This window comes from Balaenoptera physalus (assembly GCF_965194825.1).
Source record: "Balaenoptera physalus genome assembly, chromosome: 4".
Lineage (NCBI taxonomy): Eukaryota > Metazoa > Chordata > Mammalia > Artiodactyla > Balaenopteridae > Balaenoptera > Balaenoptera physalus.
This window is the reverse complement of record NC_138891.1, coordinates 36549291-36693469: the sequence shown is the minus strand read 5'-3', so window position 1 is coordinate 36693469 and position 144179 is coordinate 36549291. Positions and strand designations below refer to the sequence as shown.

The 144179-nt window shown below is 37.8% G+C and overlaps 1 protein-coding gene across 5 annotated transcripts; it reads right to left on the bottom strand.

Annotated features, from left to right (window-relative positions):
* Positions 1–35201: 35201 nt before the first annotated feature.
* MME (membrane metalloendopeptidase) lies at positions 35202–126235 on the bottom strand. 5 transcript variants are annotated; one of them, XM_082459551.1, is made up of 23 exons: positions 126129–126235; positions 120973–121142; positions 120206–120241; positions 93215–93376; positions 92160–92240; positions 91978–92073; positions 91744–91859; positions 89710–89775; positions 81318–81452; positions 79226–79327; positions 77414–77550; positions 77211–77304; positions 75939–76067; positions 75071–75169; positions 72400–72480; positions 70949–71052; positions 57986–58044; positions 52405–52524; positions 50529–50662; positions 50350–50415; positions 47281–47376; positions 46861–46937; positions 35202–36410 (listed from the first exon to the last, which is right to left on the bottom strand). In XM_082459551.1, exons 2-23 carry the CDS (start codon positions 121130–121132, stop codon positions 36311–36313), a joined length of 2250 nt encoding a protein of 749 aa, XP_082315677.1. In that variant the 5' UTR covers positions 121133–121142; positions 126129–126235; the 3' UTR covers positions 35202–36310. The 5 variants fall into 5 exon arrangements, with proteins under 5 accessions (XP_082315677.1, XP_082315680.1, XP_082315679.1 ...); XM_082459554.1 differs by lacking the exon at positions 126129–126235 and adding an exon at positions 125860–125951; XM_082459553.1 differs by lacking the exon at positions 126129–126235 and adding an exon at positions 125416–125578.
* Between the last annotated feature and the right edge of the window lie 17944 nt (positions 126236–144179).

The window sequence follows — 144179 nt, the reverse complement described above, 5'->3', positions numbered from 1 at the left end:
TGTAATCATTGCTTTAAATCTGTAAAAAGAAAACAATAAAAAGCCACAGCAATACTTTCCTAACATAACCTAACATTCTCCCTGTAAAACTTCCTATGTTCGTTTTCATCTATTTACTATTTATTTAAAGACAGACCCTCAAGGGCAAATTTACATTTTTTTCCTGCCATCTTCAAGTGGACTGTGTACAAACCAGTGGGTACTTTCCTAGACCCTTTTCTTTCATGAATTTTAGCTTAGAAAATAACAAAACTTTACTACATTTAGCCAGATATCTAAAATTCATACTTAAGGACACTAAAAACATGAACTTTTTGGTAACTACTATCGGTACAATTGGGTAAATAACTGGGGGAAAAAAAGCTGGGTCTCTACCTCACACTGTACACTGGTATAAATTTCAAATGGACCAGATGTTTAAATTAAAAAAAACGAAACCATACAATTACTAAAAGGACACAATGATAAATTTCTTTAATATATAATATTTGAATAGGGAAGGTCTTTATATGATTCAAACTTCAGACTCCCTAAAAGATTCACTAAGTAAAAATAAAAAATTCTTCATGGCAAAACAATTTACCAGAAATATATTAAAAAACAAACAACAAACGGAAATGCTCTTCAGCTCATATTACAAATGAAAACTAACATCTCTAGTATAGAGAGGGTTCCCTTCAGTGGTCCCCAACCTTTTTGGCACCAGGGACTGTTTTCGTGCAAGACAATTTTTCCAAGGACCAGGGGTGGGGGGATGGTTTTGGGATGATCCAAGCGCATTCCATTTATCGTGCACTTTATTCCTATTATTATTACCTCAGCTCCACCTCAGATCATCAGGCACTAGATCCCGGGGGGTTGGGGACCCCTGCTTTAAATGACAAAGTATACATAATTTTTAAAAAATGGCAAGGCATAGGAACAGATACCAAAAAGAGAAATATAAATGGTCCCTAAAACTTATGAAAAGATGTTCAAAATTCCTCACAATCAAATAAATGCAAGTTAAAACTATATTAAGATACCATTTCTCACCTAGTTGGATGGATAAAGATCTAAGTTTGCCTTCAGATACATTCCTATGTTGCTAGTGGGAATGTAAATTGGTACAACTCCTGCAGAGTCGTTTGACACTAACGATCAAAATTACAGCTGCATTTACCCTTCGACTTGGCAAGCCCACTTCTGGGTATTTGTCTTACAGGTATTTTTTTTCCCTTGTGCAAGATGATGTGTGTATGAAGTTTTCAGTTCCACCATTGTGTGTTGAAACAGTTCAAGCGACCAACAGGGGAGGACAGATACATTCAAACAATGGAATACTTTGCCACTGTAAACATGTGGATGCCATTCATGGAAATGGAAATCCGCCAAGATATGTGGTTCCACAAAGAAAGCAAGGCCCAGAGCAGCGTATCTAGGCTAACTTTTGTGTAGGAAAGGGAGAAAAAAAACAGTACACATTCCTATTACCTTGTATTTGAATTAAAATTATTCAGAATGAATAAGAAACTAATAAAATGATTGAGGATGAGGGGAGCAAGTGGGCGTGAGACTTCTTTTGTTTGTTTTGCAATCACCATGTGGCTAATAGTTTTATTTAAAAGAGAGATATCTGACAATAGTTTAAATTTGGTTCTAACAATGGAGCAGGAGACTTTTCACTGCAATCCTTTCTATACTGTTTTATGAACCAGATGACTGTATTACCTACCTAAAAAATAAAATAAAATTTAAAAGCCTCTGTGAAAAAGCAAGAATGTGCAGATTTCATGTGGAAAATTAGTGTTTTAAATAAAAATAACACTTTGGTCAAACTAAAGTGAGGAAACTACAGACCATCCCACACCAAACACAAGAGGAAAACTTACCAAGCAAATTGTGTAATAAACAGGGACCTTCAGATACATTTTTCCAAAGTGAGAATGGACCAGCCAGGAACTATGAGTGCTTCAAGATTTTTTTCCCCCGGAGAGAGAGAAATCCACCCAGTGAAATGTTATTATAAAGAGACTAAACACCACAAAGAGAAGGTGTTACTAGTCCTCATCTGTGTACTTTGGCTGCAAGTAACAAAAAACCTTTTCATAGTCCCGTAACCAGGAGGAAGCAGGCCTCTGACATTGCTTCAGAGACTCAAAAATGTCACAAAATTTCTTCCAAAGCCCCAGACATGAACAGACATAAGCATAAGCCCCTCCAAGGAGGATACAAAGGAGGAAATGTGTGCCAGCCATTGTTTTTATAAGAAAAAAACCAGTAACTTTGTCTAAATCCCCCAGCATACTCTTCTCTTGCCTCATTGGCTTAACTGTGTCACACAGCCATTCCTAAATGCAAAGGGGGTAGGTTGGAAAAGCGAGTATTTAGTTTGCCAGCTTTCGTGGCAGGGGCAGGAAGGGGAAGAGAGATGGAAAGGCGAGCTGGGTTAGCTGACCAATAACGTCCCCTTAACTGAGAAGGGCAGGCCACCTGGTGACAGATACATGGACACACTCTAGCCATACCTCCTCACGTGCCAGCGCTCAGTGTGATTCCAGGCTGAGTTAAATTAGATCCCCAGCGGTAGCTTTATGTGAGGCTGATTTCCCCTATATTAAAAGAGGATGAAACAAAAGATTTCTTTGAATTTCCTGGGCTTTCTACCCTTTAGGAATTGCCCAGGTGTTTTCTGCAGCTGTAAAACATAGTGCCCCTTATAAGAATACTTTTCAAACCCCATGCTCATATTAATTATTATTATGATATTGCAAACTTTAAAAACAATTATCAGCAAGCACTTCATAATCTTCTGAGAAAGTCTCTTTCTAATGGTCAAAGTGACACATTCTTTAAGAAATCTCCTAAGAAGCCTGTCTGGCTTGGGTTACTTAGATTATTTCAGCACCTTTGGCAGTTCTGATCACTTGAAATTAGAGATTTTCATATGACCTTTCAGCCCTATCAAATAATTAGTAAGCTAAGCCTTGTAAAATGGAATTGAATACTTCTAATAAGGAAATATAATTTAAATAAAGTGTTTATCTACCATTATCCCCAGAACATGCTTTCTCTCCAGCAGGTTTATACTGTACTAAAGCACTATATAAATATTCCCCTTTTTAAAATTCTATGTTGATCATTCTTCGATGACCAGCTTTTTAAAGAAACACACCATACTTAACACTGCACAGCCATTCAGCAAATTGATATTTATAATAATCTGGTGCAGGTGGCATTTTAACGAACGTCATGATTACCATGACAGACTTTTGGGTTGGATGGCTTCTTGCAAAAGTTCCTTCCAGCTCCATCTAATGTTCTGTGATTCTGTGGTTTTACATATTTAAACATAAGCCATGGTTTATTGAAATTTGGAACTCACCATTTCTTTTGATCTTATATTCAGGTCTATAAGACTTGATTCTGGAGTGAGAATGTGTCCCCCCCCCCCCAATATTTACTCCACCTGTTTTCTGATGCTTGATATCCCTACAGGAGGGGACAGATTTTTCATGTCAGCATTACAGAATCCTTTGAATGTAGATTCGCTTGGAAGAGTTAATACCTAACCTTAATGGGAAATAGCCTTGCTCATCCTGGTGATGGAGTGGGGGTGAGACTAAAGAACAGAGGCTAACAAAAGGGTGGAAAGAGCCTTGGCGGGCATTCTTCACTCATTCAAATATAAACTTCTTAAGGGAAGGACAATTATCTGCTCTAGAATTTACAAAGTCTGTCTATTCATTTACTCATTTAAAATTTTTATTGAGCAACTGCTACATAAAAGACAATGATGTAGAAAGAAAGGTTAATGTTGGGGATCAGATGATAGAGGGCTCAGGGAAAATGGGGGAAAATGGTTTTATAATGTTTTTAGAAGCCAAAGAAGCCCATACTTGAATAACATTGATATAGATGTCCCTTACCTAAAGCAGATGCAGACTGACCTGAGTGTATGTGGTGGGCTCAGACCCCTCAGTCCAGCTGCTCTCCTCACTCCCTGAAGTCTCTCCAGGGTGTAACTGGAACGTTTTTTTCTAGAGGGATTGAGATGAGCCTCTGCACTGAATGGCCTGCCTTCTGAAGAGCTGCCACTTACAGCTTGGCTGTCTCACAGCAAGACACCTACTGTTCCTTAGTGCCCTGATGGCAGATTCGACATCCAGCCTCAGGATTCTTGCAGTGGCTGTGAAGTTCCTCAAGGGAGAATGCGGAAAGGGCGGGAGGCATCCTATTTTGCACCAGGGTGGCAAATTGAAATGTTTACAGGAGCACATGCAGACAAAGCACTTAAATGAAGTGACACAATGGGGACCGCACATGCTCTATGCAAAGGAGACAGCAGCGCTTCAACTCAGGCTCACGGCTGCCCAGACGTTCACACTTTAATGAGAAGCCAGAAATTTATATTTTTATCATGATAACTAATTCAAATCTTTAACACTTCGGGAGCCAAACAAAACATGTCTGTGGGCTGGCTGTCAGTTTGAAATTTCAGGTTTAGACCTTTCTGACTTTCAACCTTCCCTGAGTACCTCAGTCATTGACCAAGGTTATGTTTTCTTTTTTTAATGTTCATTGCATATGACTGGTCTTATAGATCAATATGCATGTTGCATCATAGAAGAGAAGCTGACAGATAAATAAGAAAGGGGTCCAAATATAAACACCACCTTATGAGATGCACTAGTAATAGTTATAATAATAGTACAATTAAATAATGAGCATGATGTTACATTCATTAAAATGTTGAGATCTAGTCACTTACTACATCCCCTCTGTTAAGTTACTTCTCTGTTTCAATTTCCTCATCTGTAAAATGGGGATAAACTAGTATCTACCTTAAAAGTTTGTTGTGAAGACTAAATGAAATAATGCATGTAAAATATCATGGAGAATTCATGATATATGTTGTTGAGGTTATGAGTAGGACTCAAAACAATATTCCTCTTCACTGCCCAAGTTCTGAACTAGTTAAAATATTGGGCTGGCCAAAAACATCTTATGGAAAAACACGAACGAAACTTTTGGCCAACCCAGTATAATAAAGTTAGTCCATGAAGAACTAAGGTATCAGCATTATCAATGATGAGGTTAAGTTGCAAGACACAACTTAGTTTGACCAAAAAATGGGCTTGCTAACTCCTTACCTCCCATTCTTGGTCTTGGAATAATCTATCTGAGGGAAGTTTTGTTTCACGGGAGCAGATATGTAACCCAGGGTACTAACTGCCCCTGGTCCAGATGCAGAGGAGAGAGAAAAGGCTTAGTGTCTTTGTTCATTCCCGCTTTTGACATATTAGCTCCATCTAACTGAGAAATGTTGACCAATGGCTATTCTGATAGCCACTGAGAGCTCTCCACCTCCAAGGAGAAGAGTTCAGAGAGTGAGACAAGAAGCCAGGGGTGTTGGGGGGCAGATCCTCCTCAAGGGAAAAAGAAGGTAAGGAGTGCGGAAGAAGCATTTTCCCTAAGATTTACTAAATGCGCAACAAGTGGTACCTACTATTATTATTATTGATATGTGGAACCCTGACAAATTTTAGTTCGATAGCCTTTCGATTAATTGCAAGATGAGCCCTGTCCAAATGTACTCAATGTATCCCCAAACTGGAATTCTGCAAACTGTGTTCTGTAGGATGTTAAAAGGGAGCTGGATTCCAGGCTCAAGTAATTTTGGGAAAATGTGGATTGAAGAACAAAATAGGTTTCTTCACCACAGGACAACTTAGTCTTTTATATGCTAATGTGCTTTTGACATGCTGATAAATGTATGTAATGAACACCTCTATTTCAAACTTATTTGTGCTGGTACATTTTTCTCCTAGCATATTTATTAACATTCTAGGAACACTGTTCTGTGGTTGACAGTTAGGGAAAGGCTAATTTAGATTAATTTTAAATTAATCAATTTATCCAAATACTCAGGGAAAACAACATTATTGTATATTGTGTATGTCAACTTACCACCTACTTAGCCTAAACACAATGAACAAATGGAAAGCAAAGCAAAGTACATTTTATAATGTGCTCCTGCCTTAAAAATATTGCTTTTTTTGTTTTTTGACCCAGAAGGGCAAAAAAAAGTGGTTAAGCTAATTCTCTCTTAGGCAAAGGTTTATTCTTTTGTTCAGTTTGACTTGCCAATGGCCTTTGTCATTACCAGCCAGGCCCTCCTTCCTGAAAGTGGGCTGGTTTCTGTATAGGGGCCACAATATACACTGTTGGGAAGGAGGAAGGATTTGAATTTTAGGGTCCATCAAATTTACGTTTCTAATAAGAGCAAAAGATTCTTGCAACACTGGTTTTAACCTGGCAGTTTATTGTTTTTTCCTGAAGTTTTCTTTATAATAATAAAAAAATTGGAAGCCATGTGCTGTCATTTCCTTTATTATTCTAGTTCCCAAATGTTGTATTAAAAATTATTTGTTTAAATATTAAATTCTGAATATTTCTGGTTTCATTCAACCAGTTTATTTCAGCTTGGACTTGTCAGGGATAGGGATCTAATCGGTTTCTCAAACTATGGTCAATGGTTCCTGTAGTTTATTTGTAGGACGCTGTGTTTCAGCCGAGATGTTCTCATTCATAAAAAAATAGAGCAAAGGATATTTACAGAGTGTGTGCCAAGCACATTATTTCATTTGATCTCCACAAATGTCTTCTGAAATAGGTGCAGTTATTTTGCCCATCTCACAGATGGGGACTGGGGCTTATAGAGAGCCTAATAGTTCCTGAGGCCACCCAGTTTGTATAAAGCAGTGGCTTTTTGGGAACTCAGGCTGTCTGTACCGCATTCTACCCTTAAACAGCATGTCCAGTTTTAGAGTACTTGGAATTACAGTTCTTAACACCCACCTGGGCTTCAAGGTCTTTGCAGTCATAAACTTGTGTGAATCCAAACTTACTTTGTTTACTGTTCACATGAATGAGTCTATATTTGGCAACCCCCTGGGCTCTCTTAATAATTTAAAAACCACAATGTTCAAACTGTCCTGGGAGGGAAAGATTAATAAGAACAAAGAGTTAGCTAATGCTGTCTAACTGGGTCAGCATGAGTGGCTGAGTAAAAAAAGAAAAAGACAAGTTCAGTTATGGATGGGACGCTACCAGGATGAGAGGGTAGATTGCGTTCCTGGAGCTTTAAGTGGAAATGGATGGGAAGCATGGCAAAAATGCATGCGGCTAAGCAGCATTGAGGATATTTACATCTGAGACCATGGTGAAATAAAAGCAGTCGAAATGCTAAGGCCTCAGATACTTGAACACTGCTTTCAGAATATTGCCAGAAACTATGATTTATTGTACTGGGCAATTTTGAAGATGTGCCAAGATTTATGCTTTATCTGATTTGAATTCTGAAAGGGCACATGCTCACAAATGAGGATAAATTACCTCTCCAAATGCAGAAAGAGTCCCTCTTTCATTTAGATAGTTTGTGTTTTTCCTTCTTTCCGTTGTTACAGCTTGAGAAATGTTCTATCATGTGAAACAGATCATGCTCTGTGAAATCATCTGGACATATATTAAAGCCACATTGCAGCCTGGTATGGCATGTTGCTTACTTTGGGGGTGGGGTGGGGGGAATTACAGTTCATGATTTTAATAATCAAATACTCAGGGATGAGTATAAAATGTGATCTTCTAGGAAGAACAGCAAATTATGCTCTATTCTCCTTTTCCCCCTTTCCTTCTCTACCCCATTGAGCATAAAGGTTTTCAAGTAACTTTTCTTGAGCTTTTACCAAAGCTTCTATATGAGATACTAACACACCTGAAGTAGAGTACCTGCCTCCACAGGACAGTCGCATGGAGTATCCAACATACACATCAAGTGTCTATCACACGAAGGAGGACCATGGCAAGGGACTCTAATGGAGAAATTAAACATGGTGAAGGGCTTCCCTGGTGGCGCAGTGGTTGAGAGTCTGCCTGCCAATGCAGGGGACACGGGTTCGAGCCCTGGTCTGGGAAGATCCCACATGCCGCGGAGCAACTAAGCCCGTGAGCCACAACTACTGAGCCTGCGCGTCTGGAGCCTGTGCTCCGCAACAAGAGAGGCCGCGACAGTGAGAGGCCCACGCACCGCAATGAAGAGTGGCCCCCGCTTGCCGCAACTAGAGAAAGCCCTCGCACAGAAACGAAGACCCAACACAGCCAAAAATAAATAAATAAATAAATAAATAAATTAAAAAGCAAGTTTAAAAAAAAAAGAATGACTTAAAAAAAAAAATGGTGAAATCCAGAGTAGCTAAAGGGTAAAGCCTGAGGGTATCCGAGAAGATATCACAGAGGAAGAGACATCTGAGCTTGTGTTAAAGGATAAGCAAGAATTTCCCTCGTAGAAAAAAGTATAGGTAGGAATTTCAAGCTTACAAGTAGCTTGAATCAAAAAGGAGCGGTGAGCAGGTAGTTAAAGGTTACATTCCCAGCTAGAGGCACCCAATTCTAATTGAAAAACAAAAGAAAACACAGACGTATTTGTTTTAGACTCAGCCTGTGGACTGCTAGTTTTCAACCCTTGGGTTAAAGATCAAAGGGCATAAGCCCACAGTTAACAAACCCCTTCTACCACTCAGTGCTTCAAATCGACTTTTTTATCGCCTTTTTCTTAAAAGATGAGCAGATAGTCTGACACCTGAGAAATCTTAACGAAAAAGATAAAGACAAAAAACACACACACAAAACAGACAACCTGAAGAAACCAAAACTATGCATAAACATGAAAACATAGAAAGGAAAATTACCATTAATATCCTTAGAGAGATGAGAAAAGATATTACATCCTTGAAGCAAGAGCAAGATGCTATTATAAAGAACATTAAAAAAAACCCCAGAAATTTAAAAAAAGTGGTAGCAGATAGAAGAAAAGTTTAAAAGTAATGCTATAAAATAGAGAAAAGCAGATTATTAGTTTGTTAGGACTGGCATAACAAAGCACCACAGATTGGGTGGCTTAAGCAACAGAAATATATTTTCTCCGCTCTGGAGGTTGGAAGTTGAAGATCGAGGTGTCAGTAGGTTTGGTTTCTTCTGAGGCCTCTCTCCTCAACTTGTAGGTAGCCACTTTCATGTTCACATGACAGTCTCACTTTATGTGTGTCTGTGTCCTAGTGTCCTCTTCTTATAAGGACACCGGTCAGATTGGATTAGGGCCCACCCTAATGACCTCATTTTAACTTGATTACCTCTTTAAAGACCCTATGTCCAAATACAGTCACATTCTGAGGTGCTGGCAGATAGGACTTTAACATATGAATTTGGGGGAACACAGTTCAGTCCATAACATAGACCAAAAAGACTTAGAAATGGAAAACTGGAAAGAAGAGTAAAGAATGGTAGAGGACAGGTCAAGAAAATCCAATATCTGAAAAATATGAGCTCCAGAATAAAAGAACAGGAAAAAAAAGAGGAAAGTAAGTCTTTAATAAAGACATTTAAGAAAATTTCTCAGAACTGTGGGACCCAAGTTGCAAGGTTAACAGGTGCTATGAATATGCAAGAAAATGGATGAAGATAGACCCATACCGAGGCAATTATTTAAAAAAATTAGAATATGGAGACAAAGGGAAGATCCTATAGAAATCCAGAGGGGAAAGCACAGGTCATATACAAAAGACTAGGAATCAGAACACCTTCAGATTTCTCAAAAGCAATATTGAGAGCTAGTAGAGCAATGCCTTAAAAAATTTGGTGAAAAAATTATTTCTGAGTATGAATTCTACATTAGATAAATTATAAGTCAAGTGGAGAGCAGAACAAAAGCATAATCAGATAAGCAAAATCTCAAAATTTTATCTTTTATGTACTTTTTCTCAGAAGTTCACCAAAATTAGAAAGTAAACAAAGAAAGATACAGATAGAATAGTGGTTCTCATCCATGGCTGCCCATTGGAATCAACCAGAATGGTTTAAGAAATACCGATTTAGGGGCCCTATCCCCAAAAGTTCTGAAGTAATTGGTTTGGATGAGACCTGGGCATCAGGATTTTTTAAAGCTCCCCAGATGATTTTTATGTACACCCAAGGTAGATATGGAAGAAACAAGAGACAGGAAGGGAATTCCCCATGGTGATAGAGAATGGATGCTGGGACAAAAGTTCTACACTGAGAATACAGTGCGACCCATTGGAAAACTCCATGAAAATTTTCTTCAAATAGATGAAGCAGAAATAATATCTACAGCAAGGGATAGGGAGGAGATTTGGACAACTGGCAGAAAGTTTGGTATAGAGTTAGTGATAGGTATAGAGGAAACAAAACAAATATAAAAAGAAGAAAATTAACACCATGGATGCAAAAATATGCAGGGAAGGAAGTGTTATCAGAGTTTACTGCATGACTCAGCTGTGAAAAGAGTTTACATAAAAACTGAATATTGGGGGATGAGGGGGAAAGGAAGTGTACAGGTGTGCAGTGGTGGGTGGGTTGTGAAAGGGCTGTGTTTTCCTATGGTGGGAAAACAAGATATAATGGTTAAAAATAAAACATCAAAATGTATCAGCACAAGTGTGCTATTTAGAAAGCTTAACATTTTGAAAATGGTTGCTTCTGGAGAGTGAGGAATAGGTTGGGAGGCTAGGGGATTGCTGTTTTTCATAACAAGTTTTATAAAACTATTTGACTTCTTAAACCATGTACATTTTTAACTTTTATTATAGTAAAAATTAAAAAAATTTAAAACCCCCAGGACTAAAAAAGAAAAAAAAAAGATAAGGCAAACTGCTGAGGGATGACAAAGACAAAAATGAGAACAGAGAAAAACTAGATCATGCCTTGGTCTAAACCTTGACATCAAGGAGATCAATCCGAGCTTTCTACAAAAACTCTTTGAGCTGAGCTATCAATATAAAAGACTTACGTTAGGATGAAAAGAGATGTAACTTTTTTCAGGGAATAGCCCTGTTAACAGATTTCCTTTAAGGTCAGAGGATTTTATCAGAGAGTAAAGCCATCTAAAGAGAGCAGATAACCCAGTATTTAATCATCCAACTCTTCATTAAATAAACATTTATTGACCATCTGCACTATCCTGGATGTTAGATCTAATGGGAGCAATGGTTAATCCGCTTTTGGACATCAATTTAGTGGGGGAATAAAGTAATTCTAGAACAGGATGGTGGATGCTGTGACAAGGGAAGGATATAGTACAATGGATATATTTAAGAAGGTCACAAAAAGATGTGGCTGAAATGGAAATTATTCAAAAGGAGTAGATCAATGTGCTATTAAACAATGAATGGATCACTGAAGAAAGCAAAGAGGAAATAAAAAAATATTTGGAGACAAGTGAAAATGGAAACACAATGATCCAAAATCTGTGGGATGCAGCAAAAGCATTCTAGGAGGAAAATTTATAGCGATACAAACCTATACAAACATTACCGCAGGAAACGCAAAAAATATCAAATAAATAACCTAACCTTACAACTAAAGGAACTAGAAAAATAAGAACAAACAAAACCCAAAGTAAGTAGAAGAAGTCATAAAGATCACAGCATAGAGACTAAAAAAATTAGAAAAGTTCAGTAAAACTAAGAGATGGTTCTTTGAAATGATAAACAAAATTGACAAAACTTTAGCCAGACTCATCAAGAAAAAAAGAGAGAGGATCCCAAATAAATAAAATCAGAAATGAAAAAGGAGAAGTCACAACCAACACCGCAGAAATACTAAAGGATCGTAAGAGGTTACTGTGAACAATTACACGGCATTAAAATGGACATTCTGGGAGAAATGGACAAGTTCCTAGAAATGTACAATCTCTCAAGACTAAACCAGGAAGAAATACAAAATATGAACAGGCTAATTACCAGTAATGAAATTGAATTAGTAATTTTAAAACTCCCAATAAATGAAAGTCCTGATCTTCACAGGTGAATTCTACCAAACATTTAGAGAAGAGTTAACACCTATCCTTCTCAAACTATTCCAAAAATTTGCAGAGGGAGGAACACTTCCAAACTCATTCTATGGGGCCACCATCACCCTGATACCAAAAGCAAAGATATCACAAAAAGAGAAAAATTACAGACCAATATCGCTGATGAACATACATGAAAAATTCTCAACAAAATACTAGCAAACTGAATCCAACAATACATTAAAAGGATCACACAAAATGATCAAGTGGGATTTATCAGGGATACAAGGATTTTTCAATATCCCCAAATCAATCAATGTGAAACACTACATTAACAAATTGAAAAGTAAATATCACATGATCTTTTCAATAGATACAGAAAAAGCTTTTGACAACACAACATCTATTTATGATAAAAGCTCTCTAGAGAGTGGACATAGGAAGAACATACCTCAGCATAATAAAGGCCAGTCTTTCAAGACTTCCTCCCTCACCATAAGTCACCTTTCAACCTGACCTGGAATTCTACTGGTGAGATGCCTGTAACATCACTTAACGACTCTTGCAAGCTGCTCTGTATTCTTATATTTCTCTATCCTTTCTTACGTGATCCCCTCCACTCAGGATGCCCTTCATCTCATTTTTGGCCTGAGGAAACATGCTAATCCTTTAAAACCCAACTAAACATCACCTCTTCACTTAAGTCTTCTCAGAATGACGGTCTCCTTTTTATATTTTTCCAAAGTACTTTGTTATTAGCCTGTAGTGGGGATAAAAAAAAATCTCATTAGCAGGGAACAGAATTTTTTTAGGGAAGAATTTGCCTTTGTTTAGGAAATGGTGTTGATCATCCCCCAAACAGGTAATCGAATAGCAAAAGACCTGGCAATAAAGTAAGTGGCCCAATTGCTGTGCATGAGAAATGAACCGGAGTTTGCAGTGAGTCGGGGGTGGGGGTGGGGGGTGCGGTTTGGGGAAACAGCTGAGTAACATGGCTGAGGAGCCTAAAGAGTTGGGACAGGGACACTGATATTCCATTTAAGGGTCTCTGTTTCAATGAGACACATCCTACCTGTATTTCTAAGGCCTTCAGTAAAGTATGGCACACATTTGAAGTCCTCATGAAAGTGAGGCTTTTAACTTATTCATTTTGGAGAGGTATATTTGGTTCGAAACCGTGGAAAGGTACACTCACAAGGCAGAGTAAAAAAAAAAAGCAGTCAGCAGAGCAGAACTTGGAGGCTGAAAATATTTATGAGGCACAGGACAAAATTGGGGATTTAAGCCAATTTTCTTTACATTTTCAGGTGACAGCAAAACCTTAGCTGCTATCTACTTCAACGCAATTATACCAATTATCACAATCCATTTTAGATTAAAGATGATTGTAGGTTACGTGTACAGTTCCTGGGGTCAGAGTCACATTAAAACGTGGCTGCCTTTGGTGCAATCACGGATACGGAGGGATGATGAGGACAATTCACAGAGGAGGGCTTCCAGGTAGAAGAGCAACAGGTGTCTGTGACAGACAGTGATTTTCCTTAACTCAGCAGTAATTGTTAACGTCACCAACTGGCCTCCTAACCCTGTCTGTATATTCCATTGTTATTTGAGAGATCTTGGGTACGGCTGGCCAAGGCAATACACCATAAACGTCTCATGGGAATATTACATTTCTGTGTGCTCCTTGGTATAAAACACAAGTTTACAAATGAGCTCAAGGGGTAGGTTTTATAAAAGCAGAAGGTGTAATTCTGTTTATCAGCGTATCCTAGGACAGTGCCTGGCCCACGATAGAAGCAAAATAAATATTTGTTGAATTAATAAGAGAATTAATAGCTTCCCAGTAAATTTTTAAAATATCAACAGTTTGTTGAATAATACATTCTTATAAGCTAGAGCTGGAAGAAATGTGGTGATTGGTGGCTGATGAGAAATAAGACAGAAAAATGCAGAATGTGCTAATCTATATAACCAGTTATCATGGTGTCTTTTTCTTTTCTTGGTACCAACTAACCTCAGTTGCTACAGAATAGAATCATGGTTATCTTAATTCTGTGCCTGGCGATTTTCCAACTAATTCACAAATGAGTTTCAATATTTGCCAACAAACTAAACTGGGTCCACTAAAACACAATCTTGTTTTTCATATTATTTGAATTCTTTCCCTTCATACTTTTAAGCAAACTAGAAATGCATATGAAAGTATGGCCTGAGTTTGATGGTAAGAAGCTACTCCTAACGATTCTGGAAAAAGGTATTTATGAAGGCTGTCCTTGCCTGTCACCATTCGTTCCCTAGAGCTTCAGAATCACAACTTGCCTGCACTGAGCTGAAAGCTATGACTGTGTTTCAATAGTTAAATATCTTTCAGTTTCTGGGCAATGTTGATTTCCTCTGTGAATTGAAAACATGTTTGTCAATTTCACATGCATGAATCTTAGAGAATACAGTTTTAGGAGGCATTGAAATGACTTACCAGACTAAAAGCTTTTATTTTTGTGAGCAATTAATATAATTAAAATACTTGGTTACATCTGATTGCCTCATTTTCTGAATACTGTACTGATCAAAGTAGAATAAATACACATTGATCAAATATTGGATTACTTTTGCCTTCTGAATTTTTATTTGACTTTTCTGAATAATTTTGTGTTATATAATTTGCAGCTGTTCTCTTGTTGCCCTGGGTATAACATTATAGTGTTTACTGCACAGTGGCAGTCTTAGTTTTCTGGGGCTGCCATAGCAAAACACCAAAGTGGACTGGCTTAAACAACAGAAATTTATTGTCTTATGGTTCTACAGGCTAGAAGTCTAAAATCAAGGTGTCAGCAGGGATAGTTCTTTCTGAGAGCTGTGCCGGAGAGTCTGTTTCAGGCCTCTTTCTTAGCTTCTTGTGGATCTCTGGCAAATGTTGGCATCCCTTGACTTGTAGATGCATCACCCTGAACCCTGTCTTTATCTTCACATGCAGTTCTCCCCGTTACCATGTCTGCCTTGGTGTCCAAGTTTCCCCTTCTTACAAGGACACCAGTCACATTGGATTAGGGCCCGCACTAATGAACTCAACTTGATCATTTGCAAAGACCCTATTTCAAATAAGGTCACATTCACAGCTACTGTGGGTTAGGACTTTAACATCTTTCCGGGGTTGGGGGCGGGGTGGGGGGACAATTCAATCCATAACAGTAGCATATTATTTTCAGGGATTGGTGTAAGACAAAGTGAATAAGAAATAAAAATCTCTTTCAAGTGTTGAGCTGGGCCTGGAAGGGGCAGAGTACAAGGGCTGGTGGAGAGAGACAAAATACTTCACAAGCCATGGGAATAAAGATTTACTCTGATTCCTTTGATTACTATGTCACACCTGAGCCAAGCACAAGTGGAAAGTTCTTATTAAAAGAGATAAATAGTAAAAAAAAAAACCAAAACAAAAGAACAAAAAAACATAAAAAAAAGCTGGATGTCAGTCCCAGCTCTGCCATTCTTCCAGCTAAATAACGCTGTATAAGCAAATCAAATTCTGCAAGTCTCTTTTTCCTAGTCAGTAAACAGAAGATCTAACAGCTTGAGGCTTAAATGAGACACTCTATGTAAAGCACCCAGAACTGTACCTGTAATTTAGCCCAGCTCAAAAATAGAACTTCCCTTCTCTCCCAGTCCCTTTTCCATTCTCCTTCCCTTTATGCTTTAAGCCTTAAAATTGCGCATATTAATGACTTTAAATAAGTGAAAAATATATAGCATCATATTGTAATTTTTTAAGATGTGTCTGAAGGATGAGGCTGCATATGTATTGTAAAAAAGGGGGACTTCTCTGGTGGCGCAGTGGTTAAGAATCCGCCTGCCAATGCTGGGGACACGGGTTCGAGCCCTGGTCCGGGAAGATCCCATACGCCGCGGAGCAACTAAGCCCGTGCGCCACAACTACTGAGCCTGCGCTCTAGAGCACGCGAGCCACAACTACTGAAGCCCGCGCGCCTAGAGGCCGTGCTCCGCAATGAGAAGCCACTGCAATGAGAAGCCTGTGCACTGCAAGAGTAGCCCCTGCTCACCTCAGCTAGAGAAAGCCCGTGCGCAGCAGTGAAGACGGAATGCAGCCAAAAATAAATAAATAAATACATAAAATTTTTTTAAAAAAGGAATGATTCTGAACTCTTCTTCTGTTTCCCATTCTGACTCCTGGGTTAGGCTTTAGCCTGAAGGCATTTAGTCTCAACAGTTTTTAAAAAGTGTTTTCCTCTGACCTGGGAGATTGTCACATGAACACATTAGCATCCAGTGACTCTTAGGGGACGTGGAGGTGGAGGCTATTTATTGGATGAGCCAGAGGGTCTTGAGGGAATGTGATAAGATCAGGTTTGTTACATCTAAAATGCTTGTGAGGCATTCACCTGGTATCAATGGAGCTCCTTCTCTTTGCCAGGCATTCTGATCAGTGCTGGTGGCTGCTTTTGACAAGGTTTACTTTTTCCTCCCACGAGAAGCCCATGTGTTTGTGGACAAAGGGGTGTCTGCACAAGCACGGTCCTGTATGTGAGGGCCAGTGAGTACACGGGGCGGGTCCTGAGGAAAAGATGCTGTTAAAGTCATGGGTGCTAAGGGTAAGGCTCCCAAGACTCACCTATATCTTAGAACTGGTCCTGATGGAAGAGGAAAAAAGTAAACACTGCCCTTCAAACGGTGATTATTGTGGTAAGGTAAGGCTCAATAGTTTTGTTATGGCTATACTATTAAGAATACACTTCAAAACAGCACACTGAAAACTTTCTAGGCAACTTTGCGTGATATCATAAATATTGTCTACTAAACACTGGAAACAATGTCCTATTAAGGAAGTGAGGCGGGTACTTTGAATCTAGGCACTACGGGCCTAATTCAATGATAAGAAATGAAGAGGGCATGGGGCCCCCTTGGGCTCTTATTCTTACTGTAACGTACCATTTCTCTTAGTTAATCATGCTGAGACTTCGCAAATGTTTTGGTAAAATACAATATTAGAGCTGGAACAGACTTTAGACATCACCTAGTCCAAGTCCCCCAGTTTAGAAGAGAAATTGAAGCATGTAGAGATTAAGTAACTTGTCCGAGGTCACAGCCTCCTGCATAGCAGGTTTTCTTACTTCCAGTCCTATTCTCTTTCCTTTTGGAGTTGTAGATAAGAGACAGTAATAAGATTTTAATTTTATAATTGTCAATTTCTCTATATATACTTATACATGGGACATGAATTTTCTCCTATCTTTTCCTCACTTTTATCAAAATTAAGCTATTGGTTGGTTTGAGATTCTCTGTGATTTGAGCTTGGGTTGTCTGAAATAGAATTCATTACCTTGGGAAACCTGAATCCTTTCCTCCTCCTTGCAGTATTCCTTCTTTTTCTATAAATAGTTGTCTTGACATGGTCTATTACTGTGTATATTTCAACCATTTTGCTAGTTATTCTTACCATTTAACTTTGATTTTCATTAACTGCCAGGTGTTAGGCAGCTGCTCTGCTTATTTTGGGTTCATCCTAATTTTTGAATTCCTCTTATATTAGCCTGGCCTGTTTTGTACAGTCTGTCTTAATGGCTTGGCCTAATTCCAAGTTACAAAATAGGTTTGTAACTAGTTAGATACTTTCCAAATTCAGTTCATTTCAGACTAAACCATGGTTTTAAAATATTTTTCACTAATTTTTACTACTGGCCTTACATGATAACTTTATTTGTAATCTTGGGTTAAAAAAAAAGCGTTATAATGATCAAATCTGGGAATGCCAAATAATTCTAAATTTGTTCTACATGGTACATCAGCCACAGGCATTCCAACGAAGGGATTATTATGTTAGTTCTATATTTCTTAATAAAGCTGGTATCTTGCAGGCATTTATTGAATAAATATTCGGTTTTATTAGTGTCAAGAAAGAAGCATTCCCTATCTTCCTCCTGCAGACACACGTGATAAATGAGCTTATTGGTCACCAGGTCAACCTGTGGTGACAGACATCGTGGAAGTCTGTGTTGCCACAAGTGTTGTTTTATTTTGACTCTTGTTGGTAAGCCTATTAAGAATTTCTTGTGTTGACAAACTCTTCACCAGCTCAGATTTTCTCACTGACTCCTAGATGACTTTATTAAGGAAGAGCTGGAATCCTAAGAAATGAGCAGCATAAATGGGTACTTGCCTGGCTGGGCTGAGTCTGGGTTTACAGGCCATGCAGTTTCTGGGCAGAAAGTCCTTTTAAAGAAGTTTTGTTCTTTTCAAAAATCCCTAAGTAGTGTCTCCCACTGGATTGCCCTTCTGGGTTAAAGAGTAGATCTAGTCTTTAGCAACAATTCTCTCTGGGGGCTCATGGAAGTTAGTGCAAAACATTGATTGAGCTAGCTGCCTAACCTTTTGTAGAAAGGGTTCAACCCACTGAAGTTCTTTGGAACAGAGACCAATTAGTCTGATAACACATGTAATCTTTGAGGTGACTACTTCTCATATTCTTGTACCTCAACTGCTGTAAATCATGTTTTCACATAAAATTCCCTTTCAAATCTCTAGACCCTTTTAAATACACCTAACGTCTTCCCACAGTCACATTCTTAGAGCACATAAGAGTCATCAAGCCTGCTGACCCACATTGCTTGAATAGCTCTGGGTCTCTTCATCTTGTTAGGCTACCCTTTCTGCCAATCCTTATTCCAGCTGCTTTGATTTTCCTAGTGAGTGTAGTGACTTGTGTGGCCACCATTTCTTAAGAATAGAGTGTTTTAATATATGTTTCATTTTGGAGGAGCTCTCCATGGTGGAAACCACTGAGTCATACTGAAATGTATTTTGTGGGAATCCGGAGAATGGTACTTTGGAGGATCAATGTATCATTGGAACCTATATGCATAGTGTTAAGGTAAATGAAATATTTTATAATTGAAAAAAGTTACTGGCTCATAAGTATGAAACACATGTATAGATACACATAAATTATATTTTATGTAAAATCTGAGTACATTTCAATATGTTTGGTATGAAGTAGGGTGAAGCTTTTAAAAGTAAAAATACCCAAGGTCTAGAAAGCTGTTAAAATACCTTGGTTTCTAGGACTGACATAAAATTTAAAATTAGTGATCCATGTCCAAAAGCAGCAGTATACACATTCTTTTCAAGTGCACATGGAACATTCTCCAGGATAGATCACATGCTGGGCCACAAAGCAAACCTTGGTATAGTTAAGAAAATTGAAATCATATCAAGCATCTTTTCAAACCACAACGATAAGAGATTAAAAATCAACTACAAGAAAAAAACTGCAAAAAACACAAACGCATGGAGGCTAAACAAAATGCTATGAAACAACCAATGGGTCACTAAGGAAACCAAAGAGGAAATCAAAAAATATCTAGAGACAAGTGAAAATGAAAACATGATGCTCCAAAACCTTTGAGATGCAGCAAAAGCAGTTCTAAGACGGAAGTTTATAGCAATACAATCTTACCTTCAAAAACAAGAAAAATCTCAAATAAACAACCTAAACTTACACCTAAAGCAACAAGAGAAAGAAGAACAAAACCCAAAGTTAGTAGAAGGAAAAAAATCATAAAGGTCAGAGCAGAAATAAATGACATAGAGACTAAGAAAACAATAGAAAAGATCAATGAAACTAAAAGCTGGTTCTTTGAAAGAATAAACAAAATTCATAAACTTTTAGCTAGACTCATCAAGAAAAAAAGGGAGAGGGCCAAAATCAATAAAAGTAGAAATGAAAAAGGGGAAGTTACAACAAACACCACAGAGATACAAAGGACCATAAGAGACTACTACAGGCAACTATATGCCAATAAAATCGACAACATAGAAGAAATGGACAAATTCTTAGAAAGGTACAATCTCCCAAGATTGAACCAGGAAGAAATAGAAAATATGAACAGACCAATTACAAGTACTGACATTGAATCTGTGATTAAAAAACTCCCAGCAAACAAAAGTCAAGGACCAGATGGCTTCACAGGAGAATTTTACCAAACGTTTAGAGAAGAGTTAACATCTACCCTTTTGAAACTATTTCAAAAGACTGCAGAGGAAGGAACACTTCTGAACTCATTCTATGAGGCCACCATCACCCTGATACCAAAATCAGACAAAAATATCACAAAAAAAGAGAATTACAGGCCAATATCACTGATGAACATAGACGCAAAAATCCTCAACAAAATACTAGCAAACCAAATCTGACAATACATTAAAAGGATCAAATGGGATTTACCCCAGGGATGCAAGAATTCTTCAATATCTGCAAATCAATCAGTGTGATACACCACATTAACACACTGAAGAATAAAAATCATATGATCATCTCAGTAGATGCAGAAAAAGCTTTTGATAAAATTCAACATCCGTTTGTGATAAAAACTCTCCTGAAAGTGGGTGTAGAGGGAACCTACCTCAACATAATAAAGGCTACATATGACAAACCCACAGCTAAAGTCATACTCAAAAGTGAAAAGCTGAAAGCATTTCCTCTAAGAACAGGACCAAGACAAGGGTGTCCACTCACCACTTTTATTCAACATAGATTTGGTAATCCTACCCACAGCAATTAGAGAAGAAAAAGAAACAAAAGGGATCCAAATTGGAAAAAAAGTAGTAAAACTGTCACTGTTTGCAGATGACACAATACTATACATAGAAAATCCTAAAGTTGCTACCAGAAAACTACTAGAGCTCATCAATGAATTTGGTAAAGTTACAGCATACAAAATTGATATACAGAAATCTGTTGCATTTTTATACACTAACAATGAAAGATCAGAAAGGGAAATTAAGAATCCCATTTACCATCACATCAAAAAGAATAAAATACCTAGGAATAAATCTACCTAAGGAGACAAAAGACCCATCCTCCAAAAACTGTAAGATGCTGATGAAAGATATTGAACATGACACAAACAGATGGAAAGATATACTGTGTTCTTAGATTGGAAGAATCAATATTGTCAAAATGACTATACTACCCAAGGCAATCTACAGATTCAATAAAATCCCTATCAAAATACCAATGACATTTTTCACAGAACTAGAATAAATAATTTTAAATTTTGTATGGAAACATAAAGACCCTAAAGAGTCAAAACAATCCTGAGAAAGAAGAATGAAGCTAGAGGAATCATGCTTCTTGACTTCAGACTATACTACAAAGCTACAGTAATCAAAACAGTATGGTACTGGCACAAAGACAGATTTCTAGATCAATGGAACAGGATAGAAAGCCCAGAAAAAAAACCCATGCACCTATGGTCAATTAATCTACAACAAAGGAGGCAAGAATATACAATGGAGAAAAGACATCCTCTTCAATAAATGGTGTTGGGAAAACTCACAGCTACATGTAAAAGAATTAAATTAGAACATTCTCTAACACCATACACAAAAAAATAAACTCAAAATGGATTAAAGACCTAAATCTAAGGCTGGATAATATAAAATTCCTAAAGGAAAACATAGGCAGGACAGTCTTTGGCATAAATTGCAGCAATAATTTTTTTTTGGACCTGTCTCCTAGAGTAATAGAAATAAATACAAAAATAAACAAATGGGACCTAATTGAACTTAAAAGCTTTTGCACAGCAAAGGAAACCATAAACAAAATGAAAAGACAACCTACAGACTGGGAGAAAATATTTACAAATGATGTGACCGACAAGGGATTAATCTCCAAAATATACAAACAGCTCATGCAGCTCAATATCAGAAAAACAAACAACCCAATCAAAAAATGGGTAGAAGATCTAAATAGACATTTCTCCAAAGAAGACATACAGGTGGCCAAAAGGCACATGAAAAGATGCTCAACATCGCTAATTATTCAAGAAATGCAAATAAAAACTACAATGAGGTATCACCTCACACTGGTCAGAATGGCCATCATCAAAAAGTCTACAAATGATAAATGCTGGAGAGGGTGTGGAGAAAAGGGAACCCTCTTACACTGTTGGTGGGAATGTAAATTGGGGCAGCCACTGTGAAGAACAGTATGGAAGTTCCTTCAAAAATCTAAAAATAGAGCTACCATATGATCCTGCAATCCCACTCCAGGGCATGTATCTGGAGATAGCCGTAATTTGAATAGATACACGCACCCCAAAGTCCATTGTAGCACTATTTACAATAGCCAAGACATGAAAGCAACCTAAATGCCCATCGACAGATGAATGGACAGAGAAAATGTGGTATTTATATACAATGGAATATTACTCAGCCATAAAAAAGAATGAAATTTTGCCACTTGCAGGAACATGGATGGATTTGGAGGGCATTATGCTAAGTGAAATAAGTCAGATAGAGAAAGATAAATTCTGTATGATATCACTTATATGTGGAATCTAAAAAATACAACAAAACAGTGAATATAACAAAAAGCAGCAGACTCACAGTTATAGAGAACAAAATAGTGGTTACCAGTGGGGAGTGGGATGCTGGGCAATATAGGGGTCGGGGGAGTAGGAGGTACAAGCTACTGGGTTTAAGATAGGCTCAAGGATGTATTGTACAATACGGGGAATATAGCCAATAATTTTGTAATAACTATAAGTGGAAGTACCTTGAAAAATTGTATAAAAATAAAAAATTTTAAAAATTAAAAAAAAAAGTGATCCATGGAATACTGGATGTGGCAGACACCACAGAAATCATTAATTTCAATTCCTTTCTCTCTAGCCTTTAATGTTTTACTCGCTTATTTTCTCACAGATGAGAAAAGGGAGCCCAGACAGGGTGATTCTCCCAAATCCACAGAGCCAGTTAGGGACACAGCTTGATTGACAGCACAAGTCTTCTGTCTCCTGACACAGCTTTTTTTTTTAAAGGTGGTTTATCACTGCCCACAACAGTTTATGGGTATAACCTGAAAAGGCCAATTAAATTCTGAGTTGGAACTAAGTTAAGATGTAATTTCAGCATTTCATCAAGGGTTTCAAATGAAATAATGAGAAAATAAACTTCAATCTGTCAGCTCTCATAAAATTAGGACCAATGTTGTAGAATGGGGGCTATTCTGAATCCTTCCTAACTCTGACATATGTTATAGACTACACTTCAGGGTATACTTCACAGAGTTGAGGGGATCAAGTGTTTAAGGGGACAACAGATTATAACCATGTTATATGTTTTGGGCTGTTGCTTTCAAAATGGCTGTTGTGGAAGAGACTGAAAATACTCATGAATATTGATGAGCTCCCTATATTTCCCAGTCTTGTATTTGACTAGTTCTGGTCAATAAAATGTGAGTGAAAATTTTGGCTCTCACTTCTAGGCCTGGGTGATAGTGTATTCTGTGTATCCTCCTCAGGCCCTCTCTCTACATCCCCAACTCTCAACCCCCATCCATGTGGTGGGAAGCAAAGAATTCTAAGACAGTGGGTAAAAATACAAAAAGGAGCCAGGTAACAGTCATGGGTAAGAGAAGAGCCACCCAGTAAAACTGCCCAGCTCCAGTGGATTTCATGTGAAGGAGAAGTTCTGTGATTGTGCTCTCCAGGTTGGGGAGTGTTTGTTACAGTAGCTCGTAGTAATTACCTAGACACATCCAACTGTCTTTTAAATTTTAGTTATGTATTCATTTGACTATGATGGCCTAGGAATTAATATGAAGTGGTGGCTTTAGAGGACATCAGAAAATTTCCCTAATATAATTCTCTCTGTCATATTAAATGCAGACTTCCAGACTTGTGTAGTTTGTAATGTAATATTACACATCTAAAGTTTAAGTCCACAGTTTTTTTTCTCAATAGCTATTATTCCCACATAGACTGCACAGTCCCTGAGGTTGTATGATATAGTTTCTCTGGTCATTCAAATACAGATATTCAAACCTTTGTGTCCTCCTTCCAGAGGCTGATGACTTTATAATGACTCCTTGTATTTGTTTGCACACAGACTAAACTGCTGTAAGAGTCCTATTCTTCACCCCCAAATGCTCTGATTCAAACAAGATAGGAGTTTATTTCTCTCTCATTAAATAGTCCAGAATAGGCCCAGAGTGAGGTTGCCCAGGGGCCCAGGCTCTATCCATCTTGTTACTTTTCCATCCCAGGTGGATTCTAGCTCGTCAGCATCACATCTGTATGTCTGAGTCTGCACCAAGGAGTGCAAGCAATCTCCTTCCTAAACTACATGACCCAGAAATTGTATATGTGGCTTCTGTTCACATTCTATTTGCTGAAAAATAATCACATGTCCACCCCTGGCTGGAAAATGTGTCTCAAGTTGAGTAGCCATGTGCCCAGACAAAACTCAGAAATTCTTTTATAAAAAGGAAGAAGAAGAGAAGGGACATGGGAACACAGCAGTTTTTACCTAACCACATTGGGACCTTTGGCCATGTTTCAGTATCAGAAGGGATCTGTTTGCATATTTTGTACTGTTCTATAGTAAATACCCGTACAAATGAGAAGCATTGACATTCCCTGAAATTAATAATCAATACCTTTATCATATAGCAATCTTATATTTTTTCCCATTATTAAGGAATGAAGACATGGAAAATATACTTTCCTGTGATATTTTTAAAAGTGTCATTCTGTGAGCCTCCACTGTATTTTCCCTCGGATTTAAGCAGTTCTGGAAGCAGGAGACTAGCCAAAATATTTCTTATTAATCAATCAGGATGGGTGCCAGCTGTAAACAGATGGCACACCCATATAGACACCTACCAGCTGAGTGTTAGCCCTGTCTAAGATGGGGAAAGCTCAACAGGAGTTTGTTTAGAGTGAAGTGAAGAGCCTCATAGAAATAATTTATCCTCAGGGAAGTGAGAGTTGAGATTCAAAAGTTTGGCTTGGAAGAAGGGAGATTGTGCATTGTCTGTCACTCAGAATGTTGCCATGAGTTCAGATTTTAAGTCCTAAGTCAAGGGGTCTGCAATAACAGGGCAAATACTATATAGATAGCAACTATATTATATGGCATCATTATATATGTGTATATCCTCCCCAATAAAAATAAAAGTCTTTGTGGGATGTGGGAACACAAAATGTCAATAACATGGTAGTTGATGCAATGCAAAGATTCCATGCTGGAGTCTTTGGCAGTAACAAGAGACAGAGCCCTTCAGTCAGATGACAATGTCCTCAGTGTCTGGCTCAACACTCTGAGAGCTGTATCACTGGGGACATGGCTGTGCCTTTGCGGGGGTTAGCAGCAGTAGCCCCCTCTGTGATCACAGGAGCATAGCTGCTGCATAAGGAATTGGCATTAATAGAAGTCTTTGCAGAAAAGTGGAGCCAGAGAGAATTCTTGAGTGGTCAAGAGTACTGAACTTGGTTTGACATGGTACATGTGTGAGGTCCCTACAGGACTCTCAAAAATATTTGAGAGGAAGTTGAGGGGATCAGGAACTTGTTCCTACATGATGGACGGGAGTGAAGACAGGGAGACCGTTTAGTGACACTTACTGTGACACTTTCTCTACCATCTCTCCTTGTTTTATAAATAGGGATCTCACAGCTAATGTTCTTGATCTATTTGATCTAGGGCTTGAGGCCTTATCTGGTAGAGCTCCAAACCTTGCTACCTTACCACGCTTGGCCTTTGTTATTGATTTGCTTGGACTGTCAGAAGAGGGAAGGGCTCCAGCCTAGCACACTTTCTATTCAAGGAACAAACGATCCTGAGGCTGAAATTAAATGATCCTCTTTACTAAAGTATCCTCCCATTTCATTGAACTCCATTGTTTCTTTTGTTGTCTTGGCCACTCTTTGAGTACCATTTTGCTGGTTCTGATTCAAGGCTCTAGTGACAGAATGAGAACCACACTATTAAGCAAGTCTCCCTTATTCTAGCCATGTGTCACAATTTTCTATGCTAATTATGTCTCCTTATCATTAGTCTTGCATCTTAACTTTAACCTCTTAATTTTAATTTGGCAAAATACCTCACCAGAGGAAAGAATGTAAAAGTCACTTTATAAAATGACTTAAGAAATGGTTTAGTATTGGATTAGTTGGGATGTATTAAAAGTATTTTAACAAGTGTGCTTTGTGGTAGAAGGATTAAGGACAATGGCATAAACTCAGCTCATGGTCCCCAAACAGAAAAAAATTTGAGTGCTGTGATGAACTGGGTGCTATACAAAGCCCTGAAGGTACAATGGTGAATAAAACAGACGTGAATTCTCCTGTTGTTTACTAGGTCTCTTGTTTCATGTTAGTACAACCCCCTTTCTGGCAGAAAATCAGGCTTTAAAAACGCAAATGCATTTCCAAATTTAAACTTCTTTGTTTGGAATTCTAGATCCCTACAATTAGGCCACAAACTACCTTGAGAAGTGAATTTTCTTCTGGTTAGTTTGAGACAACCCAACTGGCTCTTTGAAGAACTGTCCCAACTACCAACCTTGGTCCAGGTTGTTCTATTCTCTTGCAATTCCGGTCTTGCTACTTTCCCTGAGGAAGGTCTCTCCATCTTTAAAACCTAGCTCAATGATGCATCTTCCTAAAGCTTTTGCAAATATTTGCAAATAGATGTGGTCTCCTCATTTGAACTCCTTCAGCATCTGTATCATGATTAAATCCTATACCATAGTTATTCTGACTTAACTCCCTTAAATTACCATTAGCCCACACATTGCCACTGGGTGAATTAGAAAAAAGTACCCCTTCCTCAAGATATTTTACTTTCATCTATTAGAAAATTGTTGTTACATGTTAGAATAAAAAAAAATACAGCCATCTGTGGAAAAAGTTACCACTATACAAATCTACTATATCTAAGACATGTAAGAAGTCCCCTAGATAGTGTTGGCCTTTAGATGGTCACTCTGGTTTTACTTACTAGGTTGTGATTTGCCATTGGTCATGGTCAGTGGTGTGCTGGTAAATTTTGAATAGCTGGCTCTCTGGGAAAATCAACCAATCAACCAACCAACCAACTAACCAACCAAACAACCCTGATTTGTAGTGTTGGCTAATGTCAAACTACCAAGATGACATCAACTGGCTTGCAAAATCCGTGCAAATTTAAAAATGGGCTCTCATGAGCTAGTAAGAGCTGACTTCTGCACATCATGGGTTGGGCTTTGTTCATTCATTTTTGCTATCTACAGAACTCAATAAATATTGAAGAAGCCCTAAGTAACATAAATGTGAAACTTACAGGTGTTGTACATTAAAATATTAGGAACATTCTTGGTATTGCTACCAAGGACAACAGCACTTGCCAGTGTGACTATCTCTTTAATATTTGAGCATTGGGGCAACATATCTTTTTTACGACACACTTCTGAGGCTGAAGTACAGAAGTTCCTGAGAACATGGCAATTCATTAGCTTGCCTAAGGTAAAAATAATACCTATAAATAATCTTTCAGGAAAATGCAACGTGCCAAGTACAGTAAGATCTTAAGGCTGCTTTATTAGTACTTCCATGGTCCTGGGTTTCTATTTTCTCAAAGCTTTGCCTAAATAATTTATATTTTAGCTACTTTAGTGGATAAAGCTATAAATATTTTCCTGGCATATTAATGCTTATACAAGTAAGGTACTCTTTGTGGTTAATTAGTTTGCATGCTGAGATGAAAGGTGGGTGATAGGCAAGGCTCGTTAAGTGTCAAATACCTAACTTCTGTAAGATGGATTATGTTTATTTTATAAAGGCCAATGTTTTAGTCTTTGCATGAGTGAATCAATTATGACTACTCACATTAGTTGAAAATATTGGTAAGTCATATCTAGTTATCTCAAACTGGTATTGTATCCATATACTTCACAATCTAATAACAGATAAGTGAAGAATAATAAATATTTTTGACCAACTTTTTATAGTTGCATATATTTTACCATTAGAAGATAATATCTAAGCTTGGCATAATTTTCAAAAAGTTTAAATAATTCTTAAGTATTATACAGTGAATATTTATTTATATCGTGTATTTTCTATAGCTGCTGCAACAAATTACCATGAAGTTAATGATTTAACATAAATTCATTACATTACTGTTCTGTAGGTCAGAAATCGGACAGTGGTCTCCTTTGGCCAAAATAAAGGTCTTGGCAGGGTTGGTTCCTTTCGGAGGCTTTAGGGAAGAATCTGCTCCTTCACCTTTTCCAGCTTCTAGAGGCTGCCTGCACTCCTTGGATTGTGACCCGCTTCTTTCATCTTCAGAATCAGCCACAGCTGGTTGTTTTCTCACATCACATGGCTCTGACTTCTACCTCTCTCTTCACTTTTAAGAACCCTTGTGATTACATTGGACCCACCTGGATAAGCTGGGATAATCTCACCTTAAGGTCAGCTGATCAGCAACCTATATTCCATCTGCAAGCTTTAATTCCCCTTTACCTCGTGCCCTAACATATTCACAGGTTCTGGGACTCAGGATGTGGATATCTTTGAGTGGGGAGGGGGGCATTATTCTGCCTACTACATAATCACATGACAAAAATACATTTACATTTTTACACTTTACTTCTGAGCAAACTAAGTTTCAAAGGGGTTAAATAGCTTTCCCAAGATCTCTGGGCCAGTGCCATTTTCTGAGCAAAGTAAAGGTACTTGCATAAACTGTTTTCCCTCAAATTGTCATCTCGCTAAAAACTTCAATTTTGTTTTGAGTGTGCTGCTTTTGCTTTTTTTACTTTTGAAGAAATCCTCTGCTATTTAAAGGATTGCACGTTTTGTGCCTTTTCTGTTTCAAGAGTGTCTAGTGAGAAAAATGATTCAACAGGGATTAAGTAAGCGACTCACCTAGAGCAACAGAACAGACAATATGGTAAAAAGAAAAAAATAAAATTCTAGTCTTTAAGCCAAAAGTCCTCATGTTTTTAAAGACCTACAGGCTTAATCAAGATATTAAATTTCAGTGTGGTTGAAAATACAATTTGCTGGCAACTGGTACAATACCCTTTCCAGAGAGGTACAGTGATTATGACCATTCTAAAGAGGAGGAAATTGAAGCTGAGAGGAGTCAAATGTTTCCCATGTAGCCATTTGGCTGATCTTTGCTTTGACCGCGTGTCCCTGGGTCTATATGGATCACTCTGGATTCAAATTTTTCCATGACACTGTGCCCTAGTTCTGCACTCTGGTATCTTTCGCCATCTCCAAAAGGTTCGATTTGCAAAACATTTCACCTGCCTGCCTTCTGGTTTGGAAAAGGGCTTGATCTTTACTCTGATTTTAATTCTGAGACAATGAAAATGCAGAGAAATTAGTTATTTGCTCAATGCAGTGACTTAGCAACAGGACTGGAATAAGAGTAGTATTCTAAATTCCCAAGAATAGAAACAAACGTTATCCTATCACCCAACTTCTAGCAAATGCAAGAAATGCACAGAACTTCTTTCAAAGTAAAATGATAATGCATAAACTTTGAGAACAGCATAAGATACCTGAAAAAATTTAAAAAGCTTTTCTTGGTATAAGACATGTCAAGAGCCAACTGTGAATAATGAACAATTGTGTCAATCTCAGAGTGCATACTCCCCTTGGCTGTCTCCTTCCAGAATTAGCATTTCTACCTAGACTAATTTGGTTCTTGCTTTTTAGTTGCCTAATTTTGTATATGAGGTGTACACAGCAATATTTCCTTATCTCTTTCTTCAACTGTCAAAACCCCATCCATACTGTCAAATGCAATGTGTTACTTCCATCGGATGTCTTTGCCATACTAGGAAATTCCCCTGAATTCTCAAATTGTGTTTTCTCTGTATCTCTTGACATATCGCACATTCAGCTGCATAATGTGTTTGTGTACATTTTAATGTCTCTGCTAAATTAAAAGGCCAGCTGTTTTCATATATTTTTATCTTCTAATGACCCCAGTAGAAGAATCTTCTAAGGACTCTTTTATATGTGATATAGTGCATCACACATAAAAGGTGCCGAACATTTGGTCAATGTGAATGGTCAAAGTGAATGGGTGTAGTGGACAATTGTAGTGCCAACCAAAAATATCAGTTTATCTTGTTTTTCTTTTCTAGCTATTTTTATTTTTCCTTCTAATATAGTACCTTGAACATAGCAAATGCTCAATGTGTTCACTGCTATAATTGCTTAAAACACTAAACATCCTTTTAAAAATAACAAAGGCTTATGTAAAGTAATAAATTAGAAAATATATTGTTTCTTATAAAAGATATGTTTTGGGAATTATTAGCTACAAATGAGTTGATTCTGATAGGCTAAAATGCATTTTTTAGTGACACAGAAAACTCTGATAGTAAATTTATATAGATTTTGGACTTCAACATACCTTGATTTGGTCCCTTGTCATTTACTATCTTTGTGAATCTGGGCAAATCAGTTAACCTCTCTGAAACTCAAATTCACCATCTGTAAAATAGGAGTACTAACATTAACTCACAGGAAAGTTACATTAAATGGAAACTTTATACAAACAACCTAAATCATGGGCCTTACTCACAATAAATAAAATGTATTATTTCCTTCCTTCCTACCCTTTTTTATTAAAAACTTTTTTCTTAAAAATTAAATCTAAGTAAAATGCACAGTATCTTCATTTTGGTCAAACAAAATTAAAATTGACACATTTGAAACTTAATATGCACAATGTAATCCAAACTGAGATGTTTTGCAAAGCTTTTAAGAAATATCTAGTATAACTTGGCGTTTCGGACATCTGTGTCTTTTCCTTTCTCTTCTAGGAATGGTGCTTTTCTTCTTTGGGGAAACTGCCCTTCTCCTACTCTGTAGGGGATCAATGATCATAATTTCTACAACCTTCTCACTTCCCCATGGCCTATTCACATGGGTAGGCATGTTTCCAAAATGGGCTAATTGGTTTTTCTCCAGGATTTGTCAAAGGTACTGCAGTTAGAGGCTGTGCTTCCCCTGGGAAGGAAGCAGAGAATCTTTGAGCCTGTCATGGTTGACCAGCATGGCTTCCTTGTGGAGAAAGTCGATTGGCAATCATAAAGCAGACCACGTGGAAAGAAGGCCCAGTTACTCTTACTTGCCCCAAATTTAGTTATGGGGATCAACACAATCTCCAGTTTTGGCTAAACTAGCATGAGTTTGATTTTCACATTTGTAACCAAAGTCAAATATAAGCAGTGAATCGCCTAGAATTAGCTGTATCCTGCTCCCTCCTCCCGATCCACCTCTAAACGTCAGCATCTGACCCCCAGGTAAATCATGGTGCCTACCAGGTGGAGCATTTAGGTCTGATCACTGTATAATTTACTGGTTTCTGTTTCACAGTCATAGACTGTATCCTTAACTTTTGTCAGTGTTTGGCAAATGCTAGGGTTTTGTGTGGAGGGAGACCAATGGAAGAGTGTGGCCAGACCAGTTCAGCCCTTTAGCATTTTCAGGGGTAAAAGAACCCAAACAGACCCCTCTGGAGTACATGCTCTGTTCTCACAGAACCACTTCGAGCAGTCAGTGGGAAGTCCGCCAAATCCCTCTGCCCTACGTTACGCCGTGTGTGTAAAAGCCACCCCATAAATCTGAGATCTGGCCTGTCGTGGGGTGGGGGTGGGGGGAAGCTCCTGACCCAAATTCTCTGCCCTGAATTCCTTGAATCTAAGTCGACTGAGATACCAAAGTGAATAGCTTCTAAAATAAATCAACACAGCTTAAACCCAGGGGAATTCTATTTCTCTTTTTGGTCAACTTTTCCATCATTCCCTCCCTTCCATCTTTTCTCCCATACTTCTTCTTTTCTTCCAAATGACATTTTTAAAATGGTTCTTAAAATGTACTGTTTTCACATTATAGAAATATTTAAAATTCAGGAAAAAAGGGAAATAAGAATCACCTGTAATATCACCAAAGATATTCCCTATTAATTTTTCGCATATATTCTTCCAACTCTTTTCCTATGCAACAGTATTTTAACATGATTGAAATCATGATGCATACTCAGCACTTTGTCCTTTCCATACTTTCTTTGAACAAATCTAAACATTTTCTGCTGTTTAGTTTTTTTCTTTGATGTCATGGATAAAACTGCTGTGACCATCTTGCCATTACATCTTTGACGACGTACTGTAGGGAACACAGAGCTTGGATAGCATGTGTGTTGAAGGATTAACACCAAGGTAATCGATAATCCAGGTACTTGACCCCATCTTTGTCTTCTGGATGTAGAGTAAACTTTCAGGATGCATTATAATTTGAGATGATCAAGTCAGAAATGACAGCAAGTGTACTTACAGAAGTGGAATCAGATGTTAATATGCCTGATAGACCTGAAAAAATTGTTAGTTTTGGCTAGAAAGGAAATCCAGAAGTATAAAAATTAGTCACAATGGCTGAACTTCATCTTTCTTCACTGCCCAGGATGAGAGCTCAACCTTGTTTCCAGCAAGAGCCAATGCTCATTCTTCTGCCAGACTTCGCTTGCACAACCTAGAGGATCTGCTTTGTCAAACAAAATAGAAGCAGTTTGTCTATGAGGATGAAAACACTAGTAGAGTTTCTCACTGTTTTAGAGGAAATGCAAAAAAAAAAAAAAAAAAGGAGTTGAAATTAAGACAACACTGTTAAAGATGAGAATGCAATAAATATGTGCCACTTGGACACCAGTCACACGTGGCTCCTCTCTTCACCTGATCAACCAAAAGTCAAGTCCCTCAGTCCAGGGACAGTGCACAAAAACAGTTTTGGCTCCCGCCTGAGTCACCTGATTATGCCTGTAATTCCCTATAGCATTTGGCCACCTTTTTTTCTTAACTTTTGAAAACAAATCAGATCAGAAAACTGTGGTATCTTTGCAAGAATGGGGTGGTGAAAACAAGAAAATATTGGTCAAACAGTTTCTATCATTCTTTTTTTAAAAATAAATTTATTTATTTATTTTTGGCTGCGTTGGGTCTTTGTTGCTGCGCGCGGGCTTTCTCCAGTTGCAGCCAGCGGGGGCTATTCTCTGTTGCGGTGCGCGGGCTTCTCATTGTGGTGGCTTCTCTTGTTGCAGAGCATGGGCTCTGGGCGTACAGGCTTCAGTAGTTGTGGTGCACGGGCCTAGTTGCTCCGTGGCATATGGGATCTTCCTGGACCAGGGCTCGAACCCGTGTCCCCTGCATTGGCAGGAGGAGTCTTAACTGCTGCACCACCAGGGAAGCCCTATCATTCATTTTTAAAGATTCAATTTGAAGCTAGCAGGAAGTGTAAGGTTACAGAGATAAAAGCTCCATTTGGCCTTAACATTTTTCAAGACATAAATGCTGTGAGGATTTACATGGGGGGTGCTGGGGTGGGAGGGATGGTGGTGGGGAGGCTGGAACAGAGCCGACTAGGAATAAAAGCAATAGTATGAAAAATATTTGTTTTTATTTTGCATTTTTAAGACTGGCACCTGATAAAACTTCCCGATTTTCCATCTTTGGCAGGGTGGAGTCTTATTTCCAAACTAACAGTTATCGTCTACTTGAAGAACTACATCTGGGACAACAGGAATGATAAAGGCTTTTGAGGAAACTCTAACAACAGCACAGACCCAAACTCGATGAAACTTTGGTCTTTGTTCTTTGGATTATAATGTGGTTTAACTGGACTCAGACATTTACATGGGAGTTTTGAGATTATTTTATCCAATGGGTCTTAACTGGGGAATAGATTAAGACAGCACTGGATGTATTCTCCTTCTCTTACTAAGAACTACTAACAAAACCTAATTCTCTTTATTTCAGGTGGGGAAAGCAGAGGCCCAAGAGAAGAGATCAAATGCCCAAGGTCACTTTGCCATTAGTGGCAGAATCAGATTAGAATAAGAAAAGACTCTTCTCCCAGGATAGGATGGCGTCCTTTCCACCTTGCACCTAGAATTTACATAGACAGTGCAGCATGGAGCAGACACCTTACCAATGATGTTGCCAAGAACTTTTTCTATCTTCATCCCTGAGTGATATCAGCTCCCAACCTTTGGTGTCTCAGCTTATTAACTCTTTCCTTGACCCGGAGTCGGGCATGGTTAGACTTACGTGTGAGATCATTACAGATAGGTTTTAACTGATGGGATAACACCAAGTGATTGGGAATGGTTATGAGAGACCATAACGTCCCATACAACTCAACAACTGTGCCACGTACAATTAGTGATGTCCGCACGTGTGAGGGCTGGGGAGGTATTGGTATTCTGACTTTGGTCTAGCCCGTGGCCTCAGAAAGTCTTATATTTCTAGAGATAAAAGATCCAGGCACTGGAGAAACTTTTTTTTCCAGAAAATTTCACTCAAATTATTTCATAAGGATGGGAGCCAGCTGTTTTATAGAGCTGGCAGTGGGGAGTCTAGTGCCTTTTTATAATCTGTACTAGTCACTCTTCAGTTCTGGTTCTTCAGCTGCTCTGACAGGATGGAAATTAAATAATTCAGAGATAGCTTTTCTCTTCAGCACTGGATGCTCCAACTATTAATATTACTTAGGAATGTCTTAAGTTTACTTTAAGGAAATATGCATATAAGTATACTTTGAATTATCCACAATAAAGGTGGTAGTGATAAAGGGGAAAAAGATAAAGTTTTATCCATGAATAGCTTGAAACTGTATTTTCAATATTTATAATAATTTTAGGAAGGACTTGTGGAAATTAGTCCATTAAAATCTCAAGTACATAAAGATGATAATACACAAGGATGTTCATAACTGCACTATTTGTAACATCCCCAAACTGGAAACTTCTCAAGTGGATCAACAATGGGAGGGATGAATTGTAGTATAGTCACACAACAGAATATTGTTCAGCAATAAGAACAAAGAATCCACAATCACATGCAACAATACAGATGAATCTCACAAACGGAAAGCTGAGTGAAAGAAGCCAGACACAAAAGAATACATGCTGAACGATTCTATTTACATAAAAGACAAAAACAGGCAAAACTAATGGATGATATTAGAAGTCAGGACAGTAGTTGTCCTTGGAAGAGTGAAGTGATAGTTGGGAGAAGGGGCTTCTATGGCGCTAGTAATGTTCTGTTTCTCAGAAGTCCTGGCTACAGGGACATGTTCAGTGGGAGAAAGTTCATTGAGCTGTACACTTATGCTTTTAAATTTTGGTATATATGTTATATTTTAATACCATTTTAAAAAAACATGTAAATGGACATTTTTCAAGAGGCAGGAAAACCAACACTTATATTTTGGATGTTCCTTCACTTTCATGTTTTGTTAGGAAAAATAAGGATTTTGGACTTCTTTGTAAAATATTAATCAAGTAATGAAATGAACTAAACTAGCAAACAGGACAGGAAAAGAGAACATAAAAGCCTTAAGAGCTGAGTTGCTATCAGGGACTAGACCTCCCCCTCCCAAAACTCTAGGTGAGTTAGAATTTTAGAAGCAAGTCCATTGGATGTGTAGAGGCCTCTCATTTCTATTCAGAAATGCGCTTTCCAAAGCTAGATGGCTGGCACAATAAGCTTAGTGAGTAATGGGTACACAATTTCAATTTATTATCAAAATATTTCCATCAGATGACAAACCTGAAAAGATAAGGAGATGCAGCGCTACATAGATGCAGTTTTGCCCTTTTATCATGGCCACCTTCAGGGACAGATTTAATTTTGAAAATCCTGCTTGTAAACCACAACTCTTATGTATCTTTAGACCACTGTCCAATGGCAATTTTTAACCCAAAGTTTGTGTTTAAAGCTTTTCATCAATATGATTTATAAGTTTAAAAAGTCTCAAATCTTCATCTGTACATCACTTTACAGATCTTTGTTCATAACTATTTATCTTGGTCTGAAGCTTCAATATTCAATGATTAGCTATAATAACAATTACTTAGTCATAAGTGTAGTTAATAATTAAATATAAAAATTATTATTTACACATTACTACAAATCTCTTAAAAAGACCAAGTTTTGAGAGAGAGAGAACAAGAAATTGCTTAGAAAATTGCAGGGAGCCTCAAGAATCTCATTATCAGTCAAAGCAGGTACAACAAAAAACAGTTTTAGACACTCATTTTTGCCCTAAGAGTGCTTAAAATACAATGCTCTCAGAATGAAAAAAACTGATGATTGGCAAAATTAGATTAAAACTACATTAAGTCCCCAAGGCCCCAATATGTATAAGAATTCTTTGGAAGAGTTTTGAAGGAGCATAAATTTTGCAAATACAAGTAAAAATAAGTACATCGGCAACATGTTTTTAACTCTCACGTCACTGCTGTGCTTTTGGTGCCAACTGAATTCTTCCACCTCCTCTTTCTCCCTTTGATTAGAAATCCCGGTCTACATCAAGAGAAAACATCAAACTGGCAGATCGTATGAGAAACAGAAATGAATGGCAATATTCTCTTTAGAGATTAAGCATTATTTACACAGTGAGAAGTGATTGATTTGATAGACATTAGACCTCTCCTCCCTCCACATTTTTCCAGAGTAACCTAGCTTCATTTTTATTGCTCTCATCCCCGTGAACTACCTCCACGTAATCAGTGACCTCCCTGGCCCTTTTTCTCTCAGATAGAGTTCCCCATTTCTGTGATGTGGGCAAGTCTAGCCGAGGACTGCACCGCTTCTTCTGAAGATTACCAAACCCGGCATTTCTTTTCTGGATTCATGTATGACTTCTTGCGGCAGTGAAAGGCTTCTGAAAACTCAGGAGAGTTCTGCAAAGTCCCAATAATCCTGTGAAACAAACAAACAAAAGTCACCATCAGCATTTGATACTCATGTCCATACCATGCAGGAGCTCTACAGAATTTTTTTATGTAGGCCAGTTGTGTGGGTTTGGAACTTTCAGTTTAAAAGGAAATTAAAAAAAAAACAAAAACAAAAAAACAACTGGTAGAATGAGCCCATTCCTTTTCATTAACAGAATGTTTAAATGCAGAGGTAGCAAACTACAGGAGTTAAAAGCAGATTTTGAAGACAGATTGCATGGTTTGAATCCTGGTTATGAACTGTATTTATTTAGCTTCTCTGTGCCTCAGTTTCCTTTTCGGTAAAATGCATATAATAATATTACCTGCATCTTAGGCTTGGTATGGGGAGTTAATTTATAAACACTCTACATGTGTTTGTAAGATAAGTGAATAATTCATATTTGGAATTGCAGTTATTTTAAGAAGAATTTGGTTAAAGAATAAAATTATGATTTCTTACTGTATCTTGAAAGGCCTCACACAATAACTTTCAATATAATAGACTTTAAATAGATATTTAATAGGGAAGATAACAATTATTTTCTTTTTTCCAAAAGAACCCCACAGATATCAGAAACTGGATTCAGCCTGAGTAACTGGAAAGGGTTGGCAAGATGTCAATTTCCTCTTAACTCTAACCCCAGTAGGCAAAAACAACACTGTCCAGCCCATTACTGGCACCAAGCAGCATCTGAGGGACGGACAGGTCAGTACAGTGATGCAGAGGTGATGTTTTCCCATCAAGCCTGAACCAGCTCCTTCCCTTCTCTTCCCACTGGGACCATCCCACCTCAGCCACCTTGGGTTGGGGGCAGGGGGCTGGGAGGCAAGTGGGCTGGAGTGGTGGGAAGCTAGGAGGTCGTTCTAACTTGCTGACATCTCCCTACATGTCAGATGTGTGGACGTGTATACGTCCCAGTGTTTCTCTCCCCTCTGGCCCCTTCTCCACACAGCAGTCAGAGGGAGCTTTAAAATTTAAATCAAGTTCAGTCATTCTCTTACTTAAAACCCTCCAGGGGCTTGAAGGATAATTCAAACTGCTCTCCACGGTCTCCAACGTCCTGATGGCTCCAGCCTACCTTCCTGGCCTCCTCATGGTCTGTTTCTCCTCCTGTTCCTCATTAAGCTCAAACTACACGGATTCACTCTTCATCATGCAAACTCGCCAAGCTCTCGCCCTCTTCCGGACCTGCTGTTCCCGCCGACCACACTCCCTGCAAAGTTACTCCCTGGTGCCTACACGGCTAGCTCCTTCTCAGCCTTCATGCCCCTGCTTCAGCTTCAACACACCTCCTCAGAGGTCTTCTTGGAATACAGTCCACGTGAGTCTCTCCCACCTGCGCTAGCCTGTCACAGCACTTATCACGATGTGCAATGATTTTTCTCTCCTTCTTTACTTCCCGACATACTCTCTACACTATAATCTCTATGAGGACAAAATACTGTGTATACCTTGTTCCCGGCTGCACCACCAAAGCCCAGCACAGTGCTTTGCTTATTGCAGGACTCCGGAAATAATGAATGAGCCCATCACCTGGCCATGGTGATCACATGCAGAGAGTAACAGGGCATTATGAAGAAAAACACTGCTCAGTGTTTTTGATTTATTTGCTACTGTGGACCAACCAGAGAGGAAGAAAGCATTTCCTTTCCCTATCTCCATTCCATGTCGAATTTCTAAAAGTTCTCCTTCCTACTGTGTCACCCATCACCACATCAGCTATTTCTCAAACTCCCCTATCCTTCAGGGAGGAAAACTTTTTTGGTTGTATGTTTTTGAGGACTCCTAGAGGAGTCTTGAAGATTGAAAGGAATCTCTCTGGTATGAAGGGCTGGGGGTTGAGGTTGGGGAGGGTACAGCAGAGGAATTTACATCTATTCACCCACTGGCTGGAGAGGGAGAAGACTGGCCTCCCCAAGACTGAAGAGGGGCCCAGTAAAGGCAGGTTATATGAATGACAAGGACATGCCTGTCACTCTGAGCAGGGCCCTGAGAGGACTTCTGATAGGATGGTACGTGGCTGTCGAGGAGGCTGAACGTCCAGAGTGGCGGTTCTTGCCCCCCTTGACCATGACCAATGGAAGGAAATGGAGCCACCCGACTTCAGATAGGGCGATCAGACTGCAAGGATGTCAGCACCCATAGCAGGCTGGGAAAGGAGGTTATTCCCTAATTTCTAGGCTCATGAGATGCCTTTGGATTCCAGTATAACCCTAGAAAGGAGTACACTGAAAATGACTGAAATTAAATTTCTCACCTCTTGGCTTAGGGTGGGAGCCTAGAGTTTGAATTAATTTGATTAATAATAATAATAATAATAATGTGTCATTTCTTACACCTGAAAGTTCGAACAAGTTCACCTGATACATGGTCAAAGTGATCATATATGTAAGAATATAAAGATTTTAGACATCGGGGATTTATATTACTACCTAGTCTTTAAGGTTCTAGGCTCACAGACTCTGAGTTAGAGAGGTGCTTTGATTCATTTAATCTGATCCTCTTCCTACATTAGGAAGCCCTATACACTGGCTGAGGGACAGTATTCTGGTGGTCTGACTGTTCCTCTAGCTGGGAAGCAAGCTCCCTGATGGACAGGGTAAGCATTTGAGGGTCATTGGCTGAAAGAGCTGCTCTTTTTTGTTTTTTACTTTATTAACATTTTTTAAGGGATTGTTGTCTCAGATATCACCATATGGAGATGAGTACTTCAGTAAAATTGTCCAAACCCAAGACTTAATTCTACATTTCTCTTAAAAATATTAAAGAAATTAAAAAAAACCACAAACCTTAAAATAAGAAAGTCTTCACAAGACACCACTGGGATTTGGCCATGCAGCAACACCCAAACTAATGCACACTCAGCCCTCTGTCTCCATTCCAGCTCCTCTCTTTCCATCTAAAAACTTCCATTTAGATAATATGATTCTGAATAATTAGGTCAACAATGTACCAGGGCTTCACTTATTTTCCTAGGACTCTAATTAGTGTTTGGTTGTTTATAACATCAAATCTTTGGATGGATGACATAATCTATTTCAAAATGTGGATACATTATTAAAGTGAATCCCTTCGCTAAGAGTGGGATCATATTTCATTAACATTTTTACATGAATTTCATGCTATATGAAAACTATGTAGTTTTTGTGTTGTGTTTATAATAACAGAAGATAATAAAGGTTTTTATTGATTATTTCCTAAAGTAAGTTACTTGAAATTTTTACTTTATTATATAAAATATATACTGCTGCTGTTTTATCATACTACTGCTATTTATTCCCATGGCAAATAATCACTTGTATTGAAAATATCTAAGAGATGTGGAATTGAACATCATGTAACCAACAATGAACTTTATATCTGACTACTCCTGTTTGAATTTAACTGTTTTTTTTTTTCTTTTTCATTACCGAATGAGCTTTTTACAATTAATGAGTTCTCTGACAATCTTTTGCTACTTCTCTTAAATAAACAACTGGGCTACAAGGTTAACCAGCTTCATTCATGAGTAAACTGTCCAATTTTTATCATTAACTGATGTTCAGGATTCTTTTAAAGTAAGGTCATATTGGTCTACACATGTTACTCTATAAATTCATGAAGAAATAAATGCCTGAATAGATTCCCAGGTATGGGCTAAAGATTAATAAGTGCTAATAGAAATTCTACAAGGCCCACCAAAATCCACACCATTTATAAAACATCAGAAACCAATGCTAATATTTAAGGTAAATGGAGGAAACATCAGTATTTCAAAGAGGGTTTAGCTTAGGCATGCTAAATCATAGAATAATAAGGAACAAAATAGCCATATTACTTAAAAATGTCTAAATAAAACACTAGAAAGAATATTTTTTAAAAAGTATTAGATATTAAGCTGTGGAAAACATTTCTAGCATTATTAGTGGCATAGGTTCTATAAAGTGTCCTTTATTCTGACTGGAAGATGATCTCAAGCAATATAAGTATCTAAATTAGCACCATTACTATTTAGGTAGCAGACATTGATATCATTTTGTCTATTTGGACTTACTTTAAAAAATTATCAGGGACTTCCCTAGTGGTGCAGTGGGTAAGAATCTGCCTGCCAATGCAGGAGACATGGGTTCGAGCCCTAGTCCGGGAAGATCCCACATGCCGCAGAGCAACTAAGCCTGTGCACCACAACTACTGAGTCTGCGCTCTAGAGCCCATGAGCCACAGCTACTGAGCCCTCGTGCCACAACTATGGAAGACTACGTGTGTAGAGCTCGTGCTCCACAACAAGAGAAGCCAGCATGATGAGAAGCCTGCACACCGCAACGAAGAGCAGCCCCCACTCGCCGCAACTAGAGAAAGCCTGCACACAGCAACAAAGACCCAATGCAGCCAAAAATTAAAAACATAAATAAATAAATAAATTTATTTATTTTAAAAAATGATCAGACCCTTATATCTTATACAGAAATATTATATCTATACACCATGATCAAGTGGGGTTTATCCCAGGAATGCAAGCATTCTTCAATATATGCAAATCAATCAATGTGATACACCATAATAACAAAGTGAAGGAGAAAAACCATATGATCATCTCAATGGATGCAGAAAAATCTTTCGACAAAATTCAACACTCATTTATGATAAAAACTCTCCAGAAAGTAGGCATCGAGGGAACTTACATCAACATAATAAAGGCCGTATATGACAAACCCACAGCCAACATCATTCTCAATGGTGAAAAGCTGAAACCATTTCCTCTAACATCAGGAACAAGACAAGGTTGTCCACTTTCACCACTATTATTCAACATACTTTTGGAAGTTTTAGCCACAGCAATCAGAGAAGAAAAAGAAATAAAAGGAATCCAAATCGGTAAAGAAGAAGTAAAGCTGTCACTGCTTGCAGATGACATGATACTATACATAAAGAATCCTAAAGATGCTACCAGAAAACTCCTAGAGCTAATCAATGAATTTGGTAAAGTAGCAGGATACAAAATTAATGCACAGAAATCTCTTGCATTCCTATACACTAATGATGAAAAATCTGAAAGAGAAATTAAGGAAACACTCCCATTTACCATTGCAACAAAAAGAATAAAATACCTAGGAATAAGCCTCCCTAAGGAGACAAAAGACCTGTATGCAGAAAACTATAAGACCCTGATGAAGGAAACTAAAGATTATACAAACAGATGGAGAGATGTGCCATGTTCTTGGATTAGAAGAATCAACATTGTGAAAATGACTATACAATCCAAAGCAATCTACAGATTCAGTGCAATCCCTATCAAACTACCAATGGCATTTTTCACAGAACTAGAACAAACAATTTCATAATTTGTATGGAAACACAAAGGACCCCAGATAGCCAAAGCAATCTTGAGGAAGAAAAATGGAGCTGGAGGAATCAGGCTCCCAGACTTCAGACTATAATACAAAGCTACAGTAGTCAAGACAGTATGGTACTGGCACAAAAACAGAAATATAGATGAAGGGAACAGGATAGAAAGCCCAGAGATAAACCCACGCACCTATGGTCACCTTATTTTTGATAAAGGAGGCAAGGATATACAATGGAGAAAAGACAGTCTCTTCAATAAGTGGTGCTGGGAAAACTGGACAGCTACATGTAAAAGAATGAAATTAGAACACTCCCTAACACCATACACTAAAATAAACTCAAAATTGATTTAAGACCTAAATGTAAATCCAGACACTATAAAACTCTTAGAGGAAAACATAGGCAGAACACTCTATGACATACATCACAGCAAGATCCTTTTTGACCCATCTCCTAGAGAAATGGAAATAAAAACAAAAATAAACAAATGGGACCTAATGAAACTTAAAATCTTTTGCACAGCAAAGGAAACCATAAACAAGATGAAAAGACAACCCTCAGAATGGGAGAAAATATTTGCAAATGAAGCAACTGACAGAGGATTAATCACCAAAATTTATAAGCAGCTCATGCAGCTCAATATCAAAAAAACAAACAACCCAATCCAAAAATGGGCAGAAGACCTAAACAGACATTTCTCCAAAGAAGATATACAGATCGCCAAGAAACCCATGAAAGGATGCTCAACATCACTAATCATTAGAGAAATGCAAATTAAAACTACAATGAGGTATTACCTCACACCAGTCAGAATGGCCATCATCAAAAAATCTACAAACAATAAATGCTGGAGAGGGTGTGGAGAAAAGGAAACCCTCTTGTACTGTTGGTGGGAATGTAAATTGATACAGCCACTATGGAGAACAGTATGGAGGTTCCTTAAAAAACTAAAAATAGAACTACCACACCACCCAGCAATCCCACTACTGGGCATATGCCCTGAGAAAACCATAATTCAAAAAGAGTCATGTACCACAATGTTCAGCTCTATTTACAATAGCCAGGACATGGAAGCAACCTAAGTGTCCATCAACAGATGAATGGATAAAGAAGATGTGGCACATATATACAATGGAAAATCACTCAGTCATAAAAAGAAATGAAATTGAGTTATTTGTAGTGAGGTGGATGGACCTAGAGTCTGTCATACAGAGTGAAGTAAATCAGAAAGAGAAAAACAAATACCGTATGCTAACACATATATATGGAATAAAAAAAAAAATGGTTATGAGGAACCTGGGGCCATAAAGGAATAAAGACACAGACGTAGAGAATGGACTTGAGGACGTGGGGAGGGGGAAGGGTAAGCTGGGATGAAGTGAGAGAGTGGCATGGACATATATACGCTACCAAATGTAAAATAGATAGCTAGTGGGAAGCAGCCGCAAAGCACAGGGAGATCAGCTCGGTGCTTTGTGACCACCTAGAGGGGTGGGATAGGGAGGGTGGGAGGGAGACGCAAGAGGGAGGGGATGTGGGGATATATGTATATGTATAGCTGATTTACTTGTTATAAAGCAGAAACTAACACACCATTGTAAAGCAATTATACTCCAATAAATATGTTAAAAAAAAGAAATATTATATCTGAATAACTTTAGAAACACATTTATAGATCACATAGTAAATATTATCATAATAACCGTTCCCTGAAGCAACTGTAGACAGCTAACAGAAGCTGGATTTCCAAAATGAAGTCATTTAAATTTCTAGAATATCAGAAGGAAATGGTTTTGCTTTAAATACTAAAGTTTTAGAAGTTTATTTTAAAGTACAAAAAACTTTAGTTAGGAAGAATAAAATAATTATAGCTTAGACCTAACATGGTTTTATAGATTCAGCTTTATATGGTTTTATAGATTCTTTATAGTTATACTTTGCCTTTTGCTTTTGATACTGTGGTTATTTAAGCATAAGGTTACAAAATCGCCCTTTGTTTCAGAAATGTTTCTACAGAAACCACCATGCACAATTTTTCAATAGCAACTCAATGTCTATTAGTTTTTAAGGTTCTTTAAAAAAATGTGTTTTACTTTGCACAGCCAGGAAGCAGCCTGTTTCCAAAACTAAATGTGACCTCAACCTTTTGCCAAGGAAATCCCTTTACATCCAGAGAAAATAATAATTTCCTTGACAAAAGGTTGGCATTCCATTTACCCTTTTAAAAAAATCAACACATACTTCTCTTATTATGAATGAAAAATAGTCAAAGAGGCATCTTTTGGACCAGAACAAAGAAAATAAAAGTTACAAATAATTCCACATATTTCTAATAAAATACTTTTCTCAATTTAAAATTGGGGGTAGAAAACAATTACATATTTACCTACATGATCACTTAACCAGTGATCAGTTACTGACATTTTGAGCTATGCAGACATAAGAAATGAGAAAAAAAGAAAAAAAAAGCCCTTAACTGTCAGCAAATATGGAATGTTGCAAAATCCATATACTTTATTCATAGGAACTCTTATTCTGTTTGTATCTCTCTCATGTAAAAGTAATTCAAGTACTAATTTTCAAACACATATATGTAATAGGCACTTCATATACATTAACATTAATCCTCCTAGCAGCTCTCATGATAATTTAATCCTCACTTTATATATCAAGAAATTGAGACCCAGAGGTTAAGGAATAGCTCATAAACGGCAGAGCCATTGATGGAACTCAAGGGTTTCTTACTTCAAAGCTTGCATTCATTTTTTACCATAAATTATAATGATATGTTTTCTGAGCTAATTGGAATGGAGGAATGGCACAGCTGAATGCAGGCAATACCTTAACAAGAAAGAGAACTAGGGAAGAGAAAAACAAATAGAAAAACTCTAATAAAAAACTAAACTGAAAAGTCAAGAAAATCACCATTAATGGCTCTGTAGTGTAGGAATAAATAACTCCACATGTTATAGCTTCTGAGGCTTTCACTAACCTAATAAACAGTGAAACCATAAGTAATAGTCATAACAGAAGTCTGTCATCAAAAAACGAAAGCTTAGGTTTTCTTCAGGATACTGTGTTAATAAGGGAGGAAGTTAGAAAAGTTATTTTAAACAGAGAAATTTTAATCCACGGGTTAAGATAAAAATGTTAATACTCAAGAGACAAATGTTAGCTGTCAAAAATTAATGTGCCACCTCTTGTTCTCTGAGGATGCCAGATGTACAAGGTACTATATTAATATTACTTAAATTCACCTAGGCTTTTTATGGATATATGCTTTGGTTCCTGAGGATATGTAGGGTAGAACTTTGACAAATTAGATTGTTATGGTCGTTTGTGTGAGCTTATAAATACTCTGTTATCCTCAGATTGTTAGATCTTAACCTCTGAAACTTCAGTAAGGAAAAAGACAACTTTAAAAAATTAAAGCTATTGAATCACTGTTGTACACCAGGAATTAACACGGTGTTGTAAGTCAATTATACTCAAAAACAAACAAACAAACAAATACACTTAGAGAAAACGCTATCAGATTTGTGGTTACCAGAGGTGGGAGGTGGGGAGGAGGGGAATTGGATAAAGGTAGTCAAAAGGTACAAACTTAAGGTACAAACTTCCAGTTATAAGATAAATAAGTACCAGGGATGTAATGTATGACATGATACATATAATTAACACTGCTGTATGTTATACATGACAGTTAAGAGAGTAAAACCTATGAGTTCTCATTACAAAGAAAAAATGTTTTTTTCATCTAATTTTGTATCTATATGAGATGATGGATGCTCAATAAAGTTATTATGGTCATCAATTCATGATGTATGCAAGTCAAACCCTTATGCTGTACCTCTTAAACTTATTCAGTGCTGTATCTTAATTATCTCAATAAAACTGGAAGAAAAATTTCAAAAAGAAAAGAAAAGAAAAATTAAAACTAAAAGTTACAAAACCATAATGACAATTGATCCAGGGACTTTCGTTGCTCATTACTGAAAAAGAAGCTAATTTGTATATCCTAGCAAGACTAAATTTAGCTTGCACTATACATATAATAGGCATACAATAATCAATTGTGGAGTGAATGAATTTTGAAAAAACTGTTAAGGCAAACACCAAATGATGATGATGATGATACTAGAACAAGCTGAGTAAATTGTTTAATTTTAAATGTGCTATTTTATTGTTTCACAATTGCATGAGTTTTTTCCTCAGGAGTGAATGATCTGGGCAGTATGTTCATGTCTATTTTAGGAAGATCTTTTAAAATTGGCCCATTAGTTTTCTTTTGTTCTCAAACTCTGTTTTCCAACAAACCTACAAAAATTTTAATTTGTTTTTCACACACTCATGCCTGAGGGGTGCTGCTGTTGATCAGTGAATCGGCGATGAAGATTTTAGTGCCTGCGGAAGAGGTAGGAATTAGGAATTCAGTCCTAAAATAGATACATGGGGGTCTAGAATTTGACATTCAAATGCTGGTTGGTTGATTCTCTTTCAATCCAGTGTTCTCTTAGGTTTTCTGATTTGGGATGGATTTTAGATATCTTATAACTCAACTTTCCACTCTGCACAGAATTTTTCTCCAGCATCCCTAGCAGGTTGTTCTCTGACCTCTTCTTCATGGTACTCTCTCCTGGAGCTTTGGGGATAACTTTGCTCCAAAGTTATTAGAGGTTGGGACCTCTAATTACTGGAAAGTTTCCCTCTGTGTTGAATGGAAATCTTTCTTTGGAACAGCTACTCATTGGTTCTAGGCCTAAGCCTTTTGCAGCCTCTTAGAAATGCCTCTGCTAGCTTTAAATAGAGCCACTCTTCTGAGGTGACATCTTTGTTGGAATTCATCAAGCACTGGGCCTAGGTCACATACATTCTGAGGATAAGAGCAGTCACGGCTATGCTTGTGTAAACATGACATCTATCCTGAAGTGTTCTGTTACTCCTTTCGGAGACCCTCAAAAAGAAAAAAGAAAAAAAGAAAAAAAGAAGGAAAAAGAAAAGTACTGGATTTCCAGATTTTACAGAATCAGAGTTAGAAAAAACCCTCTAAATTTGAAATAATGGAGCCAATATTGGAGCACCTCAACAGCTATTCATAACCACGCACCTGAAATTGCCTGGACTGTGCACATCTGTTTTAATGGAGTTGACTGCATACTCTGGCCTGTAGGTCCCACACCACACCTAGGGACAGAAATAGAAAAAAGAAAGCAGCATACTTAGGTTCCATCAAGGATTATTTGTTTGGGCAATCTGGAGGAAAAGCAAACTTCCTATTGTAAAAATTAAATTGGAATTCTGCATTCCTCAACCAATTACTCTTCAAATAATATTCAATAATAGGCAGCCAGGAACATAATTATCATTAATATGGTCTGACAGTCTGTTACGCACAATGAAAGTTAGTCAATCAAATGCTCTGTCACAATTGATTAAAACAAGAAAACTCAGCATGCAATATCTAACTTACTATGAAATTATAACTCAAAATGATTTTCATATCTATCAATCAAGAAGGATACAATACCTGGGCAAAATTCAAGAAGAACAGTTGTTTGTGATTTAGGTCAAGTCCAGGAAGTAATTTTTCTTCACCATGCTTTTTAACATAATTTTGATAGGCCTAGGCAGTTAATGAAAGAGAAACATGATGTTTATAATTTCCAAATTTATATATAAATCTATGCAAAGATCATGTAACCAAGTAATTAACCTTTTATGTCAGAATCACCATAATAATATACTTAGTTATGGCAACCTACAAGTATTTAATGGATTAGAAAGAAAACTAGAATTTACTTACAAATGCTCTGAAAAGAACAAGATTAATGATTAACAGATGATAAAAGCCTAGCATATGTCAGATGATCAGCAAATGTTAGCTGAATGAATGGATGACTTAAATAGTGATGAAAAACTTATCTAAATGTTGTTATATAGATGGGTGAGTCTAGCCAGGTGGAAGAAAAGCTTGCCAAGGGAGTCTGTAATTGCTGTACTTGGCTTGGTTACTACTCTCAGCAAAAGAGACTCACACCAGACTTCATATGAGTGATTCCTGACAAAAGTCAAGGGAGTCTCCTGAGAGCCCTTAGAGGCCTAGCACCCTATGATTCTAAGAATAAGGATGTGCAATTATTATGGCCCCCTGAAGACAGGGCAAAATAGATTGAACCTCAGTCGCATTAAGAAGAAGGAATTTAGATTACTTGAACATCAGGAAATTTTCTTAATTCTTAAGGATCTATAGACACTATTGAAAAATGTAGTTTTCCTCTACTAAATACACTTAAGAAAGGGATTGACAACAAACTTTCTGAGATGTGTTAGTTTCAGTTTAATACAAAGAAAGGTGATACTAGATACACAGAAGATATATTTCTTTTCTTCTTACTTGCCATCAACATAGATTTATTGAGTCTGTAATGTGCAAAGATGCTGGGGATATGGGAAAGACTTGATCCTCTTCCTCTTAGGGAGCTCACAATCTAGCAGGGAGCATTACAAGTCAAGATTTCATGTATAATAACATATTTGCACAATTGTAATTTGCTTCATTATTATAAATCTGTACTTGTTCTACATGAGGATCTCCATGCAAGTACCCTTAACCCAGACTTTGACCGAATTTTTACAGCAGTGATTCTCAATCTGGTTGGGTATTAGAATCACCATGGAGTTTAAAAGGCCCAATGCCTTCCACTTCCAGGCAAGATGGGGTGACAGGGACTGAATTTACCCTCCCACTGAAACGACCAAATGATAGACAAAATATATTAAACAATGGTTTGCATGACACTAGACATCAGGCAAAAAGGAAAGTCATCTCTGGGAGATGGTAAACAAATAGGAGGAGCCTTACGATTGCCCCAGCTTTTTGACTTGAGCATTTCCAGGCCACAAAATAGAGTGGGAAACCCCAGTGGGATCCTGGCGGACTCCTTGAGAGGGTGAGGAGAAGGTGCTGAGAATTCAGGGACACCAAGGAAAGGGTAATGAAGAGGAGAAAGCTGCAGAGAAAGAGACTCTCAGAGATCAATGGCCCCTCAGGTATTCAGCTGAGTACCTGAGTATGCATGTGAGCAAACTACCCAAGGCTAGGGAAGGAACCACAGAAAAGGATTAGAGATAAAAATGTCTGGTATCATGCAAGACAAGAATGAAAGACCTCAAGATTCACACTGTAGGTTCTTGCCTCAGCAGTGAAGAATAATTATCCCTAGACTGAGCACTACCCCAGACATGCCTAACAAATTGTAAAAGCAAGATCTAAAAGGACCAAGCCATTTCTGAGGAATTTAATGGCATCCTAGAATAAAGCTCAAGAATATTTAGAGGAAAACAAAAATATCCACCACCCAAAAAGGTAAAATGCACAATGTCTGGTATCCAGTAAAAAAATTTCCAAGTATTCAAAGAAGCAGTAATCTACCATCTCCCAGGACTTGGCTGGAACTCATCCTTTTGGAAACTTTGCAGCCAGATTAATCTCCCAAGCCTCACACTTGGATCATCCAGGGTCACTGCCAAGTCACAGGCCCCACCAGTCATCTCTCCCGCATTGCTCTGATATTCCCTCCTCCCCTCCAACCCAAACATCTCGATGGAGAACAAATAACCCTATATCCTCCCCCACTCCAATGAACATTCCATCCATCTTTATGTCAGTAGCCTGATTCTATCCTGTGGACACCTTGTACCCTGTACCCTCTCAAGTAGACTCTGTTTTTTCTCCCACATGTGGGCTACCTCAGCATTGGGAAAACAACTCAAAATCATGCTCACTTCTTGCTGCTTCCAAGACCATTATTCCTCCACTGTTTTGTGAAAACCCCTACTTTTTCTTGTGCACATAGTATCCACTAGACCATCTTTAATCCTTGTTCAAATCATCAAATAATGGCATATTGTATGGAGGGTGCGAAGCTGGATCTCCAGCACCAAGTGCCAAACACAGAGTAAAGCCCTCAGAAAGTATCGTCGAATGTTAAGAATGAATGGAAGCCCAAATGAGATTCTAAGGGATGCTCCAACAATACATTCCTCTGAGTCTAATGGTTTAGACCATTACAAGGCCACATGCTGGGACCATATCACTTCAGTCCCTCACTGTCATTGTAATGGACTGTAGTTTAATATTATGCCTGTGGTTTATGTTGATTATTGTTCTCAAATACTGCTTCATCTGCCATGAAACTGAGGGTCATGCTCAGTACATCAATCAATGACTCTGAAATAAACCTTTCTATATACTATCTTTTCTAAAAAAACTATTTCAGAGGTTACTTCTTAGAAAAATATCGCCTCCTCTGTGGAACTTGCTTATCTCAATTCTATCATTCAAATATTCTGTGTTTCCTTTTCTGCTTGGCTTCTTCAAAGCTTAGAGACTGGTATTCAGCTCAATCATATCAACTGTATTGCCCCTTCTGGTTAGCGTATTTACAATCCCCTTTCTCCTTGTGAATTTTCCATTTTCTAGTCATCCATTTATTGCTTACATTATATGTCTTTTGCAAAAGGCTTTAAATGAATGATTAAATATGATCAATATACACTCCAATCACTAAAAGGGGAAGAAAATATTATTACTCACTCTGTATGCTTGGCCAATACCACCATTATCAGCAATGTTTTCTCCTAGTGTGTTAATTCCATTGAGCTGTTAAAAAAAAAGACACTTAAAGACCCTTAACTATGTTTGGATTGTTAAGAAAGCATCAATAATTCACTTAAGATTGAATATAACTTTTCAAGAGAATGCTGATGACATACATGCTGTCCACCTGCTAGGTCCCAGGAGAAGTTTCCATACTGGTACACCATGCATTGGGATTGGTCTTTAAAATTATTTGCAGACTGTTGAGTCCACCAGTCAATGAGGTCTCCATCCTTGTTAAAATTTCTGCCTGGAATATATATTTATTTAACTAAAATGGGAACTTATTACAATTAATCAATTACAGTAAGATATCTTTAATTCAAAGTGCAAGGACTGAAATACCAGTATGTGAGAGAACATTAAACTGGACAGATGATGAGATAAACTGTTCTGCTTTCTCATCCAGAATTGATGAAACCCGGGCTGCTGGGGCTCTCTTTGCTGTTGTGTCTTAGTATTAATCCAGGTATTTCACCCACTTGGCTGTTGATGTCTCAGCCAAGGCCACCAGACAAACACTCCTGAAATCATGACCTGCTTCTGTCAGATGGTTTTCACCTGAACCAAATCTGTTTAATTTGATGCTTTGAGATTGTGAAGATGTTAATATTTCACTCTGGCATTCATTTCATATCTCAAACCCTTCATTAGACATTGCAGACTCATAGTTTTGCTATACTTCAAGTACAAAGAAAAAGTCACCTTTTCTCCTGGAGCTTTCTTGCTAATTTTTTTTTTTCTTTTTTTTACTTTTTATTTTATGTTGGAGTATAGTTGATTAAAAATGTTGTGATAGCTTCAGGTGTACAGCAAAGTGATCCAGTTATACATGTACCTCTTCTTTTTCAAATTCTTTTCCTATTTAGGCTGTTACATAATACTGAGCAGAATTCCCTGTGCTACACAGTAGGTCCTTGTTGGTTATTCATTTTAAATATAGCAGTTTGTACATGTCAATCGTAAACTCCCTAACTATCCCTTCTGCCCAACCCTTCCCCGTTGCTAATCTTAACTACATTGATCTTTCCCCTTTTGAGCTTTAGCAGCATTTATATACGTCATATGTTTGATACTTGATCTTATTATCTTTTAAACAGTTATCTATGATGTAGTGAATAAGAAAAGGGCTATAAAGACAAGCTACCTGAACCCACATCCTGGTTCCACCAATTCCCAGTTTTGTAACTTTGAGCAAGTCTTATGTGCGTCTATATTTTTCTGTTTGAAAAATGGAAAAAGTATTAATACCTACCTGTGAAGTTTGTTGTATAGTTAGAGTTAACAGAAGCTTAGTTAAGTCTTTCTCGTCTCCTTTTCTTCCTCTGGCTCTCTAAAGTTGGATTAAGGCTTAATTATTTTCCCTCTACTGTTCTCTTGTTATTTTCTTTCCACTTGTGAATCGATCTTTGTTATAACTTCAACTATTACCTCTTTACATATTTCACATCCTTACTTCCATTCCTCTCAAATTTCATTTCTAAAACTATTTTGCGTTTTGGGCAGCATGTAAACGTTTAATTGCCTACTGTTTTCAAGGCCCTGAACCTAGGTAGTAGGTGTAAGATGCAGCAAAAAAAAGAGTCCCTGACCACAAGCAGTTAAAAGTCCTGTGGGCACCTTACTTTCTGAGTTTACATCTGATTTTTAAGACATGGACTCTGCCTTCTAAAAGTCTAGAGAGATAAGACATAAACAATCATGAAATAAGACCAAACATTATCATTGGTGTTGACAAATATCACAATGTTTTCTCAATGTGAATATTTGTTTTATTCTGTCAGAGTAAAAAGCACACATTGCTAACCTCACTATTAGAAAATTCTGATCTTCTTAAGCAACAATTTAAAAGGAACACTAAAAGTGTGGTGATGATTAGACCAATGATATGCTGATGAATAAATGTGTTTTTGTATTGATAAATTATAATAACTCTTAATGAGGTTTACTAGGGTATACCTCAGCCAAAGAAAAGCATCAGTTGCACTTTACCATTGTCATCGAAGCCATGGGTGATTTCGTGTCCTATGACCATGCCGATGCCCCCATAGTTCAATGAGTTAGACTGCTGGGCACTGAAGAACGGGGGCTGCAGAATGCCAGCTGGGAAGACTACGAGGAAAGAAGATAGTTAAGACTACTTGTGGTTTTATTCTGTGATGACAGGGCTGGGGTTGGCTTCTTGCCTGCTGAGCTGTTTTCCAGTATGTCAGTTTCACTTATAATTGTATACAAAAATCTTCTGTGATAGAAACAAATGCAGATCTTTTATTGTTGATGACAGTGAAGAGTTCATCTCAGAGTGGCACCACATCTGCGATTTATAATCATAACTGACTTTGTAACATCTATTAAGATTGTTTTCCCACTGTAAGGAGTTTAGAGCAAAGGAAAATTATCATCTTCATTCAGAAGGTCTTTTCCCCACTGCAAATATTTGGGAGAAATAGTTACTTAATAATGGAAGTATTACTTTTAATGTGTCTAATATTTTATCCATCTACAATAGCTTAGTAAATAAACAGAGCCACTCAATCGAAAGTATCCTCCAATTACACCACCCTTATTTATTTTCATCAAGGCATGTATGACTGTTTATTTATTTATTTATGGTTGTTTGGTCCTTCTTTTTCTTGTCTGTCCCCATGGCACCTCAAATATTAGCTCTTTGAGAGCAGAGATTTGTTTGTACATACATGTGTTTGTTTGTTTTTGAGTCCATTTGAATTCTCAGTTCATTATCTCCAGCACCTGAAACTGGATGGTGCCTGGAACATAACAGGTGCTCAGGAAATGTGTTGAATAAATGAATAATCCATGATGATGAATGAATGAATGAATGAGTGAATTTCCTACGATGTCCTAAAGATTTTGCAAATAAAAAAAACTGTAATTTTTATGTCTACCCTGACATCTGTCTTAACTTGCTAACTTTCTACACTTAGGTGTCTCACACTATTTAAATTTCATGTGTCAAACATCAAACCCATCATTTTCCCTTCGAAGCCATCACTCTGACTTTATTATTTCTGCTAATAGCGTGTGAAGGGTCTCAATCACCCAAACTGAACATTTTTCTATCTATCTTCGATGTCTCCTTTCTTTTACAAAGTCTCATATGATCTATTTAGGAAAAGATCAGGTCATGTACCTTCTTTCCAGTAGCATCTCTTCTGTTTATCTCCTCCTATCAGTCCTACTGCCACCTTCCTAGTTCACACCCTCATTCCTTGCCTCAAGAACTTAATTTCCTAACCAGTCTTCTTACTTCCAGTTTCACCCTACTACAATCTATCCTAAATCTAACCTATCTTGTCTGCCAATTAAAGTGCCACTGTAGTCATTATCTCTCCTCTGCTAAAACACTTTTGATGGCTTATCATTGCTCCCTAACTAAATACAGCCTCTTCTTCCTGGCCTTTGTCTCTATGGTCTTCTATTTCTCCGCCTCCCCCGTACTCTCCCCTTCCCTCATAACGTCCATGGTTTTGTAATTTTATCTTTCATGTTCTACAATTCTAGTATCCACTGAAGCATTATGTTCTATAACTGAAAAAAAAATCATTAGTTTCAACACCTACTATGCATGCAAAGCCCCGGGCCATTGCTACATGGGATATCAAGAGTACAAGAGAAAGGCCCTGACCTTAAGAAATTTAAGACCTAGCTAATACAGAGTAGCAAATGTTGTTTCTTTGTCATTCAGGTGGGGTGAGTATGACATAACCTTCCAAGGGTTTCAGGGATAAATATTAGATATTTACAGAGGAGACTTTAAAATACACTGGGCAATTTAAGTGCTTTCCAGATCTTTAAAAAAAATCTGGAAAGTTGCCATAACATTCAAAATGACAAAATTACAAAAAAAATACTTTTGTCCTTGGAGAATTTTGATGAACGTTATACCTCACATGTAGCTGCCTGAGCTATCAACAGTGCCAAGAAATTATTTTTAGCTTGAAGTACAAAAATTATGTGCAGTACTTTATTAACTTAAAGTGAACACTATCTCCCACACTATGTACTTTGATTAAAATCCATCCATTATATAAAATGCTCTTATGAAATGTGCTATCAAGACTAAACATTAACTGTAAAGATCCTGTTGCTTTAATTATACCCTGATATGCCATTCTTCAGGCAAGTGATAAGATTTTCATGGCTCATATTAAATACTAGTCTTCAAGCTCAACTTTGCAAATTATGATTTCTCCTTTTACTCTGTCAGCTAAATGTCTATGATGAGGATTTTCCCCATTAGCCTTATCACTGTTACTAGTAGACATCACAACTCCTGATAATAACCAACTGCTTAGTTGTGCATTTTTTATGTTCATGATTGTCAACAAGTTAGTTAATTAAATAAGTCATTGGTCCATGAAACAAAAGGCTGTTTCTCCCCACCCCCAGCCACTCACTGCCCTGGTTTATTTTTTTAAGGCTGCAAGCAATTCGACTTTAGAACCTTTGATATAAAGCTCAGAGTGCATTCAGATAAACTCAATTTTGGTGGAAAAAATTAAACATTGTTTTTTATATTAAATGAAATAGCAATATGTTCAGAAACATTTACTCTTAATTCTCAGGTCTGAAAATAAGACTCCTAAGAATGACTAAGACAACTTTAGAAAATTTAATTATGTCAAGGTAGTCATAGATCACCCAGACTGAATACACTAAATAATCCATAAATTTCCTAAAATTGAAAAAAATTTCTTGTTAATGAAAAAGGAGAATGCAGCAGTAGTAAGACTTCCCAAGTGACTTGATCATTTCCTTGGAAACGACCTGAAAGTTTAATAGGATGATTGAGTGGTGTCTGAAACTTACAGAGAAACATTTGACAAAACTTTCAAGCGCAGCTGTCCTTACGGCATGAAAGATTCCTAAAGTTCCATGGAGTAACTATGCAAGGAATAGGAACAAGAGAATTTAACACTTTCAGCATGCCTTCCTGTCCTGGAGGTTGGCTTTTTTTATTTATGTGAAGTGGTGAGGGTGCATAAAAATTGGAATGTAGCCTACATGTGTGAGTTATGACAAAAGTGGTGGGAATTGCATTAAACAGTAGAAATTACTAATATGAATAACTCCCTACACAATAATAAAACAAGTTATTTTTCACCATAACATAAAAAGACTAATCCCATGAGAAATTGTATGTGATCTAGCTTAGGGTATTTGTGTGAAGGTGGGAGGATCATTTATGAGACATGTTATTCTATACCAATTCTAATTCTGTAATGCACATCATATCAAGTTCATTAAGATAGTGCTGCAAAAGTTATATGTCTAGGTATGGATAGACACACAAATACACTTTTATCAAGAAGAAAGATACAGATCTGGATCTTCAATTGTTTTTAGTTAAGACAATCCCCACTTCAGAGATTTAAATGAATTGTTAAGGAGAAAATGTACACATGTCAAATATTTCTCCTCTTGCATGACACTTTCCCTTTCTCTGAACTGCTTTTATTAGCAGATAAGCATATGAAAAGCATATGAAAAGAGGTTAGCAATTTTTCCGATTTCTTATTTCCATCATATGAATTTATCTTGAGTATCTTTAAAAGGTCTTTCTTATATATTAAGGATGCTTATCACAGCCAATTCTTGACTATTCAGAGGATATTTGTCTACTTTGTGAAATGTTAGCCAACTTTTACCTTCTTTTTCCTTTTGCTGTACGCTTGTTTGGTTTGAGGGTATTAAATTCAAAATGAGAACATTCCCAGGTCTTCTCAGATCAGGGAATCTCTGAGGTGGACCAATTTTGAGCCAGCCTCAGGGATACGGGGTAATTCAAAGCCAAACTAGGCCCGTCTTGACCTAAACTGGGTGGACCTGCTCTAGAGAAGAAATGAAAGGATGAACATGCCAGAATGTTCCCACAGAAGGTCTGTATGGCTCTTCCTATGGGGATAAATCAGTGTCAGGTCTGATAGGATCCTGCGCTGGATTAAAATAAAGCAATATCCCTTAGTCTGCCCTAATGCAGAATTCAAGTCAAGGCCACCTCAATTTGTCCTGGGATTCCATTAAAAGTCAATTATCCTGTTCTGTCCAAGTCTACAATGAACTAGATCTTACACTGACAGACCTCAAGAGGTCTTCAAAGTGAAGACTCTCCCAAGATAATGGCGCTTCTAAGAAAAGGTCTGAATGGTGTCTAGGAATACATTACAAAGGATAGACTGCATGGGTTCTGAGTTGATCATTAAACAGGCTCTGATCTAGGTTTAGGTAATCATTTCACTATGTGGGAGACGTATTACCCTAGACTTCGAACTAACTGACTTTAACCCAGTACACATGCCTTACTTATTACCTATTTGTTACATAAAGACAAACTTTTCTGATCATAATTCATTTTCATCTCATGTACCAAAATAAATTCCAGATAGACTAAAGATTTGCTCCAAAAATAAAAATCTATAAAAATACTAGAAGAAAATGTGGATGATTTCTTAATTTAACACTTCCTTGGTTTAAAAGCAATGGGGGTGGGGGGGAATTCCCTGGTGGTCCAGTGGTCAGGACTCAACAACTTTCACTGCCAAGGGCCCGGATTCAATCCGTTGTCGGGGAACTTAGATTCCACAAGCTGCGTGGCGTGGCCAAATAAATAAATAAATAAAATAAAAATAAAATAAAAGCAATGGGGAAAAGTGTCATCAAATTTTATCTTCCCTCTTGATTCTTGATTACACTTAGAAATGAAGGGCTGGACTGAGTACACCTGGAGAAGTTGCCTGTACTCTTTGTTTAGAATACTCCCACTGAAGTACTGAATCAGTTGGTTGCCTTTCTACATACTAAAAACCGTTGGGAAAAAATGGGTCTATTTGTGAGGTACTTAAGAGACAGTTTCAAGATGTCGCAGTATTCCCAGGAAAAGAAAAAAATATATCTTAGTTATATTAAGCCATTTCATTATTCATTATATTATTCACTCATGTATTAATTTCTATGCATATTTCTGTGATACTACTACTAGGGAACATATAAAATTTTTTTGATCAAAAGTGGTTAATAAATAAAATTGCATATGGTTCAACCTAGTATAATTGACTTTTCAACTTTCTGAGCCTCTTGGAGTCTTCTAGAAAAAAAGATGATACAGAACAGGACCATCTCTACCAGTGCCAGCGTACAAAATTGACAGAAAAACTGGATTTCTGAAAATTTGGTTCTTGGAATTTTAAACCACTTAAGATGCTGACGCTTAGAAAGTCCTAAAGTTAATATAACTTTATGGAGATATAAGGGACTTTTAAAAAGTATTTAAAAATAAAATAAAAGTAGTTAGAAATATGATAAACCATTCAACTATAAATGAGAATATTGTAAAAGAAACAAAACTACTTAATGTGATTTATACTGATTTAAATTTTGCTATTATAGTGAAAAGAGGTACATGGATGCATTTACTTTCAAGGAGGATATTCAATAAATCCGTAACTCAGCCTCGCTGTGCTTTTATGGGGAGTAAAATAAATTGGTCACGCAAAGCACTACCGCTGGGGAACAACAGAGAAATATTAAATAATTATTTAGGAGTAGACCTTACCTATCTGATTTCTGCCTGAAGAATAAAATGCATTGACTACAGCTGCTCCGCTTATCCACCTATAGAAAACATAAGAACTTGTTACAAACGATACTGCATTATCTGATTTAATCTGCTCACCACAATAAAAGCATTATCACTGTTCCTAGATGAATCTCAACTTTCTGTTCAAAATATGATCAACAAATTAAAATTAGCTCACTAGGTGAGAGAGTTCATTGAAAGTATTTCCACTTCTTGAAATATAGGAATATATCCAGGTCTGCAATCTGTTTTTTAATTTGCATCAATTTTTAATGGAGGCAATCGACAGTACAAAACCCATTCTAATGTATCTCTTTGGAAACTGCAGTGGATTAAAATTATATTGGAATGTGTTTAGCTCAGTGTTTCTGATACTAGGTAAACTATGCCAACAATTCTGGAGCAGTTGACAGAATATCGAAATACAGGTTGCTAAAATTTCAGACTCTTTGTAAACTATGAATTACATTTTTTTAAATTCATAGTTTACAAGGAGCCTTTTTGGGGACTAAGAGATCCCCTTGGCAGGTATTTAGTTTTGGGTAATGTGCCGCCTCTGATTATTGCCATTTAAAATTATTTCTTTAAAATATGGCATACCAGCTACGAGAGCAAAGGTATATTTTTGTATAATGACTGTAAAATGAAATCCAGGTGGTTCTTAAGTAGATTTGTCTGTGTATGCCATGAATTAGGCTCTATATTGAATCTAAAGGTTTTATAAAATACAATTCCTGACTTTAGAAAACTCTAGTTGAGGAGATGATAAAGAGGCATAAATAACTATAATACAAGACAGAATGAGAAAAAAAACAACAACCACCCAGCCAGCGTTAAGCTAAAGGATGGTGCCAGTGTTCCCATGTCTTTCTGCTCAGATGTTATGAAGACCGCACATCAATAATCACTGTTAAACACTTTTGTGCAACAGGAGTAATATTACCATCTTAATAGACTATTACACATATCCTTATATACTCATTGAAAAATGGGTACTGCTTGACTTCAGATACCTCCTTAAATGTCAGCACACATGCATACACTTAAGACAATCATATATTATTATCTAATGGCTGCATTGTAGTTATTCCACTTTTAGGGCAACAATTAGAGTGGCAATTATTATCCTACTCATGGAAGGAGTTTATAGTAATTAGTGCAATGAGGTTAAATCAGAACTGTTTCCAGACCCTGCTTTGCAAGGTAAGCAGTACAAAGTCAGCACCCCTAAATCAGCATTTTAGCTACAATTTCAGTAACTACTGTCGGATTTCAGATGTGAGTCCTATTTTGATCTCTTAAAAATAACTCAGGGAGGGCCACATATAACAACTGTCTGATAAATTCTAATTAAGCATGAATTCTGTCTCCAATAACAGGACTAAGACATTCATATAAAGGATTTGGGACTTGAAAAGAAAATCCAGATAGAATTTCTGTGAATTTTTCTTTAGGAAGAAAATAACTTTGAAGATGGAGGGTGTGGGTGGGGGAATAGTTGATCAATGTGTTTCTTCTTTGGTTTGATTTTGTTGTTGCAAACAGAAAACATTTTCAGACCGGATGGTGTGACAGATAGCTCAGTCCTCCCTAATTGCATCACAGCTGAGTCATCAATATTTTAATTTCTTGCAAGTTGTTGATTACAAGCATATAATTTTATTTATTTTAATTAAACTCCACCTTTTCCCACATGCTTTGTGGTGACTCACAACAAAAACATATACTTGTAATCCCAGGGGTGTTAGTCTAAAATCTAGAGATCAGAAACTACATAGGACAGGTAGATTTTGTTTGTGTGACCCAAAAGATTATGAAAGAAAACATTTGTATAAATAAAACTCAGGATCAGGGAAAATGATGTATTAGGACTATGTTTATATATATTCACACAGTTATTATGACTCAAGTTTGGTTCAAGGTTGTCCGGCAGGAGGGGCAAAATAGGAAATGTGCTCATACTACTCTTGAGGAGAAACGCTGTTCCTTGAAGTGACTTTAGAAACATATCTCTGATGTGTCCTCAACATTCTGATAGTGTAGGAGAGCAAAACTTGCCACCCCAAAATGTCTCTTTGGTATGAGGGTTATTTTGACCTGAAAACAAATAAAGGCCCAAAAGACTCAGGAAGAAACTTTGACCTGCCCCCTAACTGCCTAAAAATTTTTTAGGTAGAGGTCCTGTTCCTGGAATAGAGCCATCAGCAGAGGTAAGTTCAAAGAATATGGGCCAGGTGTGGCGGGAGAAACTTGATAGAGCCCAGAGATCAGAGTTCACTCTGTATCCCGTTGTCTCAGCATGACCCAGAGAACAAGTGTTTACCAAACATTTGCTTTTCCATCTCCATGTGAATTGCCCTCCTCCCCTTTGAAGTCTCCAGTCACTCCTCCAACCTCCTTTTGTCTTTAGCTGAAGATGGTATTTAAGGTGAGGGATTCAGCCATCTTGGCAAGTTACTCAGTTTTCCTGGGTCTCTCCCATGTATACATGTTATTAAACTTTGTTTGACTTTTCTCCTGTTAATCTGTCTCATGTCAATTTAATTCTTAGACCAGCCAGAAGATCCTAGAAGGGTAGAGGAAAATTTCTTCCTCCCTGGTAATAGCAAATATGGCAGTAGATTTTATGCATAAACAGCTTATAATTATTAAAATTATTAAATTTCAATTGTTATAAAAATTAATTTAACATATTTTCAGGTCTCATTTGTTCAATTATGAACCTCTGATTTAGTGATGGTATACTCTGCATGGACTTTAATGGGTAGTAACAAATAATATGCAAATTGCTGGTTCTGGACTCAGGCACAATGCTAATAATGAAATACAAAAGGTGCCACTTCAAAATGTTTTTGTTTTTTTTAAATTATTATATTACAGAGGAAAGGAACTAGATATAGGAAACTAATGTTTCAGATAGCAACAGATCTCAGAAGTAGGACACAGATGAATGAAGTTTATATTACCCATCTCATGTTTATTGCTTTTGTAAAAATAAATGTCACACCTTTTGTTTTAGTGATTTTTCTGCTCTTCTGTTACATTACTTTGAGGGGGTTTAAGATTGCACTTTGATTACTGTCTGTAACTTTCCAGCAGGGAGGGTTTTACATATTAAAATGTCCACTGTGAATTACACCTTCACGAAAATAGGTAGCTACTTATGACCACAGGACACTCAAATAAAATTAGAATTATGGCGGTTAGGTTCACAGAGCACTAGTGTGTAGTGTGTGCCTTTTCTTCCTTGAGATCTTTCACAGTGTGTCCTCAGACCACCTCTGGGTAATTACCCAGATTCAAAAGTACAGGGCACTTTGTCGCTGGGAATGATGAGAACTTGAGGTACTGTGATTGGATCATTACATCTTAAAGTGATGATAACAGCTACAGACTCAATGTCTAATATTTGTGGTCAATCATGAAATATTTCACTATGTTACTATAAAAGCCAAATTAATAGGACAAAGAAAATATTTTTCAAAGTAAATGGTGATGTAACAAAAAATGAAAGTTCTTTTGATTTGGATGCAGCCTCAAAGTTTCAGGAGAAGTTTTCATTTATGGAAAACAGACAGATCTGACCCTGAATAGCAGCATAGAAAAGAGAAATTGCACAACTAAAGAGAAAACCAAGTATCCACTAACATAATGGATAGTGCAGGTTATCTGAAGATACCTTTAAAGTATGGAGGCCAGACACGAGCATCTCCTAGAGCAGGTATTGAACCTGAGAGATGGAGTAGATATCACCCTGTTCTTTGAATTCTCTTCCTGCCTCCGGTATGTGTGTAGGAGTGGTATAAAGTGAAGGGTGGGGAAGCAAGAAGTAAGCAAACTTTATTTTAAATTTCTGAGACATAATTTTGTCAGGTAATCTTATTCTTGTTTTGGGGCACTTACAGTAGAACAAAGGGCCATTATAAGCAGCATGGCCCTCGAAGCTGAACTAACAATGTAGCTGGGAAATATAACTGAAATACCCTTGAGAGGGGGACCAGGTGTGTTTCTCTTCTATCTCTGATTACCCTGAAGAACCTATGTGGTGATGAGATGAAAGCACACAGACATCATTTTTACTGCAGGGAAGAAAAGCAGAAGTCTACAGACTGATCCTATAGCCTTATGGAAATAATAAACCCACTGGATTGCAAAGGCACCTGGAATAAAACTTCTTTTGCTCACTCATGTGTGACTTTAAAAATTTAAGCAACAAAATCGTTAATGCCCCTTTCCCTGAAAGCGTTCAATTTCTTAGCATCTTGTGGCCTCGAAGCAACTCCTTTGAAATCAGCAGTACAATACAATGGTTTTCTCTGTCTTCCTCAAGTACTTCTGGAAAGGAGGATTCTCATTTTGTAATTGCACTTGCCACTGTAATGCTTTATATTTATTAATATTCCCTCATCAAGACTTCAAGGTTTTCTATATATTTTCATTCACCTTTCAAACCATACATATAAGATAGAGAACACCTCCAATTTTCAGGTGTAGAAACTAAGGCACATCATAGCTCAAACTCTTCTTCCTATTTACAGACTTAGCAATACAACTGGGAAAAGGATATATAAACTAGGGAGAAAGAGGACCCTCTCATCTCCCAATCAAATCCCCTACTTCTAACATGTTGATCTGCATCACACATAAAATTTCATCACAAAAATGAATGCCATCTCCTTGCCATTCTCTTTTAAAATGAAAGTGCTCATTTTTAGACTGCTTCACATTTAGGGCTGCCCCTTTCCCTAACAAACTTTAGGATGCTGGCCTCTATGGCACCCTGAAGTCTCATCATGACCAGATCTTAACAACAACAGTTACTGTTTAATGAACACCTAAGTTATGTGGCAAGCACATTACACAATACACAACACAATGACCCACAAGGCAAAAGTAAATGCTATTATCCTCAGTTTATAAAGGAATCATTGAGGCCCAGAGGTATTATGTAGGTTGTCTAAGTTCACACAGCGAATAAGTGGCAGAGGAAGAATCTTACCTCAGGACTGCCCACTCCCTCTACCCCCCATCTCCCATCACTGCCCTGACTCCAGAGCACAAGCTCTTTCCACTGCTGCCTAAGGTACAATATTTTACCCAAAGGCAAAAGCACGGTAGGACCAAAGAGCCTATTCCACTGTTCACTGTTGTTGCATAAGAGTTGTTTACATGACTGAAGTACTCTGAGTGACTCACCTGATCCTCTGAGAGGTGAGAGCCAGGACTCCTATGCTGACATGACACTGGGAGAATCCGCTTCTCTTTCAACAGAAAGCAACACAAATTGCTACTCTAATTTTCTTCCTAGAAGTCATCAGTTGGTTGTGTGTGGTTCTAAGTTTGGCAGCAAGACTCCATCTTTTTAGTCTTCAATAACTCTATATGTGTGTACATGCATGTACGTGTGCCCTCACGTGGGTCATGGGCCAAATTCAGAGAAATGCCCGATTTGGAACATATATGGGTGGGTGGGTTTTTTCTGTCAGAATTTTCTTTTGGTACTTGTTCTCCTGGTTAAGAATAACCTTGCGATCTTTCAGGAAAGAATTGAAAGCTCTTACATCCTGTATAACCCTCAGCAATGATATAACGTGATGTTATAAGTCCATTGTTGCCTAGCTCATTAGACAGTCACTCCATGAAGGCAGGAATGTCCCATGTTTTGTCCTTTTTTAAAATTTTGGTAAGAACACTCACCATGAGGTCTATCCTCTTGACACATTTTAAGTGTACAATACATTATTGCTGACCTTAGGTACGATGCTATACCTTATTCATCTTGCTTAACTGAATGTTTATGCCTGTTGATGAACAACTCCTCATTTCCCCCTCCCCTCAGCTCCCAGTAATCATGATTCTCTCCTTTGATCTTATGAGTTTGGCTATTTTAGATACCTCATAGAAGTGGAATCATGCAGTATTTATTTTTCTGTGTCTGGCTTATTTCCCTTAGCATAATGTTCTTAAGTTCATCCATGTTGTTGCATACTGCAGAATCTCCTTCTTCTTAAAGGCTGAGTAGTATTCCATTTCATATATAGACCACATTTTCTTTCACCTTTCATCTGTCGATGGAAACAAGTTGTTGCCACATCCTAGCTAACGTGAATGGTGCTGCAGTGAACATGGGAGTGCTAATATCTCTCTGAGATCCTGATTTCAATTCTTTTGGCTATATGCCCAGAAGTGGGATTACTGGGTCATGTGGTTCTATAGCTAATTTTTTGAAGAACCTCCATATTGTTCTCCATAGCTACTGCACCCTTTTGTATTCCCACCATTTGTGCAAGGGTTCATATTTCTCCATATCATCAGCAACACTTTTTGTCTTTTTTTTTAAAAAAAAAAAAACAATATGCAATCCTAACGGTAGTGATGTGATAACTCATTGGGGTTTTGATTTGCATTTCCTTGATGATTAGTGATGTTGAACATCTTTTCATATACCTGGTGGCCATTTGTATGTCTTCTTTGGAGAAACGTCTATTCAAATCCTTAGCTCATTTTTTAATTGGGTTATTAATTTTTTTGCTATTGAATTGTAGGAGTGACATATATTTTGGAGATTAACCCCTTACCAGATATGCGATTTGCAAATATTTTCTACCATTCCTTAGGTTGCCTTTTCATTTCTTCTACCATGCAGAAGCTTTTAAGCTCAATGTAGTCCCAATTGTGCATTTCATGTTTTGTTCTTAATAGTATCTCTAGGGCTTAGCACAGCGTTGGGAACATGATAGGCACTCAATACATATTTGGGTCTTGGCATATCAGTAGGTCCTTCCAAGCCCCAAGAGTACTGACCCTTCTCATCCTTGGGACCCTGGGAGGGTGGAGGGCACTAAGCCTAGGTGTTATGCAGGCTGTAGAGAGCCATGGAAACTGGAAGTCATGTACTATCTGGACATTGTCCTCTCAAGAGGGTACACTGGTATAAAGTTCTAGACTTCTTTTGCAAAGTTCTCCCTGTTTAAACCTTTTAACTTTTATCTTCCCTCCCTACTTCTTCTTCCCCCTCTGAAAACAAAACCCTGCTTGGGTGCTAATTAAAATGCAGAAATGTTTTTACTGGTAAAATGTATTTTGCTTATAACCCAAAAACATGTTGAAAAATTGCATAGTCTGTTGGCTTAATGGGAATCTAAAAGATGGAACTCTAACATTTTAATCTATTACAATATGTGTAGAACATGGGCACACCAGGGCAGATACTGCCATAGGGAATTAGAGTGACTTGTCCAAGTTCAGTTTATCTGTTATTCTGTCTTTCTGGCTGAGTAGTACTTGATGAGCCGAATAATCTGTTTGGTGTATCTTCCCCATACATCTACATCATGGAGAGTCACTTGTGTCCCAAGTCTCCAGCACTCTGCGTGCCCACCCTGGACAGGTCCTATCAACTCTCCACCTGTGTGCCATCTCATTTACCCACATAAGTCCTCTATAACTATTCTTCTTTAAGTTCAATGATACAGACTTAATTAGAAGATTGAGTCTAGAAACATGAGTGAAGGGGAAATATCAGAAGAGATATTTTAGAAAGAAGTGAGGTGCTTCCCTACCTCCCAAGAACATGTTCTTTTTCTCTTGGGTCACTTGATGTGGAGAAGCCAGGGAGTAAAACATCCTGGCTCTTGTCAAAACTTCACAGTAAGGGCCAGAAAATTTTAGTGCTGGGAAGAACCTTAGAGATGTTATGGAGTCTAAATCAACCTGCTCATGTTATAAATAAGGAAACTTCATGGCTTTTAAAAGGCCACAGATAGTAACTGGCAGAACTGAGACACGAAAAAGTGATAGTAACTCACGGCAGTGGCAAAACTATGGTGGTACCAGCCACCCTGCTATTTTTGGTGGTGTTGGCCTTTCAGGAAGGACCACATAAAGCCACAGCTGTTGGGCTGCCAACCTCAGTACCACCACTCATTTCAGGGGCTTGCAAACATTCAATTAGCCCAGATTAGAAAAGACAGTAGACTTGAAGCAATGAAGGAGAAGACAGAAATGAACCAACCATTTTGTCTGGTTTTGTTTTAAGTGAATCCTTTGTTCACCTCAATATTAATTTAAATGCTGACATGTTGTTTCCAGAGAATGTTTTACTAATAAGTTAAGGTTTAATTGTGGTTTAAAAAACAGTGCTATCCTAGCACTTTGTTGTCTTGTAATAGCACCAACCAACTCTGCTTTCTATCAGCTTTCATTGTTGCTCACCTGCCTCTTCTACTAGATTACAAGCTATGAGTCTTACTCATTACTTTATCCTCTTTATCCTTACTCATTAATTACTGTGCTATATCCTTAGCACAGTGCTTTGCACACTGTAGCTGCTGGATAAAATGTTTATTGAGCTGGCTGCTGTTAATGTCAGCTTGTTTTTATTTTGATGTACAACAGCAGGAAAGAAGCAGCAATGAAATAAGTCTTCGTAGTTTACAAAATGCAACTCCACATGCTCAGTGGTCATAATTTACAAACACTGGCACTATCTGTCCCAATTATATTACAGAAAATTCTGTCCTGAGAAACTAACAAAATAATATCAAGTCTAAAAATAAGAAAAGGAATTCATTTTATTTTGTTCTAGTACATTGTTTCTTTTCAGAGGTTTACGTTTGTTCCATGGAGTCTAAGTGAATAATCATGTTACTGGAAGTAAATCATTTTAGATATATCACTAAGTAATTTTGCCAATGGATATTACAGTCTCAATTTAACATTATTACTATTTGATAACATGATGTGTTTGAAACTCTTTACAAACTGTCATTAAGTCCCCAGAGAACATGATGTTTGAGATAATTTTGGAAACACAAGCTAGGCACTCAGAAACCACATGAGCCAAGAGCCTTTTAAATTTAAATCTTTGTCCTTTGCAGTTGCCAGGGGCTCAAATGGGCAGAAGTCCTTTTAGCCAGATGATTAACTCAGGCATATCACATGCAGACTTCCTGACCTCCTTAATTTTTTGAATTTTTAAGCAGAGAGAACAGCAGAGATCATGTTGGACATCTTCACCAACAATGATGGTGAAATGCTTGCATGTGTCAATATTTACTTTAGTGGCTGAGTTCACTTTATAAGCATTATTACAAACTGGCAATTTTATCAATATTCACTCCATCATCATTGAGGAAAGGTCGACATTCTGCTCATCAATGTTCAATCTCTGGTGACACAAATACATGGTTTCTGCTTTCAACAAGGCCTAGTCCAGCTAAATGTAATCAAATGTACTGGTGCTGTGACTAAAATGTGTGTAACGTATAGCACAGGGACAAGATGAAGAGAATAACGTAAGGGGGTGCTATGAGTAAGGAGATAACGCTCAAGTTGAATCACACCATGTGTAGGTTTCTGTTAAATGAACAGGGCAGAAAGGGTGGCCCAAGGTAAGGGATAAGGAGGAGGAAGAGATGCAGCAATGACTTTACAGTAATTCCTGTGGGTGGAGATTTGGGGCAATGCTGTGGGGTAGGGTGACTCTAAAGGAATTCTGGAGTGCTATTACAGGGAGGTACGCAGAGCCCTGTACACGCTTCATGAGATGGGCAAAACAAACGTATTGAAAGGTTTTCATCAGAAAATAACATGACTCAATTTGTGTCTTTAAAAGCTCTCTAAGGCAGTAGCATGGAGAGTTAATTGAAGGACTGTGAGATGATTGATGATAAGGTTAGGAAAATATTATAATCACTCTGCTGAACAATGAGAAATGTCTGAATTAAGGCATGACAATGGAGATGGTTAAGATGGAGATCCACACCCCCTCATGCCTATAAAATATTTAATTAGCAGCTGGTGGATGTAAACTTTTTTTTTTTTTTTTTGGATGGGATTTGAAGTAGGTATCACTGTAGACATCAGAGATGATAGAAAGGGATTGGTCTAGGATGATGAACCCCTGGTTTCTGTCTTGGTAGCAATAAGATAGAAGTTGGAAACTAGGGGGATCAAGGGAGAAAGATGATAAATTTTTGCTCAAAAAGGCAAATGCTGTGTTTGTAGGGTCAATGGAACACCTGCATGGAGATGTTTCATTGACAGCTAGACATTTGGATCTGGAGCGCAGCAAACAGACCTGGGCCAGATACATATATTCAGTGGTCATAATGATAGTAGAAGATGCAAATAAGTATACGAGCTTGCCCGGTGAGAGCATGTGGAGTGAGAAAAGAAAAAGTCCTGAAGTTCACTATTTGGTTAATTGACTGAATTTATTTAAATTAATTGCTGCCTTGAAAATTTAATGCATCATCATTTCTCTATAATACCCTACAATATAACCCTACTATAATCAATAGCTTTTCTCATCTCTGTCTCATCTACTGTGGATATGGACACCTGTTTATCCTGCAAGACCCTGGGAGTGAGGACTTGAGCACCTGAAAATGTAATTCTCTGAGTTAACTGCAGGCTACATGAATAAAGTAGAAGCAATAGATGTTATCTGCCTGAACATACACAGTGAGGACTTGAACTTGATGTTATATGAAAAAGGAAAGAAAACATAGTGACTTTATTGCTATTAAGCAGGTACAAATTAAGTCAAAAACTTTCACTATAAGAAAACTCAATAAAATAGGAAGAACTTTTATTATGTTGTGATCTACAGGGTACAGTCCTAATGATTTAATGCAATCACTGTCAAAAGTACTTCCAATATTTTGGAAGACAAACACTAAATTTTAAAGCTAAATTGCCAAATTAAAGACATGATCTTGTAAAAAAATTTCACAAAATTGAATATGAGCAAGTATGAGTCAACACAAAAAGGAACAAACACTAACGCAGGGGTTCTGACTTGAGAAGGGGGCATGGGACTTAAAAAGAATACCAATACCTGGGTCCCCACCTACAGGTATGTACATCACAATCTAGGGTGGTGTAGAGCTGGGGAATCAGTACTATTTCTTTTTTTTTTGAACTTTATTTTATTTATTTTTTATACAGCAGGTTCTTACTAGTTATCTATTTTATACATATTAGTGTATACATGTCAATCCTAATCTCCCAATTCATCCCACCACCACCCCACCCTACCACTTTCCCACCTTGCTGTCCATACGTTTGTTCTCTACATCTATGTCTCTGTTTCTGCCCCAGGTGACTCTAAAGTGCAGCCTGAGTTTTGAACCCTTGTACTCAGCACACAGGTAGAAGATGGGGAAGGAAGAAAAACTAGCCTGGTATGGCAGAGAAGACCTTATACGTCATATTGCACTTGTGATTAACAGTCAGAAGCTCATGGAAAGGATCCAAAGTACTACTGAGCTATGCATGCTACTGAGCAAATATTCATTTAAATATTATATACAACTGTCACTTTTGATTATCTATAGTAAAGAGAAAAAGACTCAGAGAAAATCAACACATACGATAAAACGGAATGAAAACTGCACACCATATTACAAAATGATTATGGAGCTGGGACTATATTAACTTCTAAAGAAAACATCAAGCAATAATTCAACAACTATTTTTAAAATTATGAAGAAATCTTCTGACGTCAGGTGGGTGCAGGTTATATTAGCTATTTTCAAAAAGAATATTTGATGATATTTGTATGTACATATTTTACGCAGTGCTAACAACCATTAAGTGTAACTATATGTAGTTTTAAAGAAATAAAAATATTCAGACTTATAAGGAGCTTCTCAGATTATAAATTTTCCCACAGGATATTATTCTTGATGACTTTTTATTTGTTTCTAGAGATAGGATTGACAACCGACTATAACACAAACCATACGTGCCCATTCTCCATCTTTCTTTCCCACCTGGGACACTAAACATTCTGTGACATTTGCTGTCTCATTTTTAGCACCAGACAATATAACATTTGCTCCAGTGTAAACATAGAGGTCAGCAAAAGAAATCAATCTCTTTTTCGGGGTACCTTAAGGGCTCAAAATGTTGTACACGGATTGAAATAAACCGGCATTTCCATATTAGGAATTTTGTCCAACCTGGACTTGGCTTACTAATAGAAGAGCCCTGTTATCAAATAGTCCTTCTGCACTTTGTACCTTTCTTGGCACATTTCCCTCCTGGTGATACAGTTTATTATAACACGCCTTCCATACTCTCTGCTGTTGTAATGTAATGTAATACAATCAAAGCTCACCTTTGATTCTCCCAGTTCCCAGTGACACCTGGACTTGGTATGGTATTGTGTCAGTTACCACAGAAATCAAATTAGTATATTGACTTTTCACTTGCTCACTCATTCATTAATTTAGTTTTAACTGAAAACCTCCTATGTGTCCAGCACTGTGCTGAATGGTCCCTTGTTCTCTAGGAGCTAAAAGCACAAGCAGTTCTAGGGATTTAAGTGCATAAACACTTATGTTGATAAATATGTTAGACACATCCACTTAACTGAAAAATTAACATTAAGCTAATAGTTACTACAATGTACTCATGCCACTAGTAAGCAGAGATTAAGAGCATTTGAAAACTACGAATGAGAGTGATTCCTGATATCTCATATTTGGCTACCACAAGGTTGACAGAAGTGTTACCTGGAGCAATCTAGGAAGGGGATGGAGTTGCAGGATGACGGACCGATAGAACACAGGTGGGGCTGAGGGCAGATGATAATGCTGAGTACAGTAATACAGCCTCAGAGAAGGCTTGAAGGAGCTATGGATTACTTAGGCTAAGGTGTTCTTGAGAGCCCTGTCCACAGACAAAGTAGAGGGGACAGACAATAATATGAGAAGAAACCAAAGGTAGTCTAAGGACGCCTTAATGAAAAAAGTTTAAATTTTGATTAAATCCCTGACTCATCTTTAGTACATTCTTAGATGTTCTTAGAAGTACTCAACAGAAAGAGAACATTACACCTTCTAACATTATTCTAAGTCAGGTTCTTTCTCTTAATGCGACAAAGGCCCTCTTCCAAATGAACATGTTAGAAAACTGGAATATACATACTCATCCTTGTCCACCTTTTCTCGAAGCTTCTTTAGCTGTTTATTTTGGCTGAACTTCAAGTTTTGAATTATGTTCTCAAAGTATTCGTCTTCCCTGTAGCTCAACTATATTGATTTAAAAGATTTGGGGAAAAATATTAAAACCGGTATCTTCAAAGTTTTTGCTAAATAGCATGAAGAGATATTTTCTTAAATTCTATTACTTAATAAAGTTAACAGAGGACATTAAAACTTGCCAAAGAAAAGTTAAGTTCCAACTAGCTTAGTTCTATATTACAGATCACTGCTGCGCTGGCTGAATCACTACTTCAGTCTATTCTTTTGTAATGAGTCAAATGAAACTAAATGTCAAACAAGCTTTTCCATATTGATATTCATCCTTACAGGACAGACAAGATAAAAGCATTCATATTTAGTACCTACTATGTTATAAGAACACTGTTATAAGAACTTCATATATCACATTTTTTAATCCCCATAATAATCTTATGAAGGTGGGCCGTTACCACCATTTTAAAGCTGAGGAAACTGAAGCACAATTAAGTCACTTGCCCAAGTTAATGAGTGATGGAGCTGAGATTTGAACCCTAGGAGTCCGGCTTTGAGCTTATGCTCTTAGCCAGCTAGTGAGAGGTGTAGCTGAGATCTGAACCCAAGCAATTCAGCTGTGAGACTATGTGCTCAGCCACTGGACTCCTGCACAAGGGCCCCAGGGACTCACATGCTACAGCCAGCTCATTTTTTTAAAAAGTCAAGCTTTTCTGCAAATGGAAAAAGAAAAGAGGACACTGTGCCTTGCAAACTCCCGTGTACTCAACGGATTAGGAATCGCTGTCATCCCCAGATCTAGGAAAGGGTCACCTTGTCACCAGGGTTTCAAGTAGTTGTGGTGACTGCAAGGTTAACAACAGGACCTTTAGCTGAGTCTGAAATCAATACTGTAATGACTTCAATCAACTCTGTTTTCTTTTCATTGTTACATTACCAAAGGGGAATAAAATAGTTCCCCATTCTCAAATAGTAGATTTTTTTTTCAAATAGAGAAGGCATGACCTGGTTTACCCAGTGGAGGAATAATTAGAAAGTGGAAGGAAAGCTGAAGATCTGACTTTTCAGGTGTGTATAAAATGAGATAAGAAGCCTGAGTACTGCCTGTTCATCACTTAAATGTCTATGTCTTAATGCTCTTTAAAAAACACCAGATTTTTATCACTACTCTTAAAATGGAATATATGGAAAGCAAAATAACAAAACCAAATACAGACCAGCCCATGAAACAATAGGCTAAAACTAAAACAAACATAGTTCTGGCTTCAGTGTTAAAGGCTTAATATCAATATAATAAGACCTCTGGGTGTAGGCTATTTCACATAATTTCTGCCCCCCCCATAGCTAGAAATGACATTGCCACCAGCCCCAGGCATCAGCAGTGAAGTCTTTATGAAGACTTACCTCAAGGTATTCATTATTCAGTTTGTTGTCATTTGAAATAATGTCATCAGGATAGCCGATCCTTTCTTTAATTGCTAAGGCCTATGAAAATAAGAATATTGAATGTGAGCATGATTATGAACTTTCAAATGCAAACATTATAATTTGCCCTTGACAGCAGTTGAATAACCTGACCCATACTGTGTACAAGATGAGTACCTGACAACGTTTAAACAGAGATCTTTTGCACTGGCTTTTTCTTGGAGTTCAAAATAAACAAAAAATAGTTCTGAAATTTAGCTTCTAATACCCTATTCTCATAGGCTGCAGCTTTCCCAAGAAAACCAAAATGAAAACTGACAAGTCATTGTTCCACATGTATTGTACTTTTATGAACTTTTTCTCTGAAAGGCTTTTTTCTTCAATTTTACAGGAGGGGTAATATTTAGAACTTCCATTCTAGCAGCTTATAATTATCTTTTCACTTCACTGATTTGGCTGAGAAAACAGATGTGGGCTTACAGGTTTAATGCTAATATTCTTTCTAAATATTGGTTCCTGGAGTTTTTATGTTCTCCTTTGGTCTCCAGAGCTAGTGTACCTAACTTCCCGTGGTTAAATGAATGACATTAGTTAAACAAGTAGAAAACAGGGTTTTCCTTGTTATACCATCTCATATTTACCACTACCTTACTACTATTTCTATTTTTATTATTTTAAAATTGTTTACTTATTGTAATTATTTCATCAGTACCACTTGTTTATTACTTGTTATTTCTATTTCTATTTTTTATTTCTCTCATTTTTCTCAAAGATAGTTGACTTTTGATTTTATCATATCACATTACTCTTAAATAATTTAACTAATTTAATATTTTCATGGGATATTAAGCTTGCATCTCTGAATTATTTGTTTTACCATCAAATGGATGTGGTTTTGTTACAAATCTGTTTCATAAGCGTAGGATTTCCCCAGTGGATCAGACAGATGTGTCACTAAATCAGTTTGGCCAAGCCCATTTCCTTTCCATACCATCAGCCCATAACGAATCATCTCCCTCTCAATGGCACTTTATTTTCTAGAAGATATTTCCCCAAAAGGTGTTCTAAGGGATACAAAATCTACAGAAATAGGAGGTACTACATGAAAAGGATATATTGTCAAATATTTGGGGTAAATACTGTGACACAAACGTTAAGCAGGCTTCTTCATTGAAAGACTTCTTAGAGTCTAAAATTAAGTAATTGTAAGTGTCCAATGGGATGAATTAGTCTATTTATTCATTCAATTTGTCTTTAAGGGTATACAACAAGCCAGGTACTTTGTAAGCGGCTGAGGATACAATGCTAGGCAAACATTTCTACCCCTGGAGAGTTTACTATAATGGTCAATGGTAGGCAATAAAATGAATATTAACTCTCAAGTGTGATGTATGGTGCCATAAAATCACATCCTACAGGTATAAAACCTAGTCGAGGGTGGGATCAGGGAAGCCTTCCTGCAGGAAATGTTTCCTAAACTCTTTTTGACCATGGGACTCTTTCATAGAGCAACTTGGCAGGTCCAGAGTTTCATGACACCACCGTGGGAAATGATTACCTAGAACAATTTGATTGGCTACATCAAATAGTACCATGTTGTGATAGCTAGAACATGAAAGGAGCAAATCCAGCCTGAACTTCTGAGGACCTACAGAATGATGGAAAGATAGCTTTACTGGGGTGCCAAATTCTAGACCTGACCCACTCAGGGCTCTGTGATAGCTGAAAAAGATAATCCTTCCATGTGACCTAATCCTGAAAGAGAACTACACTACAGCTTGATTCTTTTATTATAACAGATTTATGGACTCTTTCTGTGTTAGTTCAAAGAATGGTCTGTTCTTCCTGTTACCCTAACTACAGAGCAATAATCAGGCTGCATGTGAATACTGCTCATAAACACATACAGTTTTCACTGGACAGGTTCCGTTTAGGTTTATATAGTTATGAACACAATGGCATAGTAAATTTAAACCTGAGATTTCCTTAGACATCTCACTTTTATTCTAATGTAAGATATTAAGAGTCCCAATAAAAGGTGCACAATGGGGGTAAATAAGAATAGTTATAAAAAGCTCCTTCAACATCCCTCTAACTGTAGGTCACCTTATAGTACTCAAATAATGCACTACCTTACATTTGCTTGAATAGAAATTTAGTATTTTTCTCCCTAGGTCATTTAAAAAAAAAACTAAATAGTGCATGCTTAAAAAAAATTTAGCTAGAAGTTTACATTAAAGATTAGGGGATATTTTTAGATATTGGTAGAGGTCTTTTAAATATTTTTCATAAAAGGAGGAAAAATATGAACCACTGATAATATCTTTTAATGCTTTCTTGTTCACACAAGATTTTCCTCTTGTTTTGTGAAGACTTCCTTTAAAAAAACAAAAAAGGAAAATTGGAGATCTTTCAAAGTTTTGAGCCAAACATGGAGAGTAGGAGCTAGTTACAAAGAGATAATAAAAGATGAAAATCATAGGAAAAAGAAATCTTCAACCATGAAAAGTGCTCCTGGAAACATTACATCTTGAAGGAGCTTGCTTTTATTTTATGCCATCTTTGAATACTATGTTTTCCCCAAATTTCTTAAAAGCTAATCTTTTCTTATAGATTTTTCTTTGATAATTCGCCCTGCCTTGCTCTTTACCTTTTCTTCAGCTTTCTTTTTTGTTTCAGCATCCATCCAAGTAAGGTCATCTAAAGTCTGAATAAAAACTTCCCGGATCTGTGCAATTAAATCCTCAACCTTAAACCAAAAGAACAGAAGGCAAATTTAGGCCATGAATTAATTTTTTATAACACAAATTTAAAAAAAAATAGAGCTATAAGCTGTCTTTATGTGATTCAGTGATATGTTAATAAATGTAAATTTATAAACAAATTGGTGATCTAAACAAATGGATATATGTGGGTAGTTATATTTTTAAAGCAACACTGCTACTATCAACACTAATGATTAAATAGGTCATAATGCATACATTAATACAAATCACCTTCAGAATGTATGGTTTCCATTATCATGAAAGACGAACTAACATAAAATACTGTCATTACTATTAGTAGTTTAGTTAAGCATGAGGTAGCATTTCAATAGATTCTTTCACCATGTCTTTAAGTTCCCTTGTATTCATTTCAGTAACAATAAAAAATAAAGTACATGTCTTACACTTCAAATAAACCCTGGTTTACTTTCTGGTTTTTAAGAAAATACTAATTCTTAGTCAATTTTGGTAACAGAAGAGATTACAAATGACTGTATCATTAGAACATGTGACTGGGTATTGTGAATACATTGTTTCTGGAAAATGGACAATTGGTTTTGGGTTAAACAATATTAGGATCAGACACATAACCAGACCTGCGGGAGAGGGAGAATAAGATTTATTGGGAAATAATGGCAAATTGTGATTCAGAAGTTCTCTGCCAATTAATACAATTTTAACCAAATGATGGACTATTGTAATTGCCCATCAGTGCAAACACATGCTGATAGAGTACTGTGCAGAAAACATTACCACATGTTTACTGTCTCCAGGAAATGCTGCTTCCACATAGAGCCTTCCCACAGCATTTTCCATATTCCCATTGACATAGTTTGCACAACGTCTCCAAGTCGCTGTTTCTGATGTTGTGCCATAAAGAGCCTATGGGAGAGAAAAAGGAAATGGCATTTGACCAAGAGTAGACGGCCGAAGTGTGGTAAGAGCACAAATTTCACAGGACTCTATTTTTTATGTCTCCTAAATTCTTGCAATATTCATTGCTTCTCCTCACATGTCAGGATGTCCTTGCATAGGATAAAATGTAATCCAATTGAATTATTACTTACATATGATCTGGAAATAAGGTATATTTTCAGTAGCACGTCCTACAAAAACTGTTGGCTATTGCAAGTTAATATCTTTCTAGACAGCGTTAGAAAAAACAACCCTCTCCACCAAACAAACAAAATAACACTGTTGCCACTGTATAAACATAAATGTGAAGTAATATTCAATAAATGTAACAGGGGAGAGATCTGGTATACAAGAAAACACATTCCTGTTGTTTTTGCTGAAGTTCCAGTACTTAGAAGAACTGCATGTGTACAAATTTAAGAACCAATAAAGGGATTAACTTACGGAAGGGAAATTTAGCAAAACACCATTTTTACATTCTCTAATTTAAAAAATATGTCTACATTTTCTTTTAAAGGGTAAAAACTAAAAATTTCAATCAATCAGGGAGTTATTTCCTTTCCATGACACCAACCAATACATTTGTGAGAATTTCTCCTTCCTCTATCCCTCCTGCCCTCTCCCCTCACAATAGGACGAAAATGATGATTCTTTCAATAATGTAGGTCCAGTCTAATAAAAGGTCTTAAGGCTATCTCCAGGTAGGTATATTCTCAGGGAATTGTCCACATCAATGTGGTCCAACTGTCTGAATGTCTAGTATGTTACAAGCACCAGAAAAATCAAATTAATTGAGATAGATACCCCTGAAATTACTTTGAACACAACAAAAAACCAAGCTAGTATTCTTCCATGAACTGCTCAAATAACCAATACATGCCCTTCCCGGGCAATTCAATCACGGTGCCAGAGTAGACAATCATAGGACCACAGAGCACCCGAAAACTGGCTTTCCTAGGCAACATGGCTTAAATACAGGCAACATACCCAGCATTTGGCATTTTGTCTCTTGGCAAAGTTTACCACTTCTAGTAATGTACATGGCAAGCCTTCATAACCATGGATCGCTTTATGCTTTAAGTCTTAAGAAAAGAGAGATTTTTTCTTCACCTTGCGGAAAGCATTTCTGGACTCCTTGTAGGTTCGGCTGAGGCTGCTTACAAGATCCATTATGAACCGCCAGGACATTAAATTTTGAAGATCTCTGCATAAAAAAACCCACCACCCAGCAACAGAAAAGATGAGGCTGCAAAGCTTCTAAAGAGTGATATTAAATGTAAACTTTGGGGACATGGGCACTCAGACATACCTACCTGGTAGAATATTTGGTAAGAATGAGCTTAAGTTTGGTTAAATATTCTGGAGCATAAACAACCACATCTTCCTCATTTGGAATAGTAATATTCACAGTTGACATGATTTCATTTGTGAAATTTGACCAGCTGAATGGCTGGAAAAAAGCAGGCACAAAACATTCAGTAATTATGGATTTCTCTTCTTGGTTCCAAGACTCAGTTATGGTTACAGGGTCAGACATGGTTACAGTGTCAGTTGCATCACTATATAATTATCACAATGGTCAGTTTGATATCTGTTTGGGATTTTTCTCTAATTGCTTCAGTCAATTTTTGAATAAAAATTAGATCTGTAGCATAATTATTTAAATAAAAGAATTAAACCAGCCATTTAAGAGCAAAAGCAAAGCTTCTAAGTTTAGTGAACATATGCTAGAAATTAGGCTCAGTGTCAAATTCTTGGTCTAACCAATATGAAAGAAAAAGAAAAAGAAATTTAGCTGTAAACATAAAGTTTCCTAGGTTTATGCAAAAATTTAAATGGGTATAAAATGTTTATCTCTTAAAAGTAAATATTAATAAACAATCCATTTGAACACAGTAATACATCTCAGTGGAGCTCGTGTTGTAAATGAAAGCACACCGCTGTCCTAGCAGAGGTATAGTAGATGTATAGATACAACACAGATGGTCCAATGAAGATGAACAAAATGTACTTTAAGCTATCAATATCAGGTCTACAGGCATGCAGTTCTCACACTTCAGAAGCTGGGTTTGGAGTTGCCAGAAGATGGAGTCTTATCTATTATTCTTTAAATGGGAATTGTGGTTATTCAACCACCAATGGATATAAGAAAAAACAGCAGAAATGGAGATTATGCAGATCTTGCTGAAATGCCACATTTCAATGTTTGAGAATGTTTAAGATTACCAATATCTTAGGCTCTATCATTTTATATATATACGCCTAGAAGTATATAAATACACTGATCACTTACTAAGTATGAGATGCTATGTGCTTTTCTTGATTTCCTTTGGCAGTTTGGACCATTATTTCAAAACATATTTATTAAACACTTATTATATTAAAAAGCTCTATGTAAGAAATTCCTAACTCAGTAGGTTATGCCTTTAAAAAGTCCTTGTTTTCAGCAACTAGTGCCAAAGAGAATTCCATCACTGAATGTGGTGGTTTGTAGATTTTTCCATGAATGTTGCTTCATTACCTGATTGTGTGCATCAACTAATACATAGAATACATGCATAGCCTTAAAAGAGATGATTAGATACTAGCTAAGGAATTACAACTAAGCAAAAAGATGTCAATTGATGTTTATAAATGGAATCTATAGATTTTTCTGTTTCTTGTGTTCTATTTCTCCATTCTTGCTCTGAACACCTCCATAGATGGCCTTGATGAGAACATGGCAAGTTCTATGAATAAATTATCCTTTTTCAGAGTTAAAAAGAAATCTGGTACTTATATTATTTGACTGTCCAAGTCCAATGGCTATATAATGGTCTTTCAGAAGGATTTTTGCTTTTAATGTTTCCAAACCCTTTTCTATGATAATTTCTAATATTATTACATAGTTGCCTTGAAAGTACTTTTACCTTTGAAATTCACTCTAATTAAATATAAATATAATTATTTCAAACAGTTTTTTTTCAAGTCTTTTCATGAAGGCAAATGGTTGATGTCGTCTAAATTCGTTTTGATGTTCAATTTATTTCAATAAATAAAAAAATCATTACATTTTAACAAACTGCATTTTAATATTATAATTTTAGAAATGGCACAATAAGAGAGTACATAAAACTGCTACTTACCGTCCCATTGATCTCTAGTGAAAAGTTATTTTGGATCTGGGCTAATGTCATTTTGTTATAAAGAAGCATTGGATCATTTCGATCTTCAGATTTAGTTGTAGCCTATGGATTTAATTTCTTATCATTATTTTGGATCAAGAACTCTTTAGAAAAATATAACTATATACAAGGGAAAAAGAAATATGGCATAGGTACAACATAATTATATTTAAGTTCTATTCTGTATTTGTGTTATAATTTATTTTGTCCTATCAAGAAGAAAAGAGAAATATAAGAGATTTTAAGTATATTCAGTAACAATTATCAAGATTTGGCTACAGTGTCAAGTATAAAATTTTTTAAAAATCTTTTTATATTTTCATAACTGCCAAACCACATCAGCAATATTTACAGGCCTCTTTCCTTCTACGGCTAAATGGGCAGCTCAGTTGTGTCTGTGGTTATTTCATATGATAATGACTTTCTTGAATATAGTCATTTCCAGTTTATCTCTCAAATACTCTTTCTCTCACCTACCACCATTCAGTGTCCCAGTTAAAATTCAGACAGGAAAAAGAGTAGAAAAAAGCACAATGATTTCTACAAGAATTTAAAGCAAGTAAGACTGAGAAAATTCCTAGTACATAACACAGGTAGGTGGCAAATTATCTGAAGAGAGTTCTAGCATCTACTTTTGTGACTGTCCGCTCATCTGGCCTAACGAGTTCAGTGTTATCAGCAGCATCCAGTATTATTTTTTTCATTGAATCAAAAAAGAAAATTTCAATAACAACTGCCCAACTAGTGGTTGAAAGGAGTAAAAGCAATTTTAAGCGAAAAGAAACAAAATGTAAAAATGGGAATTATTTCTCAAGTGACAACGGCTCCAATTTCCCCTTTAGGTCACTTATTTATTCATTTAAAAACTATGTTTGTAACATCTGCATGCAATAACATGCTGGACACTGTTAGAGACACATAGGAGATTCAGGGAGGACTGAGACCCCACTACAATCTCAGAGTGTCAGAGGGGAGAGAAAATGTAGACACAAAGACTTCTGAGGTAAGATACAACTACTACAGAAGCTGAGGCTGATCAAAGGAGAACACGGTCTTGGAAGGTGCCAGAGGTAAAAACCCAGGGTAATAAACTGTTCTCCTCTAAAAATTCTGTTTCCAACACTGAACCACATGTAACCCATCAAGCTGCCATTCATCCAGCTGCAGCTCCAAGCAAAGTTTGGTTCTGATTCTAGACTTTCGGTTTCATGTAGCCCCAGGAAAGCCAAAATTGCCCTCAAAGATCTTCATTCTTCAAGATTCTGATGGTAAAGTGACAAGCAGACGGCGATTTAGGAGTGCAGGTTGCTGTTTGCAATGTCAGAGAGCTCTGTGGATCCTAGACTGAAACTGACCGTGAGTTCAATCAATAACCTGGATGCTGTTTACAGAGTTCACTCGCTTGAGACTGCAGACCCCGTCAGAGGAACTTCAGACAAGAATGTGCCAACTCAGACTCTAAGGATTGACCTGGAACTAGAGGAAACTCAGGAACACACCCCTTGGGCTTTGCTGATAAACTCCTCCTCTTGGATCTCCCCTGAGCTAATAAGCAGCCTGACAGTCTGAACTCAGTGATATCGTACTGTAGTGTGGCCATGTTCAGAGGCTAATACTTCTTAGCAAAGGGATAGAGACAATTTCTGTGGTCACCTTAAACTTTAAAATAAAATAAAGTAAAATGGTACATATCAAAACTAAAACAGCTTTGCTGAATAGCTAGCAATCAAGTGTGTCCTGATCTCAAGGGCATCTCAACAACAGTTTGACTGTAAATAGTTAGGATATTGATGTAATCCACTTATAATAGGTCATTAAGTACATCTAGTTTAATATTTGTCAAATTAAGTATGTCTCCTGGATGTCTGGAACCTGGTTTACTGTAAAATTCCAGTTTTAAAGGTCCTCTTGAAGTTAATGATCCATTACCGAGCTATGCATTTTTATCACTTGGTTAATGAGATGTACCTTTTACCCTTAAAATACGATAGAGAAGAGAAAGAAATAAAAAGTGGTTGACATTGTTCAGTGTATCAGAGAAAATGTGTTTTACATTGGCAATTTCTTTTTCCAATTCCATAACTCTATTCATTTCCAAAGAAAGCTGTTTTTCATCGACAGGCAGTCCCTTTTCCTGACGAATCAATTTGGCCACAGAAATCATAAAATCCACATATGCTGTACAAGCCTGCAAGAAATAAATGACAGTACATTGCTGAAGAACCTTCTAAATATTCATCACGGCGCTTTAACTTAAAACTTATTTTCAATTCAGTATTAATTTTTGGTGACAGATAAAGCACAACAAAATAGAAATCCATTCCTGAATCCTAAAAGAAATGACCTGTACAGATTCTCAGAAAGTCAATGTGTCTTTGAATTATAGCAGAACAATAAAGGATCACTCTGAAAGGACTAAGTAACTTATAACCATTTGGTTACGGAGATTTTATAACTTTCAACTTTTAATCAAACTAAATTGCTTTAATAAGAATGCAGATGCAAAACATTTGGTAAGCAATAACCTAGTATTTTTTTCTTAAATAATAATAAATTATTTTGCCAAATTTCCTTTTATCAGGTTTTCTCTGCACACATATATATATTTTTTCAACTATCCATGAAGAGATGGCCACAGACATATTACATTATCAGGACATCTTTTATTTGTCTTCTCTGGCCAAGCAGTATTTTTTTTTTTTTTTTTTAAATGAGAATGTGTTCTCATGAGCTCCTCCAACACAAATCTGTGGGTTTTAGTTAATTCCAAAGCTGGCTGTCATTACTGTGAAATTTCTAAGATACCATAGATTTGAATATCAGCTTTCTTCTAAGAACTCAAATTCTTTCCATTTTATCTTCACACACATTTTAACTTCATGAAGATAAGCTATAAACTAGTTTTATTATTGACCTTTTATAGAATATATAAATACCTTATTCAAGTTCAGAGTGGCACTGAACCCAGGAAATTTAATACCACTTTCATAACATTGCTATTTAGCTATTATTTTCTATCAGCAGTTAAAATAAATTATGATCCCACCACATTCAAATTTATTCAAAACTCAAGTCCCAGCACCAGTTTGGCGACACGCAGACGACCACAATTAGGAAAGCCATACCACACAAGTTTGGAATCAATGGGTAGTTCTATGCTTCAAAGACTTGTCCACACAGGGTAAATATGAAGGAAAGCTGTAGAGTGCTTAACAATTCCACACTTTCAAGGGGCTTTTACAACCTACTAACTGATTATCAGTGAAAGGGGTACCCTTCTAGTCACTGTGAGTGCAAAGGCACATCTAAATTCACAGTGACTGAGCTTCCCTGGTGGCGCAGTGGTTGAGGGTCTGCCTGCCAATGCAGGGGACACGGGTTCGAGCCCTGGTCTGGGAAGATCCCACATGCCGCGGAGCAGTTGGGCCCGTGAGCCACAATTACTGAGCCTGCACATCTGGAGCCTGTGCTCCGCAACCAGAGAGGCCGCGATAGTGAGAGGTCCGCGCACCACGATGAAGAGTGGCCCCCGCTTGCCGCAACTAGAGAAAGCCCTCGCACAGAAACGAAGACCCAACACAGCCATAAAAATAAAATAAATTCACAGTGACTCATTAAGAGGATCAAACATAAAACTTATAGGGAAATGAAAATATTTTATCAAGCAAGAACCTAAGCAAAATGTACAAAGTCATCATTAATTTCAAATTCAAGAGGACATCTTTAGATACTGGCATTCCATGACCTTTACTAAATGCTAAGTAAACAATTTCCCAGGGAGAGGGCTCTCTCTTTCAAGGATATGGAGCGATTGTGAGGCTGTCTCGCTGGCATCTCTATCCCTGGATCTGCTACTCAATAGAACAAACTATTTTTCAGCCATGTGTCTGTATTAAAAACCAAATCACTAAGGTAACAGGGATAAAAGGATGTTTTTATGTATATTCTTGCCAACTCCATTCTTTTCCTATTAAAAAGTAATCAGAATTCTTGTTTCACTTTGAAGAAAACAAATATGTCTGAGTTCATACCTCATGGGACCAACTATTCCAAAGTACAAGCATGCAGTGTTTTGAATTAACTGCATTTCAAATCATATAAATTCATCTGCATTCAGCAGGGAATTACTACTGCCTACGAAGGAAATGGTAATTTAAATTTTCCAGTATCAATCTACTGAGATATTTTTTTTACTCTATGGGATGCTTTTTCATTAATGAGGTGAGAAAACAATAATGAGTGTTCTCCTCCATTTCATTGACTCTGCAAACTGGTTTTACTCCAGTATCTTTATCCTTACAGATCTATTTAAAGACTATAGAATTTGGCACGCAGAAGAACTTTGGAAAATGCTTCTAGTCTTCTGAGCTGGTAAAGTTTCCCAGAAAACTGGAAGCATATTATACCATGAACTTCTGAGATGCTTGAATATTTAATACACTTACATGGAATACACTACTTCCTTTAATGAGCTCCACTACCTGGCAACCTATTACAATGTGACTGATTAAAACACGTCTTAGTATCTTGATTATCTTTCCTGGCTTCCAAATTTATCTAGTAGCTGTCAGAACCCAGGCTTACTGCTGCTGTTAAATCCTTTCTACAAGACATGATTCTACCTTAAGGTACTGATTTTCTTCCTTGAGATACTTCTAGATTTGTAAAATGCCAAATGATAGCAATTGTCATAATTTGGGGAGAAAGTAATCAACACATATTTTAACATTTAAAAAGTACATTGGCCAGGATATTTTTTAAATCAGATGTCAATTTTTCTTTTCTGTCACTAAGAGAGCAACTAGTTATTACGACAAGGGTCAGAGGCAACTACCTTTTTCGACAGTCATAAGGTAGCCTAGTTGAAGCTTTGATACAGTGAATCCTTTATGTGATAAAACAAAAACAAAAACAAAAACAAATGAAAAAACCCCCAAAACCTAAATGTCTATGTAGTCCTTCCTTTAAAAATAAAAAGGAAGGAAGGAACAACTGTAAATCCTAATGCTTATAATAGCAGGTTCAAAGATGCTAATTGGTTTTAAACGGTTGGGTAAAATCGCTAATTGCAGTTTTGTGAGCTTTTAAATTACACATTATTGGTGAGATGATATTTACCAATACCCAACACCATGAATTGTTACTCTAATTAGGACTATCTTCATATTTCAGGACCAGGCAATAATATTTATATATTGGCTCTGTTCAGAAATTGGACTTCTCCTGCTTACAAAAAAGCTGATATTTGTTAGAGTTGCCAAAGAGCAAGAGGGCGATGCCATTCCACTATTGTCCTTCACACTTGGTATCTTTGTTAATAAGTAACAGCAAGTCCCAGGGAGGAACAGATAGCTCTCTGGACCGGTTGGCTGATATTTGTGCACCTTGGTGTGCCAACAACTATGGACCAGGGGTTTCACTTTGAAAGATTCTGTTCCGGGACACCTAGCTCTTACCAATTTTCTGCGCTTCCCTTTCCAAGACATAATGTGGAGCATGAGGTGACTGAAAAGTCACAGAACTGTCTTATTCCTAAGCCACTGATGCGGGTGGTATTATTTAATAGTGTTACACAGAAAAGTTTCCTGAGGGAACACACAGGGGCCCCCAGCAGGAGAGAGATGTTTCCTCTCAGAAGGCTTGGAATTTTTTGCCACTTGAAGCAGCATGTCAGGGATCATGCAGCTGCCAGAACACAGAGGCTTACTCCCCAAAGATGGGCACAGACAGAGAGAATCACGCAGCCATTCCTGGGGACAGGAAGTGAGAAACAGCCCCCCAATCCTAGCAGGGCTCTGGAGCAGCAGAAACACAGGATACAAGAGGATCCACTATGGACCAGCATGGAGACTGTTGGGGGCTTTCATCAAGTTATTAATGAGAGAGCCTGTAGATACATATGAGAGAACTTATTGGGTAACATCTAAGGTTTGTTGCATATGTTTGGGAAGGTGCATGTAGTTCTTTTTACAAACTGAGTTCAGTTGATCTAAAAAATTTCTTTTGTCATATCCAGGAAGTCCCAAGTTCAAAAGCTCCTTTATGTTTTTTTGTGGACTGGGTGAAACCTCCTGTCTATTAGTCACCTGGTGCCCAGAAAGTACAAAATGAGGTCAGCCGTTTCCTTTGCAGGATCCGTTTTATCAAGTCAACCAAGCAGCAGTCACAGCAATCTTTTTAAAAACCAAATCAAATCACGTCTAAATTATCCACCGACCGCTACCCCCAGTCATTCACCTTGTATCATATCATCCAGTTTTATTTCTTTTATAACACTATCTCCATTTATCTTATTTATTTACTTGTTTCTTTATCATCTATCTCCTCCGATTAGAACATGAGTTCCATGTGAATAAGGACCATTTCTGCCTTGTTTCCTTGGTATCCTTACTGCCTAGAAAAGCATCTGTCACATAGTAGAAGCTCAATAAAAATAAAGTTAAATTGTAAGTATATTGAGTAAGTTTCCCTCACCTGCTATGTCATCAGGCTTCTAATGGCAGTCCAAGTCCGGAGCAGTTTCTCTGAGCTTGTATTTTGGGTAAGTGGGCAAACAAAATCCTCTCTAGGTTTACCCTCAGTTCCAATACCTGCTCATCTAAAGGACTGCAAAACTCAGCTTGTGCTCTTTCCAGAGCAGGTACAGCTTAGAGAATTTCCCTGGACTGTGTTTTATTTAGTACACAGGCCCCAGATCACCTCTTTTTGGCTTCTAACCATCCTGGCCATATTCCAAGTCCTCTATCTTCATCCCTGAAATATTTCCTTTTTTTTTAAATGAACATCAAATTTTTCTAAGTGCTCTAAATTTCTTCATGACTCTGGCCTCCTCCTCCACCCTTGCCAGGCCCCATAGCATTATACTATATAGCTTCTAATCTCCAACTCCTTTGTTACCTCCTAGGGCTCTCATTTGCTAGATCAGTGGTTTTCTCACTTTTCTTTTAGCCCTGAAATGCTCTGTTCAAATAATGTTTTGTTAATGTATAAATAAGTAAAATGAATCTTGAAGAATGTAAACATGAAGGTGTGGCTACAGAGAGCACTGTCATTGGCACACACAAAGTGGTCCTTAGGTTCAGAAACCACTACCCTGGCTAATTCTACCTTTTCAGACACACACAGAACATAAACATATCTATAATCCAATTATGCTCAAATATTTTGGGTACCTAACCTGCAGATTCCTTATGAAGGAGGACAAGGCAGCAATCAGCCTTGAAAAGCTAAAGAGGTAGAGAAAGGGAAACTCTGAGACCAATTCCAATTCATCCCAATAGAGTTCAGAGACTCTTCTGGAGGTGGCGATTTTTCAAGAAAATTAAGGTTGTCATTCCTTTCAGTGAACCAATAAGCAAGAGCTTTCTCACATGAAGTAGTTGGTTGGTTCCATTTTAAAATTCCATGAATGGGATGATTATTTTTTATGGGCAATATGTATCTTTCATATTGTTTTCCTAGCATAGAAATGTATACTCTTGTATGGGATAGAACTGTTTCAAATCTCACTACTTCTGTCCTTTGAGGTAGCAATGTGTCATTAAGTGATCTCTTCAGATAATCAGAATACCTCAGAAATAAGGTTCTATCTCTTTAACAAAAGACATCCAGCATGAGTGGCTCCTTGATGAACACATTTTGAGAACAGTTTCTTCTGCCACGACATTTAGGAAGTTCTATTTATTTCCTGGGAAAGGACACTTTACACAACAAGGTGCCACACAGATAAATCCCAATTTTTAAAATAAATGTATGTATTTGTTCAGTATTTATACAGATGGCTATGTGGCCTTCTGACTAATATTTGGCCTATAGAACACTGTGTTATTTTTTTTTAACATCTTTATTGGAGTATAATTGCTTTACAATGGTGTGTTAGTTTCTGCTGTGTAACAAAGTGAATCAGCTATACATACACATATATCCCCATATCTCCTCCCTCTTGCGTCTCCCTCCCACCCTCCCTATCCCACCCCTCTAGGTGGTCACAAAGCACCAAGCTGATCTCCCTGTGCTATGTGGCTGCTTCCCACTAGCTATCTATTTTACATTTGGTAGGAACACTGTGTTATTAAATTTACATTATAAACTCCTGGAAAAAGAGTGTTTACGTAGTCTTGTTTGGCACCTTGTGTCATCCACATGAGCTGGCTTAATTCATAATTTTAAATGAGATTTGCTCTCCAGGTTTTTCTGTAGAAATAGCACCATCTAGAAGGAAAGATAGATTGGGAACCAGGAGACAGGATCATGATGAGGGGGGCTATAGTAGCTATTTCTCCTCATCTGCTCATAACAGAACCCTCTATCTCTTTCCTCTTGGTGGAACTATCGATCAAGGGGTCTCCCCTCCTGAGCTGTAGAGATGGGTTGGCAGTACCAACTACCTAATCAGAGAGCCCAGTTCCCTGGACACAGTGATTGGTCAAGAGAAGGGCAGGTGGCTCAAGCAGGAACAATCAGAGCCCTTTCCTCAGAAACTGATAGGAATAAGAGAGACAGAATTTCTTTTTTCTGGATTGTAAGGCAGCCAGGGATCATCTCTGATGCTACAATGGAGAAAGCCTGCTAGAGAAGGACTCCAACACAGAAGAAAGTAGCACCTTGAGAACAGGAAAAGAGGTAAGATGGTTCAGTTGAACCCCTGGAACCAACCATGCCTGATTCATCCCTAGAACTTTACATTTAGGTGTGACAAACAGAAAACATTTTTTTTTTACAGAATTTAAGTTAGAGTAGGTTTCTATTGCTTACAATTAATGTTCCTGACACGTGGATCTTCTAATCCATGACTTAAGCAAATCATTTTACTTATTTGGGTCTCTGTTTTCTCATTTGTAAAATGAGGGGTTGAACTAAATTCTCTAATGTCCCATTTAGCTCTTAAAGTCTGTGCATAAGTAACCTTAACTAGTAAGAAAACATACCATTCTGCCATGTAAAAAATATAAGAATATATATCTTTGAGTTTCTATTGCCTTAAGGCCTGTTCTCTCTTTAGGAAGGAAAGTACAGAAAACAAAAAGGAATTGAGGTATTTAAGTTTAGAACAATAACCAGAGGAATACAATACGCATTTTTCAAAATATAATCTAATCTAAAATTTAAAAAAAAAAAACAGTCACAGGTTAAACAAAATGCTTCCATATGACCCAAGCCCATGAAAGACAGCTCTAGATTATGACATTTTCTTGATTATGAGATAGCGTTGAATATAAAATGCACAAATACACTATCATCTTAACAACAGGATCCTTTCCAAAAGAAAAAACACAAAAAAGAAACTTTACCACATTAAATGTATACACTAACTGCTGGGTATACTTTAATATCAGGAATGTTAAAATACAAAAAAAAAAAATACATCTTTTTAGGATTGGACAAATTTGCTATGTTTTTAGGACAAAATCCTAAATTTGAAAAACATCCTAGTTGATGACAATGAAAATGTAGTATAATGAGCCAGAATTCTTCAATCACCCTCAACTCTGCAACAGGAAGCAGCTAGACAGCTCATAAAGCCAATAGCTGCAACCCACACAATACCTGTAATGAACTCAAATATCCCACACCCATTTGACTGTCTGTGCTATTAACTGTGGACTTTTACAATGTATCTTTTTCTTCATTTCAATGTTGTGTAGCCACTCAAAAAGATACTTTACAATGAATTTATTCCATGCTATTTTGAACTTAATAATGAGGCAAAATGCACACTCAGTATAAACATATAAAGCTAATAATTTTAATTAAGAAGTAATTTCAGCCACACCACCATTGTGACCCATTAGAATAATCAAAGGTAAACTTAACTTACTTCTGAGCTACAAAATAATGAGGAAAACATTTATGGAACCAACACCTTCCCCAAATACCTAATAATATATTACACTGCTTAAGTTTATCATCTATGGTTCCTTTATATCAAGAAGCAAAAGCACATCAACACCAGCCTGAGGGAGGCAAGGCTGTGAGGCAAAGAGAAGCAGTTCTGTGGGGTATGATGAATGTTAGAATCAGAAGGTGACTGCAAAGGTTTGTCTGAACCCAATGCCCCTATCTGGGTAGTCCTCTGAAAGTCAAATCAAAAGGCTCTAGAAGAGTGCTGCAGTGTATGATGTGTCTGATACTGGACCATTCCTGGTCTTCACTGGCACTGACCTAGACCATGATTAATCTGTTCATTTTGTAAATGATCAAATTTATAGAGAAAATAAAACATTTAAAATTGACTTTTCAAAATGGGTCACGTGACTTAAGTACTAAGATCAAGACACGAACAAGGAATTTCAAGTTTCTTTGTTTCTTAGTTTAGAATATTCATTCAGTCAAAGGAAGCTCACTATTACATGTGATTTTCAGTATCTGCCTGAGTGAAGGACATAGAGGGTTAAGTTTAAATTCTGTAGTTTTTTATTTTGTTGGATTTTTGTTTTTGTTTTTACCTCTTTATATATTCCAGTGCATTCATAGTAGTCTCTGGAAGGCAGGCCAAGTCGAGGTTGGTCAATCTATACAAAAATATGCGAAGAAGAAAATAAAGTATTCAGTTGATATAGAACAGTTGGACAAATTACAAGCACGCCTATCTATGTATGAGCAAGATCCTAGTGTTCTTCTAGCAAATGTAAAATCGATAGCTAGTGGGAAGCAGCCGCATAGCACAGGGAGATCAGCTGGTGCTTTGTGACCACCTGGGGTGGGGGATAGGGAGGGTGGGAGGGAGGGAGACGCAAGAGGGAGGGGATATGGGGATATATGTATACATGTAGCTGATTCACTTTGTTATAAAGCAGAAACTAACACACCATTGTAAAGCAATTATACTCCAATAAAGATGTTTAAAAAAAAATAAAGATCCTAGTGTTCTTGTTCTTTATAAGGGTAACAAGCAGACACGGAGTGAATACATAGTTAGGAAGTGGTTTCCACACTACTCCTGCTTCCAAGTGTTAAACTGATGGGTAGCTAGATAATCTGGAAGTCTGTGCTGCAGATATCTGAGAAAAACCAAAGAAATCTTGAACAAAAAAAAAAGCACACAGGGAAGGATTTTTAATGCATAATAAAGGGGGTGGTGAACAAATACATGTTAGAATCTAGGACTAGGGAGCATTATACTTTTACAGGACATTTTGGCTTCCTGAGATTCTAATATGCTCCCCTGAGGGACATTCTCTTCTACCCCCACCCTTAATTGGGACAGAAAAAAAAAAAAAAAAAAGGTGGAAAACCTCTATGGTAACTCAAGAAATTCTAAGCTAGCAGAAATCTTGCCGGAGATTTTTTTGAGATCCTCTACCCTAAGGGGATAGAGGAGATTCCTCCTCGGTTCTCGCCAAAGCTGTCCTGCTCAGGACGTCAGCAGACCCAGCTGCCAGCTGAGTGTGAGAAAGAGGCAACTCATCTCAGTTCTAGTATGCCCAGTCCACCTTGGATACCTAGCAAAAGCTTCTGGACATACTCGCGGCTTTGGGAGAGTCCCTCTTACGCGCCGCATGGTAAGATGGGTAAGGTAAACGAGCATTTATGGGTGAGAGTGAGAATCCTAACAGCTGTAAAGAGCCAGGCCAATACAAAAGAAACAGAACCCAGAGGACTGGTAAGGAAAGAGCCAGAAGGCATCCCCACGGGCAGAGCCCTGCTCCTTCTCCAACCTCCTGACCCTCCTTAGGAAACCCCCTCATGGCGATCATGCAGGATACTGGCATTTGAGAGCCAAAGGAGAGAACGCAGGAAGAGAGAAAGGGGTCCACTGTAGGCAAGAGTTGGGTTCAATCTCTTTCATGATTTTAATACAAATGACCATAAAGATTTATGCAACAGTGACATAATTATGCTTCTGTGACCTGCAACTTTTGGTTAGTTTCTTTTACAGGAGACTAAATAAAAGCTCCCTAAATGTTTCACTCTATTCTGAACAAACTCGTTAAGTAAATCCTAGGTAAACCTAAATGAATGGCTTACGCTTTAAAAAAAATCAAATAAAGCCATTTAAAAAGAATGGGATTCTGTTTACCTTAATTGAGAAAAAAGTACAGACTTTCTTTAGCAAGGACCAAAATTGTGTTAAAAATCCCATTTCTATGATCTTTTTGTAATCAATTAGGAATTTCTGATTTCTGACCTGTATTACTTATATAAACCAGACCATGTTCCTTTCATGAACATACAGAGAAATCAGGTGCTTTTTCTAAACAGGAGAGACCTGAAGTCTTTCCTTTCTTATCATTTGTTTTTATAAAGGGAGAGGTATCTAAAACAAAGGTAGCAGGAAGGAGAGTTGAATGCCTAAAACACAGCATCAAGAAAACACTTTCAAAATTGGGAATCCAGGCATCTGTCCTTGAACTTATTACCACCTTGCTCATGCAATTCAAATGAGAATATGCATTATTTCTAAATATCAATAACAACAATGCGTGTGGAAGTTTTACTGCAACTTAAAGTAACTTTGGCTGTCGGCCACACAAACTTACATGAATTACATGGTTCGTAGAGTTTTTATCATCAGTGCCAACAAAAAAATTAATAATGACTTTTTTCCCATATTTAGAATTCAGCTGTGCAATAGATTTCTCAGCTGTCCAAGAACCTAAACCAATGAAAGGTGAAGTATATCATTAGATGCTTTAGTGCATTTATATGATACTATAATAATAACAGATTTTATATGGAAATAATTTTTTTTAAAAGAAGGAAAATTGCCTTACCATATGTTTGGTTCCAGTTTTCTGTCACCACTGGCCAATCATATATATCTGGTAACAGTCTGAGTAGAGGATCTCCGCCTCTGCTATCAATAGCAGCTTTTGAAAATAATGAATATAAATATATTACGAAGACTATGCATATTTTGGCATACTCCTAATAAAATAAAATACAGAGCACTTACATTCATTTATACAAGATCTGTACAATGTTTTTGCTTTCTGCACTGCTACTATATCTTCAGTTTTGGGTTCCTGAAGGACATCTGAAATAGGGTATTGATAAAACACATCAGTATAATTGCTTATTTGCAGCTGCAATTAACATTTTCAATGCAGGTTTGGTAAAAAAAAAAAAAACTTTTGTACATATGTTCACACATCTCCCATTCCAAAACCCTATAGGAAAAACCAAACCCCTTATACCAGATCATTATTCCTGGTGCAGAACTGGGAGTTAGTTTCATTACCCAACTTAGATGAAAGTCTTTTTGACTAGATTAGCTTTTTTTTTTTTTTTTTTTTTTGGGAACAGTGATGTGTACTGCTCTACCATAGAGAAGTTACTTTTTTTGAAATTGAGATTAAAAAGAAAACAAATACTACAGAGGAATTTGGAATTTAATATGATAGTCTTCTTGATGGTTGGAAAATAATTATCTTTGTGTGATTGTACTGTTCATGCTCCAGATGAAATGAATGTACTGTTCTTCTTGTTTGGATATTAGAAAATAGCAAAATTTTTTTTTACAAAGTAACTTCTAAAAGAGGAGAACAGAGAATGGAGGATAGCAAAGGACTAGACACTGCTTTCTCAGCTTCCCAGGGAGAGTGTCTTAACTGGGTTAGAACAGATATACCTACTCTGGGAAGGCAAATCTCAGTAACATCTCACAGTGACCTCAACACAGGGCCAGGGTAGAAAGAACATGCAGGTGGTGTTTACTGGCAATAATTTAATTTCTTCTGTAATAAAATGGCATAAAGATGCCATCTCCAGGGATAATAGAGCTTTATCGTGTGTACCTACAAATGAAAGCAGGAATGCTAAGAGATGCCAACATATCCATTTCAGCGTCTACCACCCTCAGAGTGACTCAGCGGTGGTCCCCAAAACTTGGAGGGATTATCGACTTTAATGTTTTGCGATACTCCCTGTAATCGCTAAGAGCTGTATCTTAAGAAATGGATATATTAAGAGAGAAATCTTTGATGCACAGACACAAACTCCACTACTAACCTTTCAAAATGACTTCTAATTCATCCCTTAGAATGTCAAAGTTACTGTAACGGGAGCTGGTCTCCGGAATGATGTTGCGCTTCAACCAGCCTCCGCAGGCGTATTTGAAAAAGTCTGTACAAGGCTCAGCAGCGGCGTCCATGTTCTGGATCAGTCGAGCGGCTGAAAGACCACAGAAAGGATGAGATAACATGAAGGGTGTATTTTTGTAAGTTTGGAAGGGGAAAAAAGAGACACATTGCTTCTTTATGATCTAGTCAACCAGACTGATGCTCCTCTTTTTACTTGTGTAACTGTGGATTCAGGTAGAATGATGAATATTATCTGTGTATAGTCCTCCTTCCTTTACTGTAGTTGGTTGGTTTTATTCTTGAGAGGTCTGGGTCCTCCTATCCTGTATCTCACCCCCTCCTTTAAATAACTGAGGTTCTTGCTAGTTCCTATCTCAGATGAAAAAGTGAATGCAGGTCTGCCTTATCCGTCCTGGGCCTGGAGTCACTCTTCACTCTGATAACTTTGGCTGTTGACTCCGCTCTTCAAGGTGCTGTGACCTTTGAATGTCTGGGAGGCTGGCTCCAAGGCATGTGGGATTGTTAATGGATTTTATCATTTTAGTAAAGATCTGAAACTACAGTTATTGCTTCTTGTACTTCGCTTACAAAATTTTTGCAATTCAAAATTGATATCCGCTCTCCATTTGTCTATGTAGAGTCTGTCATTATAAGATTAGCTGTAAGCTTGTTAGTTTTTCTTATGTCCACTATTTTATCTTTGAGATTTATGATGAAAGTGCAAATCAACCAACACTGAGTATTTACAGTGTGCAAAACACTGACTGTGATGGGTGTGGCAATTGATAGAAAGATGTGTAAAATTTTCATAAAGTATTACCACTGAAGAGAAGAATATTACGTACAGGAGGCTCAATGCCCACTATTTCTACACCTGGAATAGTGAGGAAACCCTTCCACTGCCCTCCCCACGTTCTTTCTCATACAAGTTGAACTGTTTCGCAAGGAAAACAAAAGAGCAGTTGAGAATTCATCTGCATCAAGAGAGTATAAATTCTCAAATGAGCTTCTGAAAATACTTCACTTTCTGAATAAATAAGTTAATTAAACACTTTTTAGGACTGCTGAGCTCTGTGGATTTTTCCAACTTGGAATGGTAAATCTCTCTTTCAGCTGAGCCCCAAGCCCCCGCTTCTAACCGCTTCTGGACACGTTTGCCTGGCTGTCATCTCAGGTTCCATCTCTTTAAGACTAAACTCTCTGGGTTGCCTCCAAACCAGTCCTCTCTGGACGTTTATACTTTGGTCTACAGCACAATCGTTATCACAGCCTTCCATGTTTGAAATCTCGAGTAAAATTCTGTATTTCTTGCTCTCCCTTGGGCTTATCAGTAACTCTTTTGCCTCTTTTCTATACTCTTTAGATGATCAGTGTTAACCTACTTTACATCTTCATCCCTTCTGACCAGAAGTCACCTAACTACTCCTCTTGCTAGTATTATCTCCCTAATTTTATACATATGTCACGTATCTTTCACAGATTAAACTTCACCAGATACCCTTTTGCTCTGGCCACTCCCTTGCTCAAAAATGTCAGTGGCTTGACGTTGCCCAGGTTAAATTACAAACTCTTTAACTTGGCTAATCAAAAGTCTCTACCTTATCTTTTTTTTCCTCTCTGAGTTTTCATACAAACTCTGCTCCAGCCAGATGGGCTAACTCCATGTGCCACAAACACTCCTGTGCTTCTCTACCTCGTGCCTTTGTTTCTCTCCCCCTCACCCCACCCTTTTAACTCCTCCTCCCATTCTTTCCAAATTCTACCCACTATTCAAGGTTCAGCTTATGTCCCATCTCTTCCTGAAGCTCCCATGACTCCAAACTTTAGGGAAGATTTCTTTCTCTGAACTCCTGAGAGCTCACTGCCTCACTCGGTCTTAAAAGAGGCTTTAGATGAGGCTACTTTGAATTTCTCAGGTGAATACCTACAGTGTCTTCCTAATCATTCTGTTGATGAACTTAACCTCTTTGTAATCCCATCACCTAGCACTTCAGTAAAAGTCATGCAGTTAAGTTTATGTGTGATGACATTACTGAATCATCAGTGAGTCCTCTTCTTCCCTCCTCCTACACGTCCCCCTCCCCAGCTCCTGCAGGTCAGACCAGTTCGCATTTCACAGCCTCCAGAGCCCATCCCATCCTTCCAGGTCCCAGTTTCTATTCTTTCTTGGGCCCTCCTCTCTCAGGCTCTATTCATGCCCTTTCAACCAGACTATGGCCCCAGGTCTCTCCCCACCCCATTCATCCTGTGTGTCAGTCAGATTCACATTGTCCTGTCATTTCAGCACACCATTTTCCACGCCAAAGTCTTCAATATAATCCTCTTGCATTCATAATAAAATCCAGATTCACAGCACATTCTAACCCTAATATACCTAGTGAAGCTTCTCTCACTGCTTTCTAACGTGAGCCATCTGCCCCAATTAAATGAATGTATTCATTTTCTGCTATGAGACACCTTACAGTTCTCTGCTTCTGTAACTTTGACCATAATTCAGGCATATTCAAGGCCCAGTTCAAATTCTCCTTCTTCACGAAGGACCGTCCTTACAAAGCCCATATCGGCTGACATCATATTCATTATTTTGTTGGAAAATTCATTGTCTCTTCACCTGGACTGTGGTTCCCAAAAAGGAGGAGATGCATTTTCCAGTTTTCTCTCAGGGCCTAACGTTGTACTCAGTAAAGACTTGTCAGCAAAAACTCTAACTTGAAACCTCAAGTAAAGATTAAGAAATTGACCTTAAAAAGGTAGAGAGAAAATGCAAATCCCTTGCACTTTGAAGGAAATGAAGATTTGATGACAGGGGAAGTAAAAATAAAGACCCTAAAGAATAGAAGATTATCGTGTAAAGTGAAAAACCAGAAAATTGGAGCCTGAAAGAACTGCTACATAAAGACATTCTAAGCACACATTTTTAGCAATTTTATATAACTCTTGTCTTTTTTTTTTTTTTAATTTTTACTTTTTTTAAAAAAAATTTATTTATTATTTATTTTTGGCTGTGTTGGGTCTTCGTTTCTGTGCGAGGGCTTTCTCTAGTTGCAGCAAGCGGGGGCCACTCTTCATCGCGGTGCGCGGGCCTCTCACTATCGCGGCCTCTCTTGTTGCGGAGCACAGGCTCCAGACGCGCAGGCTCAGTAGTTGTGGCTCATGGGCCTAGTTGCTCCGCGGCATGTGGGATCTTCCCAGACGAGGGCTCGAACCCGTGTCCCCTGCATTGGCAGGCAGATTCTCAACCACTGCGCCACCAGGGAAGCCCTAACTCTTGTCTTTTAACATACTTTAAAAAATGTAAGCTGAATGTTGTAAAGGCAACTGCCATTTTGGGAGCACTTCTATTTTCTTCTCTTCTCTGAGGAAATGGGTGGTTTATGTCCTAACACCACAAAGAGCCATAAACTCCTATTTGGGAGAGCAGCGAACAAGGAACGAGCAAGTAGAATGAACAGGGAGAGTAATGAACAAGTCTCACTGCCTCTCTGGAAGTACCACCTGCCTCGCCTGAAAAGGACGAGCAGTGGCTGCAGTTCCATGCTCATGAGCGCAAATCCACTGCCACGTTCGTGCAGCCCTACTTCCCACATCTCCCATAACGGAAAAAGATGATCCTTTCCCTCTTAGGTTGAATTGCTCACTTGATACCCAGTTACACTACTTACATCTGGACAACAAACCAAAGAAGCAGCATTCAAGCAATTTGTGAGGGATGTGCAGACAAGAGAGGGAGAGGCAACTCTGCCAACCCCTTCTGTGCCACTTTTAAAACGGCCCTTTGACCAGAGAGCTCATCTGAGTACAGGCGCTTCCAATCACTTCAAAGAGAGCTCTGCTTTTATGAATATTTTGGGGCCATGGGCCAAGGCAAGTCATGGGCTAGCACCTTTATGCTGGGGCTTTGATCAACCTTCCTTTAATCTCTTATCATGGGTTTGATTCTCGTTTTGCACCTTATCCTCTGGACCCTCTCTGTGCTGACTTTTCTTTGAAGTCGGCGGTAGACTCATGGGTAGAAGGGCCATAGGAAACAGACGCACCACTGTCAAACTGGTTATAATTGTTTTTGTATTTTGCACTTTGAATTACTCAACCTCTCCACATAGCCACACTTGGGCTCTTCAGATGTTTCCTTATCTGTGGGTTTCTGACATCTGAGTAAACAAATGTGGTTTAAAAACAAATAAAATTATTTCACCTTAGTAAGCAGACATAAAAAGTGATGTAGTAAAGGCCAATGTATTGACATGGAATGCTGCTGACCAGATGTTTATAAAGTGAAAAAAAGTGTATATTATGATTTTTGAAAATCTGTATAAAAACAAAGAAAGTCTAAAAGGCCTTTACAGCAGTTATAGCTGGGTGGAGGGATTATGTGTGTGTTTAATTTTGTTTTATTTGCTTATCTTTACTTTCCAATTTGTATTAGATGAACGTGTGTTGCTTTTGCAATAAGAAAAAAGTTTATTTTTAATTTAAGAAAATAGTCACATAAAGACAAGCAAAGTAATCTATTAATAATGAGCTTACTTCTTATGAATGACGATTCTGAATGTTCTACGCTGATAATAAATGGCACACCATTCTTTTCCCAACTAATCTTCTTGTAACATTTCCCCAACTTATTTGATCATAGGAATTTAAAAACAAGCTCAACTACCGTCTGGGATGTTATTAATTACTGTATTCGTTACCAGGGTCTGTTGTGAGGGTATGGATTAGGAGATGTTGTATAAGCTGAGAAAATGTTTGGAGTGCTTAAATCAGGCAGACTTGTTTTGAATCCCTGAGCTTCCCCACTTTTTTGTTGTACAAGAATAAGTAGCTTCCCCAAGATCAAGCAGCTAGTAAATGATGGAGACCCAGGACTCGCACTTAGGTGTGTGTGGCCCCAAGCTCACCCTCTCCCCTCCACACTTTGGCTGCATCAGGTGGGAGTGTGTGAGAAGCAGCGAGCATGCTCCAGCGCTTTCTCCTCCTCCACTCCTTCCCAATTAGCCTTTATTCTTCCCTTGCCATGCCCCCTTCTTTACTTTGTCTGCTCCCTGCCTTTCTGTCGCCACAGCGTCCCTCCCTCCTCAGTGTCAGCCTTATCACCAGCAACGAGTGCTGAGTCCAAGGAAGGAGAAAGCATCAGAATTTGGAGTCTCCAGAATTTGGAGAATTTGGAGTCTGTAGCTGGGAAGAAAGGGTAAAAAACAGATGAATTCTTCACAGTGGGGCAAACAGACAGGAAAGCGGCATGGAGGCCTTTCGTACTCAAAGGCACACCCCGAAGTGCATCTTCTTGAGGTGGACACGTAGCAGGGTTCTTGCCTAACCTTCCTCTGGATAGAACAGGATGGATGACGGAGGGTGAAAATTCTCAGTGATATGTTGTACAGCAGTATTTTTCAACCCTGGCTAACCATGTGAATCACCTTAGAAGCCTTGAAACATACAGACGCCAACGATAGATCCCTGATCAATTAAATCAGAATCTTTGAGGTGGTCCAGGCATTTTTTAAGGCTTTCTGAGTGATTCTAATGTCCATCCAGGGGAGAACTATCAGATTAGACAATAGAGAAACATGGAAGATGAAAACAAGGGAATCTAAGATCAGGAAGTAAAGATGGTCCCATACTTAGATGAATCAGGCCTATTTCTTCTTGCCTTTCCAGTCTGTAAGTACAATGGGCCCATGTCATGACAACCCATATTTCTAAGTACAATTGTCCCTTCTGAGTCCCTGGCACAGGACGGCAGGGAGCCACACATGTGTCTCCTGTACAAGTCCACTCTCCTCAGGTCTCCACTCTCTATACTGGCTTTACCTCCATGACCTCCTGCCCCAGACCCCATCCATAACCTCTGGGGTTGGAGCCGTGTGATACAGGGAGAATGCCTCTCTTCCATCATCATTGTCCTAGAGGAGTTCCGAGGAGGGCTCATGGTGCCTCCAGGTGAAGAGCTCTCTTAGATTTTATCTCCATGCCTCCCTCTCCCAAGAACCACAAGGACCAATGGGCCTGGTTTGGGGGAAGACTGCAACAGCAAAAGCTAAACTATATTCAGAATCACTTCTCTGATGGGAAAGGCTTTATTCAAGGGACATTTTTGTTGAGCTTGACTTTTTATTCCTCTGAGATGAGCTCTCTCTCTCTGAGGAGGCTCCTGGCCCTCTCAGGCAACAGACCAGAGACACAACCACTCTACTCATTGCCAGACATGATTAGACATGGCAGAATTCCAGATACACTGGAAACCTGCTACATGTCTACCTCAAGAAGGGGCAATCCTTGGTCTGTCTTTGAATGCCAATGGCTTCCAATGTCACATGATCCCCCTTTCTTATCTATATGCCATGCTTTCCAACAGCATCAATAGTTTGCTAACTGAAAATAGAATTTTAGGCACTATACACAAGAAATATTTCTATGTTTATACATGTACATTCCATAGAGGCTACTTTTCTGGTCCTGTGTGTGTGAAGGTTCATGTGTGTTTTAAAGAGATTTCTGCATGTGTCAAGTAATCCTGGGGAGACTCTCAGTAAAATAATGAAAATCTCAAATAAATATGATTGCCACAAGCAGCAAATGAATAAACTGGATAGCATGAAGCTCTCTGCTGGCACTTAATTGTGGGTTTAATTTTATTTAATGTGGATCCCTACTTAGTAGATCACTGATGCTTTCCCATGCGAATGAATTAACAGGAATTATGCATAGGGCTGATTCTCATTATTTGATGGGGTTTTGTTCTAAAGTCAACACTAACATTGAATTAACAAATACTGAATCATTGACCTTTGGAAAATACAGTGTTAGGTTCCTATGAGCCTCTGATCACACAGTATTTTCATCAACTGATCAATACATAATCTTGTTTTATGTCTGTTTCTGTTTAATTTCTGATTTAATATATATCATTGATTCATTAACATTGAAGTCACAGCCAATAGCACTACAACTCATACCTGAATGAAGCTTATTCAACACATGTCTTTTCTCTGTAAGGCACATCACAGCCTTCTTGCACTTAGGGGCACTAGACAGGACTTCAGCACTAGGTTTGGGGGCCATTTTAAACAGTTAAATCACTAACAAAAAGCACAGAATATGTGAAAAACATGGCACTAAATAGACTGAGAGAAGGACCCTTGTTTACAATCTCCTTGTTGGACCTCAGCTGGGTACACGTGTGCAGAGTGGTGGAAATCTTTCATCAATCTGTGAATGTCTGTAAATGACCTCGAAAGCACCGTGAGTATTGATTTGGGGGTAACAAATAAATTTTAGTCAGTAGGTGAATTAGCAAATAGGAAATTTGTAAGTGATTAGGACTGATTACACTTTTGTCCATTTTTTCTTTGAGGCTTTTAAAAAATATCCAGGAAAATGTGCAAAACAAGCAACAATATTAAGTGGGAATGGTTTCAAATCACTTCTTTCTCAATTACTACTGTATTTCAAAAAAATCCTGGTCACTATATATTTTGGTGTTGAACATTTTAAATAGGCTAGGCATCTATTTATAACATATATGCCACATATGTGGCTTGGTAGCAAAATTTCTTCACTGATTGTTCTTGCCCTGCGTAAGTAAGGTTTAAGGAAGCCTTTACGAGCAAAACTGTTTTCAGCTTGTTCTCTCCCAATCGGCCTACGCCCTTGGTTTTTTGCTCCCAAAACATTTTCACACAACATTTTCATTTTGGTATCTTAAAAATCACTGTAATCATCAGCCTGGCTTATGACTGTTATGGAAGTGTCCAGAAGAGGTCAGAGAAATGCTGAGGCACCCAGGAGCAAATGCTCCTGTGAAGGCCTTAGGACATTCATTTCTGACCCAAACTCTTATCCTAAATGTTTGCTTTATTAATAGATACCAAGCTTGATATTACTTACTAGGCAATTTTTGACAATTTAAAAATCTCCTTTGACAACATTCTGAAAGTATTGCTGACCTCATTCCCCTGCTGCCACCCTCCTCCCACCATCCCCTGACCAAAATTAAGGCAGAGTCAGAACGTTTTGAAAGAACACAAGGAAAATGCAATGTAATCACAATGGGTCACAAAGGACTCTATTCAGAAGGCAGCAATGTGGAAACTAGAATCTGGGGGACCATTCCTAAAGAGAAAATGACTGAAAATTAGCAAGCACACAAACTAATACTAATAAAACCAAACAGTTTTCATTACAAACATTCTGGATTCTTGCAAAATCCAATCCTCTCTTTTAAACGAAATCCCTGTTTCAAATTGCTTTTGTGATACCTTGGTTGTAGAAAGGTTGGGGGGAAGAACGGGAGGGAACACCCGATGCTGGATGTAATCAGGACTGCTAGTTAATCATTTAGTCAAACACTCCCTGTCAGCCACTGGGTAAGTTCCAGCTAAGCCAAGGTCAAGTCTTGCACTAGTCCAATTGGTCAGCACCAAGAAAAGTCATCTCTATACAACTGTTCAGAAATTACCTGTGGATTTACACAGTAGATTTGAGGGAAGTTCCAAGATAGTGAATTTTTTCTGTAGAGCTGCAATTCTCAGGAAAGGAGAACTATTTTTTGTGTTTTAGCTTGACGAGTAGTTTATAATTGTATTTCATGTATACATGTGACCAATTTACCTTGAATGCATAGTCACAAATGCACACTCACACCCACATACACACAGGCACAAGCTATACATAGTTAACCTGGAATCCAGTTGCTATCAGATTTACAGATAAACTCACTGTCAGATTTACAGGCAAAATGTAAACTACAGGATTTTCATTAGGGTTCAGCCAAAGATGCTTATGTCATAATAATAATAAAAAGTCAATGTTTGACCTGTGTCAGGCACCAAGTGCTTACTTCATGCGAGTCAATTTTCTAAATTCCTTGACACTTTTTCTCATTTAACTGTATACGGTAACAATATTTTTGTCCCCACTTTCGAGCTATAGAAATTGATGGTAAGGAATCTGTACCCAAAGTCACACAGTTGGTAGGTAGCAAAACTGAAGTTTATCCTCAAGCAGTCTGGTGGCCAAAGCCTGGGCTCTTAACTATGATGTTAAACTGCTTCTCTGGTTTTAATTATATTTCTTCCTTATAATATCTTCCCATTGCTCTATAAATAGGACATGTTACCTCTGTTTTAAGGAAACCTAGGCATAGAGTGGTTACATGCCCAAAGCCACCAATATGACTTTAGATAGAGCCTAGGTCTAATTTTAAACTGATGTTTTTCTACAGTATCATCCTTCTGTAACTCCAAATAGCATTAAAAAAATTTTGGAAGCTCCACAGAGAGAGAGAATCCAAATTAAATTATGTAGCAATCACTGTCTTTCTGATGCCCAATTAAGATTTTATTGCTCCATAACATGAGCATAGCTACATAAACTTTTTCACCTCGTCTGACCCTAGATTTTTAGAACTTGCTGATATAATTACAGAAATCTCAAGTCTAATGGACCTACAGTAATAATCCTTAGTTGGCTCTCCCCAAATTAGTGAAATTCTTCAGCCTTATCTCATAGCCCATTTAAATGAATGGCTCACAGCCAAGAGAGGACAGTCAATAATTTTCCAGTAGGGATTCCTCCAAAATTCACAACCAAAAACATTCTGTTAACAAATGGAAGCCCTGAAACTGTGTTACAGTTAAGTTAAAGTGCTGTAAGTCTAAAAATAAATTTTCTTTTTCAAGTCCAATTTGCATTTTAAATCCAAAAAGAGCCTTTGCTGGCAAAAAGCTATTAGAGATTATACTGCAATTTAAATACAATATATCACTTAAAATAAGTTATCAAGGCTGTGTGTTGATTATAATGTTAATGAATAATAATGTTCCTTTTTTAAGGAAAGATATAGAAGGTTATGAAAAGGCTACACTGTTCCCTAAGTAACTCTCATCAGTTAGATCCCAAGCTTCCTGGACACTGGTGGATGTTTCTGAAGAGGAAGCAATGAAATTACATACCCATGTTTCTCCCATTTAAACATTTTGCTATTTTGGATCACACTGTTGAACAAAAATGATCAGTCCAACTTCAGTAATATGTAATTACTGAGAGTAACTCAAAACATTCTGCCTTTGCATCAATTTTGGTTAGGGAGTGGTACAAAAAGATCACAGCAAAAGGATTAGCTGGGTCACTGGTGCTGTAGAATGCTACTTAAAGCGAAGTCAAAACTGTAAAAAAAAAAAACTCTTCTCCAGTGGGCACTATGAAATTTAGTATGTATTAACAAACTAGGCATTTAGTTGACACAAGGTGGTATTAGGCTCCACATGTTTATATTTTTTTAATGAATACGTATCTCTGTTCTATTATAGAAGACTCAGAGGATTATGCTAAATCATTTGCCTTCTCCAAAAAAGATTTTTTTCCTTGTGGACCATGAAAAGACTCTGAAACTTTTCATTTCATTTCAACAACTATTTTTGAGTACCCCTACATGTCTGACACTATTGGGATCTGAATATATGTCATGGTGAATAAACAGATATAATCCCTGCCCTCACAGAATTTGCAGGGCTTCCTCTGACACAAGACTGTTTCTTCATGATGCATATGAACTCCTATAATGTAACTATATCTAGAAATGAAGGGTTGTTATGCTCTGTTCTCAGTTCCAATTCCTGAACTTATGTAGTATTCAGTTGACAAGTAAAGCTCCTATTTTCTGTAACTTAGAGGTAAGGAGTCACTTGCAGTGTGCGTCTATAAATAGGCTTATTATGCATGTATGTGTGAGCTGACCAGGAGTCTGAATGAGCGTACTATGAGTGAAGCAACCTGGGAAAGAGGAAACTTCGAGGACGATGATCAAAAACCAGCAGCACTTAGCCTAATAGAGACATTCAAGAGAAGGCGAGCACAGGGCCTCATTAAAGGACAGCAGAGATGAGTTACTGAGAAGGAAGAGGCTCTGAGAGAACTGGAATTGGAAAAGAAAGGCCAGACTAGTGGAGATTTTGGTTACAAGGAGCTGGAAATGCTTACCTGAGTAGGAAATTAGTTGAAAAATCTCCCTGAAACAGGAAAATAGTGGGAAAGAGAAATGCATACAGAAACTGTTTCCTTGTTGACCCAGTTCTAGCTTAGGAGGGTAGAATTAACTAGGTAAATTAAACAACCAAGGAAGAGAGTAATTGACTTTACTGCTAGTAAAGGAGATAGATCAGACAGAAAAGGGCTAAACTCAGGATATTTGACAGGGAGATACAGAACTGAGAAATCTGATTTACATATGTGGGACAAAGCCAGAATGAGACCACTTCTTTGCTGCTGTATTTGTGTATCAGGTGCCCTAACAAACACCTTGCCTAGACAATATTGGTTTTGTGACCAAGATAAGGAACCTGACAGAATAAATATAAAAAATAAATAAAATATTCATTTATGCAACCAATATTTATTGACAACTTACTATGTGCCATGCACCTTCCTAGCTGCTGGAAACAGACTGATAAGTAAGATAGAAATAGTTATTACAGGGGGCAAAACTAGACATTGGACAGCTAACTACAAGTGAGACGTGAGTTATGGGTAAGCACATAGGATGTGCTGGGAGCGAAGGAGTTAGCTAGGCCAAGATGGACGAGGGAAGGCATTTCATTCCTTCATTCATTCAACAGATATTTGAGTCAGGAACAGAGTTGTGGTCCAGGCAGAGAAGGTGAGTGACAGCCTTGATAAAAGAGGCAACCGAAAGAGGACTGGAGTGTAGAGCGGCTCTCTCTGAGTGTGGAAAGATAGGCCATTCTCAGAAGGAAGGATACAGGATGGATAAAGAATGAAGAGCTAGATCCCCAGGGCCTCAGCATCCCAGGAGGAACCCTACCTGTCTTTGATTGGTGGAAAGAGACCTGTGGGAACTAATAGTCAGGGGCTTGGCCTTTGTCACCCTGTCCGGTTTAGGAAAGAGATCTGATCATGGGAAGAAAGATTTACTCTTGCTGAACTTGCAGGAAACAGCCAGCCTTGTCCTAGAAGTCCTTATCTTGGGCATCTAATAGAAGCGGGTCCTTTCATCCTCAATCTATCTGCATGGCTGGTCAAAAAGTTCCAAATCATCTCTTCAACACATGCCCTTGCCAAGTCAACTTAGGCTTTCAGGAGCCCTAGCTTGGACAAGGTCTCCCCATGAATCTAGACAGAGTTCTCGTGGATTGCAGATGTTAAGCTGCTGGACGACCTCTTCTGTAAGGTTCATACATCATGGCATCATTTGTATGACTGTATGGCTAGGTGAAAGATGGAGCCTTAGACCATCAACGATGAAATAAGTTATCAGTATGAGATGTGCAGTTTCTAAGAAATAACTCAAAGTATATTTCCAGGTAATCCACAGAATATAAAAACAATGATAATTATAGGTACAACCTTTACCCACAGCAACGATTCTAATTCCAACACCTTGCACAATGACTAGTTCATAACAGACACTGCAAAAGAATCCTTCATTCTCAATTAAGTCTTCTGTTAGGAAATTATCACCACCTGTTATTTAAAAGCCATACTTTTACTTTATCAGATCTTAAAATATTTTGATACTCGTTTCTTTTGCCTGTTACTACACTCGAATAAAAATGGCTTTTATTGTTCATTTAAAGTCAGATAGGCAGTATCTGAAAAATTTTGAACTTTCAACACTTAATTAGATTTTCTTATATTTAAATAAAAGAAGACAAAAAACTGATTCCTCCCTCCTTAAGTTTTTAAAATTAATAGGTGTGGTTGGCTGATGGTTGAGGGAAAAGCCAGATCCTTGGCTTTCTGTGTTGGCATACAACATTAGTGAGTCGTTTCTTCCTCAGCAAATGAAGAAACATTTTTCTTCTGTATAACGTGTGTCATGTACATAAACTGGGCTCAGGTAGAAGTAGTCTGAGCCAAGCCAGTGAGACTGAGTCCTATTTTAGATAGACTACAAGGAATCAGCGACAGAGGAAGTTCCTGGCTAAGAGCAGTGGAGAGAAGCTACATAGGGGCAAGGAGCAGCAGGCAGCTGTCATGAGGGAGCTCTACCCAGCAGACGGTGTGTGGTGATCCAAGAAAGTTCTTCAGGCAAAAGGCAATGACGGCTTCCCTGGTGGCGCAGTGGTTAAGAATCCGCCTGCCAACACAGGGGACACGGGTTCGAGCCCTGGTCCAGGAAGATCCCGCATGCCGCGGAGCAACTGAGCCCACGCGCCACAACTACTGAGCCTGCACTCTAGAGCCCGCGAGCCACAACTACTGAGCCCGTGTGCCACAACTACTGAAGCCCGCGCACCGCAACTAGAGAAAGCCCGCGCGCAGCAACGAAGACCCAACACAGCCAAAGATAAAAATAAATAAATTTATTAACAAAAAAAAAAGGCAATGAGGTTAAGAACTAAGCTGGGTTTCAGTCCCAGAAGACAGGGAAGAAAAAGCAGAAACTCAATTTCCATAGCTAGGGAATGAGCCAGAAGTGAGGTCCCAAGGGACAAGGTAGGAACCCACTCACTAGAGCTGGGGTCAGAGGCAGCTCACCAGACGTGAGACTGACTGGAGATGGAGCCAGAGTCGCTGACCTTGCTCTTAGTAAGGGCCTGGGCCTGGAATGGGGCTGATCCTGCAACAAGGGCCTTCACGGAACTCAACCAGTTTGTCAGCTTTGCAAATCTTCCCACTTCTTTTCTTTGTTTTAATTTTATTACATAGTTGTTGAAATACATCATGTAAAGTTTCATAGCATCTATAGCTGCTAACTTATATTCTCTTTTAAAGATTCATATTTGCATGGATACGAGTTTAACGGGACTTTCAAGGTTTCACTTGTGCCATTTCTTCTCACACACTGTCATTTCCTTGCTACAGAATATTATATACACAGGGCTTTGAGAAATATTCTGTTCAGTTAATGACTTTCCATATATTGCTTTTTTATTTGATTCACTTAAATATAATTAAATTATTTCTCTGAACAAATACAATTATTAATACTTTGTTTCTTGGCTTCTAAGTTAGTGAAATCATTAATTGCTATATACATGTGTTCAGGGATAATGAATTCATTTTGGCTTCAGACTGGCAGAGGTATCAGAAACATCCTAATTTCACTCAATTAATTTCATTATACCAGGAAATTAAGCCCCTAGATTTTACAAAAACTTTCTTTCCTGGAAGTATTTATAAATAACTACTAGATCCTCAAGCACATCTTATTATAAGTCTTTAATGATTTGGGAGTTCTTTAAATAAGAATTTCTTTGAAGTTCAAGAAAGCCTTGATTAACAAAGGGAACTACTTAAAAGATATGGCCTAAGCCATCTTCACCATTTTATAGTTGGCTTGCTTGTTTTTGCTTTAAGCATCAAGCACAAAGAAACAGATACACTGCTGGCTACTGGTTACCTGCTAATTGATTTCAGTTTGACTTCCTAATCCTTTAGTCTGTGCTGTGGATCAAACCTCTTTTTATTAGTTTCAAGCTAAGGTACCTACTGTCAGACTTCTCTGGATTGAAAAGTTTTTTAAAAAAACATGTGGTATCTGAAATGTGATAATTCCGTTTGGACATTTTTTTTTTTCTTTTAATTTTGAAGGAAGATCGTGCCTCTGAAAAATGTTTAAACAAACATTTTGTTTTGAGATAAGAACTCACTGATTCACTTGGAGTTTTTATCTAGGTTGGTGAAAAAATAAATAAAAATGAATTCATGAGTAATTCTAATTCCATCAAACGGAGTTCCCGCACAACATGCCAGACAGGCAGCCCTCCAGGGTCTCCTCTTACCGGCTGCTGTTGATCCACTGGAGTGATATTATCACATATGACAACAAAGAAGTCGAAAACCCTACCCCGTGTGGACTAATTTCTAGATCGGGTGGCACATACTATGATTCTAGAATCTGACTCTTGTCAGCAAACATTTCCCTCCATTCAGAAGGGTATCTCCTACAAACCTACCTCTAGAGAATGAAAGAAAGGGCTTTGGGTTTTATGAGGAAACAGGATTAGAAGAGCATTTCTAGAGTCATCTTGGGCAAGAAGGCATGATTTATTAAGCCCTGAGCCTACTCATGGATACTCCCTTCAGCTCTCTGATTTAAGGGAAACCCTCTCCCCTGAAGCTCTCTCTCCCCCAGCACTCCGCACACTGAAAAACAAAACCAGTCTTCTTCTATCACTCTATGCAGCCTCCAAATCATTCCTCTCCACTGTGTTTATTTAGGCTTCTGCCAGCTGACCATCCCCACCCACCTCATCTACTTTATCTCTGTCATCCACTAACTTCCTAGACATTCATCTTTGTTTATTGAAGACTCAACACCTCGCTCAGTCTTCCCTTCCACAAATGTTCTACCATCTTCCCAAGTAACATCAGGGACTATGCAGACAATCTCTGCTACTCTCTGGCTTAAGAATTTCTTAACCTTAGAAACTCTCATGACCTTCACCTCCATTCCACATCTGTACCTGCATTTTCATGGTCCTAATGTTGCTATCACCAAGAATAGTTCTACCTTTGAAATCTTCAACTTGAGTAACCTACACTTTGGCCTTCCCATCCTTAGGAGTTTTTTCATTTATTTATTCCCTCTGCACCTGCTCTTCTACTTTACTGAGAATTCTCGCTTCATGCTCACCCTGTTCTTCCTTTGCCTTTCTTTTACCTTCTATCCAGCCTACATCCTGTGGTGTCATCATTTAAACCATCAACCCAGCAAAGTGTTTCATTCCCTCGCCCCTGCAAATGAGCCTACCCTGAATCTTCCCAGCTGCCTACCTTTTCCCTTCCAACTCTAGGCTAAGATATTTAAGAATGTTTTCTACAGATTTATTGATTGACTGTTTTATGGCAAGCTTCTTATGAGCAGGGACTTTGTGTTGTTCACTTCTGCATCTGCAGCAACTAGAACAGTACTCAGTAAATATCTGTGGAAGATATTACCTGTGAGGCTGGGAAAACCCCATAACTTCCTGGTTTAATGCCATTTCAAATTATGGCCTTCAGCTTCAACAGGGCCATCAATTCTGTGCACAGCCCTTCTACGTGGTCCTGCTTAGCCTTCCCTCCCACTCCATACACTGGCCCTTTCCGGCCTTCAATACCCTTACTTCCTCGTACACAGAGAAAATTGAAGTAACTGGATGCTGAGCCACATGGCTTCCCGTCCTTCTCAGCCTCTAGCCGTACTTGCATGCACACTATCACTGCTGCTTTCCCGCTGGTAAGAGAGGAAGAGGGGGTCCTCCTCTGTTTAAGAGTGGTCCTGCCATCTTTTCTCCGGATATATCCTCTCTTACATCCCCAGGAACAAGATCCATCAACTTGCCCATCTTCCAATGGAATCTCCAGCCTCTTCCTTTCTGCCTTCATTTCTTGTCCTACTCACCCTCTCAGCTGCATTTAACTTCAGTGATCAGACTCTGATTTTTAACATACTCTCTAACTCTTGCTTCAGTGATTTTACACTTTACTGATTTTCCTTGTACCTCCTTGCCTACTCCTCTTCAGTTTCTTTTAAAAAATCTCCATTCCTTCCTGGGAAATCTCAACCACCTCACCCCTACACTGATGACTCCTGAATCCTTGTCTCCAACCTTGACTTTCCTGAACTTCGCCACACAGAAGACTCACCAGTATCTCAAATCTACACTGTCTCAAAGGGAACTTTTCGCTGCATGGGCCCCAGCCTATTATCCAACCAGCTCTTCCTCTGTGTTCCCTGGCTCAGTGACTGGCAACACTTACCACCTAGTTTCTCAAGCCAGAAACTTGAGTTACATTTCACTCACTTCTTTTTCACAACCTCACATATTTACATAAACACTATGCCTTATAAATTCTACCTCTTAAATATTTCTCAGATCCATCTATTCTCTCCACCCTGTTACCATCAAATCCAGGCAACCATTAGCTCTCATCCAGATTAAGTGCGCAGTAGCCCAATTCCTTGCCCAGAGTCATTCTTTAGGTACAGTCAGTGATCCTTCTCAACAATTCTGATCAAGTCATATTTCACTGAAAACCCTTCCTTCTGTAACTTCCCATTGCTATTAGGAAGGCTCAAACACTTTACCACAGACTCCAAGATTCAGTTTCTGCCTATCTCTTGTGCCAGCACTCAAACACCCTTCTCACCCCCACCCTCACATCCACATTCATGCCCGCTGTGACTCAGCCCTATAGCCATTCTTCCAGTTCTTCAACCTTGCTAAGCTCTCCCTCATACCCGGGACCCAGAAATAGTATTCCCTTGTGTGGGTAAATCTTTGTCTCCACTTCACCAAGTCTGCGCTAGCCAGCAGGCAAGCTTGAATACGCCCCACCTCTGCTTAAAATCCTTTAGATGCTCCCCATAACATATTTATTCATTTTCTATAGACTTGAAGAGGAATTATAACCCAGCGCATTTCACATTACACTCCAGCCATCATGAACCACTTGCAGATCCTACACTCACCCAGCCTTTGCATGCGTCTTGCATCCAGCCTGGGCACATGCTGCCCTCTGCTCCACTGGCCTGGCAACCTCTGAGTGGCCTTCTGAACTAGCAGGCGACATTTCCTCTGGCGAATGCTTTCCTGGCCCTGTTAGTTACAATCACTCTAGCTGCCAGTCTATAATGACTGATGTGGTTTAGGCGCCCTGTTCTCAGAGTGCCTGTAGCACACTGCTTCTCTCTGCCTTAGCACTTACCCAAACCGTATGGTAATTTTGTTTATTGGTCTGTCATGCTGACCAGACTGTCACTTTCCTGAGGGCAGGGTTTATCTCAGTTCATACTCCCAGTGTCTAGAAAAGTGCTCAATGTTTAGAAGGTGCACAATTAATGATTTTGAGAAATATAAAAAAATGATCGAAGGAATAGATGAATGGATAAGGAAAGACATTGTTCTGAAGTCTCTATGAAAACATTCGTGCCCGCTTTCTACTGGGGAAATTCAGGGGGACAGTCCAGGTTCAGCTTCTCCATTATTAGTAGAAAAACAGGCCTAGTGACCTTCCGCTCTGACTTAGTTTTTACTGAGCAGCACAGTCTGAAATCGCACCTGTTAAAGCAACCAGTTGGTTAACATATACCTTCTTTTAAAAATGCAAATGTCCAGGGAATTCCTACATATCTTAATGTCAATTTATTTACTTAAATTCCTTTCCCCCAACACTTATCAGAGACCAGTCCGCTGAAGGAATTGGAACTCTGCGTGTCAGAGAGGAGGGAGGTCTGGCATGGGTATATTTTAAAAGCTTCCCCAATTATCCTAATAAGCAGCCACAGTTGGGAATCACTAGTCTTCGGCGCTTCTCAAACTTTACTGTGCACTCTCCTCTCCTGGGGGCTTTACTAAAAATGCAGCTGCAGATTCAATAGGTCTGAGGTGGGGCCTGAGAATTTGCATTTTTGCAAGTTCCCAGCTGGTGCTGATGGTACAGTAGACCACGCTTTGAATAACAAGAATCTAGTTATTCTCCTCTTACCACAGGCCTCTGGCTTATTTACTTTTAGGGGTTAATCACTGGGGAGGGAAGGGCTAACAGTGAATGTCTGCAAGGGTGAGCACAGAATAGCTACGTGTTCAAATCAAGTTGTGCTTGACTGGCTTTACAGAAAACAAACAAAAAAAAGCGTTTTGCTTTACAGGAAACATGGATCCAAGTGCCCATTTCTGATTGTGTTCATTTTACAGTTCATTCACAGGCTGAACTGTCACTCCCTGTGCTAAGATAGAGCACAGTAGTCAAGGAAAATGTTAATAAGAGATGACACATTTTTACCCGAGACTATCTAAAATGTACTACTCTCCCTCTCTCTCTCTCCCTCCACCCCCTACCCTCTCTCTATTTTTGGCTACACCTTCCACTTAAAAAATATATTGACTGCCTTCTTTTGATTCTCACTAAATAGCTTTTTTTTTTCTCAATAAATAGCTTTAAATAGCGCATCTGTAACTTTCATGAAAGAACACATTAGATGGGATATATCTGTGCATTATACCTGTGGTGCATCTCCTTGAAGGATGCATAACGTGAAATAGGCTGTCATTAATCTTTGCTGTTTCTCTGTAAAATAAGACACTTTTAATTTCAATTTTGTAGATAAGGAAAATGAAATGCAGAGAGCTAAACTGACTTAATTAAGATTGCATACTAACAACACAGGATGTGGCCTGAACTTACATCTTAGTTCTACCATGCTATTGGCTTAGTGGAAAAAAAAGCTGTAATCTTTCAAAAGATTGTGCCTTAATTATTCATAACACTTGCATCTCTTTGAAATAAAGTTTACTATTTAACAGCCTTGCTCCTGCACATATCTATTGTTGGAATTTATCTATATTCTAGTCATCTAATTATTAACCTACGTTGTTCATAAAAGAATTCAAAGTGGCCTTACAGGGATACAGGAAATAAAATCAAATACATTAGCTGAGAAAGAAAGAGGAGGGCAGGAATAATGCTAATGAATCAAGTGTATACAAAGATTATAATTATAGGTTAAGAACAAATCTCCTGACACACTCGTAGTCAAGGTGAAAAGGGAAACATTTCACAGAACGCTTATGAAAAACCAACACATTTTCCCAGAAGCATGATTATCCCCAGTAACTACTTTGTGGTAGACCCAGTATTCTGCCTTTGATTTAGAGATGACGGGTCCACCTGGCCCTACCATACCACATATATCTCTCACTTCCTCTGAAAGTGAAACTCCAGCACATGCAAACAATGCTTCCAATGTCTAATTCCGAAATAATTTCAACTTCCTAGTTGATTTACAATTTCCACAGACTTTTCATCAATATAACACTAATATGATCAAATAATAGGTACTCACTCAAACTGAGAAGCTTGTTATTTAGTGACTTGGTAGGCACTGAAAACTACACATAATCACTTTGAATTGTGGAAATAGGAATCAACGGACTCAACATTTAATTACAATAACAAGCATAAGATCAAAACAGAAGATAATTACTTACAAATGGACACTGGAGAGATGGGAAAAAAAGGGATAAGGGTGATTTTGTTGCTTTTTATCCGCATACCATAAAATTCACCCAATGACTTTTAATACATTTATACAGCTGTGCAACGATCACCACAATCCCATTTAGAAAAATTCCATCACCCCAAAAGGTTTCCTTGTGCCCATTTGCAGGAATCCCTGCTCCACTCCCAGGCCCTAGGCAATAGCTATTTTACTTTCTGCCTCTATAGTTTTGCCTTTTCTGTAAATTCATATAAATGAAATTATATAATATGCAGGTTTTATTATTGTCTGACTTATTTTACTTAGTATAACATTCTTGAGGTTCCTTATTGTTGCATGTATCATAGTTTGTTCCTTTTCGCTGCTGTGTAGTATTCCTGTTTATAGCCATACCATATTTTGTTTATTCACCTATTGAGGGGTATTTGGGTTGTTTCCATGTTTTGGCTTCTATGAATAATGCTGTAATTTAAAAATCACATGAAATCCCTTTGAGGACATGTATTTGCATTTTTCTTAGGTAAATACCTAGGAGTGAAATTGTTGGGTTGTATGGAAAATGTATGTTTAATTTTCCACATAAATTGCCAAATGTTTTCCAAAATGGTTTTTATATATCGCATTGGGATGTACTGAAATATTTTACATTCCCACCCGCTATGTATGATAGTTCCAACCTCCACATCCTCACCAACACTTGGTATTGTCTATCTTTTTTATTATAGCCCTTCTAGTGGGTATGGGGTGAGGGTGTTTTGAACAAAGAGAATTTATTCCAGTTTTCAGTCACTCAGAAATCGGATCAAAACAACCAACCCCCACCCCAGAATTTCCTTTTCTGAATGATCTCAGAGAACAAAATTTTTCAAGATTCAAGGGCTTGTGTAACTTTCCCCTTATAGGCGTTTTAACGCTTTATTTTTCAATTTCCCTTTAAAAATCTATTAATATTATTAACTGGAGCTTCATATTATATCAAAGGCTTATTGGGAAGCACCTTGCTACACCATGGATTTTGGCAAGCAGGACAAAGCAAGACCCTTCAACTGCAGAGGGGTCTTCCCATATTTCTCAGTCTACAATGTTGAATATAAAGCTGGAGTCCTCACTCTCCCCCACCCCCACAAGCTGGAGTTTATATCCACTCCTTTACACACAGGTAATGTTTGCAGCTGTAAAATAAACCTTAAGATTCCAAATAAGCTTATCAGGCATCGCTAATTTTCTTTCCCTTTAACCACTTAGTCCAACTTATCTATGTTATCAATACCTTGACCTTGCACTAAAAAAAGATGGTGCACTACTGCTTAAAATCTACCCAGAAGGTAAAAAAAAAAAAAAAAAGTTACATATGTATTTATCACATCACTGATTCCCTTTCTTGGAAAGGATGTGATTGACAGATGCTAATTTTGACTGGAGAATTTTTGAAGCAAGTATTGCTACACAATTGTCAGGAGAATGGTGTCAGGGAAGCCGCCCAAAGCAAATTGCCACATGCCACGTTTAAATTAACAAAGGTGTGCTTCAGCAGCCTTTCCACTAAGATGCTGGCTGCGTTCTTATTGCCTGAAGGATTTTTTCAAGCTAAATTACATAATGAAATAGCCTCATCTCCCACTCTGAAAGGCTGTTACATGCCTGGCAGCCCTCAAGAGTCAGTCTGTGGTCTTTCCTGTACTCATCCAGTTGTGTCATTTTTCTTCGTGGAGGCTTCTGGGGTGTTAACAGGCAAGAAAGGAGGGACCATGGCCCACAGCAATGCAGAGATTCCTTGTTGCTGCCAGGAAAAGGCCAGCTGGTAACAAGATACTTCACTTAAGGCACTACCAGGATCTGGCCCTTGAAGAAATGATCAGATATTTGGAAGGTTCATTTACTTCAAGGGTTATAGCTCAAGCCACACAAAAGTGATTATAAATCAGAATATGAATACATAATCTCACCAAGCTTAACATATCTTTCAAGTGAACAGAATGCCTCCTTTCCTTGTATTAATATTTAAATACTCATCAAAAGTTTGCTTGATGAGTAGAGAATTAAAGTAAAGGAAATGGATAGTTATGAGAGGTTTCATCCAGGTCCTGACACTCCACAAACCTGTCCCTCAGGGCTGCCACAATTGTGCAGTGTACAACCTGCACAACTGTACAGATGGTCTTGCTCTCTCTTGAGAACTGTATTGCTCATGTACCTTAACTTGGTTTCTCTATCCCCTGGAGAGTTTAGGACTACACTGTTAATGTTTGCTTCTTTAAACCCCTCAATTCCATGTTGTGTTTGATGTACTAAAATCACTGATAAAGCTGATTGCTGTTCTCAGTAAAGTAGCTTGTTTCTTGGTCAAAGAGATATTCATTCTCTTCCTTCTTAGTCTGTATTTAATTATTTCAACTCTCTGAGAGTCATCTTATGTCCTTTCGTTCCAAGTTCTAGCATGAGCGGAGGCAATCTGCTCTCCAATACTGTATGTACAGGCATAGAGTATTAAAACTTTGATAGACTCCTGGTCTCCTTTGAGGCAACAGGGAAAAGTGGTCATGAATACAGGTTCTGGAGTCAGGCTGCCTGGAGTGCAATCCTAGCTCAAGTTTGTTTATCTGTAAAAGGAATGTATAATGGTACCTACCTCACAAGGTCATTATGAGGATCAAATGTAAACCGCTTACAATAGTGTCAGACACATAAACATTCAGTAAGTGTTAGCTATTATTATTCTATTTTATCTTCTATTTTTACTTTATTATATTCTATTAATATTCTCCTGTATTGTTATACCCCTTTATTAACCTATTTAGCATTTCTTCCTTATCATTGTATGTTACATACCTCAATTTAGTAATAAAACGCTAGTTTAGCAAGAAACACTGTGTGTGTGTTTTAACTCTTCAAAGACAGCCCCCAAATAAAAGAACTATGGAAGGGTGTATTATTAGTTCCCTATTGCTGCTACAAAACATGGCCACAAACGGTGACTTAAAACAACACAAATTTATTATCTTATGGCTCTAGGGGTCAACAGGGCTGCATTCCTTCTGGATGCTCTAGGGAAGAACCATTCCTTTCCCTTTCCAGCTTCTAGAGACTGCACACATTCCCTGGCTCTTGGCTGTATTACTCCAAACTTGGCTTCCTCTGCTTCTGTTGTTACATTTTTCTCTCTGATTCTGACCCTCCTGTTTCCTTCCCCTTATAAGAACCTTGTGATCACATAAGATAATTCAGGATAATCTCCCCAATATCCTTAACTTAATAATCATCTTTGTAAAGTACCTTTGGCCTTATAAGGTAACATATTCATAAGATCCAGGGATAGGAAGTGGACATCTTTAGGGAGGCATTATTCTGTCTACCACAAAGGGAAAAGCATTAGATGATCTCTTGAGATTATTTAAGCCAGTGGTACCCAAGTGGAGATGATACTGCTGCCCCAAGGAGACATTTGGCAATGTCTGGAGATACTTTTTGGTTGTCACAGCTTGGAGAAGGTGCTGCTAGTCACCTAGTGGGTAGAGGCCAAGGATGCTGTTAAACAGCCTACCATGCACAGAGCTGCCCCCCTCCCCATAACAAAGAATTATCCAGCCCAAAATGTCAACAGTGATGAAGCTGAGAAACCCTGATTTAAAGTATATGATTCCTTGAAATCTTAGTAAGGTTGCAATGCAATGGAAGCCAGTTTCAGGATTTAGATTTACACAGAGACGTTTGAGAAATCACAACCAAGCTCTATAATTCCATGTTTTTAACAATCTTATATAGTAAATAAGAGATGAATAGTATTACTCATACTTTAATAGTAGGGTTTTGAACACTGCCTTAACTTGTTATTTGTTAAGAAGTGCTTGTTTCATTTTAGGTCCGGTGTAATCTTTCACAGGGATGCATTTTTTATACATGCAAGTTAATTTAAAGTATGTATTGTAAACAGCATTTTATGTATATTACAAATATTTAAATTTGTAGAGGCTCAGACTTAAAGGACCCAACACCAAACAAATTTCAAGATGATCCACAGCTTTCTGCAATATTCTATTTTTGCCTTGGTGTGGCTTGACCTCCATCCATTGACTTCAAAGGATCAAAGACAGAAGTACACTTGCCATGACTTTCCCTTCCATGAGGAGAAAGATTTCAGCTAAAACCAACTTTCACTTGAAATAAGCACCTTGGGTATCAATACGTAACTTTTCCAATTCTCAACAATTTCTGTGCTCAGGTTTGAATTCTCCCAATCTTTTAAAGTAATCTATAGAATTGCTGGTAGGAGACTTTATATTTTTTTCAACATCTTTTTTTCTGTCTTTCTTTTCTTTCCATCCACGCCACTCTTTCACTCTCTCCCTTTTTTTTCTGTCCAAGATTTCCCCTAGAGTTTTCTTAATCTGAAGCAACTTCTAAAAGCAATAGTTATGTTTTCTGTGGCAGTAAATATTTTCTAACCAGTAGAGGACTCTGTGTGTGTGTGTGTGTGTGTGTGTGTGTGTGTGTGTGTATGTGTAGGGCGTGAAAACTTTATCCATAAGAGTGAGTTTCATCATTTTCCCCCCAGGGAGGAATAGTAACTACGAATATCAAAGTATTCTAGCAGCTTGTGAACCAACAGAGCAGAATGAAGAAAAACACACAGCTATTCAGCAACATTGTTTACCACTGAAGCTATTTCTATTGTATACATTTCTCTGCCAAGATATAGTTCTGTGAGGTGCTTTTTACATTTGCTATGATTTCTAAACTACAATTAAAGGATACAGTTTAAATACATTTTAATGAGTTAAGCCTTGCCAACCAGTATAAAAAAAAGCCAAAGCCATACCTCTAAACATTAAGTCACATGTAAGAGTCCAGATTCCAAATGTCATATTGCTCCTTGGGTGGGTACCACTAAAGGAACCTGCTCAGATCTCTGGGGTACAATCACCTGTAGGATTTTACAAAGATACGCCTACCTAGTCAAAGGATCTAGTTTCTTCAAAAATAAAATCCAAGAAAAAAGAGTGAGAGGGAGAAAAATCCGAGAGAACCTACAGATTAAGAGACTTAATAGATGCATCAAGTGTATTGAGGACTGAGAAACTTAGAGATAATTAGAGGGCAACACATAAGTGGGAGTTACTCAAAACAGAATAGCATGAGCATATAATAGGGCAGGTGGTAGAGAGAAAGGAGAGGTAGGATTTAGGGAGAAGCAAATGGTAACTTTGACAACTTGGGCGCATACCAACTCTGGCACAGAGACCCTGGGCATCTCCCAGCCAAGGCACCTGTGCAGCCATTTCCCTGAGGAATAAAGAAACTTCTTTTGTTTCTGGGAAGGCCCTTGGATGGGAAAGTGCATGTTATTACACTGAGGAGCAAATGGCTGGTATCCCAAGCAGGTCTCCCTCAAGCTACCCACATCATGTCCCAGAGTGTACATGTGCACTTGAGATGCAGTGGGGGAAAAAAAAAAGGCAAAAAGCCATACAGAAAAACAAAGAGCACATACATACTAAGGACATTAGACTATAACCTAGAATCCCAAAATATTTTCCCATTACTATTTTGCAAAGGTCAGTGAATAACAAAAACCCAGATAAGACAGTCCAACAGAAAATGGTTAAAAATCATTTGGGACAGATTATTTCTTGGAAGAAATGTAGGCATCAGAAAGGAAGTTTAGAATCTCTTGTCAAAGGGCATAAATACTGTGTTCATATCCAAGGTGCTATGCCAGCTACCACCTTTCTTCTCCTTGTCAAAATGTTCTTCTTTTCTTCACCACATTCTAATTGATGTGACTTCTATAGCTCCATACACTTCTCTGTTCCCTTCTCTGACTTTTCTTTTCCTTCTACTCTAATTCTTGATGTCCTCTTAAGTTCAGCTCTTACACTTCTTCTACTTTTAGGAACTCAAATATTTCCAAGGCTTCAGTTATCACCCCTTGGCTGACAGATCCTAAATTCACTCGATCTCTACTTTCTTGCTGTCTATCTCCACTTGGATGTTACCCCTGACTTAGATGCAATAGGTCTAAATCCACATTAATCACATTCTTCCCTAAAACAAACTTACGTCGTAACTTTGCTATTTCTGTGTGAGCTGCCACAGTCTCCCGAGTCCCTTGAGGTTTCAAAGTTGGTGTCATTTTCAAAGTATTCATATCCTTCATTTAGCAAGTCAGTGCTATTGAGCCATCCCATTGTTCCTCACATTGCCTCATAGCTCTTTCATCTCACCGCAGGCAGCCCTCCTAAACTCACACCTGGATTACAGAAGCAGCCCCTACCTGCCCTCCCTCCCTAGCTTCTCACTCAATCCACCCAGCCTAGCATTCCCAGAATCATCTTCCAACTTTTGCCTTAATGAGTGATCTGTTCAGGAAAACATCCTTTTCTCTTTTACTACAAAATCAAGGCTAAACATGAATTTTCAAAGCTCTCCATAACATGTCCCTATCTATCATGCCTACATTTGCACTGCTTCTCTACACGATTTATTCCTGTTCTTTCTCCTAGTTTGGAATTCCCTCTTCTGTACCTCCACTTCCAAATGCTAGCCCTGCTTCAAGACCCCTCCCAAATCTAGCTTCTCCACCTTGCTTTACAGGACTATATGTCACTCCCTTTTTCATTCTTACCCCTCTAATGATCTGCATTGAGAATTTTAGCACTTAATGATATGATGCGTGCCATTTCAAGTGCTGATTTTCTTTCTCCAATTACATGGCAAGCTCCATAAAGCTACAGATATAGTTCTCCATCTCTACCCTACCATAAACTCTGGGGTTGAAAAGAGTGAATTCTTTTTTGGAATGAATAAATTAACAAATCTACTACTTAAGTATATTTTGATGTTCTTTGACTATTAATTAATGACCTATAACAAATAAAAATATACACAAAGCAAATATAGAGATCTATTAGCATTTGATTTTTAAATGTTATACATTAATTATAAAACTATTAAATTTAAAAACTATCTTCTTACCTGATTTTATGCAGTCTGATGACTTGCAAATACCGTCTAGAAAAAGGAGGATATATGCATAAATATTTGCAATACACATATTCTTTTTCCCTACCTTTTGTTCTTTTATAGACACTCAATTAAATAATCAATTCCTTAAAGCAAGAACTAAAACCTAAGTATTATATATCATTGACAGTAGTTAGAAGAAAATATAGAGGAATAAAATAAGCAAATCCTAAATTTAAAATTTTTTAAATGAAGGAAAAAAATGTATTTCTTATATCATCCCTGACCACTAAGCCCTAGGTCTATTAAGTTGAAACATCAGTTGTTTTAGTCTGGTAATCATTTTTTTTTCCATGAATGAACCCATCTTTTCTAATCCTTATTGTGAAAAACTTCTAAGGCTCAAATTAGACCTCTTAAATTCTTGTAAAGCCATTTCGAATTTCAATGACACAACAAAAGTTGACTAACTGAAGTTGGCCATAAAACTGTGAATACTTTCATCAAGTAAAATTATACATTAGAATCTTCATAAAATACATATGAGTGCACTAAACATATTTGGCAATTAATAACTTAGCTCAAGCATAAAAGACATTGTACTTTAGTCAAAGTTAGTTGTTCTGGCATACTGATGTTACATTTTATAAATGAATCTTTATATCACCATCTTTAAGTGTCTCTTTCCTTAACACATTGTTTAATAGATGGGAAAAACCTAAGATGAAGATTTCACTGTCTTCTGCATGTTTGTGGGCACAGGTGTGTGAGTAACTCACCATCATAGGTTGCATAGAGAGCTATCATTGTCACTGCAATGACGGTAAGGAGCAGGACAAGGACGGAGAGACTCATCTCCAGTGGCGTCCATCGCTGTTTCTTCTTTGGCTTTGGAGTGTTGATATCAGTTATATCCATCTGACTTTCCGATCTGCCCATTACCTAAAGTCTGAAAAAAAAAAACACATTAAAAAATTAAAAAAAACTAATCATAATAAATTAATCAATAGATAAAAAGAAGAGATCTATATACAGTTTTCTAAATGCTTAATGTGGCTGAATAAAGTAAAAGGTTAACTCATTTTAAATTAGAAATAAAAGTTTTTTGCTGAAAGTCAAAGTTTTGATTCTGAAAGCAAAGAGTATATAGTCACATAAGTTAGACAGATCCTGGTCACAATCTTTTGGATTTTTTTGACATATCACTGAAGATCCAAGCAAAATCAGACAAGGAAACTCAGTTAAATACTCACGGAGGATTCCTTCAGCAGTTCATAAGCAAAATAACTTCTGTACCATCATTAAGGAAAGTTTTAAACTCATCCTTCTGAACTTTGTACAACATCAAAGGTGAATTTTATAGCTTGCTCCACTGGCTGCCTTTATAAGCTTAGAAATCAATGACTAATGCTTCGAGGTTTTGACTAAGCAATAATTTTAAATATGAGTACAGATAAAAACAAAAAGGAACAAACACTTGTAGTAGTTTTTTTTTTTCATCTTAAAAACATCTTTTATTTTACAGTTCAAAATTACAACTGCTAATATGGGTATCTATTAACTGGTTAGACAACATTTTGAAAATGGTCACTCACTGGACCAAAAGTCATGGTTTACAATCTGGGATGAAAGATACTAACCGTAAGTACTGTTTCTTTGTACAACTGAAGAAGAAGAAAATATGATTAAAAAAATTCAACCTTCCAGGTCAGGATAACAGTTAAGATACTTAACTTGTTTTTAAATTAATAATATTAATACTTCTGCTAATAATAGCCGATATTTATTGAGTACTTCCCATGTGTCACTCACAGTTCTTGGTGCTTTGCATGTACTAATTCACTGAATCTTTGTAAAGCGGATTTGAATATTCCAGTTCTATACCTTAGGATAGTGGGGCACAGAAAAGCCAGGTAACTTGCCAAAAGCTACACAAGTAAGTACACATTTACAATGAACACATTTCAAAGAATACAATTACAAAGAACACATTTTGAAAGAAAATTGCATCATCATACAATGATAGCTACTTTAAACCTTATTGCAGAAGTCTAGGGGGCAAAATTAAGGGGATATTAGCCTAAATATTAGATTTCATTATGTTTCTTTTAGAGGTCTAGTGACTCTTTATCAGCCATTCACCAAAGCTTAGAACACACAAGTTCAATTTTTCTGCCTGACTGTAGAAAAGAGCATCATAAACTAACAGATTAGCTGTTTATAGCTTGATGCAAATTAAGCATATAATGTAGTTCCTAGATGAACTGACTGCTCAGAGATGCTCTCATAGCTAGAAATCTTTGTTGAATACACATAATTTTCTGAGAGTGTGTTTTGTGGAAACTGAGGCACAGGATAAAGTAGAAACGGATTCTACGTTTGAAGTATGGCCTGGGTGATCAGGCCATCAGTTATCAGCAGATAACTAGGAATTTAATTTCCCCAGTGAGTTATTAATAAGTGAGCCACAACTGGACTTTAAAGTTCTGGATACAAAGTCTTAAGCATGTTGTCCCCGGAATTACATGAGGCTATAACCAAGGACAGACTATCAAATAAAAATATTTTATTAGACCATGAAAACCATGCCTGCTCAATAAAAGTGGAATGTAGTGTACCTGAATGTTAAAATGTCTTAATGGTTATATGACTCATGTTGGCTTAGTCTCACAGTCTCTTTCTTGGGTTATGATATGGAATTGCATTGATAGTAGTCCTTGGATTTTTAATAGGGGAGGTGGGTGGGGAAAGAAAAGATGGAAACACACTTAACGCTTGGACACCATACAGAGAGGTAAACAATAAAGAATAATTTTCCCGCTTCTCCCAGATGAATTCAAGACTGACTTCAAGAACATCTGAATATTAATCACATTTGCTTGAGTATTTCCACTTCCTGAGTATTTCTCCCCCTGCTCTAATAATATTTCAGAAAACAATCTAGAGAAATGTTCTCCTGATATATTAATAATATGACCCACTTCTCTTTTTAGTTCTTTCTTAGAAAAAACAATTAGTTTTTCTAGTAAAATCTAGGGCCAGGAACCAGGGCAGCCACGGGTTAAATTGAAGCTGCTCATTGGCGCCACCAGGTTTCCACCATGCAGGAAAACTAGTAGGCAGGTATGTCTTTCTCCTTTCTGGGTTACTTTTCCCTGGCGTCTACTTCTTACCCTTGAGATTGGGGTATTGAGGCAGCTGGGCTCTTAATGGTTCTGCACCTTAGACAGCAGAAATTGTTACAGGGAGAAATGAAGGCAGTGACTGAAGCTGTTTAGTCCTTATACCTGAATCAAAATAATATCATCTTTGAATCACTTGCAAACTCTCCATCTGCCTCTCCTATAAACGTCCTGCAAATTTTCAGTCTTTTGCTCCTAAGATGCACTTTTCAACAGCAATGACCAAAGCAGAAATGAGGCAAGTTTAACCTCCTAATTAACTTTGCCATTCATTTCCAGTAATTCCAATTGATTCCCTATTTTCTTTTAAGAAAATAGGGGTCAGAATCTTGAACCTCAGGGAAAAACATATCACCATCCCTCAGATACTTGGATGTCCAAAGCAACCACACCCAACCCCATTTTAGAGATGGGGGGAAAGGAGGCAATTATACAAAAGAATACAAAAATTATAAAGTCGATACTTGTAGTCCCATATAAAGCAGGATATGCCAAAACATACCTACATCCTTAAAGTATTCCAACTCAATTGGAGATACATTGGAAAGTTCAAGCCAAAAAGTAGACACTTCCGCAAGAGAGGATAGAGGATTAGGACATCTACCTTAACAAGAATACTGCAAACTTCAGCTTGACAACATCTCCAAAAGAATAAAAGATTTTTTTGCCTAAGTAGAAACTGAGTTTCAAAGCAATATACAGCAGCAATTTTTATACCAGTTGAGTGTACACATTACTTTATCACATCGTCAAATCAAAGAACCCAGAGGATAACTGGTTTGTTGAAAAGTCTATAAACCAAAACAATGTTCATCTTCACAACACATTAGTACATTAACATTTCTGCAAGTCTCTGAGGTTACTCAATGCAATTACAGTTTGTATTATGGAAACTGAGGTACAGGAAGCAAGAGAAAGAGGTTCCACCTATAATGGATATAATCTACAAAAGTACTGAATCACTATGCTATACACCTGAAACTAACACAATATTTAAAATCAACTGTACTTCAATTCAAAAAATACAGAGAGAAACAGGTTCCATATTTAGATGATAGCTGCAAATTTGAGGAGGCACATGTGGTAGAGGAATCACCTCCTTGTTTCTCCAGACAAGGAAAACTTGTAGGTGTTTCCCGGATCTGATATACGGAGTTCTGAACGCAAAGCCCCAAACACATTACTCCCACGTGCAGTGTAGCTATACAACAAAAGACACAGCATGGAGTCCAAGAAACTGTCGGACAGTTTTTTTTAAAGTGCTGGAACCCAGCAATAATGCCAGCTAGATGCCTTCATAGCCGGTTTGCGGACTAGTAGCTTCCAAATGCTGACACTGCAAATCGAGGTACTTCTTTTCAGTTTAATAAAATTACCATTTGCATCGTATATGGGGGAGGAGTAAACTTGATCAAGCAGCTAAAGAGAACAGCTTGGGACTTCCCTGGTGGTGCAGTGGTTAAAAATCCGCCTGCCTAATGCAGGGGACAGGGGTTCGAGCCCTGGTCCGGGAAGATTCCACATGCCGCGAAGCAATTAAGCCCGTCCTGTACAACTACTGAGCCTGCGCTCTAGAGCCCGCGAGCCGCAACTACTGAGCCCGCGAGCCTGTGCTCCACAACAAGAGAAAGCCTGCGCGCAGCAAGGAAGACCCAACTCAGCCAAAAATAAATAAATTTATTTAAAAATAAATAAAGAGAACACTTCAGTTGCAATTACTCTTCTGTTCAAATAATACAAATAGGTTAAGACCGATTAAGGAAACTTTCATCTGCAAAATAACTCCCACCACCACTCCCACCAACCAACCCTCGAGATTTAAGCACTCTATCAGCATAAATTATGTAAGAGGAAACTATGGTTTAAAGCAAGATGAAGAGGTAGGATAATGAAAAGATCTTCAGGGTAGGGAAAGTAAAAATAGAAAAGTGAGTTACAAATGAGAAGAAAATCTGACAGAAACCAAAATGAAAACAAACCTTACTTTAAAAAACAAACAAAAAACAAAAACAAACAAACAAACAGAAACAGTGTCTTTACAGCGGAATGGCAAATTCCCAGCCTCCGAATCAGCCAGGCTGCAATTTCGTAGCGCTGATCTCAGTAACCGGACATAACTCTCCGAGGCAGAGGCTGCAGGAAGCTATGGAAATGAACCTGAACAGTCGACCTGACATCACTTGCAGAGCCCTCGTCCAGGTCACCCTCTCTAACCCCAGTCCCTCACTCTTCAAGTCTCAGTTGCAGCTTCTTCCCAGGGCACGCCTCCCTCGCCCACGGCCGCGGGGTCCCGGGCGCTCTGATCGCGCCGGACCTGAGCCGCGGACCCTGCTCCGTGCGCCTCCCAGGCAGCCGTTCCGCGCGGCCGCCGCTCCCCTCCGGCTCCCGTCCCAACGGCTCCCACCGCCCCCGGGGGAGATCTCGCGCCCTCTGGACCCATCTCCCCCCAGCTCCCAGGTGCCAGCTCGCTTTCCCGGGACTCACCCGTGGGATTCGGGAGAAGTTGGAGGCTGCTGAGCAGACACGTCCCGACCAATGAGCGCACGGGGTCGGCGGGCGGCGGGGAGCGCCGCAGAGCGCTGGTCGGTCGGTGCGTCCGCCCAGGCGCGTCCGGAGCAGCGCGGGCTCCTGGCGGCGGGCGGCGGCGCCGAGCCCAGGCCAGACTCCGGGGAGGTTCCGGACCCGTCTCGGCCCGGGCCCGGGGGCGACGCGGAACCCGGGCATGCCTCGGACCCGCACCCGGAGAGACTCACCGTGGTCTCTCAGCAGATCCCGCGCCGGGAGTCGGGCGGCTTCTCCCGCCTGCGCTGGGTCCAGCTTCGCCACTTGCACATCTCCGCGCCCCGCGCGTCTCGGCGCTCTCACCACCCCCCCACCCCCCACCCCGCCTCGCCACTGCAGGACCAGCGAGAGGAGCAGTTCCCTGGGTGACCTGAAGGTTTCCGCTAGGTCTCCCAAATCCTGTCACATCCTGTGAGGGGGCCGGGGCCGGGGGTGGGGGTGTGAGAAAGCCCCCCCCACGCCCGTCCCCCACCTCACCCTTCCCCAAAGGGCTTTGCCAAACATTCTTGGAATTGCTTAGCTTCGGGGCTTTCAAGAAAATACACTGCCTCTTCGAGATTCTGTAGTGCTGATACGGGTTCTATTTCTCTCTCTAATGGACCTGAGACAAAAACATTTCTCACACTCTCCTTTCCCCTCTTCCTCGCTCCTTTTCCTCCCTTCAGCGAAGCTTCCTTCCTTTCTCAGTTTTTCTTTATTTTTTCTCTCCTTGCTTTCTGGTTTTTTTCTTTCATTCTTTTCTTGTGCTCCCTCCCTCCTTTTTTCCTTCTCTCCTTCCGTTCCTTTCCCCCCTCCCTTTTGCTTACCCTCTCTTCTCTTTCTTCCCTTCCTTTCTTTTTCTTGGTGATTTCCAGAGCTACATTCTGTACTGAAACTCTCCACTCCCATCTTCTGACTCTAGGGAATCTTGTAACGTGCGTACCTGAGGGGCTGGAATGGGGAGTGAGAAAGTCAGAGAAAAATAAGCTCAAGTGTGTCTGCTCTACCTACTAAAATTAGCTATAATGTGTCTGCTGGACCCTTGTCATTTTATTGCAGTCAAGCAGCACACCATTTTCATGTAAGACATGTGATTCCTTTTCAAGGGCGTAAAAAACAAGAAAATACTTTTTGCACAAAGGCGATTCCTTTATAAAAGCTGTTTTTAGCAGCTATAAACTCAGAAGAACTAAACCTCTTCTAATTTTTTTTTTTTTGCTTCCATGATTTTTGGTTCAATGAATCAATGCCAAGTATATAAGTAGCTTTAACATTGATCCCCTTTTCCTTATATATTTGCACACACACACACACACACACACACACACACACACACACCCTGGGGAATTCATAGGGAAATACAGGTGGGTTTTCCTGAACATGCAATTGCTATTTTTAACATCAAAATGATGCAGTGCTTGAGAGAAGTCCCTTTGCACTGACAAATTTTGCATCCTTTTTATAGTAGAGAAAGTTGAAAAGCAAGGAGAAAAAGTGGTACTTGCTAATGAAAGGGCAAATGGAATACAGTGGAGAGACATTAAGAAAAAGTTAAAACAATCATTAAATAATTAGATTAATATAGCAAAATCAAAAATGAAACAGGAGGGAAGGGGGTTAGGGCACAACCTTTAAAAGAATGACATAGCCACAGGACATGACGAAAACTAGTGAGAACCAACTGGATCCAAGATGGCAGAAGATTTGACTTTCAGTAGACTTTGAGCCTCATCATATGTTCATTGTAATACATTAGCATAAGCTAGATGATACACCCATCAGTGCCATGACAGTTTTGAGGTCAACCATAAAAGGTCAAAAAGTGGGCAGTGGCCCAATTCCTGGAACTCCCCGCCCCTTCCCCAAAATAGTTGGAATAATCCTACTCATTAGCCTATGAAATTATCCAGCCCATTAAAAACTAACCACCCCATATTTCAAGGCCTCTTGCTTCTTGCCTTCCTAGATGGCCCACGCTCTGTCTGTGGTGTCTCTAACTTAATCCACTTTTTACCTATCACTTCGTCTCTGAATTCTTTCGCGACAAAGAAAGAACCTTAAATTCACCGGCAACAAAATTACTCTCCTCATATCTCTATTCTTTACTCTTTCTTGGTGCATGGTGCAGACACTACTTAATCCTCACAGTATTACAGTATGGATGTAATTACCCCACAAATAAGCATAAGGAGCTCTTCTAAGTTAAAACTACCAGGAAGTTGAATCCAGTTCATTTTGACTCAAATGCTGAGTTACTGTTATCCTCACTTTATAGAAAATATTGAAGCATAGAAAGGTGATTTACTCAAATTCAATCTGTGAGAAATCTAGATTTTCTAACACTCCAGTACTTAATTTTTATTACTTTTCAGCTAAATCACCAAAATGTTATTTCAAACTTACATAATTAACAATAAATTAAAATGAGCTAGAAAAGTCTTTTCTTTTTTTCATGTAGCCAGTCCTTAGTTTCTTCATAAGGAGCTATGTTCATTAAAAATTTAATGCATCTCTTCTGATTAACATAAGGATGAAAGTTTGTGGTAGAGGGGGAATGCCTTGGCCAGAATAATCACCAGATTTGCATATCAACAGGAAATGCAAGTAAAACTTACAGGCTTGGTCTTAACATTTCTTTTTAAACTTTTCAAGCTAGGTTCTGTTTTCAAATTTGCACAAAATTTTTAAACAGAAAAAGTTCCTTTGGAAGGTAATATTTATCCTTGCAGTTCAGGAATATCTTATTTCCAGTAGAAACTAAGATAGTCTGATTTGTTTATAGTGCCTCTAATCTTAGAGCTGAAAGCTGAAAACAAAAGTAATTCATTTAAATTTTCTTAAAAATTAAAGATTAGCTAATAAAAACTTTTCAGACTATTCAGGTATGAGCATATATCATATTTATCTATCTTACTGTAAAATTAAAAAAAAACCCTGCAGGAATCCAATTCAAAGATTCACTCTTGATAAGGGTATTTCATAGGGGAAAAGAATGGATATAGAGTATACAGCTAACGAAAATCAAAGTGTAAAGTTATTTTTAGAATGAGACTTTAGCCTGTTAGCAAGTGTGTGTTTCCTACAAGAAGTCTCAATCTTATTAAAGTTCCCCAGAAATTTAAGGGTTTTATCAAAAATGCTAAATCTCTTCCCAGAAGGAGGTTATGTAAACTGAAAAAATTTCTCTTTTAACGGATCTAATAAGGAGGCACCAGATAATGAAACTCAGAAAACTGAGGTTTGCAGAGGTTGTCCAAAGGCATGCAGTTTGGTGAGTTACAGGGATGGAGGAGAAAATGTTAGGGAACTGCTGACTGAAACTGCCCGCCTTGGCCAGGCATGGTAATAACCGCTTGTATAAGTTGTTTTACAACAGGAGGTCACGATAAGGAACACAGTGCTGCTGCTTGAAAACTAACTTGGAGAATTCGGGAGAGGCCATAAGGAGGGAGGAGATGTCAGCCCATAATATGTCCCACCAACGTCCCAGAAATCCTTGTGCTGGAAACCATTCTGTCTGAGAAATTCTCACGCACTGCCAGGGAGGGCCTTGAATCAGGCCAAATATGGGCACGGGCAAGATGACTGGCCAGAGACAACCCGGAAAGTAACCCCATTACCATAAAATGTGAGACTGCAAGCCACGTGGCAGAGCAGTTCTCCTGGGTTCCCTTACCCTGCTGCTCTCCACCTGTGTGCCCTTTCTCAATAAAGTCTTTGGCTTTGTCAGCACAGGTTTCTCCTCAGACAATTCATTTCCAAGTGTTAGACAAGAGCCCACTCTCGGGCCCTGGAAGGGGTCCCCCTTTTGGTAACAACAGTAGTCCTCCTGGCTGCCATGCATAAGTTATTAAGAGTGGAATGCATTGGTTCTAGAAAGATGCAGAGTAGATCCTTAAAAGCTGTACTTGTATGCAACACTTACAAATACTTGATAAAGTATTTTTTAAAGCCCCTTTAAATGCACCATTGAGCCAGCAAGAAAGGGAAGGAAAACATGAGAAGCCAAAAAATGGAGAGCTAGGAATCCAGAAAGGCATTTGAGTGATGAAGATGGTGCTGCCCTAGGGACATTTACCTATCTCAGGAGGCCTTGTCAAACCTAGGTGACCTAGAGCTTCAATTTTAACACAACTTGTGACTTCTTACAAAACCTAGTCCAGAACAAGGTGAAAGTCAGGTCAGAGATTCCTACATAAAGCAGAGACTACTGAAAAGAAACATCTGCAGTGAAGAGGTGAACTAGAAAAAAGAAAAAACTCAAATCCCATTTCCACTCTTTCCCACTCCCCAAACATAAATATATTTGCTTTTTTAGCCTCTACTTCAGGCAGGCAAATTTATACCAAAAAGCTTCTGGTGAAAATTCATGATCAGACCAGACTTCAGATGGATGTAGGGCTGAGATTTATATTAATTGTGCAACCTGAAAATTCCCAAGTTAAAAAATTATAGTAAAGTGGTCCCATCTAGACTGTGCCAAACAAAAATTGAGAGAATTATTGCCACCTGACTCTCACTAAAGGAACTTGTTGAGAATGAATTTGTGAAACAAAATAATACTAGATAGAAAATCTGATATGCAAGAAGGACTGGTAAGCAAACAGTAACAATATAGGTAAATCTAAGAAAACACTGACTAAAAAAAATGTATGGGGGAAAAAAGGTCAACTAAAATACTGGACAATGGTGATTGTAACTTGGGAAAGTGTTAATTAAGTTAAAGCACTCTAATATAATGATAATGATACTGATTAATTTTAGACTTTATTATATTAATTATACATGTAAAAATTACTAGTGTAACCACCAAAAAAATAGGAATAGAGTGTATAAGGTCAAATTTCACATAAGGAAAAAAACTAGAATTAAATAAAAAGCAATCTAAATGAAGATAAGGAAAGAGAAAAAATGAAATATTAGAAATAAGATGGTAGAAATAAATCCAAATATATTAATTACAATAAATATAATTGGATCCAATTCTCCAGTTAGAGGACAAAGATTGTAATACAACAAATAAACAAAATCCAGCTACCTTCTGTTTGAGACACCCCTATAACATAATAATATAGAATGGTTGAAGCAAAATGATGGAAAAAAGATATGTCAAACAAATATGAACCAAAAGAGAGCTGGCGTAGTGTAGCTATATTGTAATCAGACAAAATAAACTTAAAATTTACCAAAAAAGACAGTAATCAGTTCAGAAGGGTGATACAATTCTAAACTTGGTTACATCCAATAGCATAAAGTTGAACTGTGTACTATAAAAAAATAACAGAAGAACTGCAAGAGGAAACTAATAATTCACCATGATAATGGGTGATTTTAATACACTGTTCACAATATTTGATAAACCATGTGCACAAATCAGTAATGATACAGAAGATCTGAATAACAATACTAAAAGCTTGTCTAATGGGAATGTATTGAACATTTTACCCAAGAATTGGAGAACACACATTTTTAAAGCATCCATTGAATATTTATAAACATTGATTATATACCAAGCCATTAAACAAGGTCCAATGAATTTCAAAGACTTTTCATTATAAATAACACATTATTGGAACTTAACACAACTAAGGAAAGCTAAATCAAAACCACATGTACATTTAGAAATTGTTAAATGATGCACATAGACACTTTTAAATATGTTAAAGACAAGATAACAGGCCCCAGATGGAGTTTAGCTTATGTTAAGCCCCACAACACCAAAGTGAGACTGAACTTAATTACAGGTTTGGCTATTCTAAAAATGGAATTTTAAACTAGCCAATCAGGATTGCCTGATCAGCACTAGTTAGGTAATCTGCCTGGTGGACCCCTGCCATCCTCCAAAGGAACAACTAATCTGCTTTTTTTTCCCTAGTACAACTTCCATATTCCTGCTCCCTTATGTCTATAAAATCTCTTGCCCTGTATAGCTCTTCAGAGCTCCTATCTACCTGCTAGGTTGAATGCTGCCTCTTTCCTGAATCGTTGGATAAATACCATTAGATCTTTATATTTTACTCAATTGAACTGTGTTTTAAAATAAATAACACATGAATGAAAGATGAAATCATAGCGAAAGTTAAAAAAACATAACTGGATGACAATGAAAATACTGCATATCAATAACAATTGACTTATCTAGAAGGAGATTTATAGCCTTAAAAGTTTTTATTTTAGAAGAAAAAAGCTGAAAGTTCATGAGGTGAGCATCCAACTTAAGGAGTTAGAAGAAGAACAACAGAATAAATCCTAAGAAAATGGAAGGAAAGAAATAATTACCTTAGAATAATAAATTCATGAAATATATATAATAGGGAAGAGCAACAAATCTAAAGTTGGATCTTTGAAAAGGCAAATAAAACTGGCAAGGCTAAATAAGATGGATGAGTCAGGAGGTTGTAATTGAACATTATATGGCATGAATAAAAGAAAAAACAAAAAATAAAGCAGAAATTAAAAGATAATGAAAATGTTATATTCTGCTATATCCAATATATTTAAGAAATTGGATAAAATGAACAGTTGCCTAGGAAAATACAAATTGCAAAACCTGTTTCAAGAAGAAATAGAGAACCTAAATAATCTTATAATCATTAAATAAAATTAACTAACAGTTAAGAATCTTCCCATAAAGAAAGAAAAAAGAAACAGGCCTAGACTTTTTTTTTTTAGGCAAATTCTACCTTATTAATGGACAATTCCATTCTCATACAAACTTTTCTGAAGAATATAATAAGGAAGAATATTTCCTAATTCATTTTATGAGGTTAATATAACCTTGACACCAATAACAGAAGAGTATCTGAAGGGAAAATTAAGATCAGACTCACTCATGAGTTTCAAAGCAAAAACAAAATAATAGCAAACTGAACGCAGGCAATGTATAAGAATGACCCAAAAACTAGGAATACAAGTTTGGTTCAACATTAAGTACAGTATTTAGAGGACTGAGATGATACAGTTAGAAAGTAAACAAAGAAAGAAAGAGAGGAGGCAGGAAAAGGAAGGCAGGAGGAAGGAGAAAAGAAAAAAGAAGGAAAGAACTAAGCAAATGATGGCAAAACTTTCATTGTTTGAAAATAGTATGATCGTCAATACTGGAAAATGAAAGCAATCAATAAAAAAAATTAGTATTTGTAAGACAGTAATATGATCATTGAATATAAGGTCAGTATTAAAAAGTTAATTGCCTTTTTCTACAACAGAAATAAAATTTAGAAAATGTAACCTTAAAAAGTCCTGTCTACAGTAACAAATACATATATCTGTATAGACAGATAGATATAAATATAATTACAGATACAGAAAGATATTTCCTAGAAATAAATCTCATAAAAGACATGCAAGTTATAAATCTTCACTGAAAGTTACTGAAGAAAACCAGGTAAACTGAGGGACAAATCAAGAACTCAGAGTTGAATATTCAATATTATAGAAATATCAGTTATTCTTAATTTATAGATTAAATTAGATGTCAATCAAATGCCCAAAACATTTTTTTGAAAGATGATAAGCTGATTATAAAATGTTCACAAAAGAACAAAGAGAAAATTATAGCCAAGGCAATCCTGAAAAAGAAGAACCGCTAGAAAGGATTTGACCATCTAGATGACAAGACTTACAAAGTAATTTTAATAGTAATTTACTAACTTACTAATTAGCAGTAGTTTACTGGTTCAAAGAAAATATATCAATGGAATAAAACAGGGATAGAAAAAGTAGACTCATGTATTTAAGAAAACTTGATATATGCAGAGTTGATATTACATATAGAGAAAGGATTTAAAATTCTTTAAATTGTGATGAGACCTCAGATGGAAAAATATTGCATTTCTACACAGTACAAAAACTTATACATGAATTAGAAATTTAAATGTGGTAATCAAATTTTTTTTAAGTGTTAAAAGTGTTAGAAATATATATAAGAGAATATCTTTATGACCTTGTGATATGGAGTGATTTCAAAGCCCAAAAAGCTCAAAACATAAAGAGACTGATAAATTTAATTACAAATTAAATTCTATTTGCTTGCCAAAAAAACTTTGCAAAGAATATACAAAGACAAGCGATGCACTAGGGAAAGATATCTCCAACACATAAAAGTGGAAAATTATTAGAGTATATAAAGAACTGCAAATGGAGGCCAAATAATCACCCCAAATGAATAAGAGACATAATCAGGCATTAAAATGAATATTAAATAGAAATGACCATAGCATATAAGAAGATAGACAACCTCACTAATTAATAGGTAAATGCCAATTAAAATTCCAACATAAAACCAAATTTTACTCACCTGACTTCTTACACACCACTGGTAAGAATATTAATTTGTACAATCTGCCTGGAGGAAAAAAAATTGTCCTTATAAAGGACAAAAGAGATTCCACAAGGACTCAGAGGCAAAAAATATACAAATCAGTTTTCACTGCAAAGTAAAGGAGCTGTTACAGTGGAGGATTCCTGGACTGAATGTCAATATTATGACATAGTATGAGTGTGTTTCGTGTTTGGTAATTGCAATCGTTGCTTTTGTTGTGGTCATCCATTTACAATGCTTGGTGTCAGTTTATTTATCTCTTGTAAAAATAAAATACAGTGTGTGTGTGAAAAAAAATAAAATAAAATAAAAATGGGGAAACTGAGAAAAAATATAAATAAATAAATAAATTACCAAAAAAAAAAAGAGATTGTTTTTAATGGAATTTGGGGAATTGGCTAGCACAAAGGTAGGAAAACTTACTCTGTAAAGGGCCAGATAGTTAATGTTTTAGGCTTTGTCCACATACGTTTGTTGCTTTATTTTTTTTTTTACAACTCTTTAAAAATGTAAAAAAAAAAATCTTAGTATGTTGGGCCTAAAAAGCAGGCTACTACTGGATTTGGCCAGCCAGCTATAGTTTGCAGATCCCTGGCTAGCAGATCCTCCAGGATTAACTGATTCTATTGGTCTATACAGCGGTTGACTCTCAATGGGCCATGCTATTTTACAACTCTGAAAAGGTATCCCTTTCTGGAAATCAATAGTAATGTGAATGTATTCAAAGATTTAGTAATTTGTAGGAAACTGATAGCAATAGAAATGATTGTTGTTTAAAACAATGCAAATAACTTTTTCTGACAGAGATTCTACTGATTTCCATTGAAAAGATAACGCCAAACATAACATTTAACTGGCATTGGCCAATAAAATTTTGACTGGCCAATATAGTTTTGAAAAAAAACAAAACAAAACTACACTTTAGCAAATCACTTTGGAAAATACTTGCATTATCTAGAAAAATTGAAGAAGTACATGATTCACAATCCAGCAAGTCTACCTTCAAATACATACTTGTGCACATGTGCATCTGGAGATGTGTGCAAGGCTTCATAGCAGCATTGTCTATAATAATAATAAGAAAAAAACTAAAAAGAACACAAAAGTCCATTGATGGAAGAATGGATAAAATATTGTAATACATTCATAAAATGGAATACTAGAATACTACCCAGAAGGCAAAATAACCAACTGCAGCTAAACGAATCAATATGGATGACTCAGAAAGATAATGTTGAGTGAAAAAGCAAGCAAATCCTTTGCAAGATTGGGTAGATACAAAGAATACAAAAGATAAGACGATTAGGTAATCAAGGAAGCCATAGTTTAGCGGGTAAGAGAAATGCAAACAAGCATTTACAATAGAACATGGTTATTTTTATAATTGAGTAATATATAAAAAGTTCATTTGAAATATGTGACAGGGCAACTTTTTACCATTGGGTACATCAGAACGCTCCATCACTTAACACATTTCTTATGTGATTTGAGGTATTTGGCAGAAAAAGGAGAGGATAAGAACGTTCAAGACAGAGAGAACATAGAGAACCTTCTCTATGTCTTGAATATTGTATGAGGTACATGGCAAAATTTTGATGACTTTGAGCAGTTTGGTACTGCTGAAGTATAAAAGGCATGGGGAGGGAGGAGAGGGGGGAGCAGTTTCTCAAGAGAAGACTGAAGAGGTAGGAACCAGATAATGAAGGAATTTGTATGCTCTGTAAATTGCTTACATTTGGTTGCATGCAATAGAAAGCATGGTAAAATTTGTGCAAGGGAGCAATAAGGTCGGAGTTGTACATGAGAATACCTATGCCGCACTGATGGTAATGAGAAGCATGGCCAGAGGAGGCAAAAATGAAGGCAGAGAGATCTGTTAGAAAGCGAGCGCAGTAATTCCTATGAGAGGTGTCTTAAAAACACATGATCAAAGGCAATCAAAGCAGAGATTTTTGAGGTGGAAACCATAGGCCTTAGGATTTTTTAATATTGAAGGCACAGAAGAAGGAATCTAGAATGACTCCTGTAGTTTGGGGAAAATAGTTGGATCTATCACTTCACTGAGACAGGGAATATTTGGTGCTGGTGGTGGTGAGTTGTAGATAGAATGTTGAACAAATTGTTGAAATTGTAGCATTTCTGTCATATGACAGAACATAACAATGGGATGTTTGTTGTTTCTGACAATCTGGCAAAAGATCTAAATGTTTGTTATGTGCCAAAGGTAATACTTAATTGTGATGATGAACAAATAAGGCTCAGAAACATTGTAACGTCAAGCTTCACCCATCAAGCAGTTTTTTGATTGACTATAACTGACTGAAAATTACATTTTAAAACGTGGAATTGAGCCTATTCTCTGGCTAAACTGTTCCATGTGCTCTGATATTGAGGGGCAGGGAAGTCCCTCTGGGGACAGCCTGCACTCCCCCCTCACATGAGGACCTGACTAAGCTCAATTGCAAAGATGTGCTCATCCCTCCACATCCCAAGATGATTACACGTTTCATCACAGCAACTCTCCAAAGTTCCGTAACTGATCATGTACAGAGAAGGGGAAGGAGAGGTGGTTTTACAGCAAACTTGTGTGGACACTTGGCGTTCACAAGCCTGGAACCTAAATTCACAAATTCTGGCCTGGAGGGAGTACTGCCTGTGACAGGCACTTTGAGGATGCCTATGACCACATACCAAGAAACATATGCATCTGATTCACTCCCGTTAGACCTCTCTGATGCATTTCCTGTGGACATCTGTGGCCCTGGCTCTGGGGGTAGGAGCAGGGAGTTGAATACTACACAGCAGCAGCCACAGGCAGAACCCAGATTGGGGACAGCTGTTTAGCCTTGGCACAGTTTACGTTTAAATCTCTGGTACTTTCTGACTCTGACTGCGGAGGGGGGAGAGGGCTGTTTACAAATAGTCAAAACTAGGACAAGTAAGATAAAGGAAAGAAATGTGGCTTCTAAGCAACCCCTGAAGGGGGAAGTTTGCATCTTACCTTGATATACTCATATTTTAAATATAATTGATTCCCAACTTCTCCTGAATCCCTAATGTTTCCAGGAAAAGTGCCAAGTGAAATAGAAATATCTTGATTTTAGACTCTTATGTTTTCTGCTTTATGCTGTACCAATTCATTTGCAAAGATAAAGCTTATTTTAACTCCATCAATCTTTATCCTTTCCACCAGACAGTCATTCCTACCGACTCAGATTATTGCATTTACCTACATTCTTTAAGTTCAACTGTAAAGAAAACTTATTAAAATTCAATCTGATTTGTACATGCAGACGTATGTACGTAGTGGCTTTTAGTGCATGTATTATTTAAGAATGTTTAAAATATTTGAATGCCAGTTCCTAAGTAAAACTAACAGCTCATTGCTGCAGGATGCTTTTTAAAGTAAAAAACCTTTTCAAGTATAGTGATTTGGGAATGCTACTTCACAATAGTTTGTTCAATACACATTAATACATTGTAACTTTCAAAACTAGGCCAGGGAAATTAAAGAAATTTGACTAGGACAAAACTGATATAATTGAAAGATTCAAAAATATTAAACATTGTGGTTTGTCATGTTTTCTGTCCTATCAAACAAATTGTATTTTTATAGAAGAGTTATTGTCTGTTCCCCAAGTCCACCTGTGATACCTGTTGGTTTTGGGTAGAGGTGGCAGTTACGTTCCCAAGGGAAAATAATCTCTTCCTCATCTCTCTGGTTATGCCCACTTCCGGCTGCTTCTGGAGCTGGGTAGGAAGGCAGATCTCAGTAAGGTGTTTTTGCTAGGATTGCCTGACGTCACAAGATAAGGGATAAGTTCAGTCACATTCTTGCTAAATTGAGCCAGTATCCGGGTATTAAAGCAGCTGAAGGTAATGGAGCCTCTTCCCAGGCCAGTAAGCTGATGGTACTGCTTTTCACTCATTTGAAACTCAGTGAGTTTCTTTCTGCTAAGGAATCCAGGGCCAGATTAATTTCTCCAGTAACTCTTTGAAGTAGGTGTTAATATAAAAGTAAAAAAGATTTCTCCATGAAGTACAATTTTTCTTCTCCTCCAATATCTTCAATAAATTGCTAGGGCACCATTTCACATTCTAGCAAGAAATGATTAATATTCTTCTAAGGTGCCTCAAAAAAAAAGTGTCAGGTTAGTGCTCTTCTGTTACAGGGATGCTCATGGTCCCTCCAACCTTATCCTGGGCCTGGACAAACCTCTCTTAACTCTGAGCTGTCCACTCTCACCCTTCTTACTGAAAACCTTCTTTAATTTTCTCCATTATTTCTAGTCCTGAAATCTTTTAACACATATATTTCTTGAACTTTCAATTCTCAGATTCTGCAACACTATGCTATCACTGTGCCTACACTAGCCTCCCCTATCCTCTTTTCCCTCTCTGTGTCCAGCAAATTAAGCATCTTTTCTTCTCTTTTCATCTCTCTACCATTTCTTTTTTTTTTCTTATTTTTTTGTTTTGTTTTGTTGAATTTTATTTATTTATTTTTTTATACAGCAGGTTCTTATTAATTATCTATTTGATACATATTAGTGTATACATGTCAATCGCAGTCTCTCAATTCATCCCACCACCACTCCCCCCACCCCACTTTCTCCCCTTGGTGTCCATACGTCTGTTCTCTACAACTGTGTCTCTATTTCTGCCTTGCAAACTGGTTCATCTGTACCATTTTTCTAGATTCCATATATATGTGTTAATATACAATATTTGTTTTTCTCTTTCTGACTTAGTTCTCTCTGTATGACAGTCTCTAGGTCCATCCACGTCTCTAAAAATGACCCAATTTCGTTCCTTTCTATGGCTGAGTAATATTCCATTGTATATATGTACCACATCTTCTTTATCCATTCACCTGTTGATGGGCATTTAGGTTGCTTCCATGACCTGGCTATTGTAAAAAATGCTGCAATGAACATTGGGGTGCCTGTGTCTTTATGAATTATGGTTTTCTCTGGGTATATGTCCAGTGGTGGGATTGCTGGGTCATATGGTAATTCTATTCTTAGTTTTTTAAGGAACCTCCATACTGTTCTCCATAGTGGCTGTATCAATTTACATTCCCACCAACAGTGCAAGAGGGTTCCCTTTTCTCCACACCCTCTCCAGCATTTGTTGTTTGTAGATTTTCTGATGATGCCCATTCTAACTGGTGTGAGGTGATACCTCATTTTAGTTTTGATTTGCATTTCTCTAATAATTAGTGATGTTGAGCAGCTTTTCATGTGCTTCTTGGCCATCTGTATGTCTTCTTTGGAGAAATGTCTATTTAGGTCTTCTGCCCATTTCTGATTGGGTTGTTTGTTTTTTAAATATTGAACTGCATGAGCTGTTTATATATTTTAGAGATTAATCCTTTGTCTGTTGATTCATTTGCAAATATTTTCTCCCATTCTGAGGGCTGTCTTTTCATCTTGTTTATAGTTTCCTTTGCTGTGCAAAAGCTTTTGTTTCATTAGGTTCCATTTGTTTATTTTTGTTTTTATTTCCATTACTCTAGGAGGTGGGTCCAAAAAGATCTTGCTGTGATTTATGTCAAAGAGTGTTCTTCCTATGTTTTGCTCTAAGAGTTTTATGGTGTCCCATCTTACATTTAGGTCATTAATCCATTTTGAGTTTATTTTTGTGTATGGTGTTAGGGAGTGCTCTAATTTCATTCTTTTACATGTAGCTGTCCAGTTGTCCCAGCACCACTTATTGAAGAGACTGTCTTTTCTCCATTGTATATCCTTGCCTCCTTTGTCATGGATTAGTTGACCATAGGTATGTGGGTTTCTCTGGACTTTCTATCCTGTTCCATTGATCTATATTTCTGTTTTTGTGCCAGTACCATACTGTCTTGATTACTGTAGCTTTGTATTATCATCTGAAGTCAGGGAGCCTCATTCCTCCAGCTCCATTTTTCTTTCTCAACATTGCTTTGGCTATTCGGGTCTTTTGTGTCTCCATACAAATTTTAAGATTTTTTGTTCTAGTTCTTTAAAAAATGCCATTGGCAATTTGATAGGGATTGCACTGATTGGCAATTTGATAGTAGATTGCTTTGGGTAGTATGGTCATTTTGACATCTTGATTCTTCCAATCCAAGAACATGGTATATCTCTCCATCTGTTGGTATCATCTTTAGTTTCCTTCATCAGTGTCTTACAGTTTTCTGCATACAGGTCTTTTCTCTCCCTAGGTAGGTTTATTCCTAGGAATTTTATTCTTTTTGTTGCAATGGTAAATGTGTTTCCTTAATTTCTCTTTCAGATTTTTCATCATTAGTGTATAGGAATGCAAGAGATTTCGTTGCGTTAATTTTGTATCCTGAAACTTTACCAAATTCATTGATTACCTGTAGTAGTTTTCTGGTGGCATATTTAGGATTCTCTATGGGTAGTAGCGTGTCATCTGGAAACAGTGACAGTTTTACTTCTTCTTTTCCAATTTGTATTCCTTTTATTTATTTTTCCTCTCTGATTGCCGTGGCTGGGACTTCCAAAACTATGTTGAACAATAGTCGCAAGAGTAGACATCCTTGCCTTGTTCCTGATCTTAGAGGAAATGCTTTCAGTTTTTCACTATTGAGAATGATGTTCGCTGTGCGTTTGTCGTACATGGTCTTTATTATATTGAGGTAGGTTCCCTCTATGCCCACTTTCTCAAGAGTTTTTATCATAAATGGGTGTTGAATTTTGTCATAGGCTTTTTCTGCATATATTGAGATGATCACATGGTTTTTATCCTTCAATTTGTTAATATTGTGCATCACATTGATTGATTTGCGTATACTGAGGAATCCTTGCATCCCTGGGATAAATCCCACATGATCATCGTGTATTATCCTTTTAATGTGTTGTTGGATTCTGTTTGCTAGTATTTTGTTGAGGATTTTTGCATCTATATTCATCAGTGATATTGGTCTGTAATTTTCTTTTTTGTAGTATCTTTGTCTGGTTTTGGTATCAGGGTGATGGCGGCCTCATAGAATGAGTTTGGGAGTGTTCACTCCTCTGCAATTTTTTGGAAGAGTTTGAGAAGGATGGGTGTTAGTTCTTCTCTAAATGTTTGATAGAATTCACCTGTGAAGCCTTCTGGTCCTGGACTTTTGTTTGCTGTAAGATTTTTCATCACAGTTTCAATTTCAGTACTTGAGATTGGTCTGTTCATATTTTCTATTTCTTCCTGGCTCAGTCTTGGAAGGTTATACCTTTCCACGAATTTGTCCGTTTCTTCCAGGTTGTCCATATTATTGGCATAGAGTTGCTTGTAATAGTCTCTTAGGATGCTTTGTATTTCTGTGGTGTCTGTTGTAACTTCTCCTTTCTTATTTCTAATTTTCTTGATTTGAGTCCTCTCCCTCTTTTTCTTGATGAGTCTGGCTAATGGCTTATCAATTTTGTTTATCTTCTCAAAGAACTAGCTTTTAATTTATTGATCTTTGCTATTGTTTTCTTTGTTTCTATTTCCTTTATTTCTGCTCTGATCTTTATGATTTCTTTCCTTCTACTAACTTTGGGTTTTGTTGGTTCTTCTTTCTCTAGTTCCTTTAGGTGTAAGGTTAGATTGTTTATTTGAGATTTTTCTTGTTTCTTTAGGTAGGCTTGTATAGCTCTAAACTTCCCTCTTAGAACTGCTTTTGCTGCATCCCATAGGTTTTAGATCGTCGTGTTTTCATTGTCATTTGTCTCTAGGTATTTTTTGATTTCCTCTTTGATTTCTTCAGTGATCTCTTGGTTATTTAGTAACATATTGTTTAGCCTCCATGTATTTGTGTTTTTTACATTTTTTTCCTGTAACTGATTTCTAATCTCACAGCATTGTGGTCAGAAAAGATGCTTGATATGAATTCAATTTTCTTAAATTTAACAAGGCTTGAATTTTGACCCAAGATGTGATCTATCCTGGAGAATGTTCCATGAGCACTTGAGAAGAAAGTGTAATCTGCTGTTTTTGGATGGAATGTCCTATAAATATCAATTAAATCTATCTGGTCTATTGTGTCATTTAAAGCTGTGTTTCCTTATTAATTTTCTGTTTGGATGATCTGTCCATTGGTGTAAGTGAGGTGTTAAAGTCCCCCACTATTATTGTGTTACTGTCGATTTTCTCTTTTATAGCTGTTAGCAGTTGTCTTACATATTGAGGTGCTCCCATGTTGCGTGCATATATATTTATAACTGTTATATCTTCTGCTTGGATTGATCCCTTGATCATTATGCAGTGTCCTTCCTTGTCTCTTGTAACATTCTTTATTTTAAAGTCCATTTTATCTGATGTGAGTATTGCTACTAAAGCTTTCTTTTGATTTCCATTTGCATGGAATATCTTTTTCCATCCCCTTACTTTCAGTCTGTATGTGTCCCTAGGTGTGAAGTGGGTCTCTTGTAGACAGCATATATATGGATCTTGTTTTTGTATCCATTCAGCGAGCCTGTGTCTTTTGGTTGGAGCATTTAATCCATTCACGTTTAAGGTAATTATTGATATGTATGTTCCTATTAACATTTTCTTAATTGTTATGGGTTTGTTTTTGTAGGTCCTTTTCTTCTCTTGTGTTTCCCACTTAGAGAAGTTCCTTAGCATTTGTTGTAGAGCTGGTTTTGTGGTGCTGAATTCTCTTAGCTTTTGCTTTTCTGTAAAGCTTTTGATTTGTCTTTCGAATCTGAATGAGATCCTTGCTGGGTAGAGTCATCTTGGTTGTAGGTTCTTCCCTTTCATCACTTTAAATATATCATGCCACTCCCTTCTGGCTTGTAGAGTTTCTGCTGAGAAGTCTGCTGTTAACCTTATGGAAGTTCCCTTGTATATATATTTTTTTGTTTTTCCCTTGTTGCTTTCAATTATATTTCTTTGTCTTTAATTTTTGTCAGTTTGATTACTATGTGTCTCGGCATGTTTCTCCTTGGGTTTATCCTGCCTGGGACTCTGCACTTCCTGGACTTGGGTGGCTATTTCCTTTCCCATGTTAGGGAAGTTTTCGACTATAATCTCTTTAAATATTTTCTCGGGTCTTTTCTCTCCCTCTTCTCCTTCTGGGACCCCTATAATGTGAATGCTGTTGCCTTTAATGTTATCCCAGAGGTCTCTTAGGCTGTCTTTATTTATTTTCATTCTTTTTTCTTTATTCTGTTCCACAGCAGTGAATTCCACCGTTCTGTCCTCCAGGTCACTTATCCGTTCTTCTGCCTCAGTTATTCTGCTATTGATTCCTTCTAGTGTATTTTTCATTTCAGTTATTGTGTTGTTCATCTCTGTTTGTTTGTTCTTTAATTCTTCTAGGTGTTTTTTCTTTAATTCTTCTAGGTCTTTGTTAAACATTTCTTGCTTCTTCTCGATCTTTGCCTCCATTCTTTTTCCAAGGTCCTGGATCATCTTCTCTATCATTACTCTGCATTCTTTTTCTGGAAGGTTGCTTATCTCCATTTCATTCAGTTGTTTTTCTAGGGTTTTATCTTGTTCCTTCAACTGGTACATAGCCCTCTGCCTTTTCATCTTGTCTATTTTTCTGTGAATGTGGTTTTTGTTCCATAGGATGCAGGATTGTAATTCTTGTTGCTTCTGTTGTCTGCCCTCTCATGGATGATGCTATCTAATAGGCTTGTGCAAGTTTCCTGATGGGAGGGAGTGGTGGTGGGTAGAGCTGGGTGTTGTTCTGGTGGGCAGAGCTCAGTAAAACTTTAATCCACTTGTCTGCTGATGGGTGGGGCTGGGTTCCCTCCCTGTTGGTTGTTTGGCCTGAGGCGACCCAACACTGGAGCCTATCCTGGCTCTTTGGTGGGGCTAATGGCAGACTCTGGGAGGGCTCATGCTGAGGAGTACTTCCCAGAACCTCTGCTGCCAGTGTCCTTGTCCTCACGGTGAGAAACAGCCACCCCCCACCTCGGCAGGAGACCCTCCAACACTAGCAGGTAGGTCTGGTTCAGTCTCCCCTGAGGTCACT

Bases quoted from the DNA above. Each gene is read 5' to 3' on its own strand.
- MME (XM_082459551.1), bottom strand. From the start codon at position 121,132: ATGGGCAGATCGGAAAGTCAGATGGATATAACTGATATCAACACTCCA. The intron at 91,860-91,977 runs GTAAGGCAATTT...TCATTGGTTTAG, and splicing joins AAACTGGAACCAAACATATG to GTTCTTGGACAGCTGAGAAA. The intron at 71,053-72,399 runs GTAAGTCTTCAT...AAATCAATATAG, and splicing joins TGAATAATGAATACCTTGAG to TTGAGCTACAGGGAAGACGA.